Source organism: Equus asinus, chromosome 24, assembly GCF_041296235.1.
Source record: "Equus asinus isolate D_3611 breed Donkey chromosome 24, EquAss-T2T_v2, whole genome shotgun sequence".
Taxonomy (NCBI): Eukaryota; Metazoa; Chordata; class Mammalia; order Perissodactyla; family Equidae; genus Equus; species Equus asinus.
Genome location: NC_091813.1, coordinates 47,548,331 through 47,692,509, shown reverse-complemented (window position 1 = coordinate 47,692,509; position 144,179 = coordinate 47,548,331). Strand labels below are relative to the sequence as shown.

The 144,179-nt window shown below is 37.6% G+C and overlaps 1 pseudogene; it reads left to right on the top strand.

Annotated features, from left to right (window-relative positions):
* The first annotated feature begins 65,179 nt into the window (after window positions 1-65,179).
* On the top strand, window positions 65,180-125,139 carry LOC123280375 (CWF19-like protein 1; annotated as a pseudogene).
* The last annotated feature ends 19,040 nt before the right edge of the window (window positions 125,140-144,179 follow it).

The window sequence follows — 144,179 nt, the reverse complement described above, 5'->3', positions numbered from 1 at the left end:
CTTCAATGATCGCCCAAAAGCAAAAATGAGAAAACAACAGAAACTTCACTTTCCTTGAAACAATGGGATCCTTAAAACCTCAATATAAATATTAAGAAACTAGTCTCCAGAAGCTCCGATAGCCTAAAGCAGCATAGGGAGACACACTTCAAGGAGGCCTATAGCTAAAAATCTCATAAAAATCAGGCCAAGTGCACTTCTCCGAGCACGTTCCACCAAGATGTTCATTCCAGCTACACTTAAGGCAATTACCAATTTATTAAATCTCGTGAATTTTTTGGTCATTAATTTAAGCAAGATTCAGCTGAGTCATTCTTTTGTTCCATTTGGCATTGACATAGGTCATTTGACTGCAACCAGCTGGCGGATGGGCTGGTCTGGAGAGTCCAAAATAGTTTCACTCTCATGGCTGGTGCCTTTGTGGGGATGACTGAAATGCTGAGCTCAAGGGGGACTGTCTACACTTGTGCCTTATATGGCCTCTACACTATGATGACCTCAGAGTAGTTGGACTTCTTACATCTTAGTTCAGAGTTCTAAGAGCAAGTGTCCCAGCAAACAAGGCAGAAGCCACATGGCCTTTTATGACCTACCCTCAGAAGTCACATTGTGTCACCTTCACTGTATTCTATTAATCAAAGCAGTCACAAGCCTGACCAGATTTTAGGGAAACCCCAAATTCCAAAGTCTTGATGAGGGGAGTGTCAAAGAATGTGCAGCCTGTTTAAAACTCTCACAGTGCAAAGCCAATAAAATCTTATTGGCCCCATGGAAAACACGTGAGCAGGCTGCTGTGGAGAACCTCCCCACATCTGTTTTGGCTATGAGAAGGCAAGTTGGAGCCGAAGAGGAAAACCACAGACAGTCCACATTGCAGAAATGATGGGGGAGGGACGCATAGCAGAGCTGCCAGTCTCAGGTGACTTGTGAGGAATAAACTAAAAAATAGTGCAGTATGAACTGTTGTTATAAAGCAAATGTCTGCCTATAAGATGGTCCCAGTTCTTCCTGCAATGAGCTAGTTCAGGAAGTATGAACTTTATTTACAGATGGTTGATCAAAAAGAACCAAAACAGAATACTAAACACAAAAAGGAAGAAATAAACAGAAATATCCAAGGGTAAATAATAAATATTAACTTTTTAAAATTGCTAATGTTGGTATAGAACAAAAGGAAACTATGGCTAAGCATATAGCTGTAAAATTAAGTTTAAAAAAACTGAATGAAATAGTCACTTCTATAATACAATAATTGAAAATGGAGCTAGTAGAGATCAGGAAAATACAGTGAGACTGGAAAAATATAATGATAACCTGGCCAAACTCATTAAAGAAATTGAAGATGAAAATGAAACCATGACATAGAAGAAGACCCCATGGGAATCCACATCAAAGAAAGAGGGATTGCTGACAACGCCAGAAGAGATGCACATGCCAGGATTTGAATAAAGTGAGTAAAAAAAATAAAGCCAAATTTTTAAGTGGAATACAGTGACATGTTAAATATGGAGTATGGGTCAAAAAATCCAATAATTGGAGTCTTAGAACAAAGTAAGGAAAATAATGGAATAGGAGACAATTATTTAAATATATAATTCAAGAAACTGTTCCAGAAATAAAAAAGAACTTGAATCTAAAGATTGAAAGGGTGTACTGGATCCCAGAAATTAGAATGATCACTTCCAAGACATATCTCAATATATTTACTGGACGTCACAGATAATAAGGAATCTTTGGTTGAACAGGCAAAAGATTATGCTATGGGAAAACATTGCCAGAATGGCTGGTGTCCGATTTCTCCACAAAACAGGCAACTTTGAAGAAAGTGGAGTAACGCCTTACAAAGCCATCAAGTAACGAAAATGAAACCCAAGAATTTTATGCCCAGAAAAATTATCTAAGAATAAAAGCAAAAGGAAAACATATTTAAATAAGCAAGAGTTCATGGATTATCGATTCCACGAGCCCTCTTGAAGAAAGTACTGGAAAATACGCTTCAGTCAACCAAAAACTGATAAACAATTGTAAAAGAAATGATATCGAATACTGAAACTGTTGAACTCTAGGATTAAGACAAAAAAACAAACATAGCGATTATGATGATAGAATAGAATGTAAATGGTATAAAATCTGACAAGGTCGAAATGAAACAGCTGATGAAATTCAGGAAGGGAAGGAGCAAGAGGGTAAAGGGAAGAAGTATGCCAATTCCCTAACTTTTCACATCAAAAAGAGGATCAATAGAGATCATTTAACATTATTAAGAAAGGAAGAGAGAGGTATATTTAATATAGGAAATAAATATTAAATATATGAATTAATGAAAATATTCTGGGAATGGGAAGGGAACGGAAACAGGAAAGAATTGAAAATATACCAATTTCTTCATTGTTCTGCAGAGTTTCAATATGAAATCAGCAGATTCATGACTAAAAAGTAAAAATTAAAACACCACAATCATTAGAAAAAATATAAACTTCAAAATCATTTTTTAAAAACTCCTCCCCATACACACACATACACACAAGTAGGAAAATAGCATAACACAAACTATGCTAGCAGAGCTAAAACCAAACCTCTTATTCATATAAAAATACGAATAGACTACACACAGGTTGTAAAAAAAATAAACTCAACTATATGTTACATACATGTAGGCAGCTAAAGCAAAGATGTTTCTTATGTCACTATAGAGCAGAAGAAAGAAGTTATTTGGAAAGACTGAAAAATAAGGAATTGAAAAGACATACTAGACAAATGTAAACAGAAGTCAGAGGTTGTGATTTTAATATTAGATAAGACTGAATTTAGGGGGAAAAGCATTAAACCAGATGGAGAAGATAAGACTCAAGTTTCAAACTACACGAATATCTAACAGTATGAATCTACACAAAATAGCACTTCATTAGCATATATGAAGGGAAAAAAGGGGACAAATGCCAGGAAAATTAGAAATATGTTAATAGTAGGAAAACAATTCACTTCTCACAGTCAATGATAGTTCAAGTGGACACAAAATTAATGTGAAAATAAAAGACATAGATAGCATGACAACTTTTTAAGGTAGATCTAATTGACATACATCAAATTTGAAAACAGAGAAGATAATTTCGTTTCAAGGGCACAGAGAATATTCACAAAGAGATAATTATTTATAATAGGTAAAAAAACCCACAATAAATTAAATCTGTATGTATACATGTGTATATGTATTATATATACATGTATGCCCATATGTGTGTATGTTGTGTACAGATATATATATATCAGCTTTCCCAATCACAATGCAATAAGGCTAGAATTTTAAAACAAAACTAACAAACAAAAAACAACAGCAAACAAAACCTACTACCTACAAAGTTTGCTACCATCACCATCCACTCACCCACAAAAGTCTTCTCTTAGACAACTCTAGTGTCCAAGAGAAAATCAAAACTGAAATAACAGAATATGTTTTACAGTGAAAACAAGGCTACAAAGAAATCCACGTCCTTTTACATAGGTAAATTAAACATCCAAATAAAGAGGTTAGAACATAAACAATCAAACTTATGAAAATAAGAAAATTGGAAAGCAGGAATCAATTAATTTGAAGCAGTAAAATGGTGGAATTGGGGTCGGCCCTGTGGCCCAGTGGTTAAGTTCATGCACTTCACTTCAGCAGCCAAGGGCTTGCCAGTTTGGATCCTGGGTGTGGACACCGCTCATCAAGCCATGCTGTGATGGCATTCCACACAGAAGAGCTAGAATGACTTACAATTACAATATACAACTATGTGCTGGAGCTTTGGGGAGGGGAAAAAAAAAAAGAGGAAGATTGGCAACAGATGTTAGCTCAGGGCCAATCTTCCAAAAAACGAAAAACAAAATAACTGAGTTTCACAAAACTCTCTTCTCTCATTGCTTAACAAAATCTTTAAAAAAAAAAAAAAAAGGTGGAATTAATTTCAAAAAGCAAGTAATGTTTATTTAAAGAAGAGCAAAACAATCAAGTAGACATAACCAAATAAGATAAAAAGGAAAAAGCCCAACTTGCTGTATAAAAATGATAAAAAGGAAATAGCAACAATGAAAGAATTAATAGAATGCTAAGTGTCCACTTTGATTAATTCTATGAAAAAAAATGGTAAGAACCTGAATGAAATAGTTTTATAGGAAAATATATATTACTGGAAGAAATCACATAAGAATTATAAAATAGAAAGATACCAATTAATTCGGAAAAAATTACAGACAATTATCATAAAATGACACCTCTCCAAAAGACAATAGTAGGCATGGTTGTTTTATAGGTGTTTTCCATTAACCTTTTTTTTTTTTTTGTAAGGAAGATTGTCACTGAGCTAACATCTGTGACAATCTTCCTCTATTTTATGTGGGATGCTGCCACAGCATGGCTCAACAAGTGGTACTTGGATCCGTGCCTGGGATCCAAACCTGCAAACCCCAGGCCCCCAAAGCAGCACAAACTTAACCACTATGCCACCAGCCAGCTCCCCGTAATCTTTTAAGTACAGATAATTTCAGTGCTATTCAACATGGTCCAGAACATAAGAAAGGAAGGAAAATTTCCAAAATCTTTTCTTAAACGAGTATATTGATTGCAAAATCCAACAAAGGGATTTATCAATATATCATTGATTGCAAAAAAAAGAAAACTAATAGCTCTCAGAATGTAGTCAGCAAATCTCTTGGGGTCCCCCATGACACTTCCAGGGAGTCTGCCTGTTCGAAATTACTTTCATAATAATACAATGACATTCTTTGTCTTTTTGATCATGTTGACACTTGCCTTGATGGTGAAAAGCACTGGAGGTAGCATGCTGGCCCCTTTGCATAAATCAAAACAATGCAACAAACTATTCTTCACAGCTACTCACTGAGTTATAAAATAAGCCAGTTTCACTGAAGAGTATCCTTGAGGAAGCAGTAGAGATTGTTAACTTTATTAAATCTCAACCTTCGAATGCAGGCTTTTTAATGTTCTGTGTGAGCAAATGGGAAGTTCGCATAAAACACTCCTGGTGCAATCAAAGGACAAGGCTGCTTAGAATAAAAGCGCTCGTGTGATTGAATTGAGAGCCGAACCAGCTGCTGCTTTCATGGAAAATGCTTAGTGCCTATGAAGGATGAAATGCCATACAGCCTCACCTTGAATTACTCTTCTAGAATGTAAATAAAGAGCAGGAGACTTAGAGAAGGAACTCTCCAATTATACATATTTATTGAATGCAGTAGCTAGATGTGTGTTTTCATGGAGCCACTTGGCAGAGCATAAGAACATTTCAGCAGATTTCTAAATAAATCCTATGTCTTAAATTTTGTTGACAAGATTGTGTATATTTAAATGCGGAAGAAGGGCATTTTAAGTTTTGAGAAATTTTATTCTGTATTTATATGATGGCCATGCTGCCAGAGAGACTGAGCTAGGATTTCTTCCACATGTTCTTAATTAAATTTTCAAAATGTGTCCACATATCAAATATGTTTAGCTTTCAATAAACATATTGCCTGGGCATTACATAGTAAAATAAAAAATTAATAATATGTTCAAATATCTAAATGTCAACATTTTTACCTCACCATGTTGCCATCAATCCAGCTGCACGGAGTTTCTCTTGAACTTCATAATTATAGCAGAATAGGATGCGCTGAGAATAGGCTGAGTGGCCGCGTACAAACTATCCCCACTAGGGGTTTCCCATGGGAGGCTGAAAATGGATGTTGTTGCCGTGTTAGGGTTTCGCCTTGTGTCTTTGTGGTCTTAAAGCTTCAGGGGTAAAGCAAATGATTTTATCTACTTATTATCTGGGTTCTCAGTCTTTATAGTTCCAGGTTTTCAGATATATGAAAATAGCTCAATCAGTGACTTGACTCCAGTTTAGAATCATTCCAACTCCATAATTTTATAAATGGGGACTTGGAATTCTCAAGGAGTCAAAGGACTTCCCCAAAGTTACAGGCAAGTAACTGGCCAAGCGGAAACCAGGATTTAGTTCTCACACCCTGAAATCCAGGTATTTGGAGCTAATAATCATAAAGGTTCACATACTGCCTTTCCCTCCACCACATTGGGAAAGCAAGTATTTGTATTTTTAGGATACTCAATTTTTTAGGGGAAAAATTATATAATACTATATATAGTATATATACATATATATTTTTACTAGAGAAGGCTCAAAAACTTGAATTGATTATAAACCTTGCAGAAGGAAAACTTCAGCTTATTTAAATGCAAATACTGTATGATAGCAAGGGCTGCCAGAGGCCTCCGTATCGTGGCTAGTCTTCACCTCAGAATAAGCCCTCTTCCCCTTGCTTTCTAAAGCCGCCTGTTCTGTGGTTTTACATAAGCTGGAGTACATTGCCATGCTCCAGTATATATCATGTCTTTGAGTTAACGGAAGGAAAAGGACCATATATATGTGTATATATAAAATAAGCAGTTCAACAGCTGAGAAAGATAGCATATGGCGGTGGAAACATAAGTGTTGCTTTGATTTTGGAAAGAGAAGTGAGAAGTAATCTTGAGTCAAAGCTCAACGCCACCTGAATGAGATGACTTATTTTTATGCAACAGAATGAACTTTGTATGGGCACAGATTTATGGCAAATACACCAACACCTGCCCAGATCTCATTAGGGGTTTGAAGAAACACCATTCTCCCATGACAGAAATAATTATAGGCGCAATAATAATAGTATTTTCATTTAATGAAAGTGGGGTTTTTTTAATTCCTAAAGGCATAAAGCATTTGTTAAAATGAACTAACTTATTTTCAATGAACTTTTCAGCAAAAGAGGGAGAAAGATGAATGACAAGTAAACTTGAACTGACAGGCTTAAACTATAAGAATAATAAAGCTTTACGTAAACTAATCTTAACTTAAACAATCAAATAAAATCAAGCTAATAGTCCTCCTCCAATTCGGAAACCCTCCTTCAGAAGTTTTCTATCCTACTATCTAACTTTTCTTAAAGTTTATACAGTAAAATTTGAAAGACACTCTCTGAGGCTGCTCCAGCATTCTTCAAATTGTTTTCCAGATTTAAATTCTTTTTGTTGTTTTTCCCAGTTATTTCATTGAGGTCATAATGGTTTATAACATTGTGTAATTTCAGGTGTACATTATTATTTATCAGTTTGTATATGGACTGCATTGTGCTCACTACCAATAGTCTAATTTCTGTCGTCACCAAAGATATGTGCCCCTTTACCCCTTGTGCCCAACCCCCACCCCTTTCCTCTCTGGTAACCACTAATCTGTTGTCCTCATCCAGGTGTTTATTTACCTCCCACATATGAGTGACATCATGTGGTGTTTGTCTTTCTCTGTCTGTATATTTCACTTAACATAATACGCTCAAGGTCCATCCATGTTGTTGCAAATGGGACGATTTGGGGTTTTTTATGGCTGCATAGTATTCCATTGTAGATATTCTTGATTAGAAACATTCTTTCCCTGGCTTTCAAGAGAAAAGGAGATACTATCATCAACATTTGTGTGTTTTACAAAATCTGTTGTTCAGTCTTGCTTCATTTTAATGTTTTAAAATTGTGCACTTTAACCTTTAATATCCCATGAATAACCACAAACCTGAATGGGTCAGCAGAGTCAGGACTTTGCTTTCATTGCTGCCCAGGAGGGGAGGTGTCTGCCTCTGCAATCCAGAGAATGAGTGCCAACTCCACCAGGTAAAGTTGTTGCACCAGTGTTATGCACCAGGACCCAGCAAAGGTGCCTACTGTTGAAAGCCTGACACCGATACCATCCTCATCTATGGTGTCATGGCACACAGAAGTCAGGATTCATCACAACCTGGTCACAAGAATAATCCACAAACCACCTGGCCTTACCAACCTGTGGATGTGAATGAAGTCACCTTAACATCAATAGCCAATACTCAGTAATGCCTCTATTCGTGTTTCTGCCTACACAGAACCTCAGCCACCTCCACTACAAAGTCATCAGGTATTTACAAGAAATACTAAGAGGATGTCACATGTGCTCCCAGGCTTTATGCCATAGCCACCACATGGCATCTACAATGTCTGTTTTCCGTGATTCCTCATTGATGTCTACTGGCCATAAAGCCATGGGGAGAAACTTCATCATTGCTATTGCTGACAGTCCCCCTCCAAACAATGCCAGAAACCTAACAAAGATGCTTGCAATGGCACAGTCCTCAAAGTCCACAGCAGTGTGCATTCTATCTGTTTTGTTCTCCACCCTATATTTAGCATCAACTACAGTGCTTAGCAGAAATCAGACACCATCCAATGAATAAAATAGGCAGATTCTCAATATTAGCTGCTTTTCCTAGGTCACTTATGTTTTTGAGATACTGAAAAAATTCTCAAGTGAACTTACTTGGTCTTTCTTTACGGATTATGTGACACACTGAGAATTTATTTTCCATTCGAGTAAGAAAGGCTAATTCACTAACCCTTGGTAAATGCAGTGATGCACAAAATCATTTACAGCAGAGCACCAGCACAATCATTTGGATGAGTAGGGCTTGCTCATTGCATTCTCTCATGGACCATTGCACAAATAGATGGATGTTCTTAAGCTTCTCTAAGTGACCTTGGAATCTTTCACCTCCTTTTGTACATGTTTGGATCACTGGCCCCTTTCATCAATCTTCCTATTTGATTAGCTAAACTGTAGCCTTCCTGTAAGTTTACTTATCTTAGATTTTACATTCTTACAGAAGTCTTTGTGACCTCTTACGCCTTTCCAACGTGCTCCCACAGCACTCTGTATTTGGCAATATCTTAGCACTCAGCACATGGTACACTTGCCCGTTTCATGGTATGTATCCTCCTCTAGACTCTGGACACTAGACTATGTTCTTTGAGGGCAGTATATGCTTCCTAATTCACCATTGTATCCCCAGGGCCTTGAGTGGGCCTAGCAGATATTTACTGTTCCATGAGCGTTGAGAGAGTGCATCATGTAGAGAACACCTTAGACATATTAAATGTCTACAAGATACTTAACAGAGTTGAAAATTAATTTAATTAGGCATAAAGCACCTTACTGATTGAACCCTGTTCAATTAGAGAGCTTCTTTATTACCTCTGACTGGTCAATGTGAAGTAAATTATACTCTTGAACCAGTTTGTTAATACTTATTTCAACAGAGATTTTAGCTCGGTTTACATCTCAGCTGTTTTCTCCTATGTCTGATGCGATTTGAGTGAATAAATTTCATCTTATTCAGTTACTGCACTTTCCTATTATTCGTTCTTTAAAAACATAGTTATTGATTACATATAATGTGCCAGACATTCGAGGTACTAGTAATACAACAGTGAATATGACAGTCTGGTCTTTGCTCTCTTAGTATTTCCATTTATGTGGGAGGAAGTAGACATAAAATAAATAAATAAGCAAGAATATATCATATAGTGATAAGTGCTAAGGTGGAAATATATTAAGGTGCTATGTTAGAGAGATAGCAAGGGACTTCAGTTTAGGCAATCAAAGAGGTTTCACTGAAGAGGTAACATTCAATTTGAGGCCTGAATGGCAAGAATCAAGCATGAGAAAGAAGCTCTGGGGGAGCAGCTTTCCAGCTGAGGAAGTAACTAACACAAACCCCCTAAGGTAGGCCCCAGCTTGGCACATTGCTACAAAGAAAATGTCTTCCTTTCCCTCAGTTCTGGCATTTTTAAGGTGAGAGTATACTTGTCTCCTGTATTTAAATATCCATGGATGACCATGGAAATATACAGAAATGGCCTCATTTATAAAACAAACTTTTAAACTTTACGATTTAAATTTTAAAAAGAGTTTTTGAGGGAAAATCTTAAAAGGCTAAGAGATTGAACAAGTGGCCTCAATTCTTACCCCATGTGTAGCCCTTGGGATTTTTCACTTTGAGTCCCATTGCTACAACACAGACAGCACCCAAGACTTAGCTGATTATCTTTAAAACTCCAATCCAACTTCAGGCAAAGTTCCTTTTTATGGTTTCCTTTAATACAGTTGAGACAGGCCAACATGGGCATAAGTGTTCCCAGCAGGTTGGCGTCACCCGCACACACCTGGCTGTCCTCTCTGATCCCGCTGCCACTGGCCAAAGTTTATTCCTCCTTGTCCCAAATCTGATCCAAAGCCAACTCTTGTCTTGTTATCAATGGATTGAAAACATCCTTCCTTCTAAAACTTTCCATATTTTTCTGATTTGAAATTACCAGTGAGTATCTTCCTCCAAATTAATGTAATCTGTCCGAGAGACAGACCTTATTTGGAACTGATGGACAGGAGTATGCTGAAAGTCACAATAACTTGTTCCTGCCCATCTATAACGCCCATGGGGTGTGACAGCCCCCACTCAAAAGTTTCTAAGAAAGGGGTTAAAGAAGTATTTTCTCAGATCTTCCTATTTAAGGGATCTAAGTAAGGTGAACCCATTGTGAGTAGCCAAAATGCCTTCTTATAAGGTCTACTTTCAACAATTAATCTATTTGTAAACCTTTGGCCTGTTAACTTATTTGGTCAAACTGATGAGAATGAATATAAAGGTAAGAGTGAGATGCACTTAGGAAAGACTATTATGAACCATCCACCTTTATTAGGTTAATTTTCCCATACTAATTAGAATTTGAATCGAATTTCAGTGGGGAAAAACAGGGACAAAGAAAACAGTGAAAGAAACAGAGGCTTCCAATTTTGTAAAAACACAAGATTAAGTGAAGATAAAAGATGCCTGTGTAGTAGGTAATGAATACAAAAACAGGGAGACATCTTGGGACTGGAAGCAGAGAAATGAAAAAAGCAGAAATAGCTGAGTTTCTTCCTTTTCTTCTTCCCCGTCCCCCTCCTTCTCTTCCCTTCACTTTCCTCCCCTTCCCTTCCTAAACAATTTAGTCCAAAAGCCATTTTGTAAGGCAGACCAATGTAGACGTCAGTAGGAGGAGGGAGGAAGACCCAGATCATGGTATCAGCATTTGAGGAGGATAGAAACTCACCAACAGGGGCAGGCTAGCACAAAGGGACAGAGCCTAAGGGGGTGAGGAGGATATCAGAGAAAGAGAGTGGCCCAAGGTGGGGTGTCATGGCCTGAGCAGGGTGGGCAAGCATCTGAGTGGGGTGGGTATGGTCTAAGACTGGTTACATACAGGGGATTGATCAAAAAGTAAATATATTAAGCGTAATGGGAGCCAAGTGTCTTTCTGTTGGAGAGGGAGGTTTAAATTATGGAAAGGGAGAAAACTAAAATAAGTTTTGTGGCTTTCAGTTGGATTTGAAGGCATTGGTGTGAACATGTAGTTTTCAATATCTATAGATAGATGTATAAATATAGATGTGAATGTGTGTGCATAAAGGTGCATATCCACAGGTACACATATCTATATGTATATTATCATTTCAGTCAATTAGTGCTACTGTTAAAAAGTACTGTACACTAGGTGGCTTACAAACAACAGAAATTTATTTCTCACAGTTCTAGAGGCTGAAAGTCAAAGATCAGGGTGCTAGTGAAGAGCTCTGGTAAGGACCTTTCTCCAGGCTGTGCACTGCTAATTTCTCATTGTATCCTCTCATGGCGAGAACACAGAGAGGACGAAAGTTCTCTCATGACACTTATAAGGGCACTAATCCCATTCATGAAGGAATTCACCCTCAGGACCTCATCTAATCCCAATTACATCCAAAAGGTCTACCTCCTAATACCATAGCATTGGGAGGTAGGGTTTCGGCACATGAATTTGGGGGGGACGTAAACATTCAGTCCATAATAATTATCTCTGGTCATTGAAAGATTCTGGGAACAATAATTTCCCAGTAACAAAAAGCCCACCTAATGCTCACATCAAAGTTTCTAAATAACGTGTTCACTAAAACTAACCAGGGCTTGTTGGAGAAATGGTTGATTCCAGGGCTGGGGCAGGGAAAGCACAAGATGATTCTGGAAGATCTGTTGTTTAAAGTAGAAAAGGTAGAGAAGTGGATGATGGAGTCATGCCAAAGAATGATGGAGTAACGTCAAAAGGGTACAGAAGCCAACTTAAAGTGGTTTCCACTGGCCAAATATGGGACAATTTGAGCATGAACTAAATAATGATAATAATGGATTATAGCCCACTGGATAAAACGAAATCTATATTTATATAAACAAATGAAACACATTGAAAATTTGGTGAGAAATGGGGTATGCACATAGTCTCCAACTACCTCCTCCAAAATACTCATTAACTGCAGAGGGAGAAAGTACAACCTCACAGTGAGAAGCTTGGCAGATACCACCCTGATCAAATTCATTAAACTTAATGTCAGTAGTATCACCATAATGGTACAGATCAAAATTAAAGAAGTGAAAACACTTTCTGTACTACTTCTGCTCAAAATGCATAACCTGAATTTAATCATGGGAAAACATCAGACAAAATCAAAATGTGAGATGTTCTGCAAAATAACAGACCTATAATCTTCAAAAGTGCCATGGTCATAAATGTCAAGGATTGACTGAGGAACTACAGGACACTGAAGGAGACTAAAAGACATGACGACTAAATACAGTATGTAATACTGGACTGAATCCTTTGGCTATAAAGGATGTTATTGGGACAACTGGTAAAATTCTAATGGAGTCTGACAATTAGATGGTAGTAAAGTATCAGATTAATTTCCTGATTACAATAATTGGATAGTAGTTACGTTGAACAATGTCCTTGTTTTTAGGAAATACATATCAAAATATTCAGGGGTGATTGGGCATCATATTAGCAACTTACTCTTCAACAGTTCAGAGGAAAGAAAGATCTTTATACCGGGCTTACAACCTTCTGTGTGCTTGAGATTTTCTTTAAAATTAAAAAAAAGTAAATAAAAGAGAACAGATGCAGTCAGATCCTACTTTTTTCCCCCTGCCCTCCTCTTTCTCCCTTCAAAGGATAGAAATGCCTAAAATTAGAGCAATTTTTTTGTGACTTTGAGACAAGACACCAACTCACCAAGCATAGCACATAAAAATACAGGTGCCATCTAGTTTAGATTGCCATGCCAAGCCTATCCTGCCTACTTTTACTGAGTTCTTAGCTTGGGTAAAAAATAAGGCTATATTGTTTGATTACAGAAATAAAGAAAAAAGAATACAAGGAGAAATAAAGATAGAAACAAATATTTATTTAGCCAGGCATTTATGGTTTTCTATCCAATCTTCTCAGCATCCCAGTTTAATAAATATTATTATCACTATTAGGTCTTAAATCATGAAACTGGGGCTCAAATAAGTTTTTTGGTAAAAGCCATGCACAATAAGCTGGGAATCCAAATCGAAACACGAACTTCCCACGAAGATGATGGAAATCTCCCCAACTCTGAGAGGAGAGATAATACTACATAAGGTGTGGCCAGAAACATGGACCCACTTCGATATTTGAAATGATGTGCTCTTCCTGTTGGTGAGATGGCGAGAGGGAACCTGGAGGAGGGACAAGGGAGAAAATATAACAAATTAGCAGACGTAGTTGAAACACACAGGTGCTGCACAGTGGAAAAAGATTTGCAATTTGAAATTTTTAATGCCAAAGAATGTAGACTAAAGGTAGGACAAAAATAAGGAGTTGTTCCTTTTTGTTTATCCAAACAAAATTAAAAACCAGGGTTTCTATTGATCTCTAATTGGAAAACACCATGCTGTTGAGCTGAGTAAAGCAAAAAAAGGAAACTACAGGTTCATTCATGTCATCATCATTAAAATTGGTCAGTCAACCACAGAGTGCATGTAATTATAAGACCTTAGAACCAAACTGTCTTTCATTTCAACACAAGAATCACAGTTTCCACCATTAATGGGGGAGGTAAGGCAAGGAGTGTGTGTGAGTATAAGGTGTGTGTATGTGCGAGGGTGTGTCAACTTGGCATGCCTACCACGTCACAGAGAAATAGTAGTGTCTAAATAGTTTATGACCAAATGAATGAATTTAACTCAGAGTTCAGCACGTTTTCAACTGAATGCCATTCAACCTACCCTACTTTACTGGTGGCTAGTACCTCAGCATGAATATATCCTTCGTCTGTATCTATTTATAAATATTCACATACAGCTGTATCAGTTTGTTTGCTTTTTGACAAATAGCTTAGTTTCAGTTGTGAAATGTCAGATAGAAAATGTTCCTGAGTGACTTGACCTTTCCAACCATGTTCAACTGGAAATGGGTGCTTGGCTGTTGGACCCATGGAGGCTTTGTGAAACATAGTTTTAGAGACACTTTTAAAACTATGTGAAACCTATGAAGAATTAAAACCATGAAGAACTAACTCCTCTTTAAATGACTTGTAAAGTGTCACTACTTTGATTCCTAGCCACAAATACTGAAATTTTCATAAATCACATGATGGTATAGTCTTTATAAGTTAAAGAGCAGAAAGCGATAAAGGTTTAGAGAAGTGTGGAGAAAAAAATCAGCTATAGAAAAGGTTTTTGCATGTTTTAGACTATTTTGAATTCCAATTGCCCTGCAGTCATATTGCATCTGTCTTTCTAACAAAGGAGTCTAAAATTTCAGTTTTAGAGGGAAGGTTAAAAATAACACCTTGCTTTAAAAATGTATGAATTTGAAATTAGTTAACAAGTAGATTTATACTTTAGAATTTTCTAAACCAAAAAACATTGGGACTGTGTGTTTTTTCTCACAGTTGCCATAGTAATGAAATAAGCAGCCCTGGGCTCTCTCACAGCTTCAGTGTCATTCCGAGTACATTTTTCTCACCATCATTTTTCAGCAATATACTTTAATGAAAGCGATATTATATTTCCTTGCAAGTTAATAAAGATCCAACAGCCATTAATTTCCCAAGCACTTGTTTTTAATGGTTATGAAGTTCATGTTGGAATGTAAAATGCCAGGATATTATCCTCATTGAGCCCTTTCGGGCAGAGCCCTCACAGCTGCAGAGCAGTACATAATTGCATTTCTTAACTGCTAGGTTCATCACTATTAACCTTTTGGCAAGGATCACCAGAGCCACCATGTTATAAATCACCTCCTGGCCTCCTTATATCAAATGGGTTTAAGAGAAGAGTCGTGGGCCGTGGCAGCCTGGCATGAGCAGCCCAGCCCAGCCCACCAATGGGAAGCTTCCTCCTGGCTGACTCTTTCGACTAATTTTAAAATGAAGTGCTTGAACTCTTTAATCAGCATCACACCACTCTGCAAAGCAACTCTAAAAATTGTGTTTCCATGGTAACAACTGGAGACTTATTCACAAGTCCTTATATTGCCTACATAACCTATTTAATTACATAGGAACCATTAAACTATGTGTGCCTGTGTGTATTATGTATATAAAAGTAAAATTATATAAAACTTACATATATATATTCTTGCATGGAATTAATTGCCAAGCCTCGTTACTTTAATAGGATTTTAAAATACACGTCTATAAAAATATCGAACATTTATGGAAAAAGACAGTGGAGAATGAAAATCCTAGTACTTATTTCAGGATCTTACCTTAATTGATTCACAAATTCTACATAAGCTAAAACCTGTGTTTTTCACTCCTCATAAAAATTACTTTGCAATGCATGTGTCAGTTTTCCTAGAAATATTAAATTATTTACCTGAAACATGAAGACCAATTATCCTGCCTTTCAAGTCACCTGAATTTAAAAGTAAATAAGTACATAAATAAGATGGGCAGGGCAGAGGGAGTGATAGGTTATCTGCATCTCTTTCCTTTTGTCTCCAAAGAATTCACTTGTTCTTTCAGTATATATCAATGTACTCATCAGTCAACGTACTGATATCAATGAATCTCAGGTTCTGTACACACTTCTAGGGATCAAGCAATGAAGGACAGACAAACAAATCGTTCATGTTAAAACTATCAACATAACATGTGCAACGGCAGCACCCAATGTAGACAGTGGGGGTGAACCAAGAAGGCTTTTGGAAGAGGTGAAATCTGAGCTGAATTTTGATGAAGGGGGAAGAATCTGCCTACTTAAGTGAGATGAGAGGAGCAGGATTAAAGGCATTCTCAGAAAATAAACAGAACGTGTCAAGCGAAGAAGACAGTTTAAGGAAGTTCAAGTCGTGTGCTGTGGCTAGAATATGAGGTGCACCACGGGTGGCAGGTAGTCAGTCTGGAGAAATGAGCAGCCATCAGTCAGGGTAAGGGGAGACATGAAAGGTTCTGAGTCGTGTCTAAATTTTAGAAAGGTCCTTCTGGTGGCTATCGAATGATGTACTGAAGGAGGGCTGAAGGGGAAGAGATGGCTGTAAAAATTAAGAACCTAGGCTAAAGGAGTCAGGTGGAGACGGTGGGACAGATCTGAAAAAGAAGCAGCCAAACTGCCAGTTGGGTGATTGATATTTTTCCGGGCGGAGGAGTAGGTGTAGGTGGCCTCCAGGTTTTGTTCTTGCAATATTGGCTTCTTCAAAGAAATATTTGCAATTAATGCTTCAATTCTCTCATATTATCCTCATTCCTTAACCCTCTTAATTCTGGAATCTATCTCCACCAGTTTACTGAAATAAGTCACAATGAAAACATCTCTGATTCAATGTTGCTAAATCTAATGGGTCCTCACTTCATAGTTGGGCTCCTTCTACTGCGTCCACTTACTCAGAGCATCCTCTATCCTTGGCGTCTGAGATGCCATGTGTTCCTGGTTCTCCTTCTCCACTTCGAGCTCTCTTCTGAACACCAGTCCCATATATCTTACTCCCTGCAGGACTCAGATTTCTCCAAGATACCACAGCTTAACATATCAAATCCTAAATTCGTCATCTGTCCCCTCTGTCCTTCACCCCTACCCCAACACTATCTTTTTTAGTGTTTCTCATCTCAGTAAATGGTTCCACAACCAACCTTAGTATTTCAAGCCCTAACACTTGTATTTTTTAATTAATTTTTTCGTCTCCCTCAAGTCCTATATCCAAGCCATGACTATGTCCTGTTGATTGTACCACCTAAAAATCTCTCCATTTGCATCACCCTAGTTCACCTACTATCACCTCTTTTAATAACCCCTTGATTCCTTCCTGAATTCACTCTTGTCCTTCTCCAATTTGTTTTCCAGACTGCAGTATGATATTTTTCATGCAAGTCTTACTTTGTCACTTTGCTACTTAAAACATTTTAACAGCTTTCTATTGTATTAAGGATAAAGTCCCAAACTGGTAACATGTCCTGTCCTTTCCCAGCGTTGATTATCTTGCCCCTGCCAACATCTCCATCCTTGCCTGGCATCACTCTCCCGCTGAGAAGCTGGCATTGAAGATTGCAGAGATGGAGTATTGCCTAATGTTAACTAATCTGATATGTGGTTAGAACAGTTTGAAAAGTCGAAGAGTTGAAGGTCAAGGATGTAAGAGGTGACAGTAATGTCATCTGTGTGGATACTAAATATACACAGGATGATGGAAGGAATTAGGATGGAAAAAAATGATAATTCTCTATGAATTATTTGTTGGTTTGTTTTCTTGATCAGAGTAAGTTTGTTGATAACTGTAACAAGACAGATAGGGTAGTAAATAAAACAAACAGCACTTGTGAGCTAATGGGCCAAGTTTCATTCAAGGGAAAAAAGTAATTGTTTAGTAATAACAGTAGGAAGCTAAGATAAGCCAGTGTTTATTAACATCCTCCATTCTGGGTACAACCCAGAGGCCACAGAGCATTGCAGGAAGAATTAAAAGCCCTGGCTTCAAGACCTAATTTTGCCCTTCACTTTTCTTTTTATGTTGGGCATTGAAATGTCTGAAACTCAATATTCTTTTCAATAAAATGAGAATTAGGCCCATTTTGCTCACTACCTCACTTCAGAGGTACAGTGAAGATTAAATGAGATAATATACATAAATAAACTCTATGTGCTTTATAAGCTCCACGAATTTGGGCGATTTATTTTCCTTCTTATTCTCATGTAAGATGGACATACCCCAGGTGATTTCTTAAGGTCTTATTGTCTCCAAATAAAGTTTAATCTTTTGTTATCCAGAAGTAATTTAAGAAGTATAAATGTGTTAACACGTTATCATCAAATACCTAAGAGTCCTTTGTCATCTATTTAAGCATACTAAAGAAATGAATGAGTAAAGCAGGGCAACATAGCCAATAATGCAGTGTGAGGGTGAGCTCCTCACCAGTAGGCTGAAGAGTATGTGTATGCTGTCCCTTGCAGGTGTACTTTTCAGGATCAGACAGTTTTTGCAGTCTACGTCCTCTCCCGCATCAGTGAGAGTGTGGCTTCCAATTTTCCATCACCCTCCCCACTGGGCGACCACAACCTTCCTGTAATCCAGCTGGCGTCCTGGCCTAGGCAACATGCGAGAGACAATTAAGGTTGCCCATTCCATAATTAGTACCATGAAATGAAGACCTCAGCATCCAAAGAAGAAATTAACACTAAAATTGTGTCTGAAAAAAGACTAATGAGCAATATGTTGTCTGAAAATAAAGACTAGCCACACTCTTAAAGAGGCAGCTCCAGACCTGAATTAAAAAGCAACTCGACAAGCTTCATGTCTCCCAAACCCCAAAGCATATGTCTAATGCTCCAGGATGGGAGTTCCATTCTAAGTAGTCTAATCCACTTTCTATTTTGTGTTCCCCTGGATCAAGAAGAGTCCACTAAACATAATTCTTGTGTGTAGGTTAAGCGTTGATTTAATGAATTATTAATATTATTAGCTTTTCTTTTCAAAATCAACATTCAAATGGGAAATATCTGCAAATTTAGTATGTGTTGAAGGTTTCCTGCTTCTTAATTTGGTGCTTAAGTTGTTTTTAATAATAACCCATAACAATTGGAGAGCCACTTATTTCCCCATCATAACTGCAGAAAAGTGACATCATAATGCAGTCTAAACGGACTTACACTGACTTGCTGAAATCATGTTAATGAGTTTTCCAAATCAAGGGATCACAACCAACTCTTATGGGCTTTGTAAATGAAATGATTGCTTCCTATGTTTTATATTTCGTGTTTAGCTATATAAAATAAATTGCCGGTAGCAATAAAGGATTTCACGCTATTTTTTAGTGACAGAGGAACAGATTACTCTCTCTCTTATCCAAAATGTATCATATTTTCATCACAAATCTTTCCATGGTAAGATTAGACAGTGATGGCTCTAAGCTAGTGGCCTGTCTTGTTCAATTTAAGCCCTGACAACGTGATGGGAATCACATCTTCTTAATTACATTTCTAATCACCTAGCCCAAGAGAAAGAGGGTTATAGGATTAAAGCCATTGCTGTCACATAAGATTAACATATCCACATGTAAACTAGATTCAGAACATAGAGTATCATATGCTCTGGGCTGTACCAAAGAAAAATCTTCCCCGTGGTCAGATAACTGGACATTACATAAAATAGGTTACAAAGAATATACATGAAAACGAGTCACTGTGACAGATCTTGATGGAAGAATAAGACCATAGAAAAACCATAAAAAAAGTCATATTGGGGATACAGTTGGAAATATGTTGAATATTAAACTGTAATTAATTTTCAACAAAGTGGAAGAATAAGAAAGATTTGTTTAATTTATCCACCCAAAAAATATTTATTGTGCCTCTGCTACATGTGGGCACTGTTCCAGGTCTTACGGAATCAGCATTAAACCAAACAGAAAAATCCCCCACCTTCATAAAGCTCATATTCTTATGGAGGGACACAGATAATAAATAAATTTAAAAAAGATAAAGCATGAAATTCTTCTTCTGGCAAAGATAAACAAACAGAAAATCAATTTAATCTTCCATCTGAAACAATCATAAAATGACAAAATATATGAAACAATAACTTGCAAGACTCTGAACATAAGGCAATGAAGGACAGTGATCCCTGAGAGTAACTGAATTATTTTCATTGAATTTTTCCCTCTGTGGTCTGAAATATATGCATTCGATTTTTTCCAGTTACCCTTTATTCATTCATCAAACATTTAATGAGCATCTACTATGTGCCTGACAATCTTCTAGGTATTAGTGATACAGCAATTGGAGCAGGGGAGAGGTAAACAGAAAATAAATGTGCAGATAAATGTATAATAAGTCAGATGATGCTAAATGTTATAATAAATAAAATAGGGGTTTGTTTGCCTGTGAGAAGAATGCTTGCTATTTTAAATGAGGTGATCAGAGAGAGCTTTGCTTAGAAGGTGAAATCTGAGCAAAGATCTATAGCACGTCAAGAAGAAAGCTATGCAGCTACTGAGGGAAAGCCGCACTAGCAATGGAAGTAGGAAAAAATGATATACATGTGCCATGAAATTTGAGGAATTTCTTCATAATATAGGGTGCATGGTTCAGCGTAGAAGCAAGCAAACTTAATTGACTTACAACTTCTCCAAATGTGAAAAAGAGGATGTTGGAGAAATAAATGGAGGAATCTCAGAAGAACTCTATATAAAATCTCTAATTTGGCAAAGTAGAGGCAAGCAGTGGGGCAGGTAGCCAAAACAAACAAATTCAGTGCAACGGGGTTTCCTTACAGGCTAAAGCAAATCAGCAAACTCTGTGGTGTGACTTCTTTCCAGAGCAGACGTCCCCCACAGGCAACCAATGCAAAGCAAAGTCATAAAGAAAAAAAAACCACCTGTCCTAGTGTGATTTTCTTCCAGAACAGGTGGCCAGAGACAGAAATCTAAGGTTCTAAACCCATTGAAATAAGCAACAGAGGAAAATAACATTGAAAATAATAGGGGTTTGCTTATTGAGGGTAATGGCCAAGTACTTTGTTGCAGACCAAGCCTCTCCACCCTTCCAAGAATGTTTAGAAAAGCTGTTCACAATACTTACACACACATGAAAAAAATCTATTGGAGGACACCAGAAAACTACTAAGTCAGCTAGGACTTGAGGGGGCAAGGGTTCTAGAGAAAAGGGATGCTTGCTGGAAAGAAGTGAACATTATGCAACATTTTTTCTGTGATTTGTAAGTAGCTAAATAGACTGAGGAACTGATCAGAAAGTGACAGCTAAGAGATTGAGAGGTCGAGCAGTGCTACTGGACACTTGATGGAGCTTGGAAGACAAAAGTTTGATTTCAGTGCACACAAGGAGGAAGGGCATTGGTAAATATCCCGGGCACCCAATTAAGACATTGCAGGAACTACACTGTAAGAGTAAGGATAACCTGGAAAAGCACCAACCCTCAGGAAAGATTGAAAATCAGTTTCCAGCCAGTTCACTGCTACAGTGGATTAAGGTAATCTTTCCTTCTCCAGCTGTCAACCAGAAAGAAACTTCTCTATCAATGAAGGTAATTTCAGCTACAGCCTCAGACTATCTTCACACTTCTTCAACAACTATATCTGGTCTTCAAAGAAATATTACCATGAGTCAAGGCAAAATAAACAGAAGTCAAGAGAAAAAATAGAAAATAGAAATAGTCCCATAGGTGGTCCAGATATTGTTTTATAAAACGTGAACTTTAAAATAACTTTGATTAATATGTTCAACAAATAAATTGCAAAATGGAGAATTTTACCAGAAATCAAAAATCTATAGAGAAAAGAATTACACAGAAAATCTAGAGCTGAAAAATATAGTAACTGGATTTAAAAACTCAATAGATGGATTCAGCAGCAGGTTAGACACAGCAGAAAAGATTAGAGGATGAGCATACCAAAAGATAGGTCAATAGAAAATATGTCGACTGAAGGACACAGGGGGAAAAAAGATGGAAAACACACACAAGTAAGTTTAATAGCATCATAAGACATGATTTATCATGCCTTTTCTTTTTAGGCTTTATGGGACATATGGTCTCTGTCATAACTACTCAACTCTCCAGTTTTAGCATAAAAGCTGCATAGACAATACATAAATGAATGGATATGGCTGTGTTCCAATAACTTTCTTTTACAAAAATAGATGGTGAGGGACCGGCCCAGTGGTGTAGTGGTTAAATTCGAGCACTCCACTTTGGTGGCCCAGGTTCGCTGGTTTGGATCCTGAGAGCAGACTTACGTACTGCTCATCAAGCCATGTTATGGTGGCATCCCACATACAAAATAGAGGAAGATTGGTACAGACGTTAGCTCAGCAACAATCTTCCTCAAGCAAAAAGAGGAAGATTGGCACAAATCTTAACTCAATGACAATCTTCCTCAAGCAAAAAGAAAAAAAAAAAGCAGATGTTAACTCAGGGCAAATCTTCCTCTCCACAAAAAAAAAAGGTGGTGTGCAAAATTTTGCCCTCGAACTGTACTTTGGTGACCACTGATATAGGATAGAGTGGAAAAGTCTGACATATATGTAATTGGAGCACCAGAAGTTGAGGATAGAGATGATAAGGAAGAAGCTATCTTTGGAAAGATATGGATGAAGAACTTTCCAAAATCAATAAAATATTTTTAAACTTTTAAAAGATTAAAAAGAATTACTTATGTATATAAGTTCGAAAACAAGGACAAAATAGATAATTATCTATAAAAAATCTCAATGATGTAATCTGCTCAAGAAAAATTGGAAACTTGAATAAACCAATGACCAGCGAACCAATGAAATTGAGAATAAAAAATCTTACCCACAATGACCTTACTCTCCCCCCAAACTCTCCAGGCTCCCACTGTTTCTATATGGAATGTTTTTTGCCAAGTTAACAAAGGAAAAATAAGAATAATTCCCAGCCCAACAAATTGTTTCAAAGAATTTTAAAAATGGGTGGAGTGCCTCATTTTATAGAACTAGAATAACTTGAAACTAAAAGCAAACAGAGATAGTACAAGATAAGAAATTTATAGAGCAATATCCCCTTTGAACAGATGCAAATATGCTATATAAAACTCTAGTATAAAACGTATAAAAAGAAAGATGAATCATAAGCAAATTAGTTTTAAGCCAGAAATGGAAGAAGCATCCAACGTGAGAAAACCTAATAAAATAGAACACAGCACTAAGATGGTAAAAGAAAAAATTCCTAGGATCATCTCAGAAGATGTTGATAAGCATACAGTGCTATTCGGTACTCATTCATGAAAAAGACTAAGCAAACTGGGACTAGAGATTGCCTTGAGCAGACAAAACTCACCAATGAAAAACCTAAATCTAAATAAAAGCTAATGATGAAGTTTCAACATTATCCTGAAAATGTAGCTACGGCAATGGAACAATAAAAAGAAATTGACCGCATAAGAATTGAAAAATTAAATCAGGCAAAAGAATGCTTTTCACCTTGAAGATGATGTGATTGTTTATATAGAAAATATGAAAGAATCTATAGATAAATCATTAGAGCCAACAAAGTTCAACTTGGATTCCAGAGGCAGGATGAACATACAAATTCAACAGTGTCCTTATATATCAGTAATAAATCTGAGAAACAGTAAAAGAAAAAAATCCCCTACAAAACAGCTACAAAAGCCTTAAGGTAAGTAGGAATTTATTTAACATAAAATGTGAAAGTTCTTTGTGGAAAAAATTGTAAACTTTATAAAGTTCATAAACTATAAATTAATGGAAGAATATCATAAATTTTATAGCAAGATGATATCGTAAAGATATCATTTCTTCCTGAATTATTTATTCAGTGCAATTCCAATAAAAGGCTGGAGGTTTTCCTGGAACTTGGTATACTAGCCTCCAAATTGAAGTAGAAAAGAAAAGGGTAAAAATAGTTTATTCAGTTTTGAAGAAGAATTACCGGGTAATGAGATTTGGGCTTACTAGTTACTGATTCTTGATGTAAAGATAGAATAATATGCAAATGGAACACAATAATGTGGTGGATTCGAGAAGCTCCATGAGATTTGCCTTCTTCACGAAAGGACTTTTTGTCTAAACTGCTGCTAATGCTGCGTACAGACAGCTTCCGGTCAGTTTCTTCAGGGTTTGCCTCAGCAGAGGGTCACCTTCCCCAGGGTCACCCTTCCCAGAGTGGCCCACATCCCAGGACTCAATGTGGAGGGGTCATAAAAGCCAGAGCTTTTCAGCCCACCATGGGACAATTTTGAGGGTTTGGTATATCCAGAGCTGCCTGCAGGGTTGGCTGAGTCTTTTCCAGCCCTGTGTCATAGACTGGCTTCTCATCTGCCCAATTCTGCCTCCCCCTGCTCCTTCCACAGGTGTCAGTCCCTAATAAATATCCTGACACCAACTTCCATCTCAGCACTGCTTCTAGACCTCCCAACCTGTGACACAGAGAGCCAGGAACAATCCACACACGTAGGAATCCTCATAAATGACAGAGATCACACTGCAAATCAGTGGAGAAATATTCTCTTCACTATACGGTACTGGGACAAGTGAAGACATGGGAAAGACCAATTATATTTCACATTGTACACAATAATCTGCTGATTCATGAACTAAATTTGGAAAGCAAAACCTTAAAATTTTAGAAGATGGTACATGAGAATATTTTTAAGACCCTGGATAAAACTTCTGTATGACAAAAGACACTGTAAATAAATTTGAAAGAGAAACCACAAGCTGAGGGAATATGTTCAGTGCACTTATAATTAAGAAAGCTCAATACTTGAAATTTATAAATAACTTCTATGAATCACTAAGAAAAGGCAATCAAAGAAACAAATGAGTAAAGGCCTTGAATAGTCATCAGTTCTCCAGGTCAACTCAGATTGCCAACGATCATGTAGAAAGATGTTCAAATACATTAGCAATCAGAAGGAAGTAAATTAAAACAAAATAAGACATCATTTCTCTCCAACTTTGTTCATAAGAATTTAAAAATCTGACAGCATCTACTGTTGGAGCAACTGGATTTAACATATACTGCTGGTGGAATCACCATTATTAACCTTTGGAGAGCAACTTACCAATAATTCCCCACCAAAGTACATACTTCAGGGATATTCTCCCACATTTTTACAAAGAGATCCGTACTAGAGTATTTATTTATCATTATTCAGAAAGAAAGAAAGAAAAAGAAAGGATGGAAGGAAGGAAGGGAGAAAGGAAGAAAGAAAAATTAGAAACAATCTATATGTCAATCAATAGGAAATGTATAACTATATATTCGGCATGTTCACAAAGGAATATTATATGGTAATGAACGTTCATGAAATAAGATCGCATATCATCAAGAAAAAGGTTTTCGAAATAATGTGGAGAGAAAAAAGATGCATAAATTTCTGTACAGTATAATACTGTTTATTTAAAGTTTTAAAATAATCCAAACAATATCACATATTGTTTCTGGGTATACACATAAGTAGAAGGAGGATAAAGACATAATGTAAATAGTCAACACCAAGTGGAGGTTACTTCTGAGCAGGGAAGAGAGTGAGTGGGATCAGAGAAATATGTAGAGTGGCTTCAGCTCTATCAAAATGGTTTCTTCTTCTTCTTTTAAAATCTAAAGCTGATGCCATTTCTGCTGTACTAAGTGTAATGCTGGTGTATACTTTTTAATATAAAGCTTCTACGGCAAAAAAAAGATTTAAGAAACCTAGGTTGAGGGTTAAATGAGTGTCAAGTTGTTCTCCAGAGTTTTCTGTTTCTTTTTAACAAAAACTAATCTCAAAAAGAAAGTGAAGAAAATAGATGTAATAGTTATGACCTAGTTTAAAACTGATTAAAACATTCCGAACAGTTCTGGAGCGAGTCTGTGCTGAGTCATGGGTAACCTTTCATTTCCAATAGTCCTTGACTATAATCCTATATACTCTTGATTCCCTCTGACAATAGTTTAATCAGCTTTACCTACTAAGCATGTCCTACATTGGAGCTGAGTCTTACTTTTATCTGAAAGAATATTCTCCGTTTTCAAACCTGGGGAACTTTTGGCTGCAATGACCTTGGTTAGTGGAACCTACTAAGTCAACTCATCGACAAATGCTGGAAAAAATCGCTGCTCATATGTTGGGAAACATCATACTGGCTGCATGTATATTGCTGAAAATATAATTTTACGCTCCTGTACATATTATTTATGTGGATTCAGGTTTTATTTCAATTCCAAACACTTTTCTTGTTTTTCATGGAGAAAATGATATCTACTAATAATCTAATATTAAAATAGTAGGATATGATGTTGGATATGTTTACAATTCTCTAATTTATTCTTCAAGTACACTCAGTATTACAAATGCCCTTTCACTTCTTGATGAATTGTTCAATAAATAAGAACCCTTAGGACATATTCTTGGATAACCTGTATTTTTGGTTTAGAATGAAACGTTCCTGCTACTTTGGTGACATGCTACAAAAATATAGCAAACATTAACTCAAGCAAGTCTTTTACTTTATTTATTTTGAACTACATTTTCCCTCTTTATATTACAAAAGTTAAGGAAGAATAAAAAACAGGCTACAAGAAAAAAAAGGTATTTGTAATTATTCTACTCCAGCAAATCAAGGCATTGTTAATATTTTGTCTCCCATTCTAGCACTTGAGCACGATTACATACAGCAACTTGCACACATAATCAGAGGAGATCCAGCAGTAATTTGCCAGCCTCGCCAGGCCAGCCTAGTCCCAATATCTGACTTTAATTGTCTGTTTGCTTCCCCTCAATCCAAGAAGCTTTCTATGGGCCCAAGGCTCATAGTGTTCACCAAAACCCATGTTTCCCTCTCCTCGGTGGACTAAACTCACTTGCATCTAGGCATGGCCTGGTGACTCATTCTTGCTAGTGGACGCGGGTGAGAGTAATGTGTCTCTCTCCTAGGCCGACACACTGAGCACAGCTGTGCTTTCTCCACATGCTTTCTCTCATCTCATCCACTCACCCAATGGGGAGGATTTAGTGCAGGGCTCTGAGGGTTTAGGGGGCTGGAGGGGCCACTAGAGGCAAGAAACCCGTGTCTCCGCGTGACTGTGACCCACACTGGCCTGTGACATTAACTCAAAGTAATTATTTATTGTGTTAAGCAAACAAGGGTGCATGGTTTGCCTGAATAACAGCTAGCATTACTTCCTCTAATATAATTTTTAAAAATAACGAAAGACACCTTTTCAATTTTCTTTAATAAAGTCCACAAAAAGAATTAATGGAAAGTGTCATCTTCGCAGGAGGATTTTCAAGATCACCGACTCAGGCCCACCTGACACTCTCCACTCCCTTCCCCGCTATCTTTTCTCCACAGCACATATCAGCGTCTGATACAGCATAAATTTAATTTATATTCATCTATTTATTGGCTGCATCTCCCTATTAGAATGCAAGTTCCATGAGGGAAGGGGCTTTTCTCTGTTTTTTGTTCACAGCTTTATCCCCAGAACCTATAACACTGCCTGCCACGTCATAGTTGCTTAATAATTAGTGGTTGAATAGCTGTTGAAATACAGTTTTAATTTAGAAGTTGTAAACTATCTAATCCCATTTAGTAATCAAAACTTCACCTTCCTTAAATGGTCTTGTCTCCCTGAGCTGAAGCCTTTTGAAGAGGTGAGGCAGTTCTTCTCTTCCCCCACCTTCTACGCTCCTGCCCCACTTAGCTAACATAGTGTCCTCACCCATCTTGAGGGGGAACAGAGATTGAGGAGGAGGCTGGGCGTGTGTGGAGGGAGGAGTAGAATGTTTCTGAGTTGACTGGTCTTATATTAAGATGGCTTCAAGCACGCTGAGCCAGGCAGATGCATAAAGCTGACTCTTTATGTATGCTTTGAGAATTCTTCAGAGACCCCTGGGAATGTTCAACTGTATTTCCCATAGTGCAGGTGACACATTTTCCTCTGGGTGTGTGTTAACCCCTCATCCCTTCTTGCATTGGTGACTTATTCTAAACAGATGCTGCATCATTCTTCCAGGTAGTACTCTTGAAAATAATTAAAAATATCTATAAGCAGGTCTGTCTGCCTCTTTTAGCTCATCTCTAAGTCCACAGGAAATAAGCGTCCTTGGTCCCAGCCAATGGCAAGAAAGCAGTCCAATCTTATCCTAGCATCGAGCTCTTTTCACTCAGCCATTAAAGCGGCTAGCCAGCCATTTCTTTTCCCCTAGACACCACGTCCTCTGATTGGCTGTCTTGGAAGACTTCAACTTGACTTGAGAAGAATGCAGAAGCACCCCCACCCATCCTGCTTAATGGTAGGGACAAGGGGAGGGCTGTGATGGAACCACAGCTTTGTCCAAAGAAATTCTCTTCACAATCCTTATAAACGTCCACCGTTAAAAACTCCTTTATACTTGTGTGTGTGTGTGTGTGTGTGTGTGTGTGAGGAAGATTGGCCCTGAGCTCACATCTGTGCCAATCTTCCTCTATTTTATGTGGGATGCTGCCACACTGTGGCTTGATGAGTGGTGCTAGGTACATACCCATGATCTGAACTTGCGAACCCTGGGCCACCGAAGCGGAGTGTGCAAACTTAACAACTACACCATCAGGCTGGCCTCTGAAAGTATAAATACTTTTGATATTGGGTGAAGGATCTAAAAGTTATGTTACCCAGTTTTGAGTTATATATTCTGAAATTTTTATAGAATGACCTAACACAACTCACTTTGACATATGATTTTATTATATCTTAGTGACTCAATTGAAACTTCCAAATTTGTACCTTATACCCTCATATATTTATGTTTATAGCTCTCTCTATATTTTTGTTTCTATTTGCACACCCATTTTGATTATCTACTGCTATACAACAAACTCTATACTAGTACCATAAAACAACAGTGTTATTATTGTTATCTGTCTCTCACGGTACTGGGAGTTGACTAGCCTCAGGTAGACAGCTCTTATTTAGGATGTCTTGGGCAGTGGTTGGGGCTGAAATTTTCTAAAGGGCTTCCTCACTCACATGTCTGGCACCTGGACTAGGAAGACTCAAATAGCTGGAGGCTGGACTTGCTGGAGCTCGCCAGGCGAGTCTCTCTACCGTATGTAGTCTTTCCAGAGACCAACATGAGTACTTCAAGATAGCCAGACTTCTTTCATGGCAGCTCAGCTCCTAGGGCACGTGTCTCAAGAGATAGAATTAGGTGGAATTTTTATCCCCTTTTATGACCTACCCTCAGAAGTCACACAGTGTCATTTCTACTGTATTCTATTAGTCCTAAACCCAGACAGGTTCAAGAAGAGAGAATATAGTTCCACTTCTTAATGGAGGAGTGGCAAGTTTCTTGAAGAGCATGTGGGAATGGAAATATTGTTGGAATCTGTATTAGTCAGGATTCTCCAGAGAAACAGAACCAATAAAATATATATGTATCTTATTTGTGGTTTATTTATCTTTATTTGTAGTTTGGATATATGCAGTGTGGAAGATTGTATTTTTTTTTGAAAGACTTTGTGAGGGTTAATTTTATATGTCAACTTGACTGGGCCTCGGGGTGCCCAGACATTTGGTCAACCACTATTCTGGATGTGTCTGTGGCGATGTTTCTGGATGAGATTAACATTTCAATCAGTAGACTGAGTGAAGCAGATTGCTCGCTGTTGTGAATGGGCCTCGACCAATATCCCAATTCAAAGCAGTTAGGCCAAAGGAGTTCCCTCTTCCTCAGCCTTTTTTGTTCTATTCAGGTCTTCAGTTGATTGGCTGGGGCCCATTCACATTAGCGGGCAATCTGCTTTACTCAGTCTACTGACTGAAATGTTAGTCTCATCCAGAAACACCGCCACAGACACATCCAGAATAATGTTTGACCAAATGTCCGGGCACCCCGAGGCCCAGTCAAGTTGACACATAAAATTAACCATCACAAAGTCTTTTTTCAAAAAATACAATCTGCCACAATGCATATATCCAAACTACAAATACAAGATAGTTTATGTCAAATGTTAATATCCAATCTTTCCGCAATATGAAAATGATGGTATACTTGCTAGGAATGTCTGAGGGATATATCTTTGCTCTAGTCCTGCCTAAATTCTCATTGTTTGCCTTATTTATGTGCTGTACATTGGTCCCCTTTCCTGTGCCGCTTAATCTCTGCTCCCTTGTCTTAGCATTCCTGTGCCTACTGCTGAAAATTCTCAGCAGATCTGTCTACAGTTGTTCGTTGTTCAGACTTCGAGCATAAAGCCTTCATCGCCTGTCTTTCTAGAACCCTCACAAGCCCTCCTCTTCATTTGCATTGCACAAAATCTTTGCAACCCTAGACCTTAAGGGAAGCTTGTTGCAGTTACTGAGTTCTGAAAAATGCCTGAAGCAGCCTCCACTTGGCCAGCAAGCGCTGTTCTCCTTTATATAATGGCTGAGTAAATGGCTTTGGAATCACACAGGCCTGGCTTCAAACACTGGCTCTGCCGCTTACAATTTGCATCACTTTGGGAAATCAAATTAATCCTTCCGAGCTTCAGTTTTCTCACCTACAAAATGGAGTAGTTAAGACCATACAAATTTGTGGTGACAATGAAATAAGATGATGCATATTATATATTTAGCCCAGTGGTTGACACAGAGGAGAATCTCAAGCATTGTCAAATGTTATTGTTATTTTGATGGTTGTTGTTGTTACTTATGTCTTTGTTGCACCAGCTCTGGAAGAGTGTTTATATGGGCCACTTTAACCTTGGCAAGAAACAAATGGCTTCTAGCCAGGGGACACACTAAACAGCCCACAGCATGCTTGACTCTGTGAGACACCCTGGCATGAGTCAGATATTGTAAGCAACTCCCTGTCCTGTGAGACCGGCCAAGAGTTTATTCTTTACCAATTGTTTGTTATACGTTAGGAAGAAGACAACAGAAATAACATGAATTAGACCCAGATATGTGCCTACCACGCTGCTAGGAAGTTTACACTTAAACTTAACCCATCTAAGCCTCAGTTTCCTGACCTCTAAAATGAGGATAAGAATAGTACAAACCTCATAGTGTTGCTGTAACAAGTGAAATAATGGATTAAAAATGCTCACAGTGTTTGAGTAAATAATTACTATAGATCATGGCATCTCATTATGATAGAAGTATTTTATTTAAAAAAATATAATTTGCTGCATGATATTTGTCGTAAGATTTTCTTACTGCGCTTTGGGAAAGTTGCAAAGAAGTGAAAGTTCATTTGGCAAGTTTGAGTGAGCTTGAGGAACAGATTAGAAGAGTAGCTAAATTGTACAAGGTCACACTGCCCCTAAGGCAATAGAGCTTTGACCAAACCCAGTGTGTCTACACTCTTTTCAAAACACAGCTTCCTCCCATACGTCCATATAGGGTAATCATCCATAATTTTTACGTGGTTGTTGTATTAGTCAATGGAGACCAGCAGTTCAAAACTATTTAGTCTCAGGACTCTGTTAAACTCTTAAAAATTACTCAGCATCTGGTGCGCAGATCTTGGTTTCTCCAAAAAAAGGAATCAAGAATTCTTGGAGAAATGGCTAATTCTAGGACTGGGACAAGAAATATACAAGATGAGCCTGGAGCATCATATAATACCAGAAAGAAAGAATGTGAAAAATAAACAAATTAACCCACATTAATAGGAGTATGTCACAGGTACATAGGAGCCAATTGAAAGATTGCTCAATGATCAACGTTTGAACAATTTGAGCAATAAAATAAAGTAGGAAGAAATTATAACTCAACGTACAAAATAAGTGTCCATGAGTCACATTGATGTAACAAATAAACAAACAAATAAATAAATGGAAAAGAGACAAAATCTGCTGCTCAGAATTCCAAATAATTTATGTAGATACTCTGCCTTCAAGGAGGGGGAGCCCTCAAGTGTAAATTTCCCAGAAAGACTTTCTTGCAAAGAGTACAACATGGAAAGATGGGGGCAGGGGAAGTAACTTACATCAGAGGAGCCTGATAAACACTAGCTCAGCCAGGTGACCAAGGTCAACATCAAGGGTGGTAAATCATATTGATAGTAGGAACCTTGATATGATGTGAAGAAATGCCACTTTACCTCTGGATTCTTCATCCCAAAAACATATAATTCCAGTCTAATCATGAGAAGACACTAGGCCAATTCCAATAGAGGAGCATCCTACAAAATACATTGCCAGTACTCTCCAAATCTCTCCTGGTCACCAAAACCTGGGAAAGTCTGAGACACTGTCACAGCCAAGAGATGCCTAAGGAAACATGAAAACTAAATGTAATGTGGTGTTCTGGATGGGATCCTAGAAGGAAAAAAACAGCATGTTAGGTAAAAAACTAAGAAAATCTGAATAAAATATGGACTGTACTTAACAATGATGCATCAATATTGGTTTATTAATTTTGACAAAAGTACTATACTCATGTAAGATGTTAATAATAAGAGAAACTCATGCAGAGTACATGGCAACTCTCTATTTTATTCTCAATATTTCTGTAAATCAGAACTGTTCTAAAAGATGAAGTTGCTTAAAAAAAGATCTGAAGCAAATATAGAAGACATATATTAGAACTGAGTTATCGGCAAAAGACTTTTTGTTATATTATTCCTGTACTTGCAAATATATTTAAACTATTTTTCAATAAATACTTTTTTAAACAATACTTTTACCAGGAAATCCCAAAAGGAAGCTAATTTACTAAAAGTCAGTTGACTGAAAGAAAACAGAACTCTTAGATACACAAATACTAGTAATAAGAATTATTAGAAATTTTCTGGATTTTTAAAAAATTGAAACAACATTTTATAATAAGAAAAATTATTGAGGCTTTCAAAGAACTTTTGTGTATGTGAGTTATATCTATCAGTAACTACCTTACAAATTAAAACTGAGAAAGTTTTAAAACACAAGAGCATACAAGCACAAATTCCATTAGCCATCAGAATTACGGGGTCATCACACATTTTGTGGTCTCTGGAAAACTCCACTGTACTTTCATGAAAGAATAAAGTGAAAAAAAACAACGAAACCTTAAAATGCTGGGATAAAGTCCAGTTGGTCATGATGTATTTTTCATTTTATAGATTGTTGAATTTGATTCACTATTTTGTTTTTTCATTTTTGACATTACCAGAAACACTACAATAATCGTCTTTATACACAAATCTGCACATGCTGATGCTTTTATTTCTGATGAACAGTTTTCCAAAAGTGGGCTAAATTGTGTGAATCTTTTGAATATCAATAAGTTATGTCAAATTGCTATCCCGAAATGTTATAGCAATTCTTTCTTTCCTCTGTCTACAACAGTGTTTTCCCACAATCCTAACTACACTGGACGTCATCAATATTTTATTAATAATTCTTAATTATGAACAAGAATGATGTTAATTAACACATTTATAGGACAATGTGTAAACACATCTCATGCTTGGAGCTGTTATTCAATGATGAAATAAAAATCAAAATTACAAACAAATAGAAACTAACTAAAAACCCAATACAATTAAAACATTAATTCAATGTGACAGATGACATTGACATGATAATAGACAGATAGCAGAAGTTGGAATTAATATTAAAGAAATGTAGCCTCGAGTCTGTTTCTACATTTAATCTGTTTCCTAGTTCCACTTCAATCATGCTAACGTAGAGGACGAAGGCCTGTTCACAGTAGCCTGCTTTATGAAATAGTCTTCATAACTTCAGAGTTTTGTTGCTGGTTCATGATAATCAGATGCCACACTTAACTAAATTTCTCCTCGGAAGCCACCTGCAAAAGCAGTTTTTATTGTAGTGTCACTTAATAACTCTTTAAAACTCTCATGTGAAGATGAGGTTGTCATGTGGCTCCATTGAAATCTGAATTAAATATTACTTACTTGTGCTTTCTTGGGTATGTGACTTTATTTTCTTATTTATTTAGTTGTTTATTTTCTGATCCTTTTTCTCACTCCAAGAATAGAATGTAAATTCCACGTGTATTCCTATATCCCCACACCTAACTCCAACCCTGGCCAAATAAATACTTGAATGAATTAATGTGCAATTTAATTATTGCTGGAATTAAATGCGGAAGTGACTTTCATTGCTTATTTACCGCCACATTTAGAGGTAATGTATTATGTAAGTGATAGGTACACAAATTTAACAGATTAAATGCACACAAAAATAAGGCCCATATAATGCGTATTTTTAAAATGTGGTTATACTGCTGACCAGTTCAGTGCCCTATCTCACTCGGCAAATTCAATCTTAGACAAGCGTAAGTAGAAAAACCGAAATTGCATAGCAGTGCTCCATTTTAAGGGGATTATTTAAATGACTGAGAATTACCTTACATTAACTTTTTCTTAGATAAACATTGAAATAAAAGGCAAAAGAATTAAATCTCAAGGACAATATATTTAAGAATTTCCTAGAGATCATTCTGCCCCTTTGGGAAACACTAGTGTACAATGTATATGCACGTTGTCAATTGATCTTTGTTGGAGAAACATTTTTTTTCCTCCAGAAAATTTGTAAGTTGCATATTCAGAAGCAGTTGCATTAGGACTGTGGAGAGGGCTCCTGGGGTCAAATTAATCAGAGAAGTTATGGATGGTCCAACTCAGGTGGAGACAACGGACAATGATGACAACCCCAGAGTTCAAAGTTGCACATAAAGGGTCAACGTCAATTCAGCCTCGCAGACCTGCTGCTGGGACTCAAAATCCTCAAGGGAGCTTTTTAGATACAGAGATTAAAGGGAGATGGCTTCTGGAGAATATCTTTTTTCCTTTTCACATTTGAGGAAATTCAGTTTCATGACCTGTGAAAGGTGGTTCAACTTGATAAACTCTTAAGACCCATCCAAATTCTGTAACATTTGTATGTAACCCTGAGTGTATTTACACACAAACCCTACGAGAACTGCCGGTTGTCCAGTCATGAATTATTTTGCTACACACATCATAACAGAGTGAGAAAAGTCTCAAAATTACACACAAGACCCTAAAAACAAATTTTTTATGTATTCATTTTATTTGAATGCTTATGGAGTATATTTCTTTTAAGTTTTACAAGTTACCTTAAGCAAAATCTTAGTTTCTTCAAGAATTCTAAATAGATTTTTAAAATAATTACTAACAAATATTAGTTCTTATCTTATGGAAGACAGCTTACTTTATATTACTTTTATACTTGAACACTGTAAATAGATCTAAACTCCAATTCATTTTAATAAAATTGTTTTTCATTTTCCTATATATTTCAAAGAACATGAACATCCTTGCTAGCACCTTTAAAACGGTATCTTCTGATTCCTGTGAGCTAGCTCTTATTTACACAATATTCTAATATCCCAATTTTTATGGCACTTTAATTAAATATACATTCTACACTTATAATTGTCATCAAATAAATAAAACTACTAGCTATCCATGACTCTATTAATTAGAGAACATGTATTTCAAGCTATCATTTGACCATCAGTACAGAAATATTCAACTCTGGTTCTGCCTTTTGTCCTTCACATGGCTGCAGGGACATATTTTCTGTGTCAAAAATTAGAATACCTGGTCTGAAACGAACGTTTGTATCTCAAGTTTATAAAGGAAAGTCTTGGAATACACTGAAATTTTGACATTTTAATGTTTTGAAATTAAAAAATAAAATAAATTACATTAAATTGAAGACCATGACTGTCATATTTCCCACTATATCCCCAGTGTGTATATATTGTAAGCTCTCAATCTATTTTAAAAGAATAAATTGATGAATAAATGAATGAATGACAGTGACAACAAAAAGAAGGAGAGAATACTGAGGCTTAAGACCTATATGGCTTCCCCAGGAATCATTCTAAAATGAGGGAGGGACACAATTTTAATGAGTCAGAAAGGCAAAATGGTACCCTGTGACCAGCCAACTGCGAATGGGGCCTGGGCAGTGGTAAAGAACTCATAGGGGCCCAGCTTGCCTCACTCAGAAATTTCTCAGGAACAGCTGCAGACCTGGATCAACCTTGGCAGTACATCTGCAGATCCAGCCACCGAGCTCCAAGGACAGTGGTAGAATTGATGACAGTAGCTGATTAAAGAGGAGAAACTAAGGTGGGGAGAGGAAAGCCGAATAAACATGAAGACAATTTTGCTTTTGTCTAGAGAGAGTTCTCTCCCTGTTTGTAGTTAGAATGCCCTTATAAAGGAATTTTAGAAAGCATGAGAAAGAGAGTGTGTTATTCTGTTTAAACATTTCTCACTGAGCAATAAGATCTACTTTTCTCCCTGCCCTGGAAGGATGACCCATTTAGAAAATATCAACATGTTCCCTTGCCCTCCAGCTTTCACTTGACTTTGGCCAATGGGGAGCCCAAGAAGATCAAAAGAGTGTTTCTTACGTTGGCTTGCCCCATGCAAAGTCTCCTAGAGCTGTCAGCATCCCTTGATTAATTGTCGCTGCTCTTTTCAAGGTGATCTCTACCTCATGTTCCCCTTCCAGGTTTCGGTCATCCCTTTCTGCTCCTAATGCTGGATTGTGATTCTTCCTCACTTGACTCTGTAAATGGAAACTGTAAACAACTTTCCTCAAATTATCCTAATTCAAGCGGGCCTTCTTTTCTTTATTGGCACCAAACTGATAGCACAACACATTCCTCTTCTACGACTTTAGCCAACTTCTGTTTCTACCTGCACAGTTCCATCTCTCCTCCATCTCCTCCAATTCTAATTTCTAAGAGAAAACCAAAATAGTCCTTGTTGCCTGCCTCCCAGTGGAAGCCTCAAAATAGGAGCTATCACTTAGGTCACAGATTTCTTAGGTTACATTGGGATCAGAAAGCTTAGATTTGAATACTTTCTAGGTTGGGAAACAAAAACACCTGCTGAGAAAGCTCACTTTTTTTTTCAAAAGTACCTTTTTTTTAAATTGAGCCAAAAATCTGTCTTCTTGTGGCTTCTACACGTTGGTTTTAGACCTAACCCCTTGGGACTATAGAGAATATGCATATTACATTCACCAATCTTAATTTCAGGAAGAAAATTAGCATTTGTTGAGGCCTACTAATTGCCATATGCTGCACTGGGTGCTTGCTCCCCATTGACCACGAGTCTGGGGGTGTAGTATAGGAAACACCGGTTAGGCCCCATCCCCTGTGTGTACCCCACAAGTCAGCGGCAGATCATACAATGCGTAGATCAGTTTCTCTGCTTTTAAATCATATGCCCCTTTCCCTGAAGCCATAATATCTGAAAATAATGCTCTTGCCTCTGACTCTATTTGTTTTTTCTTTGTTAGGTTAAAAGCATACAGTTGCCTAACCATTCCTGTGTAACATCTTTTTTAATCACTTTCCCAGTTGGCCACCAGACGCTTGATGTGATCACTTACAAAAGCATACTCTTCTTCACTTTTTGGGTTCAGAACTGAATGCAGTTGACCTAGGACCACCACTCTTTTGTCTTACCTGCTACCCCCTGAGCATGCTGCCTAAGAGCACCTGTTCTTTGAAACCTACGTTACACATCTAACTCATGTTAGAATTACCCAATTATCTTCCATACCTCCCACAATCCATAATTTTCCAGTTGCAATTTGAACCTGAAACTCCAAACAGTGTGTTGTTTTTCCTGTTAGTATTCTCGGTAACAGTTTATCTGTCCTTCTAGACTCCCCAGATGTTGCTACATTCTGAGTCTACGTACTGTTAACATCACAAAACTGAACAGCCATCTTGCCATCTGAATCCATCGCCAAATTCAAATAAACGTCAGTATAACCCCGAGAGCCTTGAAGGAAAAGCATCAGATAGGACTATTTCTCTAAAATATTACTAAAAACATCTCCCTTTTCCCAAAATATTACACTCATGGCAAGTACTAAAAATCATACCTTCTATCCCTTGAGAATTCACTTCTGGCCCACAAATTTCTATAATTCACTTCATGAAGCCTCCTGCCTCTCTTGATAAAGTTCTTTACCCAGTGACATTCCTTCGAAGCCTGTCACCTGCTGTGTGACCTTGGCTTCATCCTACTCTAACTGCTTTTCTCATGGTGGCAGTTCCCTGGTATTTTGAGGAATACACCCTCCTTCTTTCTATCTAGCCTCATCCTAAATACTGCAACGCTCTTGTCTAACCTCTGCTCATGTACGAATTTGATGAGCATATCTTTTATATCTTTATCCAAGTCAGAGCTAAAAATGTTTGTCTGGTTATTTACACTCTATGTCACTCCAAAAAGAGCTTAAGAGGAGTTTAACCTTACAATAATATCTATTCATTGGTAATAAGCATAGAAAGTCAAGGCCATAGAAAGAAAAGGAAGCAATTAGAGCTCATGTAATTACAGTCTGTGAATGTTACACTTGATGCTAAGCATTCTGGCAGCAAAAGCAAACAAGAGAAAGATTCTAAATACTATAATTTCCAATATCTGACAAAAGAAAACACACCAATTCTTTAGGAGAAATAAACATTTTCCTCACACAGTGAGACTTAATAAAAGTATTCTTTGTGACAACCAAATGGATGTTAAGCTTCTTAAAAATGGAGACTATTTTTAGTGCCCTTCTTTATACCCATCTGCCCCTGACTTCTGCTGTGCTGAAGAAGAGAGCATCCTGGTGATAATATGTGTTGTTTGACAAGAACGTTAGGCAAGCGACTTTTTCCCACGTGTGGAATAAACACGGGAAGAAGTGGTTACAGTTTATGGATACGGTAGCTGTGAAAGAAGTAAACATGTTGGCTAGGTCTGTGAGCTATTCCAGAGAGGCCAATCTGATAGGAGAAGCATCAATCAATTCAAGGAGAAGAGCGAAGGGAGAAAGGTACAAAGACGGAGCGAGTGCAGAAGGAAAATGAATGCTGTCAAGTCTGGGGAATCACAGAAGTTATACAGGGCAGAAGCAAGTTAAACTGTAATGCCCTAGATTGGTTATGCACAGTCAGCATCCGTTCATTTGTTGGTAGCTCCTGTTTAAAGAGTTAATTTGACCCAGTTACCATGGTTTTTGACTTTGTCCATCTTCCCACACCGAACTGAAATTCTTTTCTTTCTGAAAGCTATGATGTTGGACAAAACAACACATCCTTGTGGGGGTACTCATTGGATTTTAATGAGCATCTGGGCAGACCCTGGGAGAGAGCTGTGTTCTCACAGCGCGAGGGCAGGCTCGATGCTTTCAGCTGTTGGCACCACTCACAGTAGGTAGTGTTCTCAGGAGAAAGAGTGTTAGTAAACCTTCGTTTGTGTATGTGTGTGGCTGAAGAGAATTGGCTGCAAAAGAGAAGTTCAATTCTCTTGTTTCTAAAAGCAGTAAAGAGATTTCCAAATGACTTCCTCTAATGCGTTTGGTAAATTGCCCTCAAAGACTATTGTTTGAACATCTCAAAATTCAGGCTTAAAAAATCCCCCTACCATCTATCATTACAAATAATCTGTTTAATATTTGCAAAGATGAGTTTGTTAACAAATTTTACCACTGCCCATATTTACAAATAATATGGTACCCTGAGAAATCCCAGAAGAGGATAAAGAATGGTGAGTTTCAGTAAGAGTTGATGTGAGCTATCCAATATAAAAGCTATCCAGAAAAATTCCTTTGACTACTCCACCATGCAACGATCGAGATACTGATGGTGTTTACAGTGTTTCCCCAGGGAGAGAAGAGTCACATATAGCTGGCGGTAACCACAGGTATGGAGTAGCACATTATGTAACTTCATATGTTCTATTCCCCTCACCTAGAATACCTTTCTCTTCTTACCCTACTCCCATTTTTTTGAACTCTTACTCATCCCTCAAAATCCAGCTCATTTTGTACTTCCTCCGTAAAGCTTTACCTAGGCATCTTAGGCGAAACTTGTTTGTCCCATTCTTGTACTAAGTCCTATGCATTCCCAAAACACTTTTTTTCTCACACCTCAATTGAAGGTCTTCCACTTAAAGATCTTCCCCCCATCAGATTGTGAAATCTTTTAGAACAAGGACTGTTTCACCTCTATCACACTGTGAAGTCTTTCAGAATAAGGACTGCTTCACTTTTTATCCCCGTTCCTAGTATCGTGCCTAATGTTGCTGAATGATGAATGAACAAACTAATGAATCAATCAATCAAAAACAAGACAGGACAAAGAAGGGCAAGGCAAATAAAGCTGAAGAGATTGAACAAAAGATGAAAGAGGCACAAACAGCGTAAGTTGAAAGTATGTTAGTCTGGAGAACTGGACCCAGTTAAGAAAAGATAGAAAGAAGAACAAATGTATGATGATATGTTAAAGGACAAATAGTCCATATTATAAACAAAAAGAACAAGGAGAAGAGGGAAATTCTCTGAAAGCCCAGAAATAGAGAGGCACTGGGCTAGGGTAAGGCAGAATCTGAAACGCCAGACGACCTTAGCTCTGTATAGGGAGCCAAACTGGTGACCCACAAGATAGAGTGCTGGACTCAAATCCTAAACTATTGCTCTTCTCCAAGAACTAGACTGATGAAGACCCTGGCAGAGGAACCTGACGTTCAAAGGGAAATGAGACCTATAATGGGATAACATTTACTTCCAAGGAGAAGATGAGATGTGCATCAAATTTTTATTCCATGCCTACATTGCTGTAAAGTAAGGATGGCGGCCAATGAAAGTGTTGCTTAGTTCATAAGTACTGGCCTGCCACAGGCAAGTTTGCCCAACTGTAAAAGTGTGCTCTGTACATGTGGTCCATGGGCCAAGTCCTGCTCCACATGGGGTCTCGTCTAAATTCCTGGGGCAAATATTATCTCATTTGTATCTTGATTTTCTGTAAGATTGTAATTTCCTCAGGGAAAGAGACTATAGGTGTGCTTTTGGAACCAATCCTGGCATGAAACTGATAGCTGTTTCTCAAAAATTGATTGGCTCAACATTATGCAAGTTTTATTGCCATAATTTGACCATGTAAGTTAGCTTTCAATGTCTAGATTTCAGCTCTTTGAGACTTCTTTTCCTTATTGCTTAGTCTCTGTCCCTAATTATGCCATACTCCGATTGGGAGAAGGGTGATCCTAAAATTTTATGCCTATATTATTATCCTCAATTTTTTCCAAACTTTCCACCCTAACGTTAATTTTACAAGTCCCTTTTTTTTTCTCTTGGAGACTGCCTTTCCACCACCTCCATCCTTCTCCAACCTTGAGTACTAGACCTCTAGGCTGCCAGGTATCAGTCATGCTGTTTCTTTCATTTTATTGCTTTCTTGTGTAGAAATTGTTTCCTGAGTCATTCTTTTTCTGAGTTGGCAGCATTTTTTTTGTTAATGTGCATCATCAGGAGATTTCCAAAGAAAGGGTATTTAGCATATTAATTTTCTTAATTTGATAAAGGCTATACTCCACCATCACACTTGAATGGTATTCTGGCTGTGTTCAGGATTCTAGATGGAAATGATTTGCCTTCAGTCTTTGAAAGCATCATTCCATTGTATTCTACACTATGGTGTAAATAAAAAGTCTTAGACTAGTCTGATTGTTATTACTTTGTGTCTTAACTGCTTTCTCTTCCCTAAATTTTTAAAAATATTTTATTTTTATCCTTGATGTTCTAAAATTTTATATTGATTTGTCTAGGTATGAGTCTTTTTCTATTTTCCTATTTATCTTGCTCAGTAGTACTTAACTTTTACGATATCCTTCTCTTCACCCTGACAAATGTCTTTGCATTGTTTCCTCTCTCAATTTTTTCATTCTCCTTTTCTTTTACTCCCACTACTAAGATATTGGACCCTGTGTTGAGATTTTTGCATCTTTTACATTTTCTTTTATTTTTGTACCACATTCTAGTTGATTTCCCAAATGCCGTCTTCCATTTCTCTATTTTTTTTGAATTTTGACAAGCAAATTTTTAAATTACCAATAACTCATCTCGTTCTTTAAAAGTTCATTTTCATAATATCTTATTCTTTTTTCATGGATATAAAATCCTGTCAAATCTCTCTGCTTCTACTAATGAAGGTACATGAATGTTTGTTTTTCTGTGCTTTTCCACTGTTCGAATTTTCTATTTCTACAGGACCCATAGTTTTCAGGCTGTTTGGCTTCATCTTTCTCTTTTATACTGCACAATTTCCTGGAAGGTTAGGTGAATCTTAGTTGCAATATATTTAAAAATAAAAGATATGAGGAGTGACCAGAAGCTCTTTGAGGACGGTAAGAATTTGTTGATGGGGCAGAGTTTGCTTGAAGATCAAGTGGTCGGGGTTACTTGTGACACTGCAGGGATCCTGATTGCCTGAAAGAAAAGGACTTCACCCTGGGGTATACCCAAGCTAGATCCCCTCTTTCTCTTCTTTGATTGTTACCTTTGCTAACTTCAATGGCTGCAGGCAAATCTCGTGATGAAGTGAGGAAGAGGTTTGGTATGGTTGTATTCTCTATATAACCTTTCACTAATTCTCCTCCTTTCATTCCAACTTCTGACTCTCCTCCCCCTGTGTAATTTCAGTCTCTGGATGGGGAGCTCTTTCTGCAGTTTAATGGGCACATTGACTTTCTCCTCCCCTCCCATGCACGGTCAAAGTTGCAGATTCCTCCACTCTTCTTCATTAGTTAACATTTTCTTATCTGGTTTTTTTCCTTTCATAAATTTGTTACAATTTCTTTTTGCTGATGACCCCATTTTTCTCTTTTATGATATATTAATTGTTTTTATTCTTTTTTTTTTTAAAGATTGGCACCTGGGCTAACAACTGCTGCCAATCTTCCTTTTTCTTTCCCCCCCAAAGTTGTTAGCATCTGGGCTAACAACTATTGCCAATCTTTCTTTTTTTTTTTCTGCTTTATCTCCCCAAAGCCCCCTTGTACACAGTTGTATATCTTAGTTGCATCTCCTTCTAGTTGTGGGAGGTGGGACACCGCCTCAACTTGGCCTGACGAGCGGTGCCATGTCCCCGCCCAGAATCCGAACCCTGGGCCGCTGCCCCGGAGCGCACGAACTTAACCACTCAGCCACAGAGCCGGCCCCTGTTTTCATTCTTTGCTATACTTTTAATAAAGTTTCAGGAGAGAAAGACCATAAACATGCGATTAACCTGCCACTTAAGCTGGAACTCAGCAGCTGTAGTTTTGTCTGTTCAATCCCCCTTTCTGGAAGTAGTAGCCTGGAGACTCTACAATCCCTCTTCACCAAAGGATTCCTCTTGGGGCCTGCCAAGCTAATTTTATCATTTAAAAAATATTTATTGAATATGTGTCATGTGATAGCACTGGATTCAATGCTAGGAATTAATGAACAAACAGAACAAATCCTTACCTTCATGGAACTTACATTCTAGTGAAAGTAGACAGGCAATGAACAGACTAATAAGTATATATATGTATTTCAGAGGCAATCAGTATTTATGGTAGAGAACACAATAGCTGGGTAAGGAAGAAAGGGATTGGCAGAGGCAAGCAAATGGCCATCTGACAGGCTAGTGTTCCAGGCGGAGGGAAGAGGGCCTGGTAAGTCATTGCAAACACTTGGTTTTCACTCTGAGATGGGAAATCTACTGAAGAGTTTGGTGAAGAGGAGAAACAAGATGAGATTTATGTTTTAAAGAGATCAGTCTGACTTTGCTGTTAAGAATAAACTGGAAGAGTACAGGTGCTGAAGAAGGAGACATCTAGCAGACTATTACAATTATCCTGGTGAGTAATGATAATTTCTTGTTGCATTAGGGTGACATCAGTGGAGAAAATAAGAAGTGGTTAGATTCAAATACTTTGAAGATTTGCTTATGGATTTGATGAAGGATATGGCAGAAAAATTAAAAACAAGGATGATTTCAAGACTTTTTGACCTGAAGAACTGGAAGGATGGGATAGCCTTAGTTTAACTGAAAAGGAAAAGACTGTGGGAAGAGTGAGAAGTTCAAGAGTTATGAAGAGAAGGAAAGGCAATTGAGGAATTCCATTTTAGACATGTTGAGTTGGGAATACATGTTAGACATCCAACTGATGATAGCAAAGTGAGAGAAGTACCGGGAGAGAAAAAATCTGGAGTAGAGATAAAAATTTTGAAAATACAGCATGTAGATGGTATACTAACAATAGTAGGGTCCTGAATGGGACCACTGTGGAAGTGAATGTACATAGAGTGGAAGAAGAACACTGAACCCTGGACACTTTAGTACAAATAGGTCAGAGAGATGCAGAGAAACAAGTGATGGAGACTGAGCACAAGCATCCAGAAAGATAAAGAGGACAGAGGGAGAATGGTGTTCAGAAAGCCAAGAGAGGGATGAGTTTCAAAAAGGAGGAAATGGTCAACCCTACTGCTGTTAAACTAAATACGTTGTTACAAGACCCTGCCTCCTGGCCAGTACTCATTGTTCTATGGGTGGCATCTGATCCAAACTGGGCTCATGAGTAGTTCCTTCCCCTCTTTTTGATTTTGTTTGGTTGTCATTTGTTTGTTTTAGATTGAGGTAAAAAGAGTTAGTGCAATCTCTCTCTCCTGGCTTAGATCATGAGAGGTACCATTCCAATGCTGTTGTTGCCCAATGTTTCCATCTTGTGACTAATGCTAGTCTGCACTCAGAGAGGAACATGGAGTCAAGGAGCAAAGAGAAATGGAGATGAGCGATGGAGAGCAACCAGGCATTATCTGAGATCCTCATTAGATTTTCCCTTCCCACTCTGCCATGTCTTTACCTTTGGGTTCTGTGAGGTACCCAAGCTGGCTTATTCCCTTTTCTTCATCAAACTCAGGCTGCATTTGAGTCACTTGCAATCGGAAGATCCCTGATTAAAACAACAGCATTTCAACTATTACTTGTCTCAATTTTAGAATTTATTAATACACTAGAAAAAATATTTTAGTGATTAAGTGAAGAAGACATGAACTTAGAAAATGGCCAAGGAAATATATGTGCCTTTTTTCCTAAAACATGGAACATGAGATTGTAAAAGTACATTTTCAGAGAGGTACAGCCCCTTCCAAGATGGTGAAAAATAAATAAGTTATAGGTAAATACATTGGGGAGCTCCATATTTGGTTTAATTTTAAGTTAATAAAAGGCAGATTTTTCAGATTCCAATATTATACAGGACATGATGTGTTCTTAAAATGGACAAAATTTTGCTAGGAAAAAAAACTGAGGTCTATTCACTGAGTCTTAAGAAACCCATAAATAGTAGCCTTTCATGCTGACCACTTGTTTTAAAAAAAAGATGTGATTCATTGCCTTCTTTCAAAAAATTGTATTTGTGAGTTACCTACAAGAGCAGCAGAATGGCATTCTTTAGTTGCTGTAGCAACAGCAGAATGAGTAAAGCAACAGGAAAGTTAAATGCTTAAGCATCATCAGGAGCCAACAAGAGTGGAGGGGGAGGGGCACGTCATTTATATTCTGAGGCACATACCAGCTAAGTGGTGATTTCTGCTGATGTTTTGGCTCTGTCAGCCTACCTATTTGCAGACTTCAACATTTACTGTATGAAAAAACCCAAGAGGCAACTCTAAGCCTTAATTGTTTATAAGCTAGAACCAGATTATATCCATATCTATGCTTATATCTATATATCTATCGATGTTTGTCTTTTATTTCTCTCCACTTTCATATGGAAAAAGACCTAGTACCTATATATTAATAACCCCTCTATGTCTGCATTTCCTCAGGTATAATGTAGGGATAACAATGATGCCTACTTCTAGGGTTGTTATAAAGATTAGACTTGTTATCGATGTAAAGCATTTTGAATGGCATCTGTAACACAGTAAGTGCTATATAAGGATTAAATGTTTCATCAGCAGCAAATCAGACCATAGCCATTCACAAGGTCAACCTAAGTACAAAACATAAGGTTAGAGGGAGGGCTGGCAGCAAGTAACCTGACCCTGAGAAGACACTGCTGACTACTGGAAGCTTCTGGCAGTTACTGTGAATTCACCCAACAAATATATATACGAAACACATGTCACACCTACGCTACTATGCTGTGCAGTAGAGGAGGTATGAAGATGAATGTGACATAATTCAAATGTCCTTTAGGAAAAGAAGAAGAAAACAGTTGGAAACACAGGAGAAAATGGAGGATAAATGATCATGTATAAAAGAAGGAAGAAGTATGTAGTATGAAGAACACAGATGGAGCAGTTGGCCTTGGACAGAAGAATAGACATTTAATCATTGGAGCCTGGATGAAAGGTGTTAAGAATGGGTTCTACCAAATTTATCGGTTGGCTGGACAAGCCAAGAAATGGAAATGGGATCCCACCTAATTTTCCCAATTCTGCCTGTCAGGTGGGCAAGTTATCTGGGTGGCAACAGTTGGAAGAGGATATTATGGTGACTTTGGGGAAAATGGTAAAGATTTGAAACTGACATTGAGGGGAGTGAAAAGGGAAGTTGAAGCAGGAAAAATGAAAGTATTGTGGCAAAGCACAGGGGATGCACCCGATGTTGAGGTCTTAATTTTATGGACACCATTTCTTAGATTTATGTAGTTTTCTCAGCAGTTTCCTACTGATTGGATAAAGGACAGATAAAGTGGATAGTAACCCTGACCCAGGGTTGGGAATTCACCTGGCAGGTACAAGGAAAGGTAAATTATAATAGTAATACTTATTAGAATTTGCCTTATGCCATTCATTAAGTACTATATGTTATTACTCCTTCATCTTGTCTCCAAATGCTATCCTCTTCTATGTAAGAGGCTCTTTGATCTGTAACCTATAGAGCCTCCTGCAGACATATGACCTGCTTAGGCCTATGGGATGTGAGCAGAAGCGGCAGTGTGCCAGTTCCAAGTAAAAGCTTCAAGGGGAATCCTGATTCCACTAAGGCGGTTGTTTATTTCCCGCTTCCAGATAGGACTGGTTCCTTTAGTCTGGGTCCCAGAATGGAAAGACACATAGACCAAATCCATGTCAGCTGACCCACAGATGCTAATGTGTAGCCTGAGAAGAAAATAACTGTTTTTCAGCAGCCACTGAGACTTGAGAGGGAAGAAATTGTTGAGTATCCAACAATTAAATGTAGATACTAGTCATCCCTATTTTAGACACTGCCTCCCTATCAAAATAAAACATAGGGATATTTTTTGACAGGCAGCAGGCCAAGAAACACTTTGGGCACTTATGTAACATGATAGGAGGTATAAAGAAGATCAGTCTGGCTTAGTGCCTTGGAGAGGAGACCCTGGCACCACTTATGAGACTGTTTCAACAGACTAAACACAAGCTATGGGGTCCTGGACTCTGGCAGCAGCAGAAGAATGAAAAGGAGGCAAGAAAAGAGATTAGAATGAGTATAAGAACAGCTTTGATATTTCAGAACAAATAATAGGAATCAATTTAATTAAAAATAATCTTCAGAACAAAAAAATGTGTGGAGTATATTTTTAAAATGTTATTAGATCTCTTACCCAATTAAAGTTGATGTTGTGCCGTTACATCTCAATTGTGGAATTTATGACTTTAGAGTTACTTTGAATTCAATTCTCAGCTGACATTTTCACCAACTCATTAATTCTTACTCTTCAAAGAGAATTGTAGCCTATAGAATTTGGAAGCAAAATCAGATTGGAGATGGGCCTCATGGCTCATATTTTGTTGGAAGTGTTGTAAATGTCCAGATGCACCCACCTTCAAGCCTAAATGCTAAGTAATTCCACAGTTAAATAAATGCCCCCTTACAACCTAAGGATTCTCTTTACGCTGTTCTGTTGCCTGGAACATTCTTTGCCCAAATATCTGTGTGGCTCTCTCCCTCCTTTCCCTCAGGTCTTGTCCCAATGTCACCTAACAGTAAGACCTTCCCAACCCAACCCTTGACTTTCATTTTCAAATTTCCATCCCTTGCTATCACTTTATTCTCTCCTAGAGCTATCACTGCCTGACATATTGTATTTTCACATGTTTATTTGTTGTCTGCTCCCCAAGAAGGTCAACTTTATGAGGGCAGGTACTTGGTTTTATTCACTGCTGCGTTCCCAAGCACCTAGAACAGTGTCGGGCATTCGGTGAGCACTTAACAAATGTTTGTTGAATGAGTGAACAAAAGTGTCCACAAACCAAAACCAAGAATAATTCCAGACGGAAAAAAATGCCTTATTATATGCTAAAACAAAGACACACAAACACAAAAAGACTACAAAACAAAAAATGCAATTATTTTTAACTCTTACTATGTGAAGGGCACTATGGGGAATATAAGTAATCTGAAATGTGTTAATATTATCTTTTTTCTATTCATTCTCTGATAATGACTCTTATAATTTCTGGTCTAATTTCTTTTATAGATGAATTTCCCTGATTAGTTTTTTTATGCATTTGTTTTGTTTTTGCCAAATTCAGTTGGACCAAGACCAATTCTTCCTATGTTCTTTGTTATGCCTGAGGCCTTATTCTGTAGAAAGGTTGTTTGAAAACATGAAGTGTTAAAGCAAGATGCTCGTTTCTCTTCTGTATTATCATCTCTGTTAGAATTATAAGAATTTTCTGAATTCTCAAGAGAATTGTTTTTATTTTGAAATAAATAATATTCCTGCACTTAATAATTTTGGCTGAAAATGTAAAAGATATGTTTTCATTTCTAGGGGGAGTCAATGCTAGGATTAAACCGCTCCACAGAATCAGTGAATTCTAATGCAAAAACTTGGTAAATTCTTTTTCTCGTGCTTGAATTTGGCTCTTTAAAGGAATTGGGTCTTAAAGTCTAGTAAAATAAAGTTCTTTACTAAATCTACCATCTCTTCTCTCAAAAATCCTCCTTCTTCTCTGCATCGATCCTTATCCAACCCACCACTCAATTCAGGCCATTCCATATGCCTTTCCTTCACTAACCTCTTCTATATGCCATCAGGTCAACTTATCAGTGTTTCCTCTTCATCATCTCTCCCATCTGTCCCCCTCTCTCCATCCTTACTTCCAACATGTTAATTCGCACACTGGCCATTTCTCACCTGGATCACTGCCACAGCCTCTTGACCAGTATCAGCACCTAGTGTTGCTCTCCATAGATCCAATTCCTTCTCAACACTAGAGCCGGGTGATCCGTCTAAAACCCACACCTGGCCGGCCCGGTGGCGCAGTGATTAAGTGTGCACCTTCTGCTTCGGCAGCCCGGGGTTCGCAGTTCTGGTACCGGGTGGGGACATGGCACCGCTTGGCAAGCCATGCTGTGGTAGGCATCCCACATATAAAGGAGAGGAAGATGGGCACGGATGTTAGCTCAGGGCCAGTCTTCCTCAGAAAAAGAGGAGGATAGGCGGCAGATGTTAGCTCAGGGTTAATCTTCCTCAAAAACCAAAATAAAATAAATAAATAAAACCCAAACCTCAGTATATGCCACTCACTTCAAATTCTTTAATGGTTTTACACATTTTTTAAGATAAAGATGACGCTATTCAGTTTATTATGGAAGGTCTTCCTATTGAGGTTTCTAAGTGTAGGGTCAACAAGTGGATGCCCTTACACTCTCATTTTTCAGTCTCTTCATAAGGAATGACTAGTGTGTTCTGATTACAGGATACATGTCTTTGCACATCTTTTACCTGTTTGCTCTTATTCGCTTCCTTCGGAGGACTTATTTACATGTCCCTCTCTGTCTGCCTGCGGCATCATATAAAACCCAACCATAGTACTTACGGCACGGACAGCTGAGGCTTCCACGTGCTTAGAAACCACAAGCGGGCCTACTTCAGCTACCAACTATGTTACATTTGCTGAGAGCAACAGGCAAGCTAAGGGGAAGGGTGAGATTGCTCAGGATGACAGGAAGAAGACAGTTACTAGAGATCGTTTGGAGAGAAGAGATAGAAAGAAGATACTCTTAAGAAGCTAACAGTCAAATAAGAAAAATATCAGAAATATTTAAAGCTAATTTACAAAAAGCTTGCTGTATGGGAGTTATGAAGTCACTGTCACCTCACAAAAATCCTTCACCAGTAATATTCTCCTGTGTTTTAGATGGCATTTGAAAAACATTCTATTTGATACATGGTGTGTGTGTGTGTGTGTGTGCGTGTGTGCATGGGTGTATGTGTGATCTCAAGAAGAGCTAGGGCCATCTTAGGATGCTGCCCGCGACTCAGCCCTCTTATGTGAAATTTCCAATAAACAAGGCCCAAGGCCTGAGGTGGGTGATGCCCCAAGTCTTGCTCCTTGTGGGGAAAGGCAGGTCCTGAGAGGAATCTGGAATCTAGCAGTCAGCCTTGGTGCCTCACAGCCGCTGGGACAAATGTCCAGTCTGGTGTCGAGACAAAGCCAGAGCAGATCAGAGGCGCCCATGTGGATCGCATCTCCTGTGGTCACTGGTCTAATTAGCTGCCTCGCTACGCACATCGAAAGCAGCTTCAGACCAGGGCCAGTGTTATAGTCACTTGATATCCAAGAGTTGAGGACAAATAAATATTTGTTGAATGAATAAAGTCTCTAACTAGGCCTGGAAACTGCCATTAGTAACATCAGGCTAACTTTATGGAGAATGGAATTTCAGTAATATTTACAATTATAAAAGCTTCACCTAAGAAATGACAAGTATCATATGACCATCACTGGAGCCCCTTTCATGGGCTCAAGGTTTGCAAAATGTAAGTATTTTATGTTAAATATCAAGACAATAAATATGGGTTTCCCTATATTTCAGGTGGAACCAATGTCTGGGTTCCTAATGTGAAAGGCCTTGTTGTTGCCTCTACTAAAGTTCTAAATGATTGTCAAGTGTTCTTCATACAATACCCTGAAGGTGGGGATCGAGACAGAATTGTGCGATGCTCCTGTGAGTCAGTACCTACTTCAGACAGGGAAGCAAAGAATCTCTTTGAAATCACTTTGACAGTGAGAACCTAGGTTCAGTTTCGGAGTTGAGATTAAATGTCAAGCTCTTGGCTTCCATATCTTGGTTCCATCCAAGATTCCAGTTTATCTGCAATTGATTATCACAGCTAACCTAAGTATCATGTCACACTTTAAGTCCTATGGCAGACCATTCAAAATTGTATTCACTTTCCACTATCTTAACATTTTTTTTTTTTTTAGTTTTGATGACATTTGACTCATCCATCCATTCTAAAGCCTTTCTGGGGCTGGCCCCATGGCCGAGTGGTTAAGTTCGCGCGCTCCGCTGCAGGCGGCCCAGTGTTTCGTTGGTTCGAATCCTGGGCGCGGACATGGCACTGCTCGTCAGACCACGCTGAGGCAGCGTCCCACATGCCACAACTAGAAGGACCCACAACCAGAAATATACAACTATGTACTGGGGGGCTTTGGGGAGAAAAAGGAAAAAATAAAATCTTTAAAAAAAAAAAATAAAGCCTTTCTAAAAATCTTAAGGAGACTTTGCAGCTGGTCTTCTATTTTGCTAATTCTTGCATTAAAAAGTGAATATACATATGCCAGACACATTGTTTGATTTTCAGAAAAATATGCTTTTTAAGTAAAGTTTTCTTAACTGCCTGAAAAATTAAGTTAGCATTTGTTGGACCAGGTACTTCAACATATGCTAATTCTAATTAACACAACATCTATCTGGAAAATAATTATCATTACATCTATTTTACAAACAGAGAAACTGAGGCCCATAGAATCTAAGTAACTTGCCAAGATACACACGGCTAGTTTGTGGCTGTGCTGGCATCTGCCTAATTCCAAAGTTCCTGCTATTTCTCCCAAACTGTTAGATCAGGTAAATCTTGCAGTGAGGAAATATTCATGATTATAAATCCCCACCAGAGTTTTCAAAACTTCAGTTATTTACATTTCTATCTTCATGATTTTTGTCAAATCAGCATGTAAGTGCTTTTTCTTTACATTTTTATAAACAAAATTTACCCTTAACACACTTATTTAAAAAAAACCTTTATTGCTATGTAACTGAAAAATCACTATTACTTGTTATAAAGAGAAGATAACTATAAAAACAAATAAGATGAAAATAAAATGTTATCAATTAGGAATTAAAATTAAAGTATAAAATAAACAAAATTTATGTAATAGTGAATCTAATCTTAAAAGAGAATTCGAAATAATTTCCTCAGTGATAAGAATAAAACAATTTAAGATTAGTCAGTAGGTAAAGGATAATAATTTGATATTATTCAGTTTAAGATGAAAATAAGGTTTTATATCAATGTGACAATTCCATTTTTAGTTTTGTTGTTACTTATCATTGAGAATATCCTCTCACGTGTGTATTCTAAAATGGTAGAAGGTATTTAATTGACTTTTCTGATGGGGTTGGACACTGAGAAATCATTCCTGACCAAAACGGGGTGACTGTCATTCAACAAACTGAAATGGTCTCTTGAATCTATTCTTCTGAATGTGTCAAGTTTGGGTTAAAAAAAAAATGATGAAAACAAAAACTGCTTCTTAGCCGCTCATGGATGTAGTCTTCTTAGGGAAGACGGTTAGAGAGCTTGTTTATCAGGTGTTTCTTAGTACTTCTTAACAGGGTTTAAAATGACTTTAGTATAGGGCATCTTTTATGTAACTTTGTAACCAAGTGGTTCAGAAATAATCACAGGAATTCAACTCATCTTGATCAAGGTGGGTATTCCATTGATCCAGTTTTGCAATTATTACAATCACATCTTTCATGGTAAATATTGATATAATCTCATCTTTTGAAAAAATAAATGTTTGGCTGTTCAGATAAGCAAATAAATCTTGAGGTGTTATAATTTGCAAAGCAAGATGCTGATTATCTCATGATCTCACATAAATTTTCCTCCAGAAAAATTTGAAGTTCCTCAAACCATTTGGACAGACAAGCAAGGACTTCCCGAGAAAACACTAACCTTAGTCACTCCACTTTCAGAAAAAGATCCAAGATGCATAGGCCTGCCTTTAACATGACTGATAAAGTCAAGAGCCTCAGTAAGGGCTTTCAGAAATCTCCCTGGGTTTTTCAAGAGGGGAGAGCTCCCTTGTGCGTGCAATAGCAGAGAGCAGCATTTGTTCCCGGAATGCCCTCGTGAATCCACAGAAGCGCCCTCTGCCCAGAGGAGTTAAATCACTCACGATATCATTTTACATTGTAGTTCATCACAAACTTACTAATGGGTTAAAACTCTCTTCTTCAGTTGCATGAATTGTCAAGTTTGACAAAATAACTTATTTTACTGGATGCTCTTGTATTCAGCTTGTATTTGAAATAAAAATGTTATACATAAGGCTGAGTTCACAATATAAGTGGATCCATCAGTCTACAATGACTTTAGGGCATAAATGTTTACTTTTGGCCGTCATTGTAAGGCTACCACAATCTGTGTTATTTTAGAAAATCCCCAGATCATCTTTCCCAACATTTATTTTCTAGAAACTTTGGTAAGTGTGTCACCAATATTATTCATAAATGGAAATCAAGCAGCAGTTTTAAACAATTGCTTTTAAAGTTATGCTAGTTTTTAATAATCTACAGTCCCCCACTTCCCCCAAGAAAAAAAACTGTAACGGAACAGAGATTATATTTCTAGTTTTCATCGGATTTATGGCCTATCAGCATTAGTAGCTCTTGCCTTTCCTTGTGTGTTACACTATAGATGAGGGTACTATGGACTTTGCGTTTTCATCCCGATCATATTGTGCATCACTGATCACAAGGATTGACTATCTGTTCTTTTACTTTGCTATGAAAAATTCTATAGTTTTTCCTGGTGTTTATCGTGTGTTTCAAAATGGCACTTAAGCTTGGATGGATTTTTACTAGAATTTGAGACTGTCACCAACAGAATGGAATATGTTCACTCAGTTAACAAACATTCACATTTCAAATATTTTCATCATATTTGTCAGAATTTCTACTTTTTGCTTGGTGTTTTGTGATGGTAAATAAGATTCAGGCCCGTTCATTCGTTTTATCCTCACATCTATCTGAAGGCGTGTGGCTGATTTCACTGCATTCGCCATTAGTTCTAGCATTTTCATCACAACTTTCACCTTCTCTAAACTTAAAAATGCCTCTTCCATAATGAGTAATAAAAACCTATCATAGAGCTGTAATTTAACATTATGTATATTAACATACATTCTTCCTACACCTAACAATTTTCAACATGTGGAAATAAGGTTTTAATGAGCTACAGAGATGAAAAACTGGATGTGTCTGGCTAAAAAAGCAGAGAGTCATTCTGCAGAGAGAGACTGAAGAATGAACTCATTTTACAGAGAAAAATAGGCAAATGACCATATGGTCTCAGTGGAAAAGAGTTTGAGACAATAAATGCCTTAGATGTTGACAACTCTATAGTTTTCAGTTCTTGTCTTTCTTGAGACTTGATAGCATTTTTTGCCCTTAGGTTCTAAGCGATAGTTTAATATCCTAACAATAAGTTCCCCATTTTTGCTTAAGGTAGCTCAAGAAGAACACAAATATTTGTAATCAAATGAACCTCTTCTACAATAATTGCTGACTGACCTTTGTGTTTGGTTAGCTTCACTGAATGGCCATAAACACCAATCCAAAATCAAATATGTTTTTGTATACTGAGAGCATGAAGCCTTTTAAAAATTGTTAGTATGGGCTGGCCTGGTGGCGCACCGGTTAAGTGCACACATTCTGCTTCTCAGTGGCCTGGGGTTCGCTGGTTCGAATCCCTGGTGGGGACATGGCACCACTTGGCAAAAAGCCATGCTGTGGTAGGCGTCCCACGTATAAAATAAAGGAAGATGGGCATGGATGTTAGCTTAGGGCCAGTCTTCCTCAGAAAAAAGAGGAAGATTGGCAGTAGCTAGCTCAGGGCAAATCTTCCTCAAAAAAAAATTGTTGGTATGAAGTAACAGTATTTTCAATAATAAAATATTTTGATGCAGGCAGTAGGCCCCTCCCCAAAAAAACTAATGGCAAAGTAAAGAATGTTTTTCAATGTTTTATTGGATTTGAAACTGAGTCAGAACTAGAAAAACCTACATATAAAATGAATATGGCCAACAGATAGAGTGATTGAAGTTTCTATGGAGATGTGGCCTAGAGGAATCTCAAGAATTCTTTAATAATTTTGAAACACTGATGTAGATTTATTGCATAAAAATCCTAAATTCACAGGAAAATTGAAAGCCAGAGACATCAGTTCTTATAATCAATGCAAGATTTCACCATAAGTTCCTTAAGGTCTTGACAGAGTTTTACAGCTGCCTGCGGCCACGCATCCCCCTGACCGTCCAAGGAATTGGGGATGGATGCGCACCACATGTGCAGCTCATTACAAAATCAGGCCTGCAAGTCTGTTTGGAAGGCATCATTAAACACTGGATGCATTTTTTGAATCACAGCATATGTCCTAGTCTAAGGAAGGAATTCTATAATAATGGAATACACAACGTATTGGCTTAATTTCAGCAAAACCAAAGAAAATATAACTAGCAAAAAGCCTGATAATATTAATATGTAAGTGCAGAAACCAGTGTCCACTTCCATTCTCAGAGCTAACAATGTTACATAAAACCTTTACATTAAATAAAGTCTTCTCAAATTCCCTGCACATGTTAGACTCAAACAAACATTACTTTATTTTCTTTTCCCCAACCTTTGGATTAAAGATTAGCAAAACCCTTTAGAGGATAGAGATTAAATTTTCTCAATATGAAAAATATACTTGACTGGTGAAAGAATTGGCAAAAACAAATAAATGAAAAGCCAAATTTATAAACATGGCTTTGTAATGAAATCCCTTTCTTAAGTAATCAGATTGTTTTAATCTTATACTCTCATATTCAGACTTAACTGATTTTTATCATTATGGAAATTGAACTGAACTCCAAAAGTTCAAGATATGGTTATGCATTTGTGCATGTTTTCTTCTAACGGTTCTAATCCCTTATCCTTCATAATTATCTCTAATGACAGTTGGAGGAATCGCTCCAAAATCTGTAGCCTTAGGTATCACTTAAGGAAACTATGTTAACTCATAGTTCTGATTTTAATTTAATTATTTTTTATCCAGAACCACATTACCCATTTCAAATTATATTAATTCGAGAATGTGACTTTGAGAAAAGCTCTGACTGTGTATGTGGAGAAAGGATTTCTTTAATTTGATATTGAAAATCTCGGGCTCTGACAGCTATGCTATGAAAGCCATCTCCCACTTGAAGGCAGTAAGCCCTTCCTTGCCAGCTGTAGAGATATGGGGCATAAGGCTCACTGAGGTCAGGGAGCTATTTTGTAATATGAAAGTAATTATGGATACAAGAGCCCAGGGCTAGGAACAAAGTAAACTCGAATAACCTCAAATACATATTTAAAGCAACATCAAGGATTTGGAGACAATCCTGATTTTTTTGCAGGAAGGGCCCACCTGATCATTCTACCACCTAGGAATGGCTTAGTCATTTGGGGCAGTACCCATCCAAAGGATGCCCTGGATCCTGGTTTCAGCATCACCCTGGATATGGGAGGAGATGGAATAGGGCTGATTAATTAGTTGAACGCGCTTTTGTAAAGTTCAGTTCCACAACAATGAAAATTGCAAAGGCTGACTCCATTCCTAAGCCAGCCCCTCTTGGGTCTGTCCTGGCCCTCATTCAGCGGGCCTGCTTCTGCTCAGAAAGTCTGGATATCCTAAAAGCTCAACACACCAGAGTCTGATGGAACCACATCAGATTTCACAAGACTTCTTGGAGCAACTTGCCCATATCTACATTATATCCTATGCCTCTAAATGTACCCTGAAAACTGAAACAGTAACTAACATCTTCTCCAAAAATTTCATCTGTCTTAACAATTTGCTTATGAAACAGACAGCAAATATAATATTCTGTTCCTTTTTACAGATAGAGATACTCAGAGCCAGGAATTAGGAAATTGCTTACTCTTGTTACCTAAATTAAGGTAGCACAAATTGTAGAATCCTTTCTCAAACTCATGATGCCTTCCAAAAGGAATCTGTCATTCAGTCTAATTTGGAACATATTCTTTCCCACCCTGGTGTGTAGTTGAAACCATACTTCACGTTGGTTGTTGTGTCCCCACAAACGGAGATCTGTTTTGACACAATGCAATTTAAACAATGACCCAAATTATACCCTCCCCCGGCTCCCCACAAAGTGCAATGAGTCTTTGACTTGCCCAGGGTACTTGCCTTATAAAATGAATTGAAGAAAACAAAACAAAACCAGTCCCATGTTATATTATTTAATGAACTTTTATGAAAAACTCACTTTATATAAAGTCAGCATTTATTTAAACTAATATGTTCTCTTTTAATTATTCTGTTTTTTCCTTGTGAAAATGAAATCATAGTTTGAGGCTGGCTGTGGTGCTTCTTGGAACTCGGGTATTAAGAGTCAGGGACCAAAGGGTCTCAATCACGCAGCCAAGGCATGTATTAGAGTCAAATATTTTTTCGCAGCAGTTTACTATTGAGCATTGCCTGTTGGGGACGAGTCCATGACTTGGGTGGTTTCACATCATTCACCAAAGAATGTGAATAATGCTAACACAGAATGATAATGATGCTCAAAACAAAGCAGCTTTATTCAGTGACTGCCAATTTCGTGATGCATACTATAAAAAAATTGAATTTTTAATTATTTGAAGTTGATTCTATTATGTGATTTATTTGGCCAGACGTTGAGAGTATTTCCTTGATGGTTCCAGTTGTTAGAATTCCACACTCATACTGTCTTAGTTTAAGTTGGCTTCTTTGGGGACACAGATCCGAGAAGTTAATTACACTGGTGGAAAGGCGACCTGGGGTGAGATAGATCTGCAGCTCTCAAATTTGAGTGAGCATCAGAAGTGCCTGGAGGGCCCGTCCAAACGAAAATTGCTGAATCCGAGTGTTTTCAATAGATCCGAGATGAAGGCTGAAAATGGACATTTCTAATAAGTCCCCAGGGACCACACTTTGAGAACCACTGGGATAGAGGGCACCCATATCATAAACTTCCAAGAGAACAATCCACGGGGAAAGAGTGAAATACATGTTTTAGAAAGGAATTTAGGTAACCTATCCAAAATTTAGGGCTGCTAGATAAAGTACAAGGCATCCAGTTAAATTTGAATTTCAGATAAGCAACAAATAAATTTTTAATATAAGTACGTCCTATATATTGTGTGGAACATACCCACACTAAGAAGCAGTCATTGTTTATCTGGAATTCAAATCCAACTGGATTGCTTGTATTTTTTTCTCCTAAATGTGGGAACCCTAACCTAAATATGGGTATTAACAATTTGTTCCTTAGTTGTGAAGACCTACCCTTCAAAACTATGAGGACCTCTTGCTGTTCTTCTCCATTGTTTTGGTATATACCTTAATTTTGCTCTTATCTTTCCATAGGATACGACAGCACGGGCTTCAGAGAGCTGTAAGGCTCCCTTAGCTTCCACTCCTATGGAAGGACCTCGACAAAAGGACTTACCACTTTTTGAGTGAGAGGTACTAATACAGTCACTGGAAAATGCTCAGGGGCATATATCAACTCCTCAAAACTGTGTGGAATGGAGAATAAACAGAAATCTGTAAAGAGTTAGAGAATTCCAGCCACCAAGAATTTTGTACTACACACACAGGAAGAAAAGATTCCTTTTCTCCATGGATCTATGCATCAGGAGGCAGGGGGCCACATGGTCCCTCCAGGTCTCCTAGGGCGCCCAGCAGAGCTAGACAACAGGAAAGGGAGGGAGAAGAGGGGAATCAGAGAAGAAATAAATGAAAGTGAGTGCATAAATGAGAGTACAAGAAATTTTTTCTTTGTGGTTTCTGTGGATATGTAACTTTAGAGAAAAGAAACATCTAGAAAAAATATTGGGGGAACTTTCTGTAGGACACATCATGTAAAACCACAGGCAGCTCCTTCAAAGAAAACCAGTTGCAATGATGAACATTATATATTTCGTTTGCCATCCTTTTCTTCTTTATACATGGTTTCAGCCAGACTCTGGCCTAGATCTATTTAAAGTAGAATTGAGGGTATATATGTATGATAGTGGGGTGGGAGGTAGCATGCTATCAAAGATTTTGCATCTAAATGTCCTCACTCTGCTGCACCTTGAATTAAAATAGGTGCCCTTAAACTTGGTTGCACATTGGAATCACTTGAGAAACTTAAAAAAAAAAGTATATCAAAGCTGCATCCTCAAAGATAATGATTTAATTGGTCTGGAGTGGCATTTGGGAAGTCAAGGTCTAGAACCAATGAATTAAAATTATCAGACTTACCAAGAATATAGTTTCAACATGACCATCAAACTGGTGGGATAATATAAGAAAAGAGTGGGAGCCAGGTAAGATCCAACTATAGTGATGATTGGAGTAACAGCAGCAATGCAAAGCACTATCACAGAGATGACACTGAAATTGAGGTTGCAACTTCTAGGTAATGCTGTTACAATTGCAGGACTAGCCAGAGAACCAAACTTAGGCAAAATTATGTGTGTTTACTAAGTGTAGGAAATCTACTGGAAATTCCCCATGGAATCACAAACTGGAATTTTGTCTGTCTCTCCATCCTTCATGGTTACCTGGTTTCTGTAAAATTGGAAGGTGCGAGGACATTAATCTCTCATTCATGTTTGCTAGAGCCTTTTACATATATCCACCAGCTGGACTGCATCCCCCCAGGATTAGTCACCCAGGGTCTAGAATTATGGATGCCTTGAATCTTCTGCTATAGACTAAGTACAACCATAAACTTGAGCAATGCGTGTAGTACTGTGCCAGAGGTAAGAGAAAAGAACTTGAACTGGGCTATAATATGTCAAAGGGGTCTGTGCTATAATACGTCATAGGAATAGCGCAGAGATGGATAGATTTAAAGGCCAAGATGGGCTGCCAATTATGTGAAAGTCCATGCACTGAGAGTTTATATGGATTCAGAGTCCTGAAGACAGGTACTTCTGTGCAGGATTGTCTGACTGTCCTAAAAGGAGAGCATGGTCAGAAATTCAGGGGCTAGGATCCATATCCTTATGTAGTGACTGTGAAAAGTTTGCTCCATCTTCCTGTTCATAGTAGAACTATTCCAACAGTCTCTCTACTCCAGGACAGTGGAAAGAGATCTGGAGGCTCAGAAGTTAGTTCATATAAGGGTGATTTACAGGCAGAAACTGGTAAACAATATTAAATTGGTTGGTCACCCTAAACAGGCCCAAAAATTCTCATTGATGGCAAAGTAAATTAGGGGAGATGAATAAAGGAAATGATTTAATCAGACTTCAGGGAGAAGGACTGACAAATGGAAATCATGCCTGAGACACTGGTATCTTTGGGAAACAGGAAGTAATGCAAGTATTTGCCTTGAAGACAGAAGCCCAACAAGCTGGGCCCAGTGCCTGAGGATGAGAAACGAGCCCAATTTTGGTTGAAAATTAGTCACAAATTTGCTTCAAATATGTATGGCATAGTGGTACATATGCTAGATTACTGCCCTTGTTTGTCCTGTTATTTCCTGGCATTTTTCAGATCCCAACACACATAGGAAAAAACCTGAACTTCCCACAGCTTTACTCTGGTAGTGACAAAGACTTAAATTTAGTATCTAATTGATCCAAAGCATCTTTTTCTACCATAACCAAAGACATCAACCTTGGAAGAGAAGAGCTTTAGTCTCCAGGTTTTCCCCATCCCTCAGCTCTAAGATTTGAACGTGGAAATTTGAAGGACATAGCCTGATTCTGGCACTGTCTCCAGACTCCCCAAGAGGAATTATACTCATCTAGAAGGAGACGGAAGGTGGGAGAATGGACTCTAAGTAAAAGGAGTCCTAAGGTGATCCAAATAAATATTATTCCTCTTGATGTGGAAGATCTCAAAGATGTACGTACGGAACATTGAAATGAAGTGGATAATTGTACTCACCAGAAATGCTCCATGAGAATTTCAGATGAGAAAGTAACCAGGATAAGCAAAGAACACTCTGTGCCATTGAACATGGAGTCACCTGATCCTCTAGCCCAGCATGTCAGGGTGTCAGGAGCATGAATCCCAATGGCCACTTACGGCTAGAAAGTGGTGTAGTGTGACAGGGGGTGTGGGGGTAGGGAGGGGAGAAGGAAATGAATCAGCTAAACATGAGAAAATCAGAGTGATTTCTAGCTACCGTCCTTTGTAGGGAACTTCATGGAAATGATATGACTCTGGGAAGCTTTATGTGTGGTTCAAATAAAATCAAACGTGCAATTTGTATGAAACCCCAGAATCAGTACCTTTAGAAAGGTAAACCATGAAAACCAACATTATTCTTTCAGGTTGCTGGACTGCGGTTGTAATATGTGATTTATATATTCATTCAGTCAGTCAATCTTTCATTCATACACTCAAAAATAATTCTTGAGTTCCTACTGTGAACCAGAGACAAATGGGTGCCCCAGATTTATTAGGATTACGTAATAAGGAAATAAGTCAGTCTACCCATCATATTCTATGCAAACCCACTGAGGCTGGGCTTCCTTTCATGAATTTATAACACTTACTGAAAACAACCAAGACCCACATATAAATTCTTCAGACATAGAAGATATGACTTAACGCCTCTGAAAGAGACACTGAATAAAATACTATGCCATATTCTAGGACAAAAAAAGAAAGATCTATAATATATGAGAGTTTCTGTCTACAAATGATATTAAACCCAGTTCAAAGTGGTTTAAAAGTAGATAATACATTGACTCATGTAGTTGAAAATCTAGAGAGAAGGAAGCTTTCAGAGTTGGCTTGACTTAGTGGCTCCTGCTCAATTTCTTTGTGTTCTCCCATCTGAGCCTCCATTTATGAGTTGGTTCCTCCCCAGGCTGACTTCCTTCAGAGTAAGGTAATGGGTACGGTGTTCCAGGCCTTATGTCTACAGAGGAAAAGAAAGCTCCCCTTGTGGTGCTCTTAAGAATGAAGAAATTTCCAAGAAGCCCAAGGAAACCTCCCCTTCCTTCTCATTTGCCTGAATTGGGTCACATGCCTGGTCATGAATCAATTCCTTTGGCCAGGGGAAATGCCATTTGTTGAATGGTCAAAGCTTGACTTTCTGAATTACTTGCTGTGGAAAGGAATATTTGATTACCCTTCAACCAATTAGGTCTACTCGTAAAGCTAGGGAGAAGATAGAGTTCCCCTGATGCTTCTGTGCTGCATGGGCAAGGATTAGACTTCTGAATAAATGCTAAGATACTCTAATGAAGGCAGATGAAAGTATCAATGATTAACAAGTAACAAAAATCCACTACAGGAAGTCCCTCTATCCAGAAAAATGCCTCTTGATATTTTCCACCTAAAGAAAAGAAAGAAGCCTTTGACTTCCTGGCAATACATTTGACCTCATAGAGTCCTGCATCATCTGATTAAAGTGCCTTGTTGACAAGTTTACACTTGATGGATTTCATGTTTCTATGCATTCCAGTGTAATTGTGTTAATGCTGTACAACTAAGATGCAATGGGGCCAATCTGCCAGCTGCCTTTCTCCTTGATGAATTAGGATTGGAAAGCTTTTGGAAGATCATTTGATGTTTTCCTGAGTATGGTTATTTACTGATAACATAAAAACCTTTCCCTGGTTGGGGCAACTCTAATGTTATCCGATAGGTAGCACCACATGAGAACTGTACTATCTCAAGGATCCAGGCAAAGTTTGGTAACCTCACTGCATATTATATACGGCAATCTTATTCTGCAAGAAACTATAGTGACTTATCTATGTGATATTCATTACCAATTTAAAATATTCCCATTGTGAGTGCAGGGAAATATTAAGAGACTGTTGCTCTGTCAACTGTGTTCATGGACACTGCCATACCATAACGTTTGAAGATAAGACGAAATAACACTTATTGACAATCTATAGTTTGAGGATGCCTACAATAAAAGCCTGTTTATTTTCTCATAGATATTTTGTATAGGATTAGACATTACACTCTTGAGGTGAATATTTCTGTAAGAACTGACTTGTGGTCTGAATTGCCAAGCTCCCTACAGGCACTAACTTGGCAAGAAAATGATATGTTCTTTTTTTCTTTTCTTTCTTTTAAGCTGATGACTTTGCACAAATCAAGAATACATTTCCTTGTTAATACAACTTAATAAAATATTAACCAATAATTCCAATCAGTGTATTACAACAAACTGTGCAAACAGAACCAAATTAGGGAAATTCCAGTAGCTATCTTTTTTTTTTAGCCAATCCTCAGTTGTAAGAAATCACTGCTCACTTTAAATTTTGTTTTCCCCATGCTTGAGTGCTTTTATAAACTTTCCCAGAATAGTTCTCTTTGTATTCAAAGATCTCTGCAGGAATGTATACATCTTCAGTGTTTTATTCTCTTGAAATATAATTCATTTTTTACTACTGAATATGATTACTTATATTACTGAATATATAATTATTACTGAATATAATATAAGATCGATACCCTGTCTTGGGCTTTCTCATTTAGAGAGTGTTGTTCATGACAATACCTACCAGTCAGCACCATCTTTCTGTATTTTAGCAGTAGGAAGAAATGTCTTTCAAGCTGTGTAGCTGGTAAAAGAAAGGACTCTGATAAATATCTATGTCGGCCTTATACAACAAGCAGGCTTGAATCCCAGCCACATGTGTCTGTGGGTAAAGGCTGGAAGCCAGGAATAGGATGGTTAGAACTACTGAGACTGATCATTTTAAGAACTACGTTTGTTTAAAAGCATTATAGTACAGACATATGATGAAATGTTTAAAAAATACATTAAAATAATGATGCTATCTCTGTTGATCTACAGAAAACCCAGGATATATCAAGTAAAATAATAAGCTACAAAGAAACATATAAAATATGACTCTATTCTTTTTTAAACACACATATTTATATATAAATATTTTGTTAATAGCATAGATGCCAGCAGGTGACGTTAAAGGTGATTTTTGTTTTCTTCTTTATACTTTTCTTTATGTTGTGAATTTTTAAAAAGAGTGTGTATTAATTTTCATTCCAAAAAAGGTTATAATTTTATTTTCATTTCTAAGTATGGTTAAAAACTTTTAAACAGAAACAGATATAGGGGCCGGCCCCGTGGCCAAGCAGTTAAGTTCGCACGTTCCGCTTCAGCAGTCCAGGGTTTCACCCGTTTGGATCCTGGGCACAGCCCTAGCACCGCTCATCAAGCCATCCAGAAGTGGCGTCCCACATGTCACAACTGGAAGGACCACAACGACAATATACAACTATGTGCTGCGGGGCTTTGGGCAGAAGAGGAAGAAGAAGAAAAGAAAACAGAAAAAAAGATTGGCCACAGATGTTAGCTCAGGTGGCAATCTTCAAAAAGAAAAAAGAAATTGACACTTTAAAAAAAAAGAAATAGATTATAAAGAGATTTATACAAATCAAGGAATTATAAACTCAATCACACGCTGTTTATCTCCCTCCTAACCTAATTCCCACTCTCCCGATTAACAGCTAATATTTTTATATTTTTACCTGGTAACAAAGGATAATCACTTTCCTAGGCAGTGGTTCTCTCTCATCCTGCAGTATGGTTGTAATCCTTTTCTATCCTTGTATTAAAATCATCCTTGGTTTGTCTTAACCTGCATTTTAGATGAAAAGACATGTCTTTACCTAATGTGTGGACTGTTACTTTCCAGAAGGCTCACTTGGCCGATGAATCTGCTGACTCAGCATTTTCTTATCTGCAACCGGTCTCTTTCCTCCAGATATAACACGCTTGCCTCCACATTAGGAAGACAGAGAGGAAAGAGCCTTAGTTTTCTACGCCTGTGACCCTTCAGCCACAGGTTCTCTGGAGGGTCTCAGTTTTCACTTCTGCCCCTTAATAAATTTTTCTGGCTAGGAACTCTAGGCTTGTGACCACCCTGGATCAGTAGCCTCGGGTAACTATTTCTAAATTCCCAAGGCCCACAGTAAGTCAGACTCCTAGTGCTACTGCTAATTAAAATAAAACGGAATTTTTGCTGTATTTTTTCTAACAGATATTGTATTCTTTTGTTCAACATTTCCTTTCTTTGTTTTTCTTTTACACTTTTTAATGAACAGGTAAAAAGCATTGGCATTAACAGTGCTCTTAATGTGCCTGACAAGACAGGGCGGCTTGGCTCTGTGAGGGCCGACTCCACCCCGACAGGAGTCTCCCAGTCTGGAGTCAGAGTCTCTCAGGACCCTGAAGACAGCCCTGTGGGGAAGTCTGAGACTCTCATTCCTGAATCGCTGCTGCTGGGAATTCAGCTGGGCTTCAGCTAAGATGCTCTCCCCACAGCAATAAAAACTCTCAGTTCCGTGATAGCTTAAAAAGGCTACTGAAATTTGGACTTTCGTATCTTCTCCTATATAAAAAAGTATAGACAACCAGGCAATTATCCCATAATATGGACTAAGAGGGAAATAGAATATGTCACAATGAAAACCCTCAATGTAATCACCTCCCCAGGTTTAACTGTAAGAAAACTAAGAGTCTTGAAACAGTTCACAATAATTTTTGAGAACTGTTACCAGTTACTTAAGAAAGATACTGGAGTATCTAATGAACTGCCTTTTAGAAAAAAAATTTAACTAATGGTCAACCTTCTATCAGCTTGGCTTTCCAAAGGACTCTCCATGTGCACAGCTATTCTCAGTTCCTTTGTCTCATCCATAAAAGCCAAGGTGAGGCTGATACGATGGGGATTTGTTTTGCTATCTTTAGAACTGAGGTGGTTATAATAGACCCAGTTTGGTAAGCTTCTTTAAAGAGATAGAGCCCCAAACCTCCCAGCCACACCTAACAGTTCAGCGTCAGTCAAGAGTAAAGACCCTAGAATACAACCATACTGTGTAAAACTCCAAACCTGCATAAAGAACTTTCTCTTAACTATTTCCCTTAGGATAAGCAGAGGACTGAGAAGTGAGAGGAGTCTTAAATGAAACACAAGATGAAGTCTTGGAGCTCATTGGTCACTGGCAGAGTGCAGCTGGTTGAAAACTAGCAGACAGATCAGTTTCGGATAGGGAACGAGCAGATGGTAGAGCTCATTGAATTTCTTTCCCCAAGGACTGAATTGAGGAAGGAGAAGAGGAATGAGACAGAAAAGCCACTTTGTGTGGAATAAAAGGCAGATGAGCTGCCACTCACATCATCCCTGCCCTCAGCACAGGGTTAGACAAAAGTGTGGACCCGGAGGGAGAAGGAACGTCAGCCCGGGAAGGGAGCGTGAGGCCTGTGCCTCTCCCTGAAGGTATGCCAGAAGGTGGGAGCAGCTGGATCCATCCTCTCTAACCAGAAAGCTAAGTGGGAAATGGGTGGGGACAGGGGCTAGGACATAAGAGAGCAGTTTTCTGAGACACTTCAGAAAATAGTTTTTATTGGTATCCTGTTCTCTAATGTAACCTGAATGTTATATAAAGAATTTGGCCACTCTTTGTTCCTAGTTCCTGGGAGGGAGCCTCTGAACCCTTGGAATTTCTTGAGTGATAAGAATGTCTTTGTTTTTCGTGGTCACCCCCTGGGATCTCACCTGAGTTTATGCTAATGAGGTGACTCAAGGTGGGCGCCTAGATCTTTTCAGGATGGGGGCTGGCCATGCCTGAAACACCAATCATGATTAGAGAGTTGGAACTTTGATGCAGCCCAATCTCTGGGAAGAAGACCATGCCAGAAATTGAGTTCAATCACATGGCCAATGAATCAATGAATTATAACTATATAGGAAACCTCAATAAAAACTCTGGACTCCTGAAGCTCGAGTGAGCATTCAGGTTGGTGATATATTTCAATGTGCCAGGAAGTTGATGCATCCTGAGGACACAGAAGCTTGGCATTTAGGACCCTCCTAGACCTTGCTCTATGCATCTCCTCTTTTGGCTGGTCCTGATTTTTATCCTTTATAATAAAACTGTAATGATAAGTATAGTACTTTCCTGAGTTCTGTAAGTCATTCTAGCTAATTATCAAACCTGGGAGGGCTATAGAAACCTCCAGATTTGTAGCCAATTTGTCAGAAGTTCAGATGGCCTGAGAACTCCAAATCTTGCAGCTGGCATCTGAAATAAAGGAAGTCTTATAGGGGTTGTGCCCTTAACCGTTGAAATTTATCCTAACTCCAGGCACAGTCAAAATTGCATAGCACTGTGAAAGTTCCTGTTATTCTTGAGTGGCTTTGAGATTCTTCTCTAAGAACTAATGTTTAAGGCACTAGGTTCTTGAAACATCATCTGATGTTTTAATTGCCAAATTTCTCAGTATCCAATTTTCACTTGAGCATTCAAGTGAAATGAATCTTGGACCCCTTCAATGGTGATTGACCTGGACCCTTTGCAGGCTAGTAAACAATTCATCCAGGTTACTCTTCTATATCCATTCTTCCTCCCATTTATATTAAAATATTTCCAAAAGAAAAAACTTAAAACTCCCTTATGTATTTACCTGAGTTCTTATTAAACCCCTGTTCATGGTATAAATGCAAAGAAACAGACTAAAGGGATATCTTCATTTTCACTCTGATATGTAACCCTTTAGTTGTTTCCATAATATCAGGAAGGACAGGTAAAAACAAGCCACGACCAGAAAGGAAGTCTTACCTTTAGACTTTCTCACATACCCTTGGGGCCCAGGGGTGGTGGCAAACAATTCTCTATTTTGCCTGTTGAATCTGCTCTCAGTCTTCGGGTACCTGTTTCGGATGGACATTCAGAAGCCCGTTCTCTCCCTAGTCTCCCCACTCTTTTCCCTTCGCACCATTCCCTCAGCCTATTCTTTCCCCTTTCAAGTTCCACGGAGGGAATAGAGGAGCAGATCCAGCTAGTCTTCGAAAGCCACTGACGGTGGCTTTACATCCTTCAGTTTCAGAGATAAACGCCTACAAGAAAGACACATGTCCCTTGCCATTACCAAAGACGTTCTGTAGCAGAATGACTCATTAAGCCAACAGAGTCAGTATCGCTTTCTCTCTTTCACCAAAAAATATCCTCCAAGGAGAAGAGAGGGAGAAAAGGAACGAAAGGGTTGAGTAGGTAGGAAACCCCCATAGAACCACAGGACTGTAGGCTACAATGGCAAGTAGTCATTGTTTTCACTGCTTCTGACCATGACATTATCATAAAAACTACAGCCCAATAGCTCACTCTCCTAGGATGTAGCAGCATGGCCAACCATATATAGAAACCCCTTTCTTCTCAGACTTTAGTGTCTTCCTTGGTAACGGGAGGGAACAAGTAATAGCTAGATGAACGCAGGCAAATTATGTCACTATCTGAATCTTAGTTCTCTCAGCTATAACATGAAACTAGTAATAGTAACCTTTCAGGGTTATTGTAAGGATAAAATGAGATGTGTATAAGGGGTGTGACCCATAGTAGGCTTGCAAAAAATAGTAGCTCTTATTATTGCTATTATTATTAACTTTTTTTTTGTCTTAGTGCCATAGCTAAAATTTCCAGTATAATGTTGAGTAGCGTTGTTCGATTTCTCATTTTAAAAAGAATGCCTCTAAAATTTCATTATTAACTTTTAATTTAGATTTAGCTTTTTCATAGGCGATTTTTATGTGCTTGAGGTAGTCCCTAGTCTCAGTTTGCTAGGTTTTCTTCATGAATGAGTGTTGAATAGTATTGTATGCTCATCAACCTCTTCCCAGATGATCCTAAGGATTTTTTCATTTGCCATCCTCATGCTGTGTTATGTATTATTAGATTTTCTGATGTTGCATGCTGCTCGCATTCCTGGGTTAAAACCAAGTTGCTTATGATTCATCTTTCTTTTTATACATCTTATTTTAGACTTTTATATAGCATATTTGCATCTGTTCAAAGTGAGATTGGCCTATAAATTTCTTATCTTGTACTATTTCTGTCTAATTTTAGTTTTAAGTTATTCTAGTCCTAAAAGATGAGGCGCATCACCCGTTTTTTTAAATTCTTTGAAATAACTTCTTGTGAAAAGAAATTTTTTTCTTCGCTAGCTTGGCAAAAGAAATCCCGTATAGAAATAGTGGGAGCCTGGAGATTGTCGGGGGAGAGTGAGGTCATTGGAGGTAAGATATTTGATTATCAATTCAATTGATTCACTGGTCATTAGTTTACTCAAGTTCCCAATTTTTCATGAGAAGATGCTTCGTGTTTATAAACATAAGCAGTATGCTTAATGGTTATAAACAGAAACCTGTCTTTCCCATTTACTAGTTACTGACCTTGACCAATTTTCGAAGCCTCTCTAATCTTTGAGTTCCTCATCCATAAAAGAAGGATGATAAATACTGCCTACTTCATACAGTCATTTTAAGCATTAAATGAAATAATGCACATAACGAGTTCACAACGGTGCTTGGAAAACTGTGAGCATTCAGTCAATGTTAAATATTATTAACAGTGATTGTGGTATAGAAAAGAGTAAATTTTATAAAAAAATTCCTTGCGATCAAGAACTCATACATTTTGCACACACAGCCATTCAGCGGGGTAATTTTAGTGAAGACAGGTGCAGGCGTGACGTCTCAACCTTTCTAACTGGAGAGATTCTGATTCTGAGCCATGTGCTTCACATTGTAAAAAAAAAAGTTTTTTCCTTCTGATTCTCACCCTTCTTTCTGGTTGTGACAGACAGACAGAGACCCCTCTATTCATGTGCATCCAGATTCTTCAAGCATACCCAAGATGGGATTATATGAGTTGTTATAGGATATCTCTTTCCTCTGCATTAAGGTCCCTGGTTGCACAATGAGTGTTAAGTAGCTATATTCGTAAGTCTACATTCACTGAAGGCAACTGGCTAAGGCAGATTCCACAGTTGGTTCCAGTATTCTCTGGACTCACACAGAACCAGGTTCAAGCTCTACTCCATACTACTCATGACCTTGGGCAGGTCACTTAAGTCTCCAAACATCAATTTTCATTCCTAGAGAATGCAAGTACAGGTTATGATTCCTTATTGAAAACTCTTGGGATCTAACGTGTTCTGAAATTGAGATTTCTCAGATTTTAAGAAGTTAATAGGGCACACGTATACCATATATTATCTAACATCCCAGCTAGAGTCTTGAGCTGTTCCCTGTAATCAGACACACTAATATTTCAGAAGAGAAATGTAAGCTTGTTCACAATAAATCAAATAAATAAAAATTGCAAACAGCTTGCCACCCATTCAGTTCAGGTGAGGTCAGATTTTGCTGCCAAATGAGGTAGAAAAAAAATTTCCAGTGTTCAGTATTTTTTCAGATTTCAGCACTACAGGAAAGGAACTGTGAACCTGGAATGTTAGTACCTGTCTGATGGTGGTTTTGTACACCTGGAATAAAATCGTGTACAGTAAAGTGATCCTAAGCCATATAGCCACTACTGAGCAGTGCTCTTCAAACAGTATTTATAACCCCAGCAGCACTCAACACCATAGAAATGAATGCAGTACATCTTCTATAGCACATTCTCATGTAATAATCTTTTTATATTCTCTATTTCTTTCTCTCTCTGTGTATATATATTTATGTGTATATACACACATGTGTTTATATAAAATATATAAACATATACTTATGTATTAATACATAAATATATAAAATATATCAATATATATTTTTTCTTAATGTTTTATCTTGACCATGAGTAAAGGGGAGCCACAACGCTCCACCTACTGTGGATAAGACTACTGTTGTAATCTCCCCCTTCCAACAGTGAAGAGGGAGCTCCTGAGCAATGTGTGTTCCATGAAAACACTGTTTCCTGGGCCTTCACACCACCATTGGTAGAAAGAAAGAAAAGACTCCAAATTCTATATGCTCCTAACAAGACCCACCCCTGCGCTGTCCACCCAAGACACCTAGCCTCGCCACCACTATTTGCCTTGGTATTTTCAGAATTAATCTCATTGTGCCCTACATTTCTGTTTACGTCAAACTCCCAAGGAAACCCAGTACTCCCAGGTCATCTCTTAGTCCCAAGACTCTAATCCCCATACACGACTCCATCTCCCACTCCTACCAAACTCCTGAAACTGAACCACTGTGCCCTCTGGCACACCTGGTCAGTTATCCACAAGATTCCCCACAGCTTCAACATCTTCTTCACGTTTTTTCTTGCTCCAGTTGAAATCATGACATTGCTTCTCCTGAAATTTCTTCAGAGGTAGTTGTTTTCACTCCCACAAACCTTGGACCTCATTGTAGCTTCCAGATCATTTCCATTCTCTCCTTTATAAAAACTTCGAGTTTTTAATCCCATGTCATCAGACCCATTCATCCTTGTTGTGGTCATCTTCAGAGCTACAGGTCACTCAGGCTCATGCCTTAAGGATATTAGCTTCTGGCTTACTTTTTCTCTCTCTCATTTAATTCTTGTCATAACTCATAGTGATTTCAAAATTTACATGTGTCATGTCTCTTATATCCTGTCATCTCAGTACCTTGACACTTTTCCCTCCAAGGATCCTGTTCTTCACCCTATCTAAGCCTTGAACTTCCATCATTCCCTGGACCACTTCATCATCAATTACTACAGTTCCTCCAAAATTCAGTTGCAAGCAACCCACCTCCCAGCTGCTCAAAGTATTTCAACAATTCTCCAACCGACTGGCACCTGAAATCCATTTATCCAACTACCTTTTCACTGTCTGTTACTATTTTGACTTGTAATTCTTCTTTACCCAGCTTAAATTCCATGGTTCTTCATTATAGTCATTTCTTTGCGTTCTCCCAACTTCCTTGCCCCTTCCTCCCTCCATCATTCTCACCTGTCAAAAGCCCAATCCTAGTTAAATCCAACTCTCATTCGCACAGCTGAACATTGTAGGGTAAACAATACAACCACCCTGAATGACTCCATGTTAAATTCATGACCTTGAATTCAGGCCCATAGAGCTTCCTCCCCGTGCCACTCCAATCCCTTTACTGTCTCACTCTCCAAAGGACTCTTCCACATCTCTTTTCTCCTAAAACTTCCTGTATTTCTACCTCCATTGTCATTCTCAGATTATAGTCCTGCTTATTATTTCACTAAGAAAACAGAAGTACTCAGAGAGGAGATTTCATAAGCTCTACCACCACATCTGTGCCTAAATTCTCTGCTCTCTTCTAGTAACAAAGGAGGTGGAATGCCAAGAGGCTCAGTCCTTGGACCATTTGTTTTCTCCAGCCAGGCTCACTCCCTAGATGAATACAAATGGCTTCTCAGCATCTTCTCTTGGATATCTAACAGGTACCTTAAACTCAAGCCATCTAAAACTAGATCTCTCATTTTCCCCCAATAAATCTCTTCCTCCTTTAGTTTCCCTCATCACAGTAAATAGCATCTTCATTATTCCAGTTGTTCCAATGAAAAGGATTATATAATTCTAAACTTCTTTCTTTCCTCTCCTACCACACATCCCAATCCATCAGCAAATTCTGTCGATTCAACTTTCAATATGCATTCAGACTATAAACACTTGCTGCCAGCTCCAATGCCCCACTCTAGTCCAAGCCTCCAGCATCTCAGAATTACTGCAATAGCCGCCTAACCAGTTAATGCAATAGCAATCTCTTTTACATGATTCCTTCATTGCCAGATACGGTCTGGTTTTTTTTTTTTAGTCGCCAGAGTGGTGTTTTTAAAATTGGTCAAATAACCATCTCTTCTGCTCAAAACCCTGAAAGTACTTAGCCAAAAAGACAAAGTTTCTGGCCCATACCATCCAGACCCCGATTTCCCTCTGAGCTCCCTCTGCCACTGTTATTCTCCCTCTTGCTTGCTGCTCCAACCACAGTCCCTCCTTGTTATTGCCTGACCACACCCATCACATTCCGGCCCCCTGGTCTTTGCATTCACTGTTTCCACTCCTTGGAACACTCTTCCCCAGAGCATATTGGTTCCTTGTCTCCTTCAAGTCTTTAAATGCCATCTTCTCCCTAAGGTCTGCTTTTATTCTTCTATTTAAACTTAACGTTCTTCCTCACTGAACTCCCCTCTCCCTTCTATGGCTTCTCCATTTACTCCTCACCATGCAATATGCCGTGTTACTTGCTTATTATTATATGCCTTTTCTCACTAGAATAAATCTTAATAAGGGGTGAAATTTGGGCAGTTTTGTACACTGCTTTATCCTAGTACCCAGAATAGTGCCTGGAAATAAATATTTATCGAGTGAATAATTAAATTGCAACAGCTCTATTAATTTTTAATGTGAACATGAGATCAAAAGAAATGTCCTGCCTCTGGAGAGTACCAGGGGCCTCTCTCACCTCTCCCAGCATCTCCCTGGTAGATTTACCTTCATTGCCTTCTGCCAAAAGGAGTTTTTCGCTGGAAAGATTTGAGGAGGCTCCAGGCAATACTTTCAATCTCAAAGCTCATCTCAGGATCATTCTACAGAATCCTTTGTTTGGACACAACCCAGAACAGAATAATGTAAACAGAATAGATTTTCGCATCCTACTTTAATATTTTTTAAAAGGTAAAGCAATATATTTTACTTTGGGAGGGTAATTAATGGCATCCAACATGGAACCAATGAACACTTAATTTTATATACAATTCCTATAATTGTAGCCAGCTTCTAACAGAATAAAAACAGAGTGGCTGTTAAAAGAAAGCAGACTGGCGGGGGAAAAATATGTATCTAAAAACTTTAGTAAAGGAGAAAATGGGAAGACTCTTTTAATCCATTAAGCATGGAGACAAATTGCCCAAATGGATCTCCCGATACTAAAACAAAGTACAGTCCCTGAGGTTAACAGTTTCAATTCTGGATTACTGAGAACCACTGAAACGAAGGTCAGCAGATTTTCTTTTTCAAAACCAAACTTTGAAACTTTATTTTATATAACTGCCTGATTGAGATATAATTTACATAGCATACAGTTCATCCATTTAAAGTAAACAATTAGAAGTTTTTTAGTATCTTCAAAGAGTTGGACAACCATAACCATGATCTAATTTTAGAACATTTTCATGACTTTCATGACCCCACAAAGAAACCCCATATCCATTAAAGTCTTTCTCACTTTGCTCCCAATGCCCTCCCACCTCAACAGCCCTTGGCAACCACCAATCCATCTTCTGATTCTATGGATTTGCCTATTCTGGACAGTTCATATAAGTGGAATCACTCAATATGTGGCCTCTTGTGACTGGCATCTTTCACTTAGCATGATGTTTTCAATGCTCATCCATATTATAGCATGCATCAATAATTCATTCCTTTTAAGTTCAAAAGTTTTTTAAAGAAGATAGTTTAATGTTCAGTTTTCAACTACTTTTAAAGTGAATACAGACTGTTGTCTCTAATATCATTCCTCACTGAAAGGATCCAGAGATTAGAGGAATACAATTCAGAAAGAAAGAGAAGAAGGAAGGAGGGAGGGAAGGAAGCTGAGACACCATCAGACACACCCAAAAGTTGAAACATTCTTCAAGAAAACCAGCTAGATCTCTCTAATAAATATATGTTGTGAAAGAGAAGTTGTGCTTGATCAAAAGAGATTAATAGAATATAATCACCAGATGCAATGTTAAGCATATTTTGGGGTCAGTTGGAGAAGTTTGAATGTGGTCTAGATATGAGATGCAATGAAAATTTACTAAAATAGGAAGATTTAGTTTATTGAAAGCATAAGTTACAAAACAGTATGTACCTTATTATCTCATTTTGGCTACAAAAGGAGTGTGTGTATGTGTGTAAGTACATAGGTGGTAGATGGCTGGAAAGACAGATGACAGATCTGGAAGGATGTGTAGTGGTAATTTCTGGAATTGTATCTCCATTTTTAAAAACTTTTCTGTGGCTAATTTTCTGCAATGTATTTGTACTTCTTTTGTAACAATAACAGACTAGGTAAAATAAAATAGAGATGGAGTAATTCCCAGAAACCAGTCAATCAATAAACAATGTTTTTTGGGGGTTTTTTTGTTCTTTAAAGATTGGCACCTGAGCTAACAACTATTGCCAATCTTCTTTTTTTTTCTTGCTTTTTCTCCCCAAATCCCCCCAATACATAGTTGTATATTTTAGTTGTAGGTCCTTTCTAGTTGTGGCATGTGGGAAGCCACCTCAGCGTGGCCTGATGAGTGGCACCATGTCCATGCCCAGGATGCAAACCAGCGAAACCTTGGGCCCCGGAAGTGGAGCGTGCAAACGTAACCACCCAGCCATGGGGCTGGCCCCTAAACAATATATTAGATCCTAAAATAAATAGCCTGGTTCAAGATGGCAGATGAGGAAATCTTACTAAAATGAGAGTAAAATAAATTTTAAAGTATATGTTTGTAGATATAAACCCTAAAAATGAGGAAAGTGTGAAAGAGGCCGTCTTCAGATTGAAACAATATATATGTATTTAAATTGGGATACAAAGAGAAAAAAGATTATAGAGTATTTGATAAATGAGACAAGGCAGAGAAAGCTGAAGCCTTTAAAATGCATTGAGTGGCTTAATCTGAGAAAGGAGGTCTTTCCAGCAGAAATCTATGGATTCTCCAGACTCAGAATTAGTTGGTATGGAGGACAGAGTGAGAAGTGGGGATGAAAACTGGAGTGAGTTGGAGGTTTTAGAATCAGTTAATGCCTCTCCCCAGTCATCAGTCTCCAAACTAAAAGTAAAGTCTCTCTTAAGAATTTACCTCTAGGCAAAAACATGTAATATATCCTTACATAAGAATGAAAATTTGAAAGGGAAGATAAGAGCCTTAGAGAATCCACTCAGAAGGGCCAGCACCCAACTATTAGGTTTTTCAAATAGAGAAAACAGAGAAAAAAGAGTGAAGGCACTCAAAAAAAAAAAAAAATAGAAGAAAAATTCCTATGTGTGAAAAAAAACATGAACCTGCAATCTGAACATGCCCACCAAATGCATGATTAATTTTGAAAAATTTGTTTGGCATATACCCAAGTAATGTTGGAAATTTTTAATACTATTCCATCAAAAGTGTTACAATTCTTAGCATTCCCTCCCTGCCCACCTCTTCAGAATATCAAGCATCAAAAGCAACTTACTCGTTAATAATTGTTTATGTAAATATCCCTCAAAGGAAGTGGTAAATAGAGTATTCATAAGTGAATGAACTTTTAAAATTGAAATTCTTAGGTTGGAGGAAACAAAGGTATAATTTTTAGATAGAAGTTAAAACAAAAGCATTAAAATTTAGGATTATGCAATATAGTATTTTAAATAAAGTAACATACTATTCTGAGTTATGGTTCTGTAAGAAAATGTGTCCAAGCACAAAGGGAGACACAATGCTCTCTCATTTGAGAATGAATGTACATCTGCCCTGAAAAGAGTTCACCTATTTTTTTTCTAAAATGATTAAAGATTATCTCTATCATGCCTTCAACCTTCACCTATTATGGAAACACTAGAGAATATAACGAATGGACCTACCACACAGAAGACCAAAGTTCTCTTCTGTTTTCTCAGTCATGTGGTTAGGAAATTACCAAAATTTTGACTCTCAATTTCCCCAGCTGTAAAATGGGCATAATTTCTGTCCTGCCTATCTTGTAGAAGTACCGTGAGACTGCATACATTCACGTGACACGTGTTTATCAGATATCTATTATGTGCACTGCATATGAGCCTGTATTCACAAGTAGGCAGGCTTGCTGCTTTCCTGAATCTAGCGGAAGGAAATAATTATAAAATTCTGATTAAAGTCCTCTTAAATTGTTTTAAAATGTATATGCAGGTAAAATATTATTTTTAAATTTAATATTTAAGCTGATTTTAAGCTTTACAAAGCTCTTGTGCTATGCTATTCCAGTAAATATTTTCAAGAAGCACCTATATTTTGATGTATAGTTTTATAGGTAGTAAACAATCTAAAGTTATACATATACAACATTAAAGTAAGATTTTCTCATATCAACCCGGCTTAAAACTTTTAAATAAGGATATAAATGAATAATCAGGACAAATGTAGAAATTTTTCTACCACATTACAAAACAATTATATAAACTATTGGTCTAGAATAAATAACCAGAAGAAAATTATCTTTAAGAGATTTTGGGAGATTGTATTATCTTCCTTTTATTTCACAAATACGTACAATCTTTCTAATGTCGTTCCGTGATTGAAGATTGTAAGAAGAATTGATTTCCATATTAAAATCTATCTAAAATCTACTGTAGTTCTTTGAGTCATAAAACATAGACATTCCATTTAGTTTACGATGCTTAAGCAATTTGGAGTCAGATTTTTTCTTTTTTTGCCAAGAGAGCTTTTGCTTTTCCCCTTGTTTTGAACAATAGATCTTTTAAAGACAAGCATCTAATGACCTTCCTCAAGGGTCATTTGGAACCTTGGGCAAATTGTAACAGTTCTTACTGATGGATTTCCACACAAAGTTACTGGAGACGAAAAGTCTATGGTAAATAGAGTCTAGGGAAACACAAACCTGGGTCTGTCTGCCAGATCATTATTAATACATCTGAATGGCCTGAACCCCTGACCTATGCACTGAATCTTTAAGCAAAACTTCCCTTCTTCCTCTGTCTTCTCTATGGCACTGTCGTCATTGTTGGCTTTGCTTACTTTCTTCCATACTTTGTATTCATGTAACCCCCATTACAATATTAAGTCAGATTTATTTTGTTTTCCACATCTGTTCTTCTCAGGCCTGTTGATAGCACTCTGTGGCAAGATGAGCTAGGGAAAGAAAATAACCAGACTTGTGAGGTTGTGGGAGTGAAAATGGAGTTCTCTTCCTTTGATCTCCAAAGTCATGTTCTTCCTACAGAGTTTCCTTTACACATGTCAGAAAACATTAGATGCTGAAATCACACTATTGTGAAGTTTTGGAAGAGAAAAGGAGAAAGAACAGACAACAGAAATACTGGAATTAAAAAGAAGGACTCTTTATACGTCTTAAATATTAACCTAAACGTTAAAAAAAGAAATCCTCAAGTGAATTTGTGCAAATTGCATATGCAAATACAGGCATAAATAAAATTATTTGACATAATTAACTCAAGACTCAAAATGAAAGTACTATTCAGATGATTATCTGATAGGAAAAAGAAGAATTCTATTATCAAGAGAATTCTATCATCAAGAGCATATCAATGTTACTACAAAACTTGAAATCTTCTGAAATTCCCTACTAGTATTGCAATATCAGAGCTTGAAGAATTTAATTTTCTACGATCATTCATCTCTACGGATTTAGTTATAGACTAAAGAAAGTAATTGTTAGTAGCAACATAGACATGTTCATTGTCCAATTGATTCATAGCTCATTGACTTGCCTAACCATAAAAACCTACATTTTTTCCTAAAAGGACTAGCAAAAGTTCTCTGAGGATTGAAATCTATGCTTAAACATGATATTAATTTGGCCTCACTATTATTTTACTTCCTGTTTTTCTTCAGGTAGAAACCCCCCATCAAATTGTAGTTCCAGTTTTGCCCGGTTATTTTGGCCCCAGAGAGATTATAGTGAATCATTTTTAAATTTTAATTACACTATTCTTAGGCAGGAAGAGTACCATTCCTCCTCTACAGCTCCTCTCAAAAAATCCAAAACTAGGTTCACGGCTGTGAATGCAGAAGAAGTTGGGCGTAGTGTTTAGAAGTGTTAAATCTGAGCTGAGAGAAAATTAGTCCTTTGCAAGCAGTGAAAAACCAGGGAATCATTTCATTGTCACCACCCAGTAGCCACCAGATGCTTAGAATTCCATGTATTTTAAGGACAAACCATTCAATGCCTCCTTTGACACCCAAAGTATTCCAATAATTCAGTGTATTAGTTGGATGCAAATTTTATACAATAAGGTATGGAAAGCAAACTGTAATTGGGAGTGCCAGAGTGAATGGAGCTCTATCCTTTGACAGAGCCCATTGTTGAACTCCAGCCTGAACCTCCGACCCTTTACTTTGCGGGAATACAATAGCCTTTGATATGAGATGGTGGGAAACGGACTTAGAGACTCATTTCACATTCAGTTGCAATTCATCAGTTTGGCGAGGACTTTTAGCAGCTTTAATGACCACAGCAACTGATGGTTAAATCAATTTGTGCCGGTGACAGCATGGCTGGCCTCTAGACTGTAACAATCCAGGATTGCACCAGGCAGAAAAGACTCTGTTATTCAGATGTGCACGGCTTCTACTCAGCTCAGAGTGAGAACACGGGGGAGGCAGTCTCTCCCAGGGCAGGCCCTGGAGAATGCACACATTCACACCGGTTGGCTACACAATGCCGGGGCTTCTTTGTAAAGTGGTGCAGTTGATTTTTTTTTTTTTAAAGTATTGTTGCAAGTAAAAATATACAGTAGAAGACAAACATTTCTAATATTTAACTATATCCTAAGAGAAAGTAGCAAAGCAGAAAGAATTTAACCTTTGTTCCCTTGATCAAAATGGGTGGTCTTACTCCCGCCACCACTAGACACCCCTTCCCTCATAAAAAATAGAAAGAAAGGAAAAGAAAACCAACAGCAGAGATTATGAGAGAAGAGGTTCACGATTAGAAAAAAAGATGAAATGGGAATTTAAAAAACAACCCTGCATTCTGTGTGGAAAAGAAGGAAATATTGCTCCCTCTTCTGTTTATCAAAGGGATTTTTTTCCCAAATAGTTAGAAGAAATACCTTTTTAAATTTTTAAAAATAAATGTTTATAATGAAAAAATGGCCATGTTAGCCTGGTGGGACGGCCAGTATGGCTTATGTGATTTATTTATATAATAAGACATGTTAAGTAAATAAATACTTTGCTGGGCCTACTTTTTAATGTTTGAGAAATGTTTAAGCAAAATGGACATTTTAAAGGTGGAGGAAGGGACAAAAAAGTCATTTCCACCAATAAAACTTTTATCGCATAAATGTTGCCAGCATAAATGAGTGTTGGAATGACTAATTCAACTGTACACAATATTTTACAAGTCTGCAAAAAATTTGCTACCTAAAGCATCTAAGTTCAAGAAATGAGGACTGCCAATATATTATTTAAATATCTGAATTATAATGGCTGAAATAACCTGAGATCCACAGATGTACTTTAAGAAATGAGAACTAATTTAAAAACCTGTTTAGGATTTTTTTTAAATAGGCATTAATGCTACAATTTTTGCAAAGCAGAAATCATCTCTAAAAGAATAGAAATAACGTACACATAGTATTAAACACAAGATTTAATGAAACTGACTACAAGGATGGAATTTCTGTAGTCTCGAGTTATCTTTTATGTCCTATTAAAAATTAGACCAAATAATACAATATTTTTTAAAGCTATGGTGGGAAGAGGAAAAGGGATCTTTTCAGAGCACTGATAGATCCATGGGAAATGGATTCCACAAAACATGCAGCTACTATAGCACAGCGGAAAAAAATGTAAACAACATTTTCCACCAGATTTGTCTAAACATTGAAAGAATATTGAGGTTGTACAGAGGAGGTCTTGGCACTGAATCCAGAAGCTGTACTTGGTAACTGGGGAGGGGGAAGAAAAGGAGGCGAGTTTCCACGGCAACGCTGGTGCCGAAAGCAAATGGAACAAGCCCACATCTTCCCAAGGGAGGAAGGGAGCATGAAAAGTGGAAATGGAGGGGGAAGGGCAGTGGCAGCTTCTGAAAGGCTAGTTTATGCTGAATAAGTGTTTTGTGTAAAGCTGTGATGCGATCCATATCAGAGTGTATATTCTGAGAGTTCTGGCATCTTCTTGTAATGTACTGCTTCAGTGATTAAAGATAACTTTGCCTGGGAATATATATTTGTCTTACAATTTTCAGTTTGGATATATAAAGACATTGAATTCATCTTGATGCCTACATCCTACCTTCACAATAAAATAATATGAGGTGACTAGAATAGAACTGAGCATGTATTTTTCTATATCCTTGGACCTGGGAGTCAAGTTTATATGCGAAAAATAAAAACCTTTTATGTCTTTCTCTTAGCATTCAAAGGCAGCTAGATGTGGTTTCTCATAAAAATAGACAGATGCGAATTCTAACTCACAATCCTGACAAGAGTGTTTCATGTGTCACAAGGCAGTATATTACTACTAAGGAATAAGGCTGCATAAAAACTAACCTTATTTATCTGATTAAAGTGATCACTATTAATAGTTTTATCTTGTTATAAATGGCTCAATGGAAACATTAAAGCAGTAATGGCACCAAGGAGAGGTGACAGATGGAGGGCTAACTCTCCTTGATGCTCTGGAAATAAACACATTACCACTGGAGAAAAGCCCTTTCATTGGAGGTCAGATTATATTGCAAATTAGCACTAAGCATCCCAATAAAATATGGGCTTGGTTGCACAGGAGTTAAACTTACACCATCGCCCGATGGTTTTAACAATAAAAATCTGATCAGAATATACACTGGTCCATAAACTCTGTGAGGGCAGTGGCTATGTCTACCTTCTCCGCATAGTATTCTCAGCAGCCCCACAAAGCCCACATATAGCAGAGGCTCGATACATATTTGTTGACTATTGAAAGAGTAACATGAGCCCTTTTTTAAAATTGTGAGACACAACTTGTAAATGCACAGGAAAGAAATGAACCTTTATTCGCTATCCCCAGTGTAATAGGCAGCAAGCGTGCATTATCCTACGTCACAGTCACCAAACTTGGAAACGGCAGCTATTATCATCCCCATCTTACAAGTGAGAAAAGGGAGTCCCTGGAAGGTTAAGCTTCTTCCCCAAATTTACACCACTGAAAAGGCTGGCACTCAAATCCAGCCCTATCTAAATTACCGCTCCTGTCTTTCAACTTTTCCGTATTGCCTACTTTACACCAGATAGCATTGACCAGCTCCCACTTTGGTCTAATCTGAAGAGCTAAAATGCAAAGGATTCACTCGCCATGCTCAGCACTCTCCTTGGAATCCCTCTGAAAGGCCAGAGAACAATGTTTTGGATTTCCCATCAGCCTGCCTCTTGGAAGCCAGTGGAGGCCAGGACCTGAAATTCAAAGCTGAATTAAGCAAGTATAACTCTCAGGCCTTCATGTATAACTAGGGTGAAAACTCTGCAGAAGTAGAAATATTTGTGTTCCTAAGTTCTAATGGAATCTTGGTGCAGCCCACATTTCTACTATCTCATGTGCTGCTTCCCAGACTCTAAGATTCAGTCTCTGCCAAGACTGAGCTCCTCTGGCCTGGCAAAGATTTACCCAGCTCCATCTCAAGCCTTTCCCTTCCTCAACTTCCCTCTATTGACCCCATTTAAAAAATCAATTCCAGGGGCTGGCCCCGTGGCCGAGTGGTTAAGTTCGTGCGCTCCGCTGCAGGCGGCCCAGTGTTTCGTTGGTTCGAATCCTGGGCGCGCACATGGCACTGCTCATCAAACCATGCTGAGGCAGCGTCCCACATGCCACAACTAGAAGAACCCACAATGAAGAATATACAACTATGTACTGGGGGGCTTTGGGGAGAAAAAGGAAAAAAATAAAATCTTTAAAAAAAAAAAAGTCAATTCCAGTGAATCCAATGGAACCTCCATTCCATTATCAATATATTTTACCATGAACTTAGTCTCTTCATACAATAATCCCTTCACAGATTTCCTCTGAAAAAGAAGCTGTTTTTTTCTCCCTATATTTCAAAGGTCATAACACTCGCAAATTCCCACCATTTTCAGACTATTATTCTTTCATCCCTGTTTAAAAATGTAGGACGCACCTTTATTTAAGTGCCTGTTTATTACGAGTAAATAAAAACATGACAGGCATTGTATGAGGACATTGGTTTATTTTCCATAAATCTTAATTCAACTCCATGAAGTAGTGATTTTTATCTCCATATAACATTCCTTGAAAGTGAGTTTCAAACAGGCTAAATAACTGACCTAGCTTTTGAAGTGGAGTGGGAATTGAACCCCCAAGCAAGTTCTCTTCACAGCGTCATAGTTCCTTTCTATCTGGTTAAGCCAACCTCTTTCCACTTTCATCTCTGCTATCTGCTAATCTTTATACAACTCCTCACAGTCACTGAAGACTCTTACAATTGACTCGTTATTCTTCTCCATTGCCAAGATCTTGGAGCACGCTCATGTCCACCTTAATCACGCATCTTAGTACAGCACTAACCTCTGTCCCGATAATCTTTTCCTATATTTCAGAAACGTACCCATCTCATAGGGATACCCTAACCAGTTTCTCAAAATGTGGCCTAGAGACCTTTGATGATCACCAATGATGTCAGCAAACATGTGCAAGTTTAAAGCAAGAGACAAAGAAACTATTTTATTTGCTTTCATTTCACTAATTTCATTCATTTAGTCCATAAATATTCATTATGCATCAACTAATTCCCAAACACTAGTGTAGGCACTGAAGATACAGCAGTGAACAAGACAGACAAGATTCTGCTCTCATGAGGTTCACGATCTTAGGGGTAAAGGAAGGGAGAAATAAAAAAAAAAGTTATAAAAAGAAAGAAAGAGAGCCGGCCCTGATGGCCTAGTTGTTAAAGTTCTGTATGCTCCACTTTAGGGGCAGAGGTTCAGTTCCTGGGCACGGAACCACACCACTCATCTGTCAGTAGCCATGCTGTGGTGGCAGCTCACATAGAACCTACAACTAGAATATACAACTATGTACTGGGGCTTTGAAGAAAAAAAAGCGAGGAAGATTGGCAACAGATGTTAGCTCAGCATGAATCTTTCTCAGTATAAATAAATAAATTGCATCATTTTATTAAAAAAGAAAAAAAGAAAGAAGCAATGCACTATCAAGAAGTCAAATGTACTATTTGTTTATTTAACAAATATTTCTTGAGTTCCTAGTCTGTGTTGGTCTCTGTCGTATATAATGAGGATGCAGCAGTAACCATAAAATGCCAAAGCCAGAGAAATATTCACCCCCTGGAAAGATAATGGTATGAAACCTGTCATATGACCTTATCGCTAGAGCCAAAAGGATTTTAGCCACAGTTGGTGCGTGTGATCTAGGCTTCAATATATTATAAGAACTTGTTCTTTACCTTTGCCAAGGTGTCTGGGATTAAAACATGCAGGTGTTTGTGGGATCATCTGTTCTTTTCTGTGTGTATAAGGGTCTTTGCTCATGTGTTCAGCTGAGAACTCCTTGGAAGCATGAGTTTCCTTGACCATAAGGTTGAATAAGCTTAGGGTTTCTTATCTACTGAACAGGGTTTTCTTTGTTTGTTTCCCCCAGAATAATCAATGCCCTTGTTCTCGTGGAGATTTCCTTTTAGTGGGGAAGGGGGGCGTCATCTATAAGTTAATAATAATAAATTTATTTCAGAGTATAGTGCATGAAGAAATAAAACATGGTAATGTGATAGAGAGAGGTGATCGTTAGGGTTTGAGGTCTGGGAAGAAGAGAATAAATATGGTGCTGGGGGAAGGCCCTTCAGAAAGAGGAGACTTGAGAGCTGAAGAATAAGAAGTGCCAGAGATTCTCTTATGTTCTTAATAATCATCACATGCTTAAAGGGTGCGCACGTGCAACAAGAACTGACACAGTCGATAGGTTTCATCTAACATTCAAGTTGAGAGTCACCTCAGGTAATATATTGTTTCAGAACTTATCTGCTTTAGTTTACAGTTGTTATTATCCTATAACATTTCAAATTCAGGAAAAAAATGGATCAATGGCTCAATAGTTGTTTATTGAAGCATAAAAGTGGCAAAAATAATCAACAAATTACTACAACCAGGAAAATCATAAATAGTGAACCAAACTCCAGGATAACACCTGATGTGAGTGTCTACCTGCAAGGCAGTCGAAGCTGCAAGTGCCGTCATCTCATGTAGAGGAGGACGAAATGAGAATAGGCTACATAATAATGAGTACCTGAAAATTCAGTTTTATCAAATCAGTGATTAATTAGTCTTGGTGCACTTTCTGTTGGAAGTATATCAAATAATGGTACAAAGCCATGAAATCTTTTACACTGTTTTCAAAAAAGCACAGTAACCTCTCTGGTACACCAAGAGTTTTTACAGAATTGGGAACAAATAATGGTTCCCAGTACAGAATTTGAGAAACTAAAAACAACAGAGGCAACATTCAGAGTCATATGCCTCATAGAGCAAACAGGTATAAGAGATACTATTGCCAGGAAGCTTATAAGGCATTCAGCACAGTCAACTTACAGAGCGCATGTGTGTGCGTGTGTGTGCATGTGTGTGTTTTGAAAAGAAAGCAAAATAAGTTACGTACAAAATACCAGTGTATTTTGCATAATATCAATGGTGTATAACTTAGAAGAGCACTTGATGTTGTACTTGTGTGCTAACTAATATTTTGCCTTACAGTTCTACAAACGTTGCTAATATTTAGAGCATGAATTAGGTCCCAGTATGTGGGATGTATATGAAGGAAAAGTGCTAGGTTCTGTTTATCGCTGAAAATCTGCACTGAGATCTAATTTTTGATACTTCATGATGACTTTGCAAGCCAGATAGAGACCGACAAAGTTCATTTAGATCAATGCTGATAAATTTCAACCATGTGTGCAGTAACAGGCTATGTTGTGACACAAATAAAACTAATTGCACCTGCATATCAATCAAAACACATCTTCATCCATAGAGAATTGTTAGTAATGAACACTCTGTCTCCTGTTGCAGATTCAGTATTGAAAGAAACATGAACTTTATGAAAATAAGTAGATGGGATCACTGGGTGTATGAGTTTTGAGTAATTTGAGAAATAGGCAGGGTGGTCACTATAAGAAAGTTCACCAGTTCACCAGTTGTTGAAGGCACAGATAATGTCTACTTTTGAACTAAGGAATAAGATATAAATACTTCATAATGACACTGATACTGCTTGGAACTATTTCAAGTGGCTTTCCCAAATGTTCTTTCTTGAATAACCTGCATTTATCACTTAAACATAACAAATCACACATTTTAATGTTGAGAACCATTTTTAAAAATACCAGGATTACTTACAAAAATGGAATTGTTGTATTAATATGTCACTTGCTGGAAGTTTCATGCTTCCCCAACCCTTCATTATTTTTCACTCACTGGAGAAATTGAAACCATATTATCAAGGTTTTTTTCTTAATTGTGGTAAAAAACAACAGAATTTACCATCTTAACCATTTTAAGTGTACAAATCACTGGTGTGAACTATATTCACATCGTTGTGAAACAGCTCTCCAGAAATTTTTCATCTTGTAAAATTGAAGTTCTATACCCATTGAACCATAACTCCCCATTTCCTCCTTCTCCTGGCCCCTGGCAGCCATCATTGTACTTTCTAGGAGTCTGACTGCTTTAGGTATCTCATTCTTATAAGTGGAATCATGTAGTATTTGTCTTTTTATGACTGGCTCATTTCACTTGGCATTGTGTCCTCAAAGTTCATCTATGTTGTAGCATGTAACAAGATCTCCTTTTTCAAAGCTAAATAATATTTCATTGTATGTATATACCATATTTTCCTTATCCATTCATCCATCAATGGACATGTGGGTTGCTTCTACCTCTTGGATATTGTGATTAATGCTACAGTGAACATGGGTGTGCAAAGATCTCTTGAGGTGCTGCTTTCAATTCTTTTGGATATATATCCAGAAGTGAGAATGCTGGATCATATGGTAATTGTATTTTTAGCTTCTTTTTTTTTTTTTTTTTTGAGGAAGAGTAGCCCTGAGCTAACTACTGCCAGTCCTCCTCTTTTTGCTGAGGAAGACTGGCCCTGAGCTAACATCCATGCCCGTCTTCCTCTACTTTTTATACATGGGACGCCTACCACAGCATGGCTTTTGCCAAGCGGTGCTATGTCCGCACCCGGGATCCAAACTGGTGAACCCCGGGTGGCCGAGAAGCAGAACGTGCAAACTTAACCACTGCACCAGTGGGCTGGCCCCTATTTTTAGCTTTTTGAGGAACTTTCATACTATTTTCCATAGTGGCTGCACTGTTTTACTTTTCCACCAACAGTGCACAAGGTTCTAATTTCTCCACATCCTTGCCAAGACTGGTTATTTTCTGTTTTTTGAAAGGTAGACATTCTGATGGATGTGAGGTAATAATTCATCATGGTTTTGATTTACATCTTCCTAATGATTAATGATGTTGAGGATTTTTTCTTGGCTTGTTGGCCATTTGCATATTTTCTTTGGAGAAATGTCTATTCAAGTCCTTTGCTCATTTTTTTTTTAAACTTCCTTGGCAAGTTCTTTTTTTAAAAAATTATGATTTTTTATTTTGGGAGGAAGATTGGCCCTAAGCTGACGTCTTTTGCCAATCTTCCCCTTTTTTTCAACTCCCGAAAGCCCCAGTATGTGGTTGTATATTATAGTTATAAGTCTTTCTAGTTCTTCTATGTGGTATGCTGCCACAGTATGGCTTAATGAGTGGTGTGTAGGTAGGTCCATGCCCAGGATCCAAACCAGTGAACCCCAGACCACTGAAGCAGAAATGTGCAAATTTAACCACTATGTCACTGGGCCAGCCCCCTTTGCTCACTTTTGAATTGAGTTGATTGACTTTTTTGTTGTTGAGTTGTAGGAGTTCTTTATATATTCTGGATATCAACCCCTTATTATTCTCATAATGGGAATATATGATTTTCCCATTCCATAGGTTGCCTTTCCACTCTGTTAATTTCTTCCTTTGGTGTGTGAAAGTTTTTAAGATTGATGTAGTCCCATTTGTTCACTTTAACATTTTTCACCCGTGCTTTTGTTGTTATATCCAAGAAATAATTGTCAAATCCAATATCGTGAAGAATTTCTCAGATATTTTCTTCTGGGTGTTTTATAGTTTCAGGCCTTATTTTTAGATTTTTAATCTATTTTGACAATTTTTGTGTAAGGTAAGGGTCTAACTTTATTCTTTTGCATGTGGATATCCAGTTTTCCCAGCACCATTTTTTGAAGAGACTGTCCTTTCCCTATTGTATCATGGCGCCCTTGTCAAAGATCATTTGACCACCCATGAGATGGTTTTATTTTAAACCACATTCAAATTCGATGAAAATGAAAATATAATTTCCAGAGATAAATGTAATTAAAGAATGGATTAGAAATCGATTTACATTTATCGCCTACCTTCTACTTTGAGTGGGAAAAGTTTGTGAACAACACTGGAATTAGTTTAAGTGAGAAACATCTCTGAATTTCTGGACACACACTCAGCCTGGATATCTAGCAGTATCTGACGCCACCAAGTAATTATTTCCATGCTCCAAACTCATGACTGTAAGTATCGGACTAATTTAATACAAATAAAGACTAAGAACAGAAAAGTACTGAGTGTGCTTTCTAATCTACATATTCAGCTATCTACAACTGAGCTTGATATCAAAACTTTGGTGAAAAGCTAAGAAAATTCCCTCACTTCTATTCAGCAATGATCATTATTATTCACACATATTAAAATATTGATTACTCTTTATTTTTTATACTGTGGTAATTTTTCTACTTATTTCAAAATATTGACCTATGATGCTCCATATATCTGTTAAATGATCTAAGACCACATTTTGAAAAGCTGTGTCTTGAATCTAGAACAAGACATCCGCTAAAACAGCACCATCCAGTAGAAATATAATGCAAGCCACATATGCTATTTTAACATTTCTAGCAGCCACATTAAGAAAAGTAAAAAGTAACAGGTGAAATTAACTTTAATAATATATTTATTTAACTAAATATACCTCAAATATCATCATTTCAATATAGAATAAATATTTAAAACATTTTAAAATGTTGAGGTAGTTTGCAATCCTTTTTTCATACTAAGTCTTCAAAATCTAGTCCACATTGTACACTTACAGCACATCTCAATTTGAAGAAGCTGCCGGTGACTGTGACTAGAGGCTACTGTATTGGATTGCACAGTCTTGAAGGCTTAACCTTAGAAATCATGTTCTCTGTCCTTAACCGTCTATCCATTCACTTCTTCCAATATTGTTCTCTCATTAAATCTAAATTTAAGACCCAAAGAGACCTTATCCTTTGCTGCTCCCATTCTCAGAGTTCAGCAATTTCCTCTGGCCCATGTTAGGAAAGCTCCTGGTTTGCTTGCTCTCTAATCAATGTGGTTCACCTGCCAGATCATTCTACTATGCTGGGTCAGTTAAAGCACTCACTTTTCTATTTCTTCTCCAGAACCATGAGTACTACTGAAGAAAGTATAGATCCATGTTGATTGGTGCCATCTCACATTTCTCTCTTTCACTCTCAGCTGGTGTGGGTGAGTCTTCAACACTCCATTACAAATTATAGTCACCGTATTCATTCCTGGTGGGATTCACTTTTCATTCCTTCAGCAGACCATCTAAACTTGAATCCTCTTCTAACATCCCATCATCTTTCTTCCCCCTCAACCTTAACAGATGGTCTAGCTCTCTATTTCAGAGAAAAGAGAGGTCCCCAAGTATGCACAATAGATAGACCCTTGCCTCTTCAAGGCAAATCCCTTCCACTTGAGCTTTGAACCCCTCCTCTCTGAGATTCCTCAGTGACGTTGTGTGGAAAACAAGAGATTAGATGATATCTAGGTTAAATATTGATGTAATTACTCAACTTCTTTAGGGAAACTACGTTATTGTTCCCATTTTGGTACCAGATAAGTGACTTGAAACAAATGTCTCCAGACCTCAGTTTTCTCATCTTTAAAGTCAAGTTAGATGAACTCCATTGTCCCTTTTAGCTCCATCATGTTAAATTCTACAATTCTAGCATAATATAAAGTGAGCTTTGAAGTGCTAAACTATACAGAGGAGAGGAAAATGAGTATGCGTAGAAGCAGGTGGCCTCTGTTCCCTTCTACCTCTGCAAGCTCAGACCTGAACCTCTCCAGGATTCCATTTCCTTCTCTGTACAGTTGAGATAATAGTAACCACTTCACAGAATTGCTCTGAAAGGTTGAAGTCACAGCACTCGGGTGGGAAAGCCTCTCCTGTACAGTGCCTGTGCAGAGCGGGGACTCAACTTCCATTCCTTGTTTCAGGAACAGACAGAGGCATCCTGGTGGTTGTTGACTGGCTGCATGCAATCGAGCAAAAGGGGCTCATTCTGCTCTCCGCAATCTGGTGCCAATCAATTGTAAACAAGCTGGTGGCTGAGAAAGGAAAATTTATAGATTAGCTAGCACAATTAGAAGATGGCAGACTAGTGTTCTAAAGAACCATCTTACAATCATACGGAATCTTGAGGCAGTTGTACAGGGGAAATGGGCGGGGAAGGAAGGGGTTTAGGGATGTCTATTATCCGGTGTGATGAACTTCCAGGCACCACATCATCTCTTTCTTCTGTCATCTGAGATGGGTACCAAGGCAGAATTTTTCTTTCTGGAGGACGTCATGTTCCTGGGGAACTCAGAGAACAAAGTTGTCTTATCACAGCTGGGAGATATACATAAGCAACAGTCATAGAACTAGCAGATCATGTGTTTCGTAAAAGTGAGAGGTGCTTAATCATCTAGGCTATGAGCAGGCTAGGATGTATTCACGGAGACTAGTGAGCGATGGTCATAGTTACAATATTGCTTTTCTTCCCTAAGATGGCTTCGCTCATGTTAACTTAAGATCTAGCTGTTACATGCACGCAGACGAAACCCTGCCCTGTTCCTGCAAACTACGTTTCCCAGGGTCCCTTGCCAACGAGCTTTCTGGCATATTTGGCTAGTCAGTGGCACTGGTAGAAGACTAACCGGGGAAGGAGGGAAGAGAGAGAGAATTTTTCTCTCTTTTTCTATGCCTCAGGCAGCATTTTACGTGGTTCTAGTTCCCTGCCAGACATCCCCTACCTTAGTCCTTGGGTCCTTGATCACAAGAGGCAGCCCTTAGTTCTGGGTTCTGCTAACCCCATCTCCGTGTCCCTCCACCCCTCCTGAGGTTCCTTCCTCTATTTAAAATATTTAGTCATTCCTGCTTCCTGGTTGGACCCTGAGTGACACAGCCATGATTCGTGTCAGCTCTCTTTGGAAAATAGGTGAGGATTTCAACACTGAGAGCAAAGGAATGAACCAAGTAACCTATTAAGACCCTGTTCAGTTTCAATGATCTAATTCTCATACTTTGTTAAATTCAAATATTTATTACACGAATTTCATGGCCTCCTGGTTAGTTTCAAAGTTTCTCAGAGAAGTGCTGAGTTCATAGAATGAGCAAAATTTGGAGATAAAAAATTTAGTGAGTCCAAGGCACTACAGCTGGTCTTAATAGCAAAGCCACAGGATGGAAACTGTACGCATTGAGCCGCACTGCGCCAGACCAACTGTATTTTATGATCCCAGGCCCAGTTTTCCCACAGCATATCCCCCCACAGCTAACGACTTACCCGATTTGAAACTCTTTCCCCATTCCTGCAGGCCTTGCCGTGTTGGAATGTTGAGGTTTTTAATGGTAATCTTAACCACGGTCTCCTCTCTGTGTGCTGCACTGGGATGGTTCAAAGCAGACGCATATGTGAAAAAAGACTTTTGAGAAATACAACTCAAACTTTTCTATATACTGACTGAGAATTCATTTCTTGTACATCACATTATTTCTCAGAAATACTCTATCTTGAGCTAATAGTGAGTTCCCTTACAAGAAGTTCAAATCTGTTAGAAATGTCACATTATTGGTTTCCCCTGACCTCCTAACCTCTCTACCCCTTGCTCCCCTGTTGCAATGTCAGACATTCCATCATTATATCTGTATGTTTCTTCCTTGACCAGTAATTTGTCTAAACTCCTACATAGATGACAATTAGATGGCTTTATACTTGGTTTCTCACCTAGAGGTAGAATTAATGATATTGTACTTCATTCTAATATTCTCTGCGTAACGACTGACACTGCAAAAATAATTTTCATAATTCTAACAAACATTTATTGAATCAGGCACTTTTCTAAGCACTCTATTTATATTAGTTCACTCAATATTCATAATCATACTACAAATTAAGAAGCATCGTTCTCTCCATTTTACAGATGAGGACACTGAAGCACTTAGAGATTAATTCATTTGAAAGTTATACGATTAGTAGGTAGTGGAGTTGGGATTCAAACCCAGATATTCTGATGTCACAGCCACCATTCTCAAGCTCCACCCTGACAAAGATATAGGTTCATAAGTGAGTGTCTCCATAGTTGCAATGCTTTTTACCTAAAAGAAATTTTTAGTTTAAATTCTAAATAATTTCAGACTCACAGAGAAGTTACAAAAACAGTATAAATAATTTCCATATTACCTTCACCCAGACTCCCACAGCATAATTACTCAAATCAGGAAATTAACATTAATATGGCACGAATTGATTAATTAATATAGTACCAATCTACAAATATTATTGAAGTTTTGCCAGTTGTCACACTAATGTCCTTTTTTTGACCCGGGATCCAATCTCAAGGTAAACATTACATTTAGCTGTCGTGTCTCCTTAGTCTCCTTCATCTGGAACAGTTTTTCTACTTTTCTTCGATTTTCATGACCTTGACACTTTGACCTCATTATTTTGTCAACTGTCCATTTGAGTGTCCAAAATAATCTTGAGGCTTGAGAAAGCTGGACATGAATCAGTGGGATGTCCTCCCAACATCACACAAAGACCCAGCATGGCTGTACATCTAATCCTGTATCTGATGGATGCAAAAGCTAGCCTCTCAAGAAGAATCCATGGGTTGCATCTTTGCCTCGACTGGGATCAATGCTGTCTCTGCACTACGTGCTCTTCCCCCACCAGCAATCCTTTTTCAGAACACTACTGGTTTGTAACAAATTAGAGAAATATTTCACTCTGCTGGGTGATCTGTTTGAATGTGATCTCACAAACATTTTCTGCCCTGAAACAATTATGTTGAGAGGCATACGAAGGAAGCTGGTTTGTTTTCCTGTATGTGTTCCTCCTGAGCATTTCCAGCTAATTGGCTCCAGATGAATTCCCTGCATGGATAAAAGCCATAAATACCACATTTCTATTGCAATGTAGGTATGATAGGCAATGTCTCCGTATTTTATCATCTAAGTTAAATACAATTACTTGCCGGTTTCAGGTTATTACCTACTTTTATCCCCTATGTGAACCGGGCAAAATGTACAGCAGTTGATGTTGCTTAGACTAATCCCTGTGTCAGTTACAATTATCACACTAGAATTTTTCTCAGTGGGCATTCTATAGCCTGAATGGGGAAGGGGAAAGAAAGAACCATTGTTAAATGCTATATAAATCATGTAATATAAAATAAGCATGCTTAAAATTGGTGAGTGCAGGGAGTGAAGGCTTTCTCATACAGTTCAATGAAAAATGACTTGTTTCCACCACTACGACCCTCTCAGTTTACACTATCTCTTCTCGAACTTGATCATGAGAGTTATCATTCATTGATCAATGTGCTTAACTCTACACTTTTCCACATTGATAGGTAAAACTACACCAAGACTTTGTAAAGCAACAGCAGTTCTCATGTTTATTAGTCATAGGACCCCTTTATACTTTTTAAAATTATTGAGAACTGCAGAGAGCTTTTGTTTAAGTGGATTGTATCCACCGCTATTTACCATACTTGAAATTGAAACTAAGAATATTTAAAAATACTTATCAATTCACTTAAAATAATAATAAACCGAGACAAGTAACATTTCTGTATTACTGTAAAAATGATGTTGACATCATAGGCCCCCTGACCTGGTCTTAGGGACCCCAAAGATGTTCCAAGACTACATTTGGAGAACTACCGTATAATTTCCTCTTAGATCCTTGATGCGTCACCAGTAGAGATTTAAGTCATGGGTAAGTTTCCAAATCATGATATTTTTAATAGATATGAAAAGAGACAACTAAACCAAGTTCCTCAGACTGAGAGGACAAAACTCAATCAAAGATTCCCGTAGAGGAGACTGACAGCCATATTTTATGTTGGTGAGGATGGAATTTTAGGCAATGTTAAAGCTGAAAATAGAGATTTCTTTGTCTTTTGTTTTGATTCCCAGTTCTGTATGCAGCATTATTCTTCCTTGATCATCCAAAGATGGGCAATAACGTTGTTGATGAAATCCTTAAGCAATCTATGGAATACTTTCTTGCCTACAAATAACATCTTTCATCACCACTTTTGCTTTTTCACTTTTTCATCATCATGTGTACTTAGAAGATATAAAATTGATTGGATGAGATGATAGGTTAGGACCCATAAACAACTTTAAAAATTAAAATGGGGCTAAAATTACCTAGAAACTTGATTAACTGCCCCAAATAGCCAAGAGATGACAGAAGTTTGGACTGTATGATATCACTGAAACTTGTTAACAAGATTTCTTAAATCATTTTCCTATTGTATTTTCCTTTATCGAAATCAAATCCTAAGACTTTTCTGTCACTCAGTTCAAATACTGTTTCGTATTGCAACTTCATACATATTACCAGCTTTTAGATTAACATCATAGTTTCAATATTCTTACAATGACCTACCCTGCATGACTACTTAACTGTCATAAACAAAGGCTTTATCTTTATTAAAGTCCTTTAGAAACTAAAAGAAAGGCATATTTAAATCTCTGAACTACAGAAAATGGATGAAATAATACTTTAATTACCACCATTCCCCTAGTCTAAAGCAATAGGCTTGCAGACGCTTCTTAGCTCTGCTTTAGCCTTGTTCCTGGCCCAGTCATTTCTCATTAGAGGCTCTATGGAGTGTCTGCAATAATTAAATATGTTCCTGGAGCATAACACAACTCAATAGAAATAACCTTAACCAAAATACAATCTTTTTAGTTGTAGAGCTGTCAAATCTTATAAAATATTTAATAGTTATTTCTGATATATTTCTTCTAGAAATCACCTTGTGTATCATCACCACCACCACCCCCAGACATTTTAAAAACAGATGGAAATGATAAAGTCTAGACCTTTAGTTTTGTATTTTACCTTATAATTGCTGCCCCAAACATAAACTGTTTGCCGATTTTAAGTCAAATTGATATATCTGCAGATGCATCACTTCCAAGTAATAATCAAAAGTTTTTAGTTTTTTTGATAATACTCTCTCAACCTAATTGGAAGGTATACTAGTTAGAATTCTAATACTAATAATAATAGTAGTTAGAAATGACATTAACCCAACTCAAAGTATCTTAAGAAAATAATAGTTTATTGGGTGGATACTGGGCCAATTCATTGAATTAAAGAAAAAATGCAGAAATCAAGGCCGTTTTATGGACTTTGGTGACCGCAATGAAGGAATCAAATTTGAAGGCATTGCCTCTGTCTCTTTTGGTTTCTCTCTGTTTCTTTGTCTCGCTTTCTCCATTTGTGTGTGTGTGGGCACATGCACACCCCACCTTGGCTGCTCACGGTTCGTCAGCTCTATTCTCCCAGGTTTATCTTTACCAGGGAACATGGCCACCAGCGGCTCGAAGTTTGCAATCCTTACAACTCCAACAACGTGTGTGGCCCATGCATCCACCCCTTTAATCAAACTGTAGCTAGGAGATGAGGAACTCTGATTGTTCAAGCACAGGTCACGTGGCCAACTCCTAAATCATGAAGCGGAGAGACAGAGGCCAAGGAAGCCACCACCAAAACTACTTGGTTGGAATCAAGGTGGAAAAGGTTCTCAGGGGAAGATGAGAGTTATAGATCTTCCTCAACTTACAATGGAGTTACGTCCCATTAAACCCATTGTAAGTTGGAAATATCCTAAGTCAAAGATAAATTTAAGACACCTAACCTACCAAACATCATAGCCTAGCCTAGCCTAGCCTACCTTAAACGTGTGCAGAACTCTTACATTAGCCTACAGGTGGGAAAAATCATCTAACATTATTTTATAATAAAATATTGACTATCTCATGTAACTTGTTGAATACTGTACTGAAAATGAACAACAGGATGGTTGGATGGGTGCAGAATGGCTGTAAGCGTATCGGTTCTTTACCCTCCTGATCGCGTGGCTGCCTGGGAGCTGCCACTGCCAGCATAACGAGAGTATCATACCACATATCACAAGCCCAGAAAAGGACCAAAATTCAAAATTCCAAGTACAGTTTCTACTGAATGTGTATCATTCTCACACCATTTTAAAGTAGAAAAGTTGTAAGTTGAAACATAAGTCAGGGACGATCTGTATTTCCAGAAGAATGGGAGAAACTGGTCCTTTTCAGTGAAAACAAAAGATATCAACTACACATAGCTTTTATTTCTATTACAAATACTTACTTTGAAGTTAATTATTATATGCATGTCTTAGATTTAATTAATCATTCCATTCTACCAACTTTTGTTTTTATTAAAATAACTAATATCTTTCCTTTACTCACCATTTCATGACCACTATCCCAGTACAGTCCTTCAATGTTCAACCCATTCACACTTCTCCAGAGGACCAATAGACTGAATCCTCTTCATTCAATTTCCTAAAGCATCATTTCACATATACCCTGCCCTAGTTAGAGCCAGCCCCACTTGTCACTTTCCTCCAAGTGTCATAGTTCTTGCATTTCTCATATCTTTGACTGCCTCTCCCTCATCCACCTCTATTTTCAATCCTGAACCCTTCCTTTAGTTACATCTACCAAGTCCCAATCCCCCATGAAGTATTTCCCATCTAGTCAGCTATGAGTAGTTTACCTCTCCTCCTGCTAGCCCCTAGAATCAATGGCACACGAGATAGCTCTTTACTCCCGCAATTCTAGTGCATTAGGCCAGCTGCCTGAGGCAAGGTGCCATAGTTTGTGCAGTTTGTATCTGCTGCTGCATCTGCCTAATCCGTAGCTCTTCAACCTCTTATGGATTTTGAGTTTACGCTCCTACTTTTCTTAGGTTTTACATCTGCCTGATATAGTTCAGTCTTATTGTTCAATACTATTTCAATAAAATATCCCCTAATCCATACAATACCTTAGTAAACCACGGGTAGCTGAACGCAATTCCAATGCAAAGTTTAAAATGCTCTACTTTTTTTTTTTTTTTAAAGATTTTATTTTTTCCTTTTTCTCCCCAAAGCCCCCCGGGGTACATAGTTGTGTATTCTTCGTTGTGGGTTCTTCTAGTTGTGGCTTGTGGGACGCTGCCTCAGCGTGGTCTGATGAGCAGTGCCATGTCCGCGCGCAGGATTCGAACTAACGAAACACTGGGCCGCCTGCAGCGGAGCGCGCGAACTCAACCACTCGGCCACGGGGCCAGCCCCAAAATGCTCTACTTTTTAAATAGTATTTGCATTAGCTGGATTATATGTGGCTTTGCGTTACTAAAACAACTTATTAAGACTTCAACCCCAATTTAGGGAGTGGGCAAAAGAATGTTTAATGTGAGTAATAATTTGAGGAAGAAAGAAATGGAAATATGCAATAGTGAAATCTTATTGTACAGACCTGGATTTATTTCAGACCTAAGAATAAAGAGGGAAATGAGGTCATCATTGAATGCAAAAGGTGAGAGAGAACATGAAGAAGCTGGAAAAAAAGGTAAAAAGGATTATAAACCATCACCTGTTCTTCAGCCTCCATGATGTACCTGCTTTGAGCTGCATAACTTAATGGCTCTTTCTTCTTTGAGCACTCTCTCACATCAGAGTAGTTTCTGGATGCTACATTTAAAAAGAAGGTCAAATGGTCAGAGTAAATTAAACCACATAGGCTTTATGGTTCAAACCCCTAGTACACACATTTCTGATGATTGTTGCCATGTATAACTAGCCTGGCAATGACACAGCCTTACAATTTCCCAGTGATTGTATGATTTTCTCTGTGACATTGATGTAGAGATGCCCAAAACCCTACCAATAGGATATATGTTGGGTAAATTGAATATTGGACTCTTAAAAATAAGACCTCCTAAGACTCAGGCAAGCACACCAGGTATTTTTGTCTTCCTCTTTCAGCCCACACCAAACCAATCTTACAAATCTTCAGGGCAGGGAAAACCATTAACTTTATTTAGCTTTTTATAATTATTCCCTCTGCCATTTAGGAAACCAGGACGATGTTTTGGCATGACAAGTTTGTGATGCTATCTTTCTGAAGCAGAAAGCAGATAATACTCCAGCTCACATGGAAGTGTAATATGACACTATTCAGAGCCATAACAGCATTTAGATCATTTAAGTCAAGCCCCTGTCCACGACTTGCCTCTAATAATAATCATTGCTCTGTAGAGCATTTGTTAAATGGGAAAACAAAATGCATTACACTCATTATTTCAAATAGCCCTCCTTGCTGTCAATAAATTTGAAAAAGAGAAAAGGAAATCCTCTCATGAAGAGGTCTTAAAGAACGCCATACCCTGCTAGTTCCGAATGCTGTGGTCTATAATGTGATCATAGGTTTACGAAGTATGTAGTCTGCAGAGGTGATGGTGTGAAGAGACCCTTAGTATAACAGTGTTAAGTAGCTTTAAAATAATTTTTTAATAGAGTACAGTTCTTGCTACAACATAGGACTACATTGCTTCCAGTGGAAGAAAAAATAGAAGGAAAGAAAGGCCTGATACCGGTTGCTATGGCAGCAAGTGCAAAGAGTGAGTCTGAATTCTTTGTCAAAGTAATGAATTTAGCATCTACAGGAAAAGAAATGGATTTCCTGTCACGCACTGTAAATCTACCACAGGAAATGAACACAGTGTAGACATTTTGGGATGTTTAAACCCCATTTAAGATGCACAAAAGTGGTCGAGAGAGTGCATCAGATTACCTCAAGGGGCTCAGCCGTTCTCTGTCAGTGCGTTTTCATCCATATCTGTGAGAAGGAGGAGGAAAGAACCTTCAATATGAATCTGGCAGTTTGTAGTCAGCAGGTCCCAAGGTGACAGTGGCATGACCACGATTTTTTCTCCGGGCCTGTGGTTGCTCTGGACTGCTAAAGGCCTTCCTAGGGACAGCTCTTCAGGAGGGCATTTCACTCCTTCCTTGACTTTTGACGATTCTCTAACCCTTATTCCTGTCCATTTTTGGGGTCATCCTTTGATGAGGCTTCCTGAGCCTACTCCTAGGCTGTCTCTCTTCTCTCACTAAAATAGTGTTGTACTATTTTTCACTGGTCTCTTAAGTTGGCAGTTGAACAAGCCATTTTCAAAATATGTGTGTGTATGTATGAATATGAATGCCGTATCTTATTGAACTGAGGAATGGACATAATATATAATATATAGCTTAGGAATTGCCAAAGATTCACAGATAATCTTCTTTAAGTGACGTTCACTCTCGTAGATACAACGGTAACTACCTGACTAGGATTATACATTCTACTTAGTAATGATGTTGGGATAATTTAATGTCAGTGCTGCAACAGACCTAACTCCCAGAAATTTAGTACTAAAAATGTTTATTTTTTATTGATGGCTCTGCCTGATGTGAGCAAAGCAGCCCCCTTATCTTGTAGCTCCACCATCTGGAGCACTTGACCTCCAAGGTCGACCTGGGAAGCAAACAGAGAAAGCCGCAGGGACAACCTTGGAGCAGCATCCATTACTGCCAACCAATCTCACTGGCCAGGAACCAGTCGCAAGGCAACAAGAACTGTAAGGAAACAGAAAAAACATAGTTGAACATGAACAGTTTCTACAACTGTAGTGTTTTAATAGAAACTTTGATGAACAATATTTTCTATTTTGCAAATTGAAGTGACCATTCTTATTGATTAAAAAGTACAAATCAAACTTGCTTAAAATGATACAGTGGCTCCGAAATTTACATGAGAAATGAATGACCTTTATTGGTGGATGCCTTGAGCCCTCTTATTTCAACGTTATTCCTTCTCTATAATTTCTTTATACTTCACCTGTTTTTTCTAAAACATAAGGGTGCAGAAAACAATCTCTAGATTTTATTAGAGAAATATTTCTGTATTAGCCAGAAGATATCTATAAGGAACAAGAAACAAGGGTAATGATAATGTTAGTCTTTCATTGTACTTTTAGACAAAATTTAAAACTCTTGCATTCCTAGGATCCTCTTTCCCTCCTTTCAAGTTATCCTTAGACTTTAGTCTTCAAAGAAGACCACACAAAAGTGCTATTTTCACAAAATATCTTCATATCACTTAGCAGTCCAGTTAAAGCATCTTGATGTCAGTAAAATTACAATTAAGTGCCTTCTCACCGTTGTTGTTTCTATTATCTCTGAGGATAGTTAGTTTAGTCAGAGTAAAATAGAGCATCAAATCAAATTCTATGTTATTGTTTATATTGCTTTATTAAACACTAAGTAAAGACTCAAGCAGAGCAGAAAGCATGAGTCGTCTCAGTCCCCTTAGATGGAAAGCAGAGAAATAGAATTCCCAAGTATAAACTTGGCTGAACCCATTTGGAAGCCCCACTTGCCTATTGCTTTAGAAATTAATGAACTGCAGATGTTACTATATTTTAACAGCTTACTGTACCCAGATCAGAGACTATGCATGGTCCCAGTAGAACAGATGTTTTGTGCAGTCAGTGGAAAATTCAATCAAATAAGCTATAATTGCAAAAGTAATTAAAGTTCATTACTTACAGTAAACACACTCAGAAAACTTCAGCACTTAAGGAAAAGTAACTTTCTTTTACCATCACATCAGACAAATTAACAATGAAATAATTTGATCACTAGGGCAAGGCAGAGGACTCTCTTCCAGTCCAGAGACAAGTAAGTATTTGCAAGGAAGTAATAAAAGTTAAATTATTCAGGGATGTTTCTTATAATAAATACTTGCGTTAACAAAATTATGGGCACAGAATATCATCAAGCACAATTGATGACAGATTTGGACATACAGTAAACTTCAGAATAGTTATATAATTTCACCAAATTGTACCACTGGGAATATTACATAAGAGGTAAAAATGTGATAGATCTTGCCAATTTCCTCCCAGCTCAATATCTGATCTTTTAGAATAGCTCTGAGGAGTGTTTGGGGAATTTTTTGTCCTCAAAAGTTCAATGAAGTGTCACCAAATAAGCATTTTATAATAGCATAACAATAGCTAACATTTTTTATCTACTTCTTTTGTACCTAGCTCTGTGCTAAGAGCTTTACAACAATCCAATGAGATCGGTTCTGTTCTTTCCCCATTTTACAGATGAAAATAATGAGATTTAGAGAAGTTAATTAACATTCAAACATCACACATAAGTGGAGACGTTGTGACAACAAACTAGGCCGTTATACTCCAGAGGCCACGCTGTTAAAAACTTGATTATGTTGCCTCAGAAAGTCGTGATATTTATTTAAACACTATCCACTTCCCATAGTTACTTGAGGGAGCTACAACATTTTTAAAAATCATGTTAGTTATGAATATCTGAAAATCCTTGAACTCGTTTACATTTTCAGCCTGTAGTGATTGTTATGTAAAGTGTCCCTTTTAATACTACTACTATTTCAACTTTCAAGATTCAAAGAGCTGCTTTATTGAACATGTTCTGTATTTGATGAATTAAGGATCTTGCTCGAATTTTTACGAACTAAAACATTTTAGGTATGTCTTCATTTACTCTTATGTTCCTTTTTAATCCTTTTTGTTAAGCCCTATTTTCTTCCCATTTATACTAATACGGAACCAGTTTACACACTTAATCAAACTATTATTATTCTTCAAATTATTCTCTGTGATTTTACAGTTCCTTCATCCCTAAGGCATGACAAATAGAATTACAAAAATTCTTTAACTTTGAGTAAGGCCAAGCTAATGTTTTCAGTTTTGTTTCTTTCCTGGTAATGCTTTTTAATCATAATAACACATTGGGTTAGGAAGTTCAAGAAAAACGCAGTTACTTCTTGGTAGAAACCTTTCCTGGGCTGTAATATGTAACACATTTAATCAAATTGTTGTTTGCATTTTTTTCTAAGCATCTCATATTTATCAACATAAAAGTTTTAAAATTTCAAATATGATTATACTAAATTTTTTTAAATGTACTAATAGCAGCAAAGTTTTTAATGGAATTTCTTGCTTTTGATGATATTGATTCTTCTTTTAGAGTTATTTCTGCACATGGTAGCTTGGTAAGTAAATACCGAATTTGAGGTATCTGCTCTCAATTACATTTTGCTAGAAATAATTTCTCCTCATTGGAGGCAATTTGCAAATCTAACAAGAGAAAAAACCAAAATGCAAGTTAAGAAAAATAGCCTGAAAAAGTAACTTCCTAAACTGTTCATATATAAAATTCTGGTTAATCCTCTGCTTCCTTAATTATGGGTCTTGGATCACTAGCTCCACAATATTAACACCAACAGGTCTATTGTTGGGGAAATCAGTAATTAAACCTCTTAAACGAGTTTCTATACCCCAGCTCTCAGTTCTTAAATTATGTTAAAATTCATTATGAATTTCCAAGAGAAAAACATGATATGAACTATTTCCCACATTCCTTTGGCCCCAGGGCCCTGTATTCATGGAACACTCCCCCATCTAACACTCTATGGAACATCCACTGGGAAACGCAGAGGTAATCAATATGTTACACAAACTACAGCTGCTAACTAGAATGATTTCTACTTATAAAATGCCTAGCAGTGGATATTTTAGGTACTATTATTATATAAGGATTTATTCTAATTAGAAAGACATTGGAGATGGTCAACAGAGATGGACATTGCTGAGGAGAGAAGAATCAGGGTGACAAGCAACACATACTATCTATTATCAATATAACCTCAAAACTTTTTATTATTATTGACTTTATTAACTTTTCTCTTGTTTTCAGATTTTTATCCCAGTATAAGCATTTGAAATCATCAAGACATTTTTTTACTAACATATAACCATTTCCACTTTGCTGTAGTGTATGTTAACACAGACATAAATGATATGTAAAAAGACTTTCCTTTCCATTAAAAGCATTTACATTGTTAAAGTACAGTGTTAATAGTATCTGTAACAAGAAGGAAAAAAAACCCTGGCTCTCTTTAAACAGAATGAGTCTCTGATTAGCTCACTGATTTTTTTTCTATCAAAAGTTATGTTTCCTAAGATTTCTTAAAAATCTGCTGAGAAACAGGGGACCTGGCAGCTTTAAAAAAAAATACATCATTATCATATATATGGAATTTGTTTATGCTATGTGACAAGCAATTAAAAACATGGACAAATGTTCATCTATTGGTCACAATATGAAGGAACTTAAGAAACATGAATTATTACAGATTTTAAATTTTTTAAATGCTAGTATTACTAGCACCTTTTCTTGTATAATATTGTAAGTGCTGCAAGGTAAAATGCCTTTTCTTGTCCAGTGGTGTCTTAGCTCCAACAAATACCATGAATTCCCAAGGTAAAATTTGATGTACCTTCTTTAAAGATATTTTTTGGCCAAAAGGAGAGATATCCAGATTTAAGGTGGGATTTGAGCAGTTTCTGAGCAGTGCCAATGACCCAAAATTTGACCCCATTGCCAATCTCTTTACCATTATAAATAGCATCATTCCTTTGGATACTGAAGAAGATTCTGTCTTGAAGCATGTGCTGTTAGAAATACAAATTCTCTGTGGTGGAAGTGACGTCAAATGATAGAAGGCAACTATGAACAAGACCTCTTGCTTAGAAAGAGTTAGAAGACAGATGGGAGGAAGGAGAAATGATCAGGCAGTAAAAAGTACAGAAGAAAAGCTTCACTTCTCAGGAAATGTCTTCCCTGTGGGCAAAAGAACTTTCCAATTGAAGAACAAATAATGGCAAATAAGATTTCAGGAAAGACACTAGAGAAGCAAAGACTGGGAACCAATGGAAAGAGTCCCATTTTTTACTTTGTCTAGCATTAGTATTCATTTTTGAACAATAAAGTTATTTTTTAATGAAATTAATTTTTTTCATTTTTAAGTTTGGGGGATTAACTTCTCAACCAAGGCAACAAAAAGTAAAGGAGAAATGAGACCACAAAGCATCCCACCTCAAACGGCCCACTCAGAGGTCAGATGCTGGGCTAATTTAGAAACCAAGACTTGACCCGTGGAGGTAGCATTGGGCTCAAACTTCAGTCTTCCCAGAACAAAGATCTGAAGGAGGGTCTCTTTGTCTGCCTACATTTACTGCAAATTCCACAAGTGCACAGATAGTAAGTGAAATGAAAGCGTATTACTAATTTTCTCAGGAATGGAAAACTCAAACAAAACACCTCTGAGTTAATGCATCAGCATTGAACACTAAAGTGAATACTGAAATCTTTACTAACACAATACTAAAGTATTAGTATAATCAGTGGGCCTCAAATAGTAAGTAATGTGGTGAACGTTTTTAAAGAAAATACTGTCACTCCTTAAGTTACTAAAGTGCTATCAGAAGAACACTTAAAAATGAGATCAATTACTCCTTTTTGCAATGTACATCTTAAACCTCCAAACATTTATTGCCATTGGTTTTCTAAATATATGAACGGTGTTAAAGAATAAAAATTCACTTTTTCTTGTTAGTTTGTAAATATATATATGTATATGTATATATATTTACTGAAATAGAAAATAACAGAGCGGCCACTGCTCACGGAACTACCACTCATGATTTTAAAGTATTATTAGTCTGCCCACATTTGACGCTAATCTTTATTTTTTATTAGATAGAATATTAAAACTAAATTCATCTTTCCCCAGCTTTATTCCCTACCCCTCCTCCCCACAGAAAACCATTAACCAGAATTCAGTGTTTATTTATATATATGTAATTATATATCTCCAAACATTTAAAAAAATAATCATATCATACTGTACATATGTGTATCCACATGTAATTTTGGTACTTTTTTATTTTACTTAAAGGATCTCATTGCTAAACATTTTTGTGCAAGTTGGATTTTTATTCAAAATTATTTTTCATGTAATCTATCCATGTTGGTACATAAGCCTACCTTATTCATTTAATCACGGCAGAGCATTCAAATTTTATGTTCAATGTGTTTATTAAAGAATTTCATTATTTTAAATGTTTTCAGCTTCTTTTTTTTCCTGCTTCCCTTTTCCCTCTCTTCCTGGCCTTTCATCCCAACACACACACACAGACAAACACACACACACACAGAGCTTTTAGGCCTCTCAAACCCCAAATTCTGTTGGGGAATGTTCTGGAATCAAGCTTCCTGGCTCTGAGTGAACGGGCTGAGATGCAGAGTGTAGACAGGAAATACCTGGACTTTTGTCAGGACCCCTTTGGGTGCAGTAATTACATATAACTCAGACATTCTTTGCAACTGAGTGTGAACATATGAGTATTTGTGGACTATGTTTGGAATGTCGTGTTAATTTCCCAAGGAGTTAACAGTTAAAATGGCACTTTAGAAACAAAACCTACCAGATAGGGTGTATGAATCTCTGACTTACCAGGGTGTTTCCATTGACAATTCTTTTCAGCTGTGCAATTTGGAAAGGAAGGTGAAAAGGAAGGATGAGCTCATCAACTCACTCAGAAAACAGCTCTCACATAAACGTTTGCTGTTGGGGTTGAGATTGTTTTGGATGAAAAAAATGCTGCAGCCTCCCTGTCCCTAGGTCCCATTTCTTCCATTTCTGGATATAGTTAGTATTACTTTCTTTTCCTTCATACACACACACATACACGATGTGTATCTACAAGGTCAAGCCACAAATCTGAATATTCAAAATAATTTAACTATATTTTAGACTAAGATTATATTTGCCCCACCTATTGTGACAAATCTGTTACTTCCACCTCATTTATGCTTCAGAACTGAATGTCAATCAATTAAAATAATTAAATGCATGGGAAAGGAGCAGCTCAAGCTCATTTTTATCCCCTTCCTTCAAAAACATCTTGATTTACTTTCTAATTACCAACAGGCTAGTGATTACATTTATGGAACCCTATGTATCATAGGGACTTTATATTGCACAATTTCTATGAGCACAACTGCACAATGGCTGCTATAAAATAAAATGAAAACAACAACAACAGAAAGCAAAAATAATTCTTGTTCTCAGAGAGTTTACTTTCTAAGGGAAATGACACAGACAGAAATAAAAGAAGCATTGACTATGAACATGTTTTAATAGGGAAGAAGGGGACATTTTACCCAGGGGGAAAGAAATGCAGCTGGAAGTTTGAAAAGAGTTCTATCAACTCTACTCATCAGGAAGCAAGTCACCAAGGACTGGACAGGATGGGAGATGTGGAATTCTAAACCTTCATTCTCCGTCCTGGCTCTACCCTTGCTGACTAGCATCATGCTGACACACAGTACGTGCCAACGAAAATGTTCTGATTTATTCTATCATCTTAAGAACATCACAGCTTCTCAGAGTCTTCATTCTTCTCCCACAAAAGGGGATAACAGAGAATTTATAAGGCTTTTGTAAAGATAAAATAAAATAATATATGTAAAAGCTTATAGAGTAAGCATTAAGGCACTAGAAATATATTGTTTATCATTCTCGGAGGAATTTAAAAATGAGTTGCAGAATTTTTAAAGCTTGTACATCACAATGTGAAGGTAACTTTTCTGTGAATAGCCTGTGGTTGGGAATAGAAAAGAAAAAAAGCTTAGCCCATTGTTATCCTCTTCCTTTGGCCTCAACCACTCCCCAGCCCACCTTCCCATCTCTCCCTGAGTGGTGAGGAGGTAGCTGACCTTCCACACTTGTGACTTCCTTTCCCATTGGTGAGTGGGACTTTCCCCAGGAGAATGTGAAGCACAGACTACCTCCATGCTCAAAAACTCACCCCAAATTGAAGCCAATCAATATCATCTCTATAGGCCCCAGCATAGTAGCCTTAGGGAGACAGATTTAACAACTGGGTTTTGTGAAGCTGTGGGAGTATCTGTGATTTCAAATGCCCATTCTAGGGCGGATCTCTTGCTAGGAATAATCGAACATCCTGGGTGTGTATTACTTGCAATTTCTGTGTTCTGTGGTAGTCTGAGGAAGTATGTCTGGAACTGGAAATAAAGCATAGCACCATAATGGAAGCAATTAAACCATAACAAGGAACCCGCTCTCACAGTTTAGACATCTGAATCACACCCTCAGAGATAACACTTATTGTCCAAGAATAGGAAGATTCTGAGCATTATGGTATTGACCAAACCTTCTGTACAAATCCTCAAAACAGGCATTGTGTGAATACAGTATGTCAGCGTACCATATTTCAGGAGCTAATCTTTTCATGATGCTCTCATTATATAGCATTTCAGTGATGGTATAAAGAGAAGAAATATGACTAAATCAAAAAGGGAGATGATGAGGATTGTCGATGGAAGAAAAAGAGAAAGAAAGAAAGGAAGGAAGGAAGAAAATGGAAGTGGGGTGGTCCCTCCTTGAAAAGGTAAAACAGATTAAGCAAAATAAAGGACAATGTGTGGTGTTCAATCCATTTTGGCAAGTTTGAGAGAGACTACTTTATTATTTTACTATTGACAGACATTTCATTAAAATGGAAATTGTGTACATAATAATAGTAACCCTCCACATATAAATCAACTTGGTTCCAGCTACTTGCCATTCTTCTCAAAGATGCCAATAAAATGCTGGGATTACAGCAAAAGTAAAACATCGATAAGGCCCTATAACTCTCCATGAGATGTATGGTTCATTCCTTACCAATCCAACTTGTTAGAATTTTTTTGATCCTTTGTTTACATTTCTTCTTCCTAATATGTACCATGCTTCAAATACATTTATCATGACATTCTGCATGGTGTCCAACACGGTCTTTGTTCCCTTCCCCTTTCCTCACATCCTTCTCTTTTCTGTGGTATCTGCCTAAAGTGTTGTGTATGTGTAGAGATCAAGGACCCGTGACATAGACTGAGTTAAGGGCTTTTCAACTTGAGTCACTTAATTAGCACAGTTTTGCTGTTGCCTCCTGAGTAAAGTACGCCTACGGATATAAAAATAATCAACTAAAAATGTTCTGGGAAATAAAACAAATTATAAATACATATAAATTTCCCAATTCTGAAAAGCCACTCTTTTGTTCACAAAATGAACACTGTCTTCAAACCGACTTATCTGTGTAAGCCTCTCTTCTGAACATCTAAGACACAAGAAAGGGATTCACATATACATAACAAGTGTTACTAGCTATGTTTTGTCCTGTAAGTCATAAAAACCATGCAATTAACATTCTTAAAAACTATGCAATTAACATTCAAAATACTAATAAGAACGCTTTGGGGCAAGTGATGGGGCTAACTGTATTCTCCAAAGAATTCTAACTTCCTGTACTTTATGTAGATTAAAAGCAATATTCTATGAAGCAGCATCTGGTAAAACGTGCAGCAGGCAGGAGGCAGTCAAAACATGGTTAGCTGATAGGCTGTGGAAGAGTCCTCCTGTGGATTATATATCGTGTCTATACTCTGAAGTCTTCAAAGGTGCTTTCTGATCATGCAACACTTGTTCCTCTTATTTTTGCAAAAAGACAAGAAGTAGGTGCATTTTGCCTCTGTTTGCAGAAGACTCAGGGACCTGGGATCACTGCGTTTCTCAGGGAATATAACTCCGTATCACTAGTGGTGGGTCAAATAATAGAACTAGGTCATTGGACAATTATAACAATAAATTTCATAATGAACTGAGTGCCTCCTTATAAATTGAAAAACAAGTGGTGAGTTCTTCTTTACAACAGAAGGACAATTGAATGGCAACTGATTAAGATAGATGGAATGATGGCGTTAGAAAATTCTCAATGGCCGCTAAAACTAAAGGATGAAAATCTGAAGTATTTCCCTACATCACCAATATTGACACAAACCATCACGTATCTTCTGATATAATTCACTGAGAAGGACACAGCATCACTTCAATGGTACTCCTGCCCAAACACTGCACAACCAGAATCTAATCACTGGGGAACTAGACAAATCCAAACTGAGGGACATTATACTCCATTACAGGCCTATACTTTTCAAAAAATATCAAGGACAAGAAACACAGAGAAAGGATGTAAAACTGTTCTAGACTAAAGGAGACTAAAAAGTATAACAATTAAATAAAATGCATTGTATTTGGATTAGATTCTATACTAGGAAAAAAAGCCATAAAGGAGATTATGGGACACTCGAAATTTGAATATGAGAATTCATTGCGATTTAGAGTATTTTATAAATGCTAAATTTCATGATTTTAATAAATACACTGAATATATTATGGTTATGAAAGAGATTTTACTTGTTCTTAGGGAATAACCATTGAATTTTTAGAGATAAAGGGGCATGATGTCTCCCATGTATTCTCAAGTGGTTCATCAAAAATACATATAGATAGGGGGTTTTGGCAGCCTGGGGTTTGCTGGTTCAGATCCCGGGTTCAGACCTACACACCAATTGTCAAGCCATGCTGTGGTAGGCGTCCCACATATAAAGTAGAGGAAGATGGGCATGGATGTTAGCTCAGGGCCAGTCTTCCTCAGCAAAAAGAGGAGGATTGGCAGCAGACATTAGCTCAGGGCTAATCTTCCTCAAAAAAAAAAGAAAAAAATACATATAGATAGATAAATAGGTAGGTAGGTAGATATAACAGAAGTTTAATTAAACAAATGGAGAAAAATAAACAATTACTAATATGGGTAAAAGGTATATTTGTGTTTGTATATGTATATATCTGTGTATAGAAATATTCTTTCAACTTCTCTGAAAATTTGAAATTACGTACAAATTAAGAAGTAATTAAAAAACACGTGCCAAACTCTGCATCCCCAAGATGCCAACAGTCCTGGTTTGGTAGCCCTCGAATTACCAACCATTCATTTTTCCCAGGACTAAGGCGCTGCCTTGGCTGAGAACTTTCATTGCTGTAACCAGGAAAGTCCCAGGCAAACCAGGGAAAACTGGTCACCTTACCCTCCCCCAACCCCCAAGCACAGGGAGGGAATTTACATGGGACATGGAATAGAGGAGTTTCCTTGCTGTTTTAAATAAAAATTATTTATGCATTTATAGAAGCATAAAATCAGTATAAGAGAGCAGGACCATTAGGACAAGAAAAGAAGTTATGAATCGTGCCACTAGAGTGTTTGGCTTGCTGGAGTAGTAAATCGTTAGAGGAAATCATGGAAATAAATATTTACTACACACCTTCCTTGTAAAGAATGACTTTTAGCCTATAAATGTGTAAGTTCAATCATCAAAAAGTACAATCAATATGCAAAATTTTTTACTTGCATGTGAGGAGATTGCCTCCTTATGTGGAAGACCAAACGAAACCGATTCCCCTCATGCTGCTGTTTAGCATCTAATGAGGGACTTCAATTTATTTCAGCTGAGATGACATCTTAGCATCCCATCCAGGGCACAGCACCATAACTGCCGTACATGATGCACTGGTTCTGAAGGGAAAAACAGATGAATAGTGTAATTGTATTTTCAAAACACTTTGCACAGCTTTGAAGCTTGGAAAGCCACTTCACTTTTTGCCAACAAATAATGCCAATTTTCCTTTGATCTTAAAAAACACAGGTTTAAAGCGAGGTTTTCAGAGATGATATATTTCAGTTGAGAACAGTTTTGGAAAATATAGGCCAAAATCTCATCATATTACTACCATAAGTTCCGCATAAACTCTCTTATAAATATGTGTTAAGCTAAATGTAAAGGGGAAATTCTGAAGGATTCTTCTGCAACCGTGTCTCAACTATCTGCCTAGAAAGTCTCTAACTTCAAAGGAAGTTAGTAAATAAGCTGCTGAGTATCGGTAGAATTTTGGCACAAATAGTTTCTCCTTGCTGGCCCACAGCTATATTTCTCAGACTTTGGAACAAAACTTAAGGAAAAGCATCCTTTATTTCTCAAACTGTAGTTTTTCTTTTGGAGATGCAACCTTGACTATAAGAAAGAAATTCGGATTTGGAATCCTAAGATTTTTTTCTGAATCTTAGTTTCAGACTCTTCTTAAGATGAAGCAGGTCCTGTGAGCCTCCGAGCCTGTCTACATAACCTGGAAATCATCATTCAATAACACTTCACCTACCCACCTCACAAAAGATATTTTAAGCATCCACTATAGAAATGTATAAGAAAGCAATTTGCAAACTTTGGTTATGGTCCTGTTGGATAATTCACGTATCACCCAAATACTGTCCTGTTAGTGTTTCATAGCAACTTCCATTCCTTAGAGTGTTTTCACTTAATTGGTCCTACCTGCAGGATAACTGTCTGTAAGAACAAAGACTAGATTGTGTGAGCTATTCATGGATGTAGCTATAAGTGGCAAACTGTCACTCTCTCCCGAGTGAAGAGGTGAGCAAATATTGCACAATAAGGGGTGAACTGGAGATCTTCAACAATACATTCCTTCCTGTAATAAGACAATTCCTGCCAGCAAAATCTTCCATCAGGGCAGCTCCAGCTCTGCTGACAGGAGCTGCAGGGTAGCTGCACTTGCAGGATCAACTCCTAGCCAAAACCTACACAACTCACCTTGTTTGCTGCCCAAAGTTCCAAACACCTGCCCTTTAGGCAGAGCAACTGGTCAGCTCTCTGAAGGAGCTCCATGTTTCTCAGCAATTCCTTGTTCAGTGTCATTGTCTTTGTACCACCTGTCCAATAAGTGTTTATTAAGCTCCTGCAATTTGCCCAATATGGTGTTTGATGCTAGGGATAAAAACGTGAAAAACAATATGGCTGTCCCTGAGAAACTTACAGGCAAGTGTTAGCCACAGACCTCACAGAACTCCAGATCCGCCTAGCTGACGTTCAGGTGACGGCCAACTCATGAGGAATCCCAGCTAAGAACAGAATTAGAAGATGAGAAGATCTCCCCAGCTGTGATCAGCATGCTAACCCAAAAGATTGTGAGCTAAATAAACGGATATGGTTTTAATTCATTAAGTTTCAGGATGGTTAGTTAAATAGCAAAGCTAGTTTATAAAATAATGATAAAGATGAAATAACTAGTGTTTGTAAGAAACTATGCTAATTATATTGCTGATGGTGACAGAAAAGGCCATTACTATGAAGCAAACGCTAAATATCATAAATGCTACATTTAGCCGGATGTTTAGACTCTTCAGCTATGCATTTTTAGCTCTCGTCTTAGCCAGCTTGGGCTGTCGTAACAAAATGCCATAGACTGGGTGGCTTGAACAAGAGAAATTTATTTTCTCACACTTCTGGAGACTGGGAAGTCCAAGATCAAGGTGCTGGCTGATTCAGTTCCTGATGAGAGCTCTCTTCCTAGCTTGCAGAGCGTCACCTTTTCACTGCGTCCTCACATGGCGCAGCGAGCTCTGGTGTCTCTTCCTGTTCTTATAAGAGCACCAGCCCTGCTGGACTGGGGTCCCATCCTTATGACCTTGTTTAGTCTCTATCACCTCCTCACAGGTCCTGTCTCCAATTACAGTCACACTGGGGTTTAGGGCTTCAACATATAAACTTGGAGGGGACAAAAAATTCAGTTCATAATACCTCAAAAACACTATCATCATTGAAATTCCTATAGAGAAATTCACCTAGTGATTGCAAGATTGAAACTCTCTAGTCCATAACTCTCTTTTCTCTGTTAAAGAATTGTTTTTGGTAACACACAGTTTCTTAGGGACACAACTTTTGCAATATTAAGCCAAACATATTACAGAAATAATTCTCTTGAAAGTTTTTGCTATCAAACCCAATATTTTATGAGAAAAATCATTACATTTGAAGAAATAACTTGAGCTTTAGGAAGTGAAGGTAGTTTTTAAATCAAGTAAGTCATGTTTGATGTTTTACTCCTTAGAAAAACAATTCTCAAAGGTGCACAAGCATCTCATTTGGCGTTTTTATTGTCTTTCTTTCTTCTCATATATTTTTATTTTTACATTTTAGAAATAAAATGTCAACTTGTGGCATTATTTGAATAAAAAATAGAAACAGTTATATTGAGTAAATGGCAAAGAATGTTTAAAGTCTATTAGGTATTTATATACTATAAGTTTATTTACCACAATGCATATAAAAAAGCATTTTCGCAAATTTTCTGTTTCTTATGGCACAATGCTAAGAAAATATTGCTGCTATACTATTTTGCATTTGAAGTGCTTTTCCTTAGGAATGAATGCTGATGTATACAATGCAGTGGCTACATCTTAAAACATAAAAGAATGGCATATTAAATTCAGTGAATATTTTTGGTGGTCTACTATTTTATTTTTTCAGATTTTTGTACCCCAACCTGAAGTCGACAGATGTAGATTATTCCTTACCCTGACGTCATAAAGAAAATTTCCTGTGTTGATAATCTTACCTTTCACAGTTAGGTCTTAAATCAACCCAGACTTTATTTTATATGTGGTGTAAAGTAGGATTTTGATTTGTTGTACTTATGGAGACATTTGGTCTGAACATTATCTATGGAAGAGATATGGAAGAGAATATTATTTATGGAAGATTAGTGGGTTCATCCTCCACTAATCTTCCATTCCATCTATCATACGTATATCTATATATACATGCATCTGCAGCTGGCCTCTCCATTTTATCTCATTAGCCTGTCCATCTCTGTACCCATGTCACATCATCTTAATTATTACAGTTTTGTAATAAGTCTTAATATCCAGTAGAGCAAGTCTTTGCCCCTAATTCTTCCTTTGCGAAACTGTCTTTAGTTATATGCATCCTCTTGAATTTACATATAAATTTTAGAATCAGCTGGTTGATTTCTATACAAAGAATGTGCCATGATTTTCACTAGGATTGCATTCAATCTATAAATCATTTAAGGAGTAAAGTCCACTAATATAATATATCTTTTCATTTATCTAGGTAGTCTTTAATGTCTTTCAATTAATTTTTAAAAATTTCCTCAGAGTTCTTGAACAAATTCTGTTATATATATTTTTATGTAGTTGATATGCATAGTATGATAAATAGCATCTTTAAATATTTTGTTTGTATTCTTACTATTTATTACGGTTATTTTACTTTATGAATTTTGTGTGTGTGCGTGTGTGTGTGTGAGGAAGATTGTTGGTGAGCTAACATCTGTGCCAATCTTCCTCTGTTTTAAGTGGGATGCCATCACAGCGTGGTTTGATGAGAAGTGGTAGGTCTGTGACCAGGAGCCGAACCTGCAAACCCCAGGCCGCCAAAGTGGAGCATGCAAACTTAACCACTATGCCACTGGGCTGGCCCCCACTATGCGGATTTTTATTTAGCAAATTTGCCTTCCTATTTTATTAATTTGTTTGTGGAATAATTTATTTGTGGGTGCTTTTGGTTATTCCTTGTACACAGTTGTATGATTTGCAAATGAGTTTTTATTCCTTTGTTCTTTCCAATCCTTATCCACTTCTTTTTCTTGTCATACTGCACTGGCTAGAAACACTGGTAAAATATTGAACAAAAGAGATAATGCTTAGAATCTCGGTCTTCTTCCCAAATTCAGAAGTAGAGCCTTCAGTGTGTTCTTACTGTGTAAAAAGTTGACTGTTGATTTTCAGTCAGATTAAGAAAGTTCCCTTCTGTTTCTAATTTGCCAAGTACATCAACATCAATGGATATTGTATTTTATCAAGTGCTTTTTCTGAAATCGTTGAGGTCTTTTAATCTTGTAATATGGCAAATTATATTAATTTACTTTTTAATATTAATACAACCTTATCTTCCTGAAATAAACCCAACTTTGTAATCGTGGATTATACCATTATGCTTTGTATATATGTTCTAAATTCTTTTTGTTAGCATATTATTATGATTTTTGCATCTATGTTTTACAAATAAAATTTGCCCATGTTTTTCTTTCCTTACTTATCCGTATTGCATTTTGGTATTAAAATTACACCAGCCTCATAAACAAATTTTTAGTGTCCTGGAAAATTATCGTTAAGACTGAAATGATTTGTTCCTTGAACACCAGTTTGAACTTGTTGGTAGAGAATCTGTGCTTGGAATTTTTTTAGTGGGGATATCTTTGACTACTGATTCAATTTTTTAGTAGTTGTAAGACAAATCAGATCTTCTAATTCTTCTTTAGATAAATTTGCTAATACATACATTTTCTGGGAATTTGTCAACTTAGTTGATATTTTTAAATTTATAGCATAAAGTTTTTATAGAACTGTCATGAATGTTAAAAATCCCAGAAATAGGGGCCGGCCCTGTGGTGCAGCGGTTAAGTGCTCATGTTCCACTTCTCGGCGGCCAGGGGTTCGCCAGTTCAGATCCCAGGTGCGGACATGGCACCGCTTGGCAAGCCATGCTGTGGTAGGCATCCCACGTATAAAGTAGAGGAATATGGGCACGGATGTTAGCTCAGAGCTGGTCTTCCTCAGCAAAAGGAGGAGGATTGGCAGTGGTTAGCTCAGGGCTGAGCTTCCTCAGAAAAAAAAAAAAAAATCCCAGAAACATCCAAAAGAGTTATAAACACACATCTAAACAATAATCTGCACAAGAACAGTCATAGTAGCTTTATTCATAATTGCCAAAACTTTGAAACAACTAAAATGTCCTTCAACAGGTGAATGGATAAACAAACTGTGGTACATCCATACAAGAGAGTAATAGTCAGCAATAAAAATGAATGAGCTACCAAGCCACAAGAAGACACAGAGGAACCTGAAATGCATATTGTTAAGTGAAAGAATTCAATCTGAAAGTCTATATACTGTATGATTCCAATCATACGATATTCTGGAAAAGGTGAAACTATGGAGACAACAAAAACATTGGTGGTTGCCAGGGGTTTGTGGGGAGGAAAGGAAGGATGGATAGGTGGGGCAGAGGGGATTTTTAGGGCAATGAAACTATTCTGGATGATACTGTAATGTGGACATATGTCATTATACATTTGCCAAAACCCAGAGAATACAGAACACAAACAGTAAATCTTAATGTAAACTACGAACTTCAGTTAACAATAACGTATCCATACGAGCTCATCAACGGTAACAAATGTTCCCACTAATGCAAGATGTTAATAATAAGGGAAACTGTGTTCAGAGGAGAGAAGGAGTGCATGGGAATTCTTTGTATTTTCCGCTCAATTTTCTGGAAACCTAAAACTGCTCAAAAAAGTAGTCTATTAATTTAAAAAATTAAGTAAATAAGCATGGTATTAATTTATCCCTTCGCATATGATATTTCTTAATTGCTTTTATAATTGCATCAAGCTTTCAACGTATTTGTCCATTACTATATTACATTTTTATAATGATGGAATCCAAAGCTAAGTCCTGGGCCTAGTTTCTTCTTTTATAAACTATGTATCATTAAAACACTGCATTTTTTCCTAAACGACTCAATTTTATAGATATATTACTTTGACAGACAGTTTTGAGAAATGCTCTCATTAGTGTAGGTTTCCTTCCTGAGTAACCATTTTTTAAAAATTAGAGCTTCATTATTGTTGGCGAGTTGTGATATTTTTCAAGGTCAATAACATTTGCTAAGCACCAGCTGCACCAATTCAGACAGGTAATTCTTAGCTTACCTCCGTGCGCGTTTGCCTAAGTTGGTCAATTTAATAAACTTATTTATTTACATAGTGGTCACATAAATCTATCAGAGCAGATATTGTACAACTTTAGATAAATTCCAAAACCCTGATTTATTGATGACATTTTCCATCATGGGGAACAGAAAAGAACAATTCAGGCAAATAAACAAAGACGTCCATCTCAGGACACACTAACTGTTCCACGCTGTGTTTCCTATTGAATGTAACCCATCTGCACAAAGATGAAGGCTTAAGTATGTGGTCCCCTGATGGCCGAGGAGAATCTGGTTGTGTTTTATTTGAGATGCCAGGTTAATACGATTTTCCTAAACTTCAGAATTCAATCCACCTTTTTTGCTTTGGCAGCTGTTTCTCCTTTGAATTCTAGAAGGTCTACAAAGTCGAAGGAAGTCAAGTTTGATTCTTTTGCAATGACTTAAGCAGAAATTTGGAAATATCAGGCTTATTTTTTGAGATTCCCTATGATTAAGCAGAACATTTATTTCCTGCTATTAGTTATAATTGTTTTTTAGTATTTGATTAGTATTATTTTCATTTGCTTATTTGATTTGCAGGAACTACATGGGTGAAGGGCACAAGAAAAATAAACGATCTTAATACATAAAGTTTGAGGATTAGAATTCCAAGCTCTTTTAATTTAGGATAAACTTGAAAGCAATTGAGTCATTCCTACTTCAAACTCCTAAATATCAGGAGCTATAATACTAACAATAATAAGTGAAGAAAATAGAGTATTTTCTTCCTCCCTTGGGGATGTGGCCATGTCTTGGACTTCATTGTATTTTTTCAGCAATCGGTCTTGGGCACAAAATTTCTTCTATATGAGTATTTGCTAGTAAAATGAGTTATCAAAGTCTGGAGCAGGTATTTTTTAACTTTTTTGAATAAAAAAAGAAATAAGGAATAGTGCAATATTCACCTTTTTAAAATGTCCTCCGGAATTCAAAATTCAATAAAAATCACATATCAATACTAGGTCAGTTGCTTAGAAAACAGCTGTGAAATTACCATGATTGAATCAATCATATCTAATCAGGAGGAGAATCCAGACCAAGTACTTTAATAGAGGACATTAATACAGGCTACTAGGTGCAAAGAATAAGAGCTGAAAGACAGTCAGGAGAGAGTGAGGACACACAGAGTTTCTCATTGACACCCAGAGATAAGCTTCAGACAAAAGTTATCTAGAGCTGGAGAGACAAATGAGATGATGCTACCAATGGCCCGAGAAAACAGAGCATCCAGACAGAAGATGGAACCACAGAGGAGCAGACGCTCACCAAAGCAGGGTCCAACTGGGAAGTGGGATCAGGGCAGGCATGTGCCCTACAGAAATTGTGGGCACAGAGAGAAGGTCTGCCAGAGAGAGGTGAATTATGGAGACTCAGTCTGTGCTAGAATTGCAGCCCAAAGCCAAGAGAGAAGGCAAAGAAGTCACTTGGCTTCCCTTCCCTAGTCCTCCAATTTCCCAGTTTTGTCTCCCTTTAGCCACATCTCTCTAGAAAATAAGTGGCAAAGGAGGTGTAGGAAATCAAGGTTGCAGGGATCAGGGCCCTGAAACACTGAACAGAAGAGCAGCAAAAGGATTTTTCTCAGTGTAAAGAAGTCATGGTTTGAGGAAATTTGGCAGAATATCCAGAAGCTTGGACTAGGAGAGAAGTAAGAAAGGTAGGGTTGGAAAGTTCTGGAATGACTCTAACAGCAACATTATAACAGACAAGAATATTCACATCATTAGTGTTTCTATTAAGTTTTATGGCAAATAACAAAAGTCTCAGGAATGTTTTAAAAATTTCTGTGAGCTCTTGAATCAGTAGGAAATCTTGTTTATGAAATTGTTGGCAAATTTCTTAAAACAGCAACCACTTATTGAATGTTTATTATGTGCCATGCATGCATTTTTCTATTTAATTCTCACAAGAACTCTATGAAGTAGATACTGTTATTTTCATTTTTCAGTTGAAAGGACGAAAACTAAAAGAGGCTCAACAATTGTCTGAGGTCACAATGGTGGTGAAGTGGGAGAGCCCCTAGGCAAAGCCAGCCTTTCTGATCTTCAAGCTCAGTCATTGATCACCGTGTAATTCTGCCCCAATCAGTGCTGGCTGAATGAGACTTCGTTATGTGTTATTCATAATCACCTTTGTGGAGCAGATGGCTCTCTCCCACTTCCACAAGGCTGGCTCACAATAATGACGGTGAAAATTACATAGGTGTTTTATATCCAACCCACACGCAGAAGATGAAATCATTCCTGCTTATGTGACCAATAATTTTTTCAAGGCTATATGTACATTTTGTATGTGTGTGAGGAACATTGGCCCTGAGCTAACATCTTTTGCCAATCTTCCTCTGTTTTATGTGGGATGCTGCCACAGCATGGCTTGATGAGTGGTGCTAGGTCTGCGACCGGGATTGGAACCTGTGAACCCTGGGCCTCCAAAGCGGAGCCTGAGAACTTAACCACTACGCCATCGGTCTGGCCCTATATGTACATTTTTAATCATCTCTTTAGTCACCTATAACTACTCTGTTCTTCTGTAAGATGGCAAAGGTACACCGAAGAAGGGAAGGAAGCATTCGTCCGCAGATAGAGATAGCAAGTCTTCTCCTCATCCAAACCAGCCTCAAACCTCCCCAGCCTCCAAGACCTTGCTGATTTTGCCCTGCCAACCCTGAAGTGGAAAAGCGTTTGCTGGTCTACATTGGCACACATTGCTACCTTGCCCTGGTCAAAGGAGGCTTATCTGATGACTGTCCTCAGCCTGCCCATGGGACACTACTAGTCATTGGTGAAGCGTTCTGCAGAGGTGGTGGAAACATTATGTTCTGTTCTAGAGAGACTATAAGAGCCATCACCTTCAGCTACAGGTCATTCCACTACACTTCTGATGACATTAAAGATGCCTTCATTTAACGACAGAAGAAATCCCAGAGAAATCCCAGAGAACTCTGCCATCAAGCGGATTGCACAGCCAGGAGCAGACTATTTTTGTGTTGAACTTGACACAGGAGAGAAGCTTTTCCACAGAATTAAAAAGAATTTTCCTTTGCAGGTTGGAAAGGAGATCCTGGACAATAAAGCCATCCTTCATATTCCTGACTGGAGACAGTGTCAGATCAGCAACGATGAGGAGAACACCCTGGTCCACCACTTCTGGAAAGACTTTGAGCCCTTTGACTTCACCCCAGACAACTAAGCGAAAGGAAAGGTGCTTTACGAACCTCACAGGAAGTAGTAGCAGCCTGTTCTTAAAGAAACTTCAGGTCTCCTCTGGGGACTGTCTCCCGCCTGTTTTTCATGCATTCTCATTGGAACCTACCTGTAGGAAGAGGACTAAGATTTTCCTTTTGGAGGAAGTCATATTCTAGGATGAAAATTCTATATTAAAAGCATGTCTGTCATCCACCTCCAAATACAGCTCATGTTTATTAATATTTTCAAAAACATTTAAAGTATCAAATAAAATTCAAGTGCTTTTCTATAAAAAAAAAAAGTGTGGTGGGTAGGGGCAACATGAACTCTGATATTTTTATTTGAGACTAAATTAGACAGATAGCTGGTTGGACGTTTAAGCCTAAAGGGCTTCAACAATTAACTAATTAATATTTTTTTATTTTTTAACTTCTGATACACTACATAGGGTATATGTGGGAGTGGGGGGTGGTGTGTGTGTGTTTAGCAGGGACGAGTGTAGCATGTTCTGCCAGAACTCTTTCTCAAAATTGTACAAGCCAATGACACTCTAGAAGCTCACTTTTAATGGGTATTGGCACTCAGAAAAATAAAATATATGCTATATAGTAATGAAATTTAACCCTAATATATTCCTATATAATGTTACCCAGGTTACAATGGACATGTTTCTCAAAGAGAAGTGCTTCAAAAAAGAAAGAGTAAAGAGAAGAGTATCCATCTTCAGCTGCATCCATTTGGGCATCATGAAAATGTATTTCCCATCTGTAGGGCCAGCACAGCAAAAAAGCATTTGTCAGGGACTCAGGTGCCCCACCTGTGTTCCTCCTTTACTCTATAACCTTGGACATGTCTCTTAGCTGCTTTCGTTCACAGTCATTTCTCCATAGTATGAGGCAATGACTTCTTGCTTTCCCTACCTCAAATATGTGTAAGGTAAGAAAATGTAAAATGTGATGGTTAATGTTAACGTACTTTGCAAACCACAAAATGCTATATTCAAGTTATAAAAATTCTTCGAAGTTTTTGTATGCTGGTCTAAATACACACACACATGTACTATAAATGCTTTCACACACACACACACACACAGAAGCCTGAGAACTAAGTGCCATGCCATGTACATGATGCACACTTTTATATTTTAGGATGTATGGATTATGAGAGGTGTTGGAGGGGTGAGAAAGGAAGATCCATAGGTGTGACAGACTGGTGCAATTGCCCTGGCCTCCATCTTACTGGGAAGCTCTCTTAGTACGTTAACGACAGAAGAAATCCCAGAGAAATCCCAGAGAACTCTGCCATCAAGCGGATTGCACAGCCAGGAGCAGACTGTGCTCCTGGCTGTGCAATCCAGCAGAGGAAGGAGAATGGTTGCCATTCACTGCTAGGAAAGGGACATGTGGCAGAAAATCAAGTTAAATCATCAAACTATATCATGGTCTCCTAAAGATTTTTCTTAGTGAAATTGGAAAAAAAATATTACCATCTCATCTTGATTTAGACAAATATGGGATGGCACCTTCTCAGATAAATTACGAAAAGAACTTTCTCATGATTGACATCTAGAAAAATAATAAGAAATATCAAAATTATCATAAAGAGTGAAACATTCACTATTATTTTAAGTAATATTTCTCTACACTAAATAATTCTGCTACTGAAAATTGGAGAGATGTGACATTTTTGATTTAGGAGATTGAATTCTAGCCAATTTACTTTCTTTTTCATCCAACACAAAAGCTTAAAATGCCCTATCCTGTGGTTGAATTATCAGACTATCTTTTCTGCAACTGTTACCAAAGAACTTTATCATTATTAATTTTGCTTATTTCCTAGGTTTTCTCTTTTTAGACATGCCAGAGATCAGCCTACCTGATTGTCTTTCTTTCAGGAACTACTTTAAGGAAAATTCCAGTCTGCTCATTTCTATGTTGGTCTTAATTTTCTTCTTGATGTCCTAAAGTTTGTCAGTTATTCTTTTCTCTCAATTCTGAAATAAAATGTCACACACCAAGTAAGGGGCATAGTACCGGAAGAAAACGGTATGCAAATATGCTTAAAATTTTGGATTTCAGAACCTCTTTTATGCGTAATAGAGCAATATAGTTTAATAGATTTGGCTACATAAAAATAATAGCTACTGATTTGGAAGTGCTGATTACCATATTTTATTCTGGTATATTCCCTAAAGCAATAGAGGTCTGCATTTGTCTTTTGTAAGCAACCTGAATTTATATTACGAATAAAAACTGGCCAACTTCTGTGCAGAATAACATGATTAACTCGGTATTGATAGCAGTTTTCTCGATAGTGGGGCTGGGAGGGTGTAAGGGCTGGCAGTAAGGCTGGGCAAAGGATAAGAGTGGCTTAGTTTCAGATGACCAGGACATTTGGGGTGAGGCACAGGTGAGCCACTATTGGTTCTAAATATAGCTCTGTCCTCTACTTAATTAGCAGAAGAAAATGCTCACAGATCATCCAATGATTTGTCAATTTTTATTTTAGGTATTATTGTGAGTTCTAATCTTTTCTATTTCTTCATAGCCATTTTTGTTGTCAGAATGATGACTAAGTATAAATTCAAACACAAATTACAGAAGAGAGAGTAAAATATTCTAGGAGAATGCAAAGTTCTAGTCATTGAGATGTGGATTTAATTATTTACCTTTAAAATAAAATTGGAAATTTAAGTCTGTGTATCAGTTGTCTACTGTGGCATTTCAAAGGAATAAAACCTAGGCTTAAAATGACATTTATGTGTTCACAATTCTGCAATTTGGGCTGTAATCCATTGGATAGTCTTTCTGCTAATGTCATCTGGGGTCACTCATATAACTGCTGGCACTGAGATCTCCTCTGGGAAGGGAGGGTCCAAAATGGTTTTACTCACATGTCTAGTGGTTATCCAATGTACCCCAATTATCCTATAGAGCAGGATATCCGAAATTTCCTATAGGGTGAAAGCAGATATCTTAAGGCCTCTTGAGGCCCAGGCATACAAACCACACTAGGTCATTCCTACCATTCTATTGGTCAAATCAAGGCACAGGCCCACCAAGATCCAAGAGGTGGGAAGATAAGTTCCACCTGTTGATGAAGTTTAAGAAATTCAATTGCAAAGGGGCATGGATACAGGGAGATACGATTCACTGAAGGGTCTTATTGCAACAATCCATCAGTCATAAAACTATTCTTTCAGAGTAACGATTATAACAAATGCTAATATGGATATATTGAAAAACTGACAAGTGGTGAGCAACTGTTCTAAATACTTAACATATGTTAATTTTCAAACTCTCTGAGATAGGTACTATTATTTTCACACTTTTATAGATGAGGAAACAAGATCACTCAGAAATAAATGTATTAAAATTATTTCAATTAAATAGTAGTAATATAATCGTGTTGCAGAATCAGACAGATACAATTAGAACAAAAAAGAGAGAGTCCAGAGTTAGGCTCAACTATATGTCAGAACTCAATCTAATACAAAGCAGATTGCTAAAATAAAGTGTACTATGCAACGAATTACTAAATTATTTGGTAATTGTTTAATAAAATGGACTATAAACAAAACAATCAGTTATTTGGAAAAAAGTAAATGCTTGATACACATCACACTCACCAAAATGAATGCAAATAGATTGAACACATATGTCTATAAATAGTATATAAGTACAAGCACAAGGATAAAGTATGAGCAAATATATTTAAAATCTTAGCGTGCCCAAGCACATTTAAATCACAAAATCTTAGGGTAAGGCTGGCTATGAAAACTAGAAAGTCAGAACAAAATTATAGATTTTATTAAATAGCAATAATAATAGCTAAGACTGCTTAAGAACTTGGGAGCAATATCCTAAATCTCTTACCCTATAACATTTAACATTCACATAAATCCAGCCTTACTCACAATTTACCTTGGAGGAAACTGAAGCATGGAGCTGCTCATTATCTGTGGCCACAGAGCTTACAAATAGACAAACAAGAATTGTAACCTCAGCATTCTGACCATAGCCTGTGCTCTGCCATAAAAATAAAAGTTTTTTTTAAAAGGCCAACAATAAAAGGAAAAATATGTTATAAAGTTGAAGACATGGAAAAATGGAAAAAGGATTTATAGTGGCGATAACAGAAGAAAGACAATATGACAAATGACAAAGAGTTCCAGCAAACAAGAGAAATACCAATAGAAAAAGTGGGCAAAAAACAGAAGTGAGAAATTCTCACAGAAAAAGAGACACAAATATTCAATAGAAACAAAAAAAATACGTTCAATAGCAGTGGTAATCAAATAAATGCAAACAAATGTAGAAATAAATTATCAACACCAATTATTATGCCTGGGAAACAGAAAATTTTGAATAATGCCCAGTGTTTATGAAATATAGAGAAAAAGCTATACACAGGCATTGATGGAGGGGGCACAAATTGGGGAGTCGTTTGACAAAATATTCCCCAAATCAGAATGATCACATTCTGAAAACTGGTAATATTTCTTGTAGAAATTTATCCTAAGGAGATACCCAGACAAATGTGCAAAGATGTACATTTATCACGTTGTTGTTTATGAAATGAAAAAAGAGAGGAATCCATTTTAAACCTCCTCAATAAGGGACTGGGTAATAAATTTTAGAACAACTATGTCATAAAATGGAATCCTGTGGAGGCATTAAAATGGATGATGTAAATCTATTCACACGAACACTGAAGGTAGTTACCCACTATCTTGTTGAATAAAAAAAGCAGGTTGTAAAACATTCTGTAACGTGTGGTCCTCTAAATGTAAAATTGTATGGTAATACACTAGAGTATGAAAGGACATTCACACTGAGGTTAATAGTGTTTGTAGCTGAGATACAGAGGAACTGGTTTTTATTCTTTATTCTTCTGTGTATTATTTAACTTTTTTACTAGAAGCATTTTCTTTGTAAAACAAAATGTTTGGCTTTCTAGAAGCAGCAGCATTAGTATATTTGATAACCCTCTCCCCAAAAAGCAATTGTAAAACTGAACAAAATTGTTAAAAACAAACATTTCAGTGCTATAATAAGTTGACTAATGAAAACAACAAATTGAGAAGCACTTATTTATGCAAAGTACCAATGCTTTGAGTAACAACAGTGGGAGTCCACCTGCAGCCTTCTGTACCTCACCTGCTTCCTACACACCCACCCACTACCCCCCCCCCCCCCCCCCCCCCGCCACGGACACACATACACACACCCAATCGGTTGACATGGTAATTTGACAAGGTTGGGCCTGTCCAGGAAAACCAACAGCTTTGCTGCCAGTGGGGCAGACTTGATTTGGAGCACAGGGCAATAACTGAGGGATGGCAGTGTCGTCAATAAAAGCAGCACACTCCTTAGGAAATGACTGAGGAAAACTTTATGCTCTACTAACCTGAGTTTGTAATCCGAGTTGAGGGAAAACCCTAGAAATGAGAGATCCATGGATGGTTTCAAGAAAAAATTGTAGCACTGTATTGTTGCATTTATAACATGCATAGACAGAATATACACCACAATAATAGCACAAAGTAGGAAGCCAACTTGTTACATTTTACTGGAATTAAGTCAGTATTTAACCTTGGCTAGACTGTGATAGTTAAGATATGTAGTGCAAACCCATTGTAACCACTAAGAAAATAACTCAAAAATTAAGAGTTAGGGGCCAACCCCGTGGCCGAGTGTTTAAGTTCGTGCACTCTGCTTAGGGGGCCCAGGGTTTCACCGGTTTGGATCCTGAGCATGGACATGGCACTGCCCATCAGGTCATGTTAAGGCAGCGTCCCATATAGCACAACCAGAGGCACTCACAACTACAATATACTACTATGTACCTGGGGGCTTTGGGGAGAAAAAAAAAAAGGATTGGCAACAGATGTTAGCACAGGTGCCAATCTTTAAAAAAAAATAGTTAAGAAACGAACAAGGAGACATTACTATCAATCTTACAGAAATGAAAAGATTTACAAGGGAGAACTATGAACAACTGTATGCTAACAAATGACATAGATTAGATGAAATGGACAAAATCCAGGAAGGACAGAACTTACTGAAACTGTCTTAGAAAGAAATAGAAGGGCCAGCACAGTGGTGAGTGGTTAAGTTTATGTGCTGTGCTTTGGCAGCCCAGAATTCGCCAGTTCAGATCCTGGGTGCAGACCTGCATACCGCTCATCAAGCCATGCTGTAGCAGCATCCCACATAGAAGAACTAAAATGACCTACAACTAGGACATACAACTATGTACTGGGGCTTTGGGGAGGGAAAAAAAGTGAGGAAGATTGCTCAGGGCCAATCTTCCTCACCAAAAAAAAAAAAAAAAAAAAAAGCATACTTTAAGGAAAAAGAAATAGAAAATCTGAATAGACCTATAATAGACAATAAACGAAGAGGTTGCAAAGATAAATATAAAACTACCCACAAAGCAAAGCCAAAGTCCACGTGGCTTCCCTAGTGCATTCCACCAAACATTTAAAGAAGAATTAATCCCAATTCTTCACAAACTCTTCCAAAAAACAGAAAGGGAGGGAATACTTCCCAACTCATTCTATGAGTCTGGTCCCATGCTAATACCAAAACGAGAAAAAGATATCACCAGAAAAGAAAACTACAGACTAATACCTCTTCAGAATACAGGTGAAAAAATCCTCAATAAAATACTGGGAAGTTGAATCCAGCAACCTATAAAACGGATTGTATACCATTACCAACTGGAATTTATTTCAGGAATGCAAGCTTTGACATCTCAAAATCAATTAGTGTAATACATCATAGCAATAGACCAAAAAAGCAAAAGTCACATGATCATCTCAAGAGATAGAGAAAACAAATTTGACAAAACTCAACATCCTTCCTGGTAAAAGCACTCACAAATTAGAAGCAGAAGGGAATTTCCTCAACCTGATTAAGGCCATCTATGAAAAATCCATAGTGCTTAATGGTCAAAGAACAAATGCTTTCCTCCTAAGATCAGAAACAAGATGAAGATGTCCTCTCTCACCAGAAAAGGTGAGTGTGTGGAGACAGAAAGTAGATTTGTAGTTTCCTCAGGCTGAGATGGGGGAGTTTAGGGGAAAATGGGAAGTGTCTGCTAGTGAGTACAGCGTTCTTTTGGGGTGATGAAAATTGATTGTGGTGATGGTTGCCCAACTTGTGACTATATCAAAAACTATTAAAGTGTACATTTCAAATGGGAGAATTGTATAGTATATGAAATATATTTTAATAAAGCTATTATTTTAAAAGTAGAAAAATAAAATGGTATATTTTATGACTACCTATGCTAGTACTTGTCAGATTTCTCTAGTGTAAAGTTACTCTTCCTCACCTCCCAACCCCAACCACACTGTTCTCTTTGGAAGGACGTCACTATGCACGGCCCTCACTTAAGGGGTGGGGAGTTAGGCTCCACCAGTGTCAGCTGGCAAACTATTTATTACCAATCTGTGCCAAGGTGGGTACTAAAATTGAGAGTAAGCATTTAGAAACTTTTATAGTAGCTTGAGTAATTTTTATCTGTTAAATGTGATAATAAAAATGTAGGACTTATGTTTAGTACATCTTTGTTGCTGTTTTTTTTCCCCTTTGCTGAGGGAGATTCACCCTGAGCTAACATCTGTGACAATCTTCCTCTATTTTGTATGTGGGTTGCTCCCACAGTCTGGCCCCCGTTGAGTGGTGTAGATCTGCACCCAGGAACCAAACTTGGGCTGCTGAAGTGGAGCATGCCAAACTTAACCACTAAGCCACCAGGGCCAGCCCCCAGTACATCTTTGTTTTATCATACTTTTCTAATAATTCACTTTTATTATATTTTAATTAGACATATGGTTTGTAATAGATTGAAAATTTTTTTAAAAATTTTCTTTACCAGAGTTGGAGAATCAGTGATGATTAACTAGATGAGTAAAAATGGAAAGAAATCTGAAAAACATAATATTGAGTGAAAAGAGAAAATTTGAAAATTATAGGTACAGTGTGTTGCTAATGATTTACAGATAAATACATGCATAGTAAAATATATATTACATACATGGTAAAATGAAATGGTAAAATACAAAATAATGAACCAGAAACATATAATAAATACACAAATAATTAAGAGAAAGGCACCCAAACATAATACTAAAGGAAGCCATCAAACCACAAGGGAAGAGAGCAAGAGAAGAAGAAAGGAAAGAGAAGAATTACTAAAACACCCAGAAAAAAGTAACAAAATGCAATAAGTACATTCTTATCAATAGCTACTTTAAATGTCAATGGAGGGGCCGGCCTGCTGGCCCAGTGGTTAAGTTCGCATGTTCCACTTCTCAGCAGCCCGAGGTTCACCAGTTTGGATCCTGGGTGCGGACGTGGCACCGCTTGGCATGCCATGCTGTGGTAAGGCGTCCCACATATAAAGTAGAGGAAGATGAGCACAGATGTTAGCTCAGGGCCAGGCTTCCTCAGCAAAAAAGAGGAGGATTGGCAGCAGTTAGCTCAGGGCTAATCTTCCTCAAAAATAAATAAATAAATAAATAAATAAATAAATGTCAATGGACTAAATGCTCCAATCAAAAGGCAGAGGGTGGCCAATTGGATCAAAAAGGAAGAACCATATATATGCTGCATACAAGAGATACACTTCAGACCTAAAGACACGCACAAACTGAAAGTGAAGCAATGGAAAAGATACCCAAAGCAAATGATAAAGAAACTAAAGCTGGAGTAGCAGTAGTTATATGAGACAAAATAGACTTTAAAACAAAAACTGTCACAAGAGACAAAGAAGGACACTACACAATAATAAAGGGAACAATCCAACAAGAGGATATAACACATATAAATATCTATGCACCCACCATAAGAACACCTAAATATATAAAGCACTTATTATCAGACATAAAAGGAGAAACAGACACTAACACAATAATAGTAGGGGACTCTAACACTCTGCTTACACCAATGGATGGGTCATCCAAACAGAAGATCAATAAGGAAACATTGGCCTTAAATGAGACATTAGACCAGATGGACTTAGTAGATATATATAGAACATTCCATCCAAAAACCACAGAATACACATTCTTTCCAAATGCACATGAAACATTCTCCAGTATTGATCACATATTATGCCACAAAACAAGTCTCAGTAAATTTAAGAAGATTGAAATAACACCAAGCATTGTTTCTGACCACAAAGGTGTGAAACTAGAAATCAACACAGGAAAAAAATCAGAAAAGCCACAAACATGTTAGGATTAAACAAAATGCTACTGAACAATGATTGGGTCAATGAAGAAGTTAAAGGAGAAATTGAATACTACCTGGAGACAAATGAAAATGAAAATACAACATGCCATTATCTATGAGATACAGTAAAAGCAGTTCTAAGTGGGAAGTTTATAGCAATTCAGACTTACCTCAACAAACCAGAAAAATCCCAAATGAACAATCTAGCAGTGAGCAAACAAAGCCCAAAATCAGTAGAAGGAATAAAATACTAAAAATCAGAGCAGAAATAAATGAAATAGAGACTAAGAAAACAATAGAAAAAAAAATCAATGAAACCAAGAGCTGGTTCTTTGAAAAGATAAACAAAATTGATGAACTTTTAGCTAGACTCACCAAGAAAAAAGAGAGAAGGCTCAAATACATAAAATCAGAAATGAAAGAGGATAAATTACAACAGACACCTCAGAAATGCAAAAGATTATAAGAGAATACTACAAAAAGCTATATGTCAACAAATTGGATAACCAAGAAGAAATGGATAAATTCTTAGAATCATACAACCTTCCAAAACTGAATCAAGAAGAAATAGAAATTTGAATAGACCAATCACCAGTAAGGAGATCAAAACAGTAATCAAAAGCCTCCCCCGAAATAAAAGTCCAGGACCAGACACCTTCCTTGGTGAATTCTACCAAACATCCAACAAGTCTTAATACCTATCTTTCTCAAACTCTTCCAAAAAAGTGAAGAAGAGGGGAAGCTTCCCACCTCATTCTATGAAGTCAACAATACCCTGATACAAAACCAGACAACGACATCACAAAAAGAGAAAATTACAGGACAATATCACTGATGAACATCCATGCAAAAATCCTCAACAAAATACTAGCAAGTCAAATACAACAATACATTAAAAAGATCATACATCATGATCAAGTGGGTTTCATCCCAGGGATGCAGGGATGGTTCAACATCCAAAAATCTATCAACATGATACACCACATTAACAAAATGAATAACAAAAATGACATGATCATCTCAATAGATGCAGGGAAAGCATTTGACAAGATAAAAACTCTGAAAAAGAGAGTATAGAAGGAAAATACCTCAACATAATAAAGGCCATATGTGACAAACCTACAGCTAATATCATTCTCAATGGACAAAAACGGAAAGCTATCCCTCTAAGAACAAGAACCAGACAAGGATGCCCACTTTTACCACTCCTATTTAACATAGTATTGGAAGTCCTAGCCAGAGCAATCAGTCAAGAAAAAGAAGTAGAAGTGATCCAAATTGGAAAGGAAGAAGTGAAACTGTCACTATTTGCAGATGACATGATTTTATATTTAGAAAACCCTAAAGAATCTACCAAAAAACTGTTAGAAATAATAAATGAATACAGTAAAGTAGCAAGATACAAATCAACATACAAAAATCAGTCATGTTTTTAAACTCTAACAACAAAGTAGCAGAAAAAGAAATTAAGAATACAATCCCATTTACAATTCCAACATAAAGAATAAAATATCTAGGAATAAACTTAACCAAAGAGGTGAAAGATCTGTACACTGAAAACTGTAAAAGATTGTTGAAAGAAATTGAAGAAGACACAAAGAAATGGAAAGATATTCCATGCTCTTGGGTTGGAAGAATTAACATAGTTAAAATGTCCATACTTCCTAAAGCAATCTACAGATTCAATGCAATCCCCATCAAAGTTCCAACATTTTTCACAGAAATAAAACAAAGAATCCTAAAATTTGTATGGAACAACAAAAGACCCAGAACAGCCAAAGGAATCTTGAGAAAAAAAGAATAAAGCTGGAGGTATCACACTCCCTGATTTCAAAATATACCACAAAGCTATAGTAAACAAAACAGTATGGTACTGGCACAAAAATAGACATACAGATCAGTGGAACAAATCAAGAGCCCAGAAATAAATCCACATATCTATGGAGAGCTCATTTTTGACAAGGGAGCCAAGAACATACAATGGAGAAAGGAAAGTCTGTTCAGTAAATGATGTTGGGAAAACTGGACAGCCACATGCCAAAGAGTGAAAGTAGAAGATTGTCTTATGCCATACGCAAAAATTAACTCAAAATGGATTAAAGTCTTGAATGTAAGACCGAAAATCATTAAAGTTCTAGAAGAAAGCATAGGCAGTACCCTCTTCAACATTGGTGTTAGCAGCATTTTTTCAAGTACAATGTCTGACCGACCAAGGGAAACGATAGAAAAAATAAATAAATGGGACTACATCAAAATAAAAAGTTTCTGCACAGCAAAGGAAACCATCATCAAAACAAAAGACAACCTAACAATTGGGAGAAGATATTTGCAAACCGTATGTCTGATAAGGGGTTCATATCCAAAATATACAAAGAACTCATACATCTCAACAACAAAAAAACCAACAACCCAATTAGAAAATGGGCAAAAGATCTGAACAGACATTTCTCCAAAGAAGACATATGGATGGCCAACAGGCACATAAAAAGATGTTCAACATCATTAATTATCAGGGAAATGCAAACAAAAACTACAATAAGATATCACCTCAGTCCCGTCAGAATGGCTATAATTAACAAGACAGGAAACAATAAGTGTTGGAGAGGATGTGGAGAAAAGGGAACCATCATACACTGTTGGTGGGAGTGCAAACTGGTGCAGCCACTATGGAAAACAGTATGGAGATTCCTCAAAAAGTTAAGAATAGATCTACCATATGACCCATCTATTCCACTGCTGGATATTTTTCCAAAGAACATGAAGACACAAATGTATAAAGATACATGCACCCCTATCCTCATTGCAGCATTATACACAATAACCAAGACTTGGAAGCAACTTAGGTGCCCATCAAGGGACGAATGGATGAAGATGTGATATATACACACAATGGAATACTACTCAGCCATAAGAAATTATGAACTTCAGCCATTTGTGACAACATGGATGGACCTTGAGGGTATTATACTAAGTGAAATAAGTCAGAGGGAGAAAGTCAAATACCGTATGATCTCACTCATAAGTAGAAGATAAAAACAACAGCAAACAAACACATAGAAACAGAGATTGAGTTAGTGGTTACCAGAGGGGAAGAGGGGAGGAGGTGGGGGAAAAGGGGTGATTAGGCACATGTGTGTGGTGATGGATGGTAATTAGTCTCTGGGTGGTGAACACGATGTAATCTACACATGAATCGAAATATGTAACAATGTACATCTGAAATTTATATAATGTTACAAACCAATGTCACAGCAATAAAAAAATTTAAAAATAAATAAATATATACATATACACAACTTATATGGTAAAATTTATAAGTATGTCCTCATGAGCCATGCATGAGAATGGCATCCACCAGCCTGTGAGTAGAGGTACGTTGTGGAAGAGGAGAACAGACTCGTGGAGGCGTGGGGGATTCAACTGTATGTGCAGTGTTTTGCTTCTTTTTAAAAATATGTCTAAAACAAACGTGGCAAACGTTAAGATTTTTATTAAAGCTTGCTTGTGGATCTGTGGGCATTCATCCCATTATTCTCCATCTTCTTTTATGTTTGAAATATTCTATAACAAAATACATTAAAGTAAATCAAAGTTTTTTTCAAATGCAATATAAACTGCAGATTATTGGAAATTTTCCATAAAAAAAATTAAAAAGGAAAGGCATCTAAAAGATCAAAGCTTTTCTAAAATATCTGAGAAAGTTTAATGGATTAGGTGTCTTTCCAAAGTCACTTACTGAACATCAACTATGTATGAAGAACTCTGCAAGCTATTGGAAATACAGAAAAGTATGTGTTGAGAATATAGAAAAGACTATTTGGGAAAAACCTGAGACTGACCAAGGGCTTGTTAAGCCGGATGTCTTGATATGCACCCCAAAACAAAACTGGACCTTTGTTTCTTAAACAGACAGGATCTCACCTCAAAACGGACCAGATTCCCATCATTATTACTTGATTTTCTCATATGAGCATTATTTCATATTTTACTGGTCTTAGCAGTATCACCTGGTAAACTGACATTTCCAGGAACACACAGTCTGAGGTTCATAAGAGAGAACGTTTCTGACAACAGATGCTGGGCAGATGTTTCCCCTCGCCTTTTCTTTTTTCTTTTTTTGTTAATTCAGAAGTGGGGCAAGCATGAACTTTATACCATTGTTTAACTCTGCAGGCCAGCTGCCTTCACAGCAGCCTCAAAACAAGTGGATTTCCTTTGTCTGGAATCATCCGACGCCAGATGTCAGCCTAGAGGTTTCCATCACTCAGAAGTGCTGTGCTGCCATATTACCGAGCGCTGGGAATGATGCTTCAGAAACAGTGATTTCCTACCCTGTTCCAGTAAATTAAATGTAAAGTAAAGGGAATTTCGCCTCCTTCTGAGTATGCTTCCTTTGACCTGTGAGAAGTTTGCTGTTATAAAACGAAAGCGCAATCACTGGAGAGATATAAAAAACCAAGCTAAGCTGGGCAGCTTGTAAATCATTTAACAGCGAGCATGTGATTTAACAGTAAGAGGGTCAAGGTTTCCAGAGAAAATAATTTGCTACTGATTACATCATACTAAAAAGTAGAGATGCTTCTGTGTGTCACTTTAACAATGAGGACATAAGAGTATCAATAAATATTCTTCATTATGACTATGCCCCTTTGGGGTCTGGTCACTTTAGATATCCTTCAACGGAAGCTTGAGCAATTAAGATGGCTGATTTCCCACGGACAGAGTTTTGTGTTACATAAGCACCCGAGCACAAAAGCTTAGGAGACTGTTCTAAATAGCAAACCATACTGAAGGGTCTGAGATTTCTCTTGTCTTAATCCTCAGCCTAAATTAAAACCGACTGTTTATCAGAACCAACAGTATCCAACTATTAAATTAGTCTGAATAAAAAATGATATTTTCTTGGATTGTTTGCACAGATTTAGAAATTCACCTTGAGGAAATTTCACAGGTGTCTTTTAGAGTCCTTTTTCAGATTGAACTCAAAAATCAGAGCCCTTTTACTGGGAAAAGGAAAAGGAAAACTGCCTCAGGTAAAAGTTTTTAGTTATTTGTGAAATTCTCTCTTTTCTCCTCTGTTGTGTTTAAAGGATAAAATCTGAGGCAAAAACCCAGCCTGATAGAAACGTTGAGATCAAGGTTCCTAAGCTGTTTTTGTGGCACCACAGCATGTCTCTAATAAACCTCAAGATTTTCTAATTAATTTTCCACCACTTAAATGTTTAGGGTGAAACAGAAATGCAGGAGCCGAGGAGAATTTCAGGGAATTGCAAGTCCGTATCCTCGTCCTGTGCACTCATGCCCCCAGTGGATCCTCCCAGGATGTTAAGAGCAACAACTCTCCGGCAATCCTAGAATCCTGCCTCTGCCACAGAGTAGGAGCAAAATCACTCAAACTCTCTGTACCTCCTTGCCTCATCAATAAAATGGGAAATGATATAGTACCTATCTCACTCTTCTGATTAGGAAAAGCTTTAAGATGTGCCAAGCATTAGAAGTTTTAACATGTTGTCAAGTGCCTACTATAAGCAACACACAAATGTTAGTTACTGTATTATTTAATTTAACTGAGTCATTGTTCCAGTTAAAACATTTTATTCAGCAATGGCGTTTGCTAGAGAAACACACAATTGTTGAGCTTAAAATTTTGTAAATATCTATATGCATTTCAAGGGATATAGATATGCATATTTCAAAACAAGAGGGAAACACCACAAAATATCGAGTGATTATCTACGGGTATAGTGCTATTTTCTTTTATGTATATATAATTTTTTTTTTTTTGCAGGGGAAGATTCACCCTAAGCTAACATCTGTTGCCAATCTTCCTCCCTTTTGTTTTCTTCCTTTTCCCCCCTCCAAAGACCCAGCACATAGTTGTGTATAGTTGTAAGTTCTTCTGGTTTTTCCATGTGAGCCACCACCACAGCATGTCTACTGACAGACGAATGGTTTGGTCCCACTCCCCAGAACCAAACCCAGGCCACCAAAGCAGAGCATGTTGAACTTCAACCACTAGGCCATCAGGGCTTGCTCTGATATGTTTTTATAACTTCTCATGTTTTAGATAATTTCTTCTATTTTCCAAAATTTACTTTTGTAATAATAAAATAGAATTTCATAAAGAAATAAAATATAATCAAAAGTTAAAGTTCTAGTATTTGATACGTTGTCCTCCAGGACACCTTCATTCCTTGCCGCTTTAACAAGATGTGCTCTGATCTCTCTTTGCTATTCCCTAATTGAGAGACAACTTTCAATTTGTATATCTGAATTGATGCCTCTAAGAAGAAATTTCCAGCTATTTCTAAGATAGAAGTCTGTTCACAATACTTCCAGGAGTGGGTTTCCCATTTAATTAACTATAGCTGTTTTGGGTTCTTCTTTTGTCTATGTAAGAAATACCTAAAAATATAATCACAAATACTAGGAATTAGTCTTAAAGTAGCCCACCCTAGTATTTGGCATACAAGCAGAATATCCACTTTATTCCCTCTATCTCTCAAGGAGCTGAGGTACCAGGCTAATAGGGGGCCTAAGTGAGAAGATAGGAAATTTGGTTTCTCTTGAGAACCGCCCAGAGATCATTCTAAAATATGGTTTCTTGGGACCTTCTCCAGTTGGAATCAGAAACTCTTAAGAAAGAAATGAGGGGGAAGGAAAGACTTGCATTTTTGAATGTCATTTAAGTGATGCTAGCAATTGGACAGCTTTGTAAATAGTTTTGGACCAGGTAAAACTAGGAGAATATCAGTCTGACATTTACTAACTGTATGTAGTTCTATTTTATACTATACATGTTATGCATTACAACATACATATACCACATCTATACATGTTCAATCCAGAGTCGATATATTTTTAGATCTACATTATCAGTTCTCCATCACCTGGAGTAACTGAGAATGTTCATCATTGTTGGCAGGCAAAATAATCCTCATTCAAAAATATTATCTTAAATTCATTTATTTGCTCCAATATTTGGGTGGTAAGTCTTTTACAATTTCCCTTAGAAGATTTCTTTGTTTTAAGACTATTGGTTTCCAGTAACAGAAATGCAAAGACATTTTCTGGCAGGACACTCTGTCCTTTTGGCTCCTTGCATTTGGATCAATTCTAAAGTTGAAAGGTGTTTGGAAAATGGTTCGGAGGAAGTGGAAAGTGACTCTCTAATAAGGCATTAGGCTTCAGGTTTCTGTGAACAGCAAATGAATGTTCAATTATTTGTATGTGAATTTTTTGGCTACACTTCCAGTCCAACGATAATATCAAAGTGTTACAGAAGTACACATTGATCCAACTTTACTGATTTCATATGCTTCAATTTTGGCTGAAAACTTTCTTCTCAATCAAGTCACAGACACTAGTGTTACTTAAAGAGTGGGTAGTATAATAATGAGAAATTCCCAAATATTTTGCCAATCCTTTCGAAATAAAGGAGGCTTCTTATTTTTCCACTTGCTATGTAAATTTCATGGGTCTTGGGAAATAAATATAAGATAAAGGCAAATTTTTTTCCACATGGGGAGAGACATATGATGGAAATGGATAGTGGTAGTTTTCTACACTCAGTTTTTACCATAAGAATTATTTGATCAGGAAGGTGAATCCCTGGAGTGCATCTCCCTGTGCCTTGGGACTGGAGCATCATAAGTCCTAGTGATTCAAGTCAAGAGTGTTTGTATCCAATCTTCCTATTAAGAAATTCGTGTTGATTAAGCTAAAGTGAAGATTCTGAAGGATTTTATCATTCACCAAAAAGAAGTGAATGGCAATATCATCACTTTATAAGTTGAGATTGCTCTTTTAACTAAGCCAGAAAAATTTGCAAGATCTAAATTTTAACATTCAACTTTTCAAGTAACCTGTCAGTGTACACGTCAATGCCACATTTTCAAAGTCAAAATGCCAAAATTTCAAATAAAGGAATTGTTTGAAAAAAATGAATGGTGATCCATAGCACCTTAGTATGCCAGTTTTGATTGCTGTATCTTAAAAATGCTTCTAAGATAAAAGTTTAGTTTTTGATTACAAGATTACTTATCATGTCACCAAGGATAAGCTTTGTCCGTATGATGAACCAGGTTTGAGGAGATTCCAAGTCAGTAACTGACAAAACCCGAGTCTGGATCCAAAGATATTCTGAGTTAAAAGGGCACTGTTTCACTAAATCTTACTTGAGAACTCTTCAGTGTCTGAGGATCTTGGGAGAAAGCAACAGAGTGTATTATAATTTCATTCCAAATCAGTTTCACTGGATAAGAAGTGACCATGCACACTGGGAGAGACCATGACGGGGGCCCTAACAGCTCCAAGGCAAATGAAGGAAGGACATCATGGGAGGTAATATGCTTCTTTCCTTAATAAACAGCTGTTACTTCTCAAAGTTGCCCCAAACCAAGGCCTCTTGTGTTCCAATTTATTTAGTATTCTTTTTAATACCATGCATTCAAAAAGTTCTTTCCTTCTCAGGGAAATTCAGCAAAATATCATATTTAATTAACCAGCCAAATGAATAAAAATTGCATTTGAAGTAAAATATTTTTGAAATATTTGGCTTAGCCCCGCCTTGCAATGCCCAAAGTGCCTTCAGATTTTTATTCCTAAGTGGGTTTTCAAATTCAATTAAATTCTCTGACTTCAAAGCTACTTAAGAAACATTCTGGGCCGAAGATATTTCAGTCACCTTTAAGCCCTTTGGGGAACGCCCCTCCAAAAAAAATCAGGTCATTTATTCTTGAGACCCATAAATGTCAATGCAAGCATACCCCCAAAGGTTCATTTATCACATAGAGGTTGAGTGAACCTATGATTGGAAGTAGAATGAATAGTAGTAACTTCTGAATATGTTTCATATTTTTGCATGCTCTCTAGTCTCCAGTATCAGTTTTCGTCTGCTACTCCGGAGCTGGAATTTATTAAGGTATACTAAGGATAGGACTGAGATTCATATTTCAAATATTTCTGCCAGTCTCCCATGCAAAAGCAAAAAATAAGTGTTCATTGATACTGATAATTCCCACTGGTGCTGACAAGTTTCAGTGTTTTTTTCTTCTTTTTCCCAGCTGAGAAAATATTTACTGTTGAACATCTGGCTAAGGAATGTTCAGATTCCAAAAGGCCTAGTGTATCATCTGAAGTGGACTTTTTGAAGAAAAGTAACACGGAGTAGGAAGCAGCTTCCCAGAAATGGATTTTCAGAGAAAATGCCCTGTGACATTTCATGAAAGTCAGAACATCCTAAAAAAGAAAGCGTGGAATAAAAGACTTTGATTGGTAATGTGAGTTTATTGGAGTGTGAATGTTGAAATGTGCTATCATAGAAGGTTCCACTTAGAGCCATAGAACCCACTGACAGACACACCTCAGAGATCTGGACAGTGGACATGCCAGGCTGGTATCTACAGTTGTACCATCTGCTCACATCTGTGCCTGGCAGAGATGGAACAGGTAAAGCTCTCAGACTTAAGATGAAAATGTGCTTCCCCACTTGTGTTAATGCTCCACTTGGGAACCAGGAGGAAAGCTCATAAAGTTTCTCTTACTGAGTTATCTGGTACTTGACCGTCCAGGGTTGAGTTCAATGGATTTTTGTGCTGAAAATACGTGTGTGGTGGACGGAATGGTTGTAAGTAAAATTCAGCATTGGGAGAGCTTGTGCCAAATGAAAAAGTAAATATGTACATGTTTGCGCAAACTTGTAAAGTCTCCGCAAATTAACATCTGATGAGTTACTCTAAAACTCCCCCGGCAGCCATTCAACATTCTTATAAAATTCAAAATACTTATAACCTCACATCTATATGCCTTATATCCACCAATGGGCCATATCGATTTGCATCCACTTGTATTTCAGTGCAAAGTCTTTGCATGGATTATATTAATGTGTTTCAGAAACAAGTAACAAAAATGTTAGTCGTCTTGCAAAACTGAGAATCACACATAAAGTGAACTCTGCAAAAGTAAGGATCATCCTGGTCATCTGGGGATCCCTAAAACCTGGCAATAAAAATATTTACTGGCTGAATTTAAATATTGCCGTTTAATATATAGAATTTTAGATCCAAAAAAGGACAGAGACCATCTAGTCTAAACTTCTCGTCTTGGCAGAGTAGGAAACTGCGACCGGAGGTGGGATATTTTTCTAAAACTACACTAACAAGGAACAGATTCAGAGCCCCTACCTCTTTGCTAGTTCTTCCTACCGCATTGTGAAGATTCCTGTATGATCACTGTCATGCTATTTCTTGCCCTGATGGTTAGGGAATGGTTTTGTTTTAGGTTTTCTATTAGTTTCTGAAACTGGTAAATTCTCCTGCAATGCATTTAGTGGGATGTTTATTTTTTAAATCCTGAAATGCTAATGTGGCGATTACAAGCTGCACGTCGGAGAACTGAGGCCAAAGAAAGAGGCTGAGTGCTGTTGTGGCGCCATATGGATGCCCGACCTGAAACAACGCCCCAGGGGCTACTTCACCAGACTGAGCTCGCGTATTCCATCTCCCATTCTTTCTCCCTTTCTCATTTTCTTTCTTCCTTCCTTTCTTTTTTTCTTTGTAATAGTTTGACAAATACGGTTATTACCGTGATCAGGGAAAATAAATTCTTCCAGAAATGTGCAGCCTGATACTCATTACATTAGAAATAGGAATTTTAACACTTTCTCTTGAAAAATGACCATTTCTATCAGAATGGTGATAATTTTCCCATTTAGTTATTACTAAATTGCATTTTTTTTTCTGGCTAGGTGATTTTTCTTTCCTATTTTATAAGGGTAGAAAATAAAAGTTCTCTCATAGTGCTTAGTGTTTTGAGTTTGGATTGTGAGCTCTTCCGGGGGAGTGGGGGAGCGTGGAGGCATAACTTCCTGCCTTAGAAGCCTGCTTTGGGTTGTCCTTTCCCTGAGGGTCCTACAGAGGCACAGCCAAGCAGCAGGACAGCCAGCAGGCCAATCCAGTTCCTGTTTTATCAACAGCTTTAACTCTTAGCTCCAATTTTCCCTGGTGAATCCTGTTTGAAACACAGCATTCCCACACATGGGCTCACATTTTCTCCTTTTCAAAATGAACAAAGAATGGACTATTATTCACAGAACCAAAGAACTAGGAACAATCTTAGCCTCAGCCAGAAAACAAATAAGCAAGCAGAGGCCCCAGTCTGTGGGAGGAGAGTCTCTAACACCATGAGACGACAGCCTTCTATTCCGTAGAGTCCTGTGTTATTCAGAGATCTCCTTGGACTACAATAAATTAGTTTGACAAATTATTCCTCTCAGCAGATTTATCCATTATCAATCTTTCTGGGAGGGGTTTTAGCAAAGGAAGCTTTGTCTGCAAGTGACATGCTGAAGGCATCTGTTTAACAGATTCATCTCCTTAAGGGTCTGTGAAGGCTGCTTTCATTAGAGTAGAGTGTGGGGTACACCAGGCTCTTCATGGTCCCAGAGCTCACACTCCATGTGTCACTGTCAATCTTTCCATTGCGTCTCTGGTCTGTCCTTTCCCTGCCCTCTGCAGTCCCGTATCTGCTCTCAGAGTGATGGCTCAGCCCAAATCACATCCTGTTTTGCAGAACACATACCTACCACTCAAATATTTTATTTTTTCCTTTATTTGGGGATAATTCATTTCCCAAGGACATAAAACAAAAGCCAACACATTTTAATCAATAAACATGTTACCATATTTCCTCACAGCATTAAGATTTATTTTTCATCCTACAGGAGATGAATAGCAAGCACATCCGTTTGACAAACTCTTCATGATGGCACTGCCACAAAGACTGAAAAAATAAAAGGATTGGTCTCTGTTTCCAGCCTTGCCCTCTTCATCCATTCTTTACAACACAGCTAAAGTCATCTTTCAAAAATGCAAATCTGAGAACATCATAGACCCTTGTTTGACATCCCTGAATAATTCACCACGCCTCTCATAAGACTGAATTCCTTAGCATGACGTATACCACCCTTTATGATTTGGCTTCTGCCTCCCTTCAGCATCAGTTTTATCCTTCAATGCAGTCCCCCATCTCCTTTGTAACCTGTGCACCCACTGCACCAAAAGGCCTTTAGTTTATCCAAGGCTGCCCTGTTTAATGACATACCCCTTCTCGCTCTCACCTCCAGGTCTTTATACATGAATCTCCTCTACTTGCAATATTCTTTCCCCCTTGCCCCTCTTCCTTTGGGTGATCCCTACTTTTTATGGCTCAACTTAGCTGCCATTGCTTCAGAGAGAATCCCTGGTCCTCCAAGGTTGGGCTAAATGCCCGTAATTCCCAATCAATTCAATTGCAATGGCCCATTTTCTACTCTTTTTTTCCTCATAGTAAATTTCTTCAGGGTGAGGAGTGAAGCTAATAAGTCATTATAGTCCCAGCATCTAGTACAGTGTCTCACACAAAATGGTAGAATGTAATAATTTGTTAAGAGTGAGTCTATCACTGTGAAATAAGAGCTTTACTTAATGCTCGTGGTGATAGCATTAATGCTAGTAATGCTAGTGGTGATGATAGCATAACCCTTATTCTCAAGGAGCTTGCAATTTACTTGGAGTGAGGATAATTCATCTTAAAAAAATGCTAATAAAAGAAACGAGGCACATGAGTATTGGATACAAATGCTATATTAGTAAAAAGAAAAAATGCAGTAGTAGTGGATAGGAAAATGGCATCACAAACTGTGTAGTCAGGGAGGCTCATGTGGGAATGAGATTAGGCCTAAACTGTGAAAGACTGAACAACTTGAATAAAAAGAGAATAAGGGCAGAATTGAAAGATCAAAGAAAGGAAAGGTCTAGATGCAAAAGCATACATATAACACACGTTCAACAAACAATGATTGGCTAGTTAAATCTGGAAAGGACAAAAGGAAGAGTTTTGTGGGACAACTCATTAATTCAAACAACATACACTGAGCACGCATTATATGCCAGGCACTGTTCTCAGCTCCTCGGATATGTCAGTGAACTAAAGACGATGAACACCGCCCTCATGGAATTTATCCTCCAGTGGAGGGATAAACATTACAGATAGTTATATGCAGGTCCAGAACCCCTTAATTGCAAAAGAAAGTCTAAAAATGTCTAAAAATTGAAGGTTTTTCCTGAATTTATTTGTCAATGAAACTGATCTGTACTGAACAGCTATGTGTAGTCTTTAGTTAATATGTATATTTCTATGTTTTGTTTCAGAAATATTAATGTGTTTGATTACAGGACTTTGTATGGATGAAACGTAATATATGATACTGCATATATACTGTCTTCTTTACTTAAGTCTGAAAAAGGCTAAATTCTGAAACACATATGGTTCCAAGGGTTTTGGTTGGGGACTGTGGACCTAAGACTATTGTTAGGAACAGTGCCATAGGAAAAGGAACACATGAGCAGGGAAAGGAAAATCTGGAGGGGAACTGGGACAGAATTACAAAGGGTGGTCAGGGGAGGCTTCATCGGGAAGGTAAGATTTCAACACCTTCACTTACAGAGTTGAGAGAGTTAGCCAAGCAGCTATCCAGGGCAAGAGCATTTCAGGCAGCAGAACAGGGGAGAGAAGCCCAGGAAGCAGGAAAACACCTGGCATATCTGAGAACTGTGAGGAAAAGAAGAGACATGAACAAGGAGAAGAAGAATGGAAAAGAAGATCAGAGGAGGGCTAGGTGGTCAAATCACGTAGAATCACTCAGCTACTTCAGGGTTTTGACTACAGGAGTAACATGATATGACATATTTTAAAAGCATCCTTTCATCTTTGTTGAAAATAAGTTATAAGAAAGAAAGGATAGATTCATGGAGACCTTTTGGGAGGGTACTGCAATAATCCGTTTGAGAGGACGGTGGTTCAGACCAGGTTAGTGGTAATGGAGATGGTGAAAAGTAGTCAGATTCTGGGGCCGGCCCGGTGGTGCAGCAGTTAACTGCACATTTTCCACTTCTCAGCGGCCCGGGATTCGCCGGTTCGGATCCTGAGTGCGGACATGGCACCACTCGGCAAGCCATGATGTGGTAGGCGTCCCACGTATAAAGTAGAGGAAGATGGGCATGGGTGTTAGCTCAGGGCCAGTCTTCCTCAGCAAAAAGAGGAGGATTGGCAGTAGTTAGCTCAAGGCTAATCTTCCTCAAAAAAAAAATTATCAAAAAGTAGTCAGATTCTGGATGGATTTTGAAGATAAAGTCAATAGGATTTCTTAATATATTGGATGTGTGTATGAGAGAGAGAAATCACTCCAAGACTCCAATATTTCTGAACAATTGGAAGGATGGAGATGTCACCATCTAAAATGAGAGAAACTAAAGGCACAACAGGTTTGGAGATGATTGGAAGTGGTTTTGCTTATGTTAAGTTAAAGATATCTATTGGACTTCCAAGAGGTGATGTGGAGCAGGCAGTTGGACCTACAAGTCTGGAGTTGAGAAGGGAAATCTAGCCTGGATATAAATTTGGGGATTATTAGCATAGCATTGTCATTTAAAGCCATGTGACTGGATGAGAACTATAAGGAGGTACATACAGCTAGAGAAGAGACATCCAAAGACTGAATGCTAAAAAAGGCAGAAGATAAATACAGAAAAAAAAGTAGTGATAGGAAAGATACACATGTGTACCCCTAGAATTGAGTATTCACTCCTACTACCAGCCCTCCTAAATAGTATAGAACTCAAAATAGTATGAATGAGTCCAGTAATCCTTAGATATAGGATTGCAAGATGTCAATGAAACACCTTAGAATATGAACATACATTTCCTGGTTCTTAAAGTATTGGCTTGAAATGGTAACAAGAGTTTCCTAGAGTAATGCAGCTCACCAATGCCTAATACATTCCTGGAGGGATTCAAATCAACATAAAAGCATGCCATTCAGGCCTGATTTTTATTCCCACAGAGCTGGAAGAAAGTAATAAATGCTTTCCATTACTATCATAATAAATATCAATTATAGTAACAATAGTGTTTGCTGGTGTGGTTAGAGCTCATAGGCAGACTTTAAAAGGTGCCAGGCAGTGTTCTAAGTGCTTGGTGCTTGTTAACTCATTAGCTCTCACTGCAACTCTATGAAATAACATTATCAACAAAGAGGTGAAGAATATCACCCAAGGATACGCAGCTGTGAGTGTTAGAACTTGGATTGGAACTGTAGCATTTTGAGTCCAGAATACACTCACTTCACCATCATGCTAAACTTCTTCTTAGAATAAGCATTCATTGATTGGCATCCACTTGCTGTAATAAGTTCTAAAAGTGAATCTAATTCTCTAAGGTGATATACTGTTAAACCAAACAACTAACAGAGTATCTGGGATTGGCGTCAGAGAACAAAGACTTAAGTTTGTGCTCTACCATTCTGTAGCCATGTGCCCTGACTCAACAGCCTTGAACTTGATCCCTCCTATGCAAACTAGGATGACAAGGGCACCTACTTCAACCTAATTACAAGGGTTTAGGGCAAGTATATGTGGAAATAGTGCTCTGTACATTGTGAAGTACAAATCTAAGTTATTTTCCAGTACCTCATATGTGGGAAGAAACTCTCTGAGAAGAAAATGTCTTTTGGTATAATGACATTGGCCCAACCCTACAAAGTGACAAGATGCCATGTCCAGTCCTATAGCGAGGAAGCCTCATCTTGTTATAGTTCTCCCCAGAGGCCAGATTTTGGTCCCTCCTTCATGCCTCTTCCTACTCCTCTTTACTCTGTTCACAGTATGCTCTCATTATCCAGTATGATTCTGACCTGAAATTGCAAAGGACCAGTTACCCCAGCTGCCTACACTCAAAAGATGGCCTTGATAACAAATCTCTGAGCCAGAACCTATGGAAGACACTAGTGTTAAGCTACTTGCCTCCTTAACATATGTTATCTTTATGAAGTTGATTTTGTGCACCAAGGAATTTCCTCTTCCTTCAAATTCCACCTGAATTTACTTCTCTATTTGTACTAGTTACAAAATCATTGAGAAAGCTGTATGCCTTTGCTTCAAGGTGTGAGCTGGGAGCAATAATTTCCTCCCGTTGAGGGCTGAGCTGTTCACTCTGCTAGGTTAAATGCTGTGAAACTTAGACTGA